The sequence below is a fragment of the Diplotaxodon limnothrissa genome, linkage group LG16 (assembly GCF_057381915.1).
Source record: "Diplotaxodon limnothrissa isolate DT_005_m linkage group LG16, D_limnothrissa_male_GT1.1, whole genome shotgun sequence".
Taxonomy (NCBI): domain Eukaryota; kingdom Metazoa; phylum Chordata; class Actinopteri; order Cichliformes; family Cichlidae; genus Diplotaxodon; species Diplotaxodon limnothrissa.
The window spans coordinates 4,279,364-4,423,542 of record NC_140611.1 but is presented as its reverse complement, the minus strand read 5'-3'; positions in this window follow the sequence as shown (position 1 = coordinate 4,423,542).

Genomic DNA, 144,179 nt, shown 5'->3' with positions numbered 1-144,179 from the left:
AAGACTCGGATACACATGTTTATGGCTTTATCTTATAGAACTCAAGGTCTCCGTGCTGGGAAAACAGGTTTTGCAGCCGTTTGAGCTAAGATTTCCAAGTTATTCACATAATGAAAACTTATACTTTGTTTCGGTCGAGTTCCCCATTCAAATGCATGTAACAGTGAGAAACGCACTGTCTTGGCGAAAGAAAGCGTTTTTGTACAACTTCATATAAATAGCTGTAACTTTTGATAGAAGACTCGGATACACATGTTTATGGCTTTATCTTATAGAACTCAAGGTCTCCGTGCTGGGAAAACAGGTTTTGCAGCTGTTTGAGCTAAGATTTCCAAGTTATTCACATAATGAAAACTTATACTTTGTTTCGGTCGAGTTCCCCATTCAAATGCATGTAACAGTGAGAAACGCACTGTCTTGGCGAAAGAAAGCGTTTTTGTACAACTTCATAGAAATAGCTGTAACTTTTGATAGAAGACTCATACAAACATGTTTATGGCCTTATATTATAGAACTCAAGGTCTCCGTGCTGGGAAAACAGGTTTTGCAGCTGTTTGAGCTAAGATTTCCAAGTTATTCACATAATGAAAACTTATACTTTGTTTCGGTCGAGTTCCCCATTCAAATGCATGTAACAGTGAGAAACGCACTGTCTTGGCGAAAGAAAGCGTTTTTGTACAACTTCATAGAAATAGCTGTAACTTTTGATAGAAGACTCGGATACACATGTTTATGGCTTTATCTTATAGAACTCAAGGTCTCCGTGCTGGGAAAACAGGTTTTGCAGCTGTTTGAGCTAAGATTTCCAAGTTATTCACATAATGAAAACTTATACTTTGTTTCGGTCGAGTTCCCCATTCAAATGCATGTAACAGTGAGAAACGCACTGTCTTGGCGAAAGAAAGCGTTTTTGTACAACTTCATATAAATAGCTGTAACTTTTGATAGAAGACTCGGATACACATGTTTATGGCTTTATCTTATAGAACTCAAGGTCTCCGTGCTGGGAAAACAGGTTTTGCAGCTGTTTGAGCTAAGATTTCCAAGTTATTCACATAATGAAAACCTATACTTTGTTTCGGTCGAGTTCCCCATTCAAATGCATGTAACAGTGAGAAACGCACTGTCTTGGCGAAAGAAAGCGTTTTTGTACAACTTCATATAAATAGCTGTAACTTTTGATAGAAGACTCGGATACACATGTTTATGGCTTTAGCTTATAGAACTCAAGGTCTCCGTGCTGGGAAAACAGGTTTTGCAGCTGTTTGAGCTAAGATTTCCAAGTTATTCACATAATGAAAACCTATACTTTGTTTCGGTCGAGTTCCCCATTCAAATGCATGTAACAGTGAGAAACGCACTGTCTTGGCGAAAGAAAGCGTTTTTGTACAACTTCATATAAATAGCTGTAACTTTTGATAGAAGACTCGGATACACATGTTTATGGCTTTATCTTATAGAACTCAAGGTCTCCGTGCTGGGAAAACAGGTTTTGCAGCTGTTTGAGCTAAGATTTCCAAGTTATTCACATAATGAAAACCTATACTTTTGTTTCGGTCGAGTTCCCCATTCAAATGCATGTAACAGTGAGAAACGCACTGTCTTGGCGAAAGAAAGCTATTTTGTACAACTTCATATAAATAGCTGTAACTTTTGATAGAAGACTCGGATACACATGTTTATGGCTTTATCTTATAGAACTCAAGGTCTCCGTGCTGGGAAAACAGGTTTTGCAGCTGTTTGAGCTAAGATTTCCAAGTTATTCACATAATGAAAACTTATACTTTGTTTCGGTCGAGTTCCCCATTCAAATGCATGTAACAGTGAGAAACGCACTGTCTTGGCGAAAGAAAGCGTTTTTGTACAACTTCATAGAAATAGCTGTAACTTTTGATAGAAGACTCATACAAACATGTTTATGGCCTTATATTATAGAACTCAAGGTCTCCGTGCTGGGAAAACAGGTTTTGCAGCTGTTTGAGCTAAGATTTCCAAGTTATTCACATAATGAAAACTTATACTTTGTTTCGGTCGAGTTCCCCATTCAAATGCATGTAACAGTGAGAAACGCACTGTCTTGGCGAAAGAAAGCGTTTTTGTACAACTTCATATAAATAGCTGTAACTTTTGATAGAAGACTCGGATACACATGTTTATGGCTTTATCTTATAGAACTCAAGGTCTCCGTGCTGGGAAAACAGGTTTTGCAGCTGTTTGAGCTAAGATTTCCAAGTTATTCACATAATGAAAACCTATACTTTGTTTCGGTCGAGTTCCCCATTCAAATGCATGTAACAGTGAGAAACGCACTGTCTTGGCGAAAGAAAGCGTTTTTGTACAACTTCATATAAATAGCTGTAACTTTTGATAGAAGACTCGGATACACATGTTTATGGCTTTATCTTATAGAACTCAAGGTCTCCGTGCTGGGAAAACAGGTTTTGCAGCTGTTTGAGCTAAGATTTCCAAGTTATTCACATAATGAAAACCTATACTTTGTTTCGGTCGAGTTCCCCATTCAAATGCATGTAACAGTGAGAAACGCACTGTCTTGGCGAAAGAAAGCGTTTTTGTACAACTTCATATAAATAGCTGTAACTTTTGATAGAAGACTCGGATACACATGTTTATGGCTTTATCTTATAGAACTCAAGGTCTCCGTGCTGGGAAAACAGGTTTTGCAGCTGTTTGAGCTAAGATTTCCAAGTTATTCACATAATGAAAACTTATACTTTGTTTCGGTCGAGTTCCCCATTCAAATGCATGTAACAGTGAGAAACGCACTGTCTTGGCGAAAGAAAGCGTTTTTGTACAACTTCATATAAATAGCTGTAACTTTTGATAGAAGACTCGGATACACATGTTTATGGCTTTATCTTATAGAACTCAAGGTCTCCGTGCTGGGAAAACAGGTTTTGCAGCTGTTTGAGCTAAGATTTCCAAGTTATTCACATAATGAAAACCTATACTTTGTTTCGGTCGAGTTCCCCATTCAAATGCATGTAACAGTGAGAAACGCACTGTCTTGGCGAAAGAAAGCGTTTTTGTACAACTTCATATAAATAGCTGTAACTTTTGATAGAAGACTCGGATACACATGTTTATGGCTTTATCTTATAGAACTCAAGGTCTCCGTGCTGGGAAAACAGGTTTTGCAGCTGTTTGAGCTAAGATTTCCAAGTTATTCACATAATGAAAACCTATACTTTGTTTCGGTCGAGTTCCCCATTCAAATGCATGTAACAGTGAGAAACGCACTGTCTTGGCGAAAGAAAGCGTTTTTGTACAACTTCATATAAATAGCTGTAACTTTTGATAGAAGACTCGGATACACATGTTTATGGCTTTATCTTATAGAACTCAAGGTCTCCGTGCTGGGAAAACAGGTTTTGCAGCTGTTTGAGCTAAGATTTCCAAGTTATTCACATAATGAAAACCTATACTTTGTTTCGGTCGAGTTCCCCATTCAAATGCATGTATCAGTGAGAAACGCACTGTCTTGGCGAAAGAAAGCGTTTTTGTACAACTTCATATAAATAGCTGTAACTTTTGATAGAAGACTCGGATACACATGTTTATGGCTTTATCTTATAGAACTCAAGGTCTCCGTGCTGGGAAAACAGGTTTTGCAGCTGTTTGAGCTAAGATTTCCAAGTTATTCACATAATGAAAACTTATACTTTGTTTCGGTCGAGTTCCCCATTCAAATGCATGTAACAGTGAGAAACGCACTGTCTTGGCGAAAGAAAGCTATTTTGTACAACTTCATAGAAATAGCTGTAACTTTTGATAGAAGACTCGGATACACATGTTTATGGCTTTATCTTATAGAACTCAAGGTCTCCATGCTGGGAAAACAGGTTTTGCAGCTGTTTGAGCTAAGATTTCCAAGTTATTCACATAATGAAAACTTATACTTTGTTTCGGTCGAGTTCCCCATTCAAATGCATGTAACAGTGAGAAACGCACTGTCTTGGCGAAAGAAAGCGTTTTTGTACAACTTCATATAAATAGCTGTAACTTTTGATAGAAGACTCGGATACACATGTTTATGGCTTTATCTTATAGAACTCAAGGTCTCCGTGCTGGGAAAACAGGTTTTGCAGCTGTTTGAGCTAAGATTTCCAAGTTATTCACATAATGAAAACCTATACTTTGTTTCGGTCGAGTTCCCCATTCAAATGCATGTAACAGTGAGAAACGCACTGTCTTGGCGAAAGAAAGCTATTTTGTACAACTTCATATAAATAGCTGTAACTTTTGATAGAAGACTCGGATACACATGTTTATGGCTTTATCTTATAGAACTCAAGGTCTCCGTGCTGGGAAAACAGGTTTTGCAGCTGTTTGAGCTAAGATTTCCAAGTTATTCACATAATGAAAACTTATACTTTTTTTCCGTCGAGTTCCCCATTCAAATGCATGTAACAGTGAGAAACGCACTGTCTTGGCGAAAGAAAGCGTTTTTGTACAACTTCATATAAATAGCTGTAACTTTTGATAGAAGACTCGGATACACATGTTTATGGCTTTATCTTATAGAACTCAAGGTCTCCGTGCTGGGAAAACAGGTTTTGCAGCTGTTTGAGCTAAGATTTCCAAGTTATTCACATAATGAAAACCTATACTTTGTTTCGGTCGAGTTCCCCATTCAAATGCATGTAACAGTGAGAAACGCACTGTCTTGGCGAAAGAAAGCGTTTTTGTACAACTTCATAGAAATAGCTGTAACTTTTGATAGAAGACTCATACAAACATGTTTATGGCCTTATATTATAGAACTCAACGTCTCCGTGCTGGGAAAACAGGTTTTGCAGCTGTTTGAGCTAAGATTTCCAAGTTATTCACATAATGAAAACTTATACTTTGTTTCGGTCGAGTTCCCCATTCAAATGCATGTAACAGTGAGAAACGCACTGTCTTGGCGAAAGAAAGCGTTTTTGTACAACTTCATATAAATAGCTGTAACTTTTGATAGAAGACTCGGATACACATGTTTATGGCTTTATCTTATAGAACTCAAGGTCTCCGTGCTGGGAAAACAGGTTTTGCAGCTGTTTGAGCTAAGATTTCCAAGTTATTCACATAATGAAAACCTATACTTTGTTTCGGTCGAGTTCCCCATTCAAATGCATGTAACAGTGAGAAACGCACTGTCTTGGCGAAAGAAAGCGTTTTTGTACAACTTCATAGAAATAGCTGTAACTTTTGATAGAAGACTCATACAAACATGTTTATGGCCTTATATTATAGAACTCAACGTCTCCGTGCTGGGAAAACAGGTTTTGCAGCTGTTTGAGCTAAGATTTCCAAGTTATTCACATAATGAAAACTTATACTTTGTTTCGGTCGAGTTCCCCATTCAAATGCATGTAACAGTGAGAAACGCACTGTCTTGGCGAAAGAAAGCGTTTTTGTACAACTTCATAGAAATAGCTGTAACTTTTGATAGAAGACTCGGATACACATGTTTATGGCTTTATCTTATAGAACTCAAGGTCTCCGTGCTGGGAAAACAGGTTTTGCAGCTGTTTGAGCTAAGATTTCCAAGTTATTCACATAATGAAAACTTATACTTTGTTTCGGTCGAGTTCCCCATTCAAATGCATGTAACAGTGAGAAACGCACTGTCTTGGCGAAAGAAAGCGTTTTTGTACAACTTCATAGAAATAGCTGTAACTTTTGATAGAAGACTCGGATACACATGTTTATGGCTTTATCTTATAGAACTCAAGGTCTCCGTGCTGGGAAAACAGGTTTTGCAGCTGTTTGAGCTAAGATTTCCAAGTTATTCACATAATGAAAACCTATACTTTGTTTCGGTCGAGTTCCCCATTCAAATGCATGTAACAGTGAGAAACGCACTGTCTTGGCGAAAGAAAGCGTTTTTGTACAACTTCATAGAAATAGCTGTAACTTTTGATAGAAGACTCGGATACACATGTTTATGGCTTTATCTTATAGAACTCAAGGTCTCCGTGCTGGGAAAACAGGTTTTGCAGCTGTTTGAGCTAAGATTTCCAAGTTATTCACATAATGAAAACTTATACTTTGTTTCGGTCGAGTTCCCCATTCAAATGCATGTAACAGTGAGAAACGCACTGTCTTGGCGAAAGAAAGCGTTTTTGTACAACTTCATATAAATAGCTGTAACTTTTGATAGAAGACTCGGATACACATGTTTATGGCTTTATCTTATAGAACTCAAGGTCTCCGTGCTGGGAAAACAGGTTTTGCAGCTGTTTGAGCTAAGATTTCCAAGTTATTCACATAATGAAAACCTATACTTTGTTTCGGTCGAGTTCCCCATTCAAATGCATGTAACAGTGAGAAACGCACTGTCTTGGCGAAAGAAAGCGTTTTTGTACAACTTCATATAAATAGCTGTAACTTTTGATAGAAGACTCATACAAACATGTTTATGGCTTTATCTTATAGAACTCAAGGTCTCCGTGCTGGGAAAACAGGTTTTGCAGCTGTTTGAGCTAAGATTTCCAAGTTATTCACATAATGAAAACCTATACTTTTGTTTCGGTCGAGTTCCCCATTCAAATGCATGTAACAGTGAGAAACGCACTGTCTTGGCGAAAGAAAGCTATTTTGTACAACTTCATATAAATAGCTGTAACTTTTGATAGAAGACTCGGATACACATGTTTATGGCTTTATCTTATAGAACTCAAGGTCTCCGTGCTGGGAAAACAGGTTTTGCAGCTGTTTGAGCTAAGATTTCCAAGTTATTCACATAATGAAAACTTATACTTTGTTTCGGTCGAGTTCCCCATTCAAATGCATGTAACAGTGAGAAACGCACTGTCTTGGCGAAAGAAAGCGTTTTTGTACAACTTCATAGAAATAGCTGTAACTTTTGATAGAAGACTCATACAAACATGTTTATGGCCTTATATTATAGAACTCAAGGTCTCCGTGCTGGGAAAACAGGTTTTGCAGCTGTTTGAGCTAAGATTTCCAAGTTATTCACATAATGAAAACTTATACTTTGTTTCGGTCGAGTTCCCCATTCAAATGCATGTAACAGTGAGAAACGCACTGTCTTGGCGAAAGAAAGCGTTTTTGTACAACTTCATAGAAATAGCTGTAACTTTTGATAGAAGACTCGGATACACATGTTTATGGCTTTATCTTATAGAACTCAAGGTCTCCGTGCTGGGAAAACAGGTTTTGCAGCTGTTTGAGCTAAGATTTCCAAGTTATTCACATAATGAAAACTTATACTTTGTTTCGGTCGAGTTCCCCATTCAAATGCATGTAACAGTGAGAAACGCACTGTCTTGGCGAAAGAAAGCGTTTTTGTACAACTTCATATAAATAGCTGTAACTTTTGATAGAAGACTCGGATACACATGTTTATGGCTTTATCTTATAGAACTCAAGGTCTCCGTGCTGGGAAAACAGGTTTTGCAGCTGTTTGAGCTAAGATTTCCAAGTTATTCACATAATGAAAACTTATACTTTGTTTCGGTCGAGTTCCCCATTCAAATGCATGTAACAGTGAGAAACGCACTGTCTTGGCGAAAGAAAGCGTTTTTGTACAACTTCATAGAAATAGCTGTAACTTTTGATAGAAGACTCATACAAACATGTTTATGGCCTTATATTATAGAACTCAAGGTCTCCGTGCTGGGAAAACAGGTTTTGCAGCTGTTTGAGCTAAGATTTCCAAGTTATTCACATAATGAAAACTTATACTTTGTTTCGGTCGAGTTCCCCATTCAAATGCATGTAACAGTGAGAAACGCACTGTCTTGGCGAAAGAAAGCGTTTTTGTACAACTTCATAGAAATAGCTGTAACTTTTGATAGAAGACTCGGATACACATGTTTATGGCTTTATCTTATAGAACTCAAGGTCTCCGTGCTGGGAAAACAGGTTTTGCAGCTGTTTGAGCTAAGATTTCCAAGTTATTCACATAATGAAAACTTATACTTTGTTTCGGTCGAGTTCCCCATTCAAATGCATGTAACAGTGAGAAACGCACTGTCTTGGCGAAAGAAAGCGTTTTTGTACAACTTCATATAAATAGCTGTAACTTTTGATAGAAGACTCGGATACACATGTTTATGGCTTTATCTTATAGAACTCAAGGTCTCCGTGCTGGGAAAACAGGTTTTGCAGCTGTTTGAGCTAAGATTTCCAAGTTATTCACATAATGAAAACCTATACTTTGTTTCGGTCGAGTTCCCCATTCAAATGCATGTAACAGTGAGAAACGCACTGTCTTGGCGAAAGAAAGCGTTTTTGTACAACTTCATATAAATAGCTGTAACTTTTGATAGAAGACTCGGATACACATGTTTATGGCTTTAGCTTATAGAACTCAAGGTCTCCGTGCTGGGAAAACAGGTTTTGCAGCTGTTTGAGCTAAGATTTCCAAGTTATTCACATAATGAAAACCTATACTTTGTTTCGGTCGAGTTCCCCATTCAAATGCATGTAACAGTGAGAAACGCACTGTCTTGGCGAAAGAAAGCGTTTTTGTACAACTTCATATAAATAGCTGTAACTTTTGATAGAAGACTCGGATACACATGTTTATGGCTTTATCTTATAGAACTCAAGGTCTCCGTGCTGGGAAAACAGGTTTTGCAGCTGTTTGAGCTAAGATTTCCAAGTTATTCACATAATGAAAACCTATACTTTTGTTTCGGTCGAGTTCCCCATTCAAATGCATGTAACAGTGAGAAACGCACTGTCTTGGCGAAAGAAAGCTATTTTGTACAACTTCATATAAATAGCTGTAACTTTTGATAGAAGACTCGGATACACATGTTTATGGCTTTATCTTATAGAACTCAAGGTCTCCGTGCTGGGAAAACAGGTTTTGCAGCTGTTTGAGCTAAGATTTCCAAGTTATTCACATAATGAAAACTTATACTTTGTTTCGGTCGAGTTCCCCATTCAAATGCATGTAACAGTGAGAAACGCACTGTCTTGGCGAAAGAAAGCGTTTTTGTACAACTTCATAGAAATAGCTGTAACTTTTGATAGAAGACTCATACAAACATGTTTATGGCCTTATATTATAGAACTCAAGGTCTCCGTGCTGGGAAAACAGGTTTTGCAGCTGTTTGAGCTAAGATTTCCAAGTTATTCACATAATGAAAACTTATACTTTGTTTCGGTCGAGTTCCCCATTCAAATGCATGTAACAGTGAGAAACGCACTGTCTTGGCGAAAGAAAGCGTTTTTGTACAACTTCATATAAATAGCTGTAACTTTTGATAGAAGACTCGGATACACATGTTTATGGCTTTATCTTATAGAACTCAAGGTCTCCGTGCTGGGAAAACAGGTTTTGCAGCTGTTTGAGCTAAGATTTCCAAGTTATTCACATAATGAAAACCTATACTTTGTTTCGGTCGAGTTCCCCATTCAAATGCATGTAACAGTGAGAAACGCACTGTCTTGGCGAAAGAAAGCGTTTTTGTACAACTTCATATAAATAGCTGTAACTTTTGATAGAAGACTCGGATACACATGTTTATGGCTTTATCTTATAGAACTCAAGGTCTCCGTGCTGGGAAAACAGGTTTTGCAGCTGTTTGAGCTAAGATTTCCAAGTTATTCACATAATGAAAACCTATACTTTGTTTCGGTCGAGTTCCCCATTCAAATGCATGTAACAGTGAGAAACGCACTGTCTTGGCGAAAGAAAGCGTTTTTGTACAACTTCATATAAATAGCTGTAACTTTTGATAGAAGACTCGGATACACATGTTTATGGCTTTATCTTATAGAACTCAAGGTCTCCGTGCTGGGAAAACAGGTTTTGCAGCTGTTTGAGCTAAGATTTCCAAGTTATTCACATAATGAAAACTTATACTTTGTTTCGGTCGAGTTCCCCATTCAAATGCATGTAACAGTGAGAAACGCACTGTCTTGGCGAAAGAAAGCGTTTTTGTACAACTTCATATAAATAGCTGTAACTTTTGATAGAAGACTCGGATACACATGTTTATGGCTTTATCTTATAGAACTCAAGGTCTCCGTGCTGGGAAAACAGGTTTTGCAGCTGTTTGAGCTAAGATTTCCAAGTTATTCACATAATGAAAACCTATACTTTGTTTCGGTCGAGTTCCCCATTCAAATGCATGTAACAGTGAGAAACGCACTGTCTTGGCGAAAGAAAGCGTTTTTGTACAACTTCATATAAATAGCTGTAACTTTTGATAGAAGACTCGGATACACATGTTTATGGCTTTATCTTATAGAACTCAAGGTCTCCGTGCTGGGAAAACAGGTTTTGCAGCTGTTTGAGCTAAGATTTCCAAGTTATTCACATAATGAAAACCTATACTTTGTTTCGGTCGAGTTCCCCATTCAAATGCATGTAACAGTGAGAAACGCACTGTCTTGGCGAAAGAAAGCGTTTTTGTACAACTTCATATAAATAGCTGTAACTTTTGATAGAAGACTCGGATACACATGTTTATGGCTTTATCTTATAGAACTCAAGGTCTCCGTGCTGGGAAAACAGGTTTTGCAGCTGTTTGAGCTAAGATTTCCAAGTTATTCACATAATGAAAACCTATACTTTGTTTCGGTCGAGTTCCCCATTCAAATGCATGTATCAGTGAGAAACGCACTGTCTTGGCGAAAGAAAGCGTTTTTGTACAACTTCATATAAATAGCTGTAACTTTTGATAGAAGACTCGGATACACATGTTTATGGCTTTATCTTATAGAACTCAAGGTCTCCGTGCTGGGAAAACAGGTTTTGCAGCTGTTTGAGCTAAGATTTCCAAGTTATTCACATAATGAAAACTTATACTTTGTTTCGGTCGAGTTCCCCATTCAAATGCATGTAACAGTGAGAAACGCACTGTCTTGGCGAAAGAAAGCTATTTTGTACAACTTCATATAAATAGCTGTAACTTTTGATAGAAGACTCGGATACACATGTTTATGGCTTTATCTTATAGAACTCAAGGTCTCCATGCTGGGAAAACAGGTTTTGCAGCTGTTTGAGCTAAGATTTCCAAGTTATTCACATAATGAAAACTTATACTTTGTTTCGGTCGAGTTCCCCATTCAAATGCATGTAACAGTGAGAAACGCACTGTCTTGGCGAAAGAAAGCGTTTTTGTACAACTTCATATAAATAGCTGTAACTTTTGATAGAAGACTCGGATACACATGTTTATGGCTTTATCTTATAGAACTCAAGGTCTCCGTGCTGGGAAAACAGGTTTTGCAGCTGTTTGAGCTAAGATTTCCAAGTTATTCACATAATGAAAACCTATACTTTGTTTCGGTCGAGTTCCCCATTCAAATGCATGTAACAGTGAGAAACGCACTGTCTTGGCGAAAGAAAGCTATTTTGTACAACTTCATATAAATAGCTGTAACTTTTGATAGAAGACTCGGATACACATGTTTATGGCTTTATCTTATAGAACTCAAGGTCTCCGTGCTGGGAAAACAGGTTTTGCAGCTGTTTGAGCTAAGATTTCCAAGTTATTCACATAATGAAAACTTATACTTTTTTTCCGTCGAGTTCCCCATTCAAATGCATGTAACAGTGAGAAACGCACTGTCTTGGCGAAAGAAAGCGTTTTTGTACAACTTCATATAAATAGCTGTAACTTTTGATAGAAGACTCGGATACACATGTTTATGGCTTTATCTTATAGAACTCAAGGTCTCCGTGCTGGGAAAACAGGTTTTGCAGCTGTTTGAGCTAAGATTTCCAAGTTATTCACATAATGAAAACCTATACTTTGTTTCGGTCGAGTTCCCCATTCAAATGCATGTAACAGTGAGAAACGCACTGTCTTGGCGAAAGAAAGCGTTTTTGTACAACTTCATAGAAATAGCTGTAACTTTTGATAGAAGACTCATACAAACATGTTTATGGCCTTATATTATAGAACTCAACGTCTCCGTGCTGGGAAAACAGGTTTTGCAGCTGTTTGAGCTAAGATTTCCAAGTTATTCACATAATGAAAACTTATACTTTGTTTCGGTCGAGTTCCCCATTCAAATGCATGTAACAGTGAGAAACGCACTGTCTTGGCGAAAGAAAGCGTTTTTGTACAACTTCATATAAATAGCTGTAACTTTTGATAGAAGACTCGGATACACATGTTTATGGCTTTATCTTATAGAACTCAAGGTCTCCGTGCTGGGAAAACAGGTTTTGCAGCTGTTTGAGCTAAGATTTCCAAGTTATTCACATAATGAAAACCTATACTTTGTTTCGGTCGAGTTCCCCATTCAAATGCATGTAACAGTGAGAAACGCACTGTCTTGGCGAAAGAAAGCGTTTTTGTACAACTTCATAGAAATAGCTGTAACTTTTGATAGAAGACTCATACAAACATGTTTATGGCCTTATATTATAGAACTCAACGTCTCCGTGCTGGGAAAACAGGTTTTGCAGCTGTTTGAGCTAAGATTTCCAAGTTATTCACATAATGAAAACTTATACTTTGTTTCGGTCGAGTTCCCCATTCAAATGCATGTAACAGTGAGAAACGCACTGTCTTGGCGAAAGAAAGCGTTTTTGTACAACTTCATAGAAATAGCTGTAACTTTTGATAGAAGACTCGGATACACATGTTTATGGCTTTATCTTATAGAACTCAAGGTCTCCGTGCTGGGAAAACAGGTTTTGCAGCTGTTTGAGCTAAGATTTCCAAGTTATTCACATAATGAAAACCTATACTTTGTTTCGGTCGAGTTCCCCATTCAAATGCATGTAACAGTGAGAAACGCACTGTCTTGGCGAAAGAAAGCTATTTTGTACAACTTCATATAAATAGCTGTAACTTTTGATAGAAGACTCGGATACACATGTTTATGGCTTTATCTTATAGAACTCAAGGTCTCCGTGCTGGGAAAACAGGTTTTGCAGCTGTTTGAGCTAAGATTTCCAAGTTATTCACATAATGAAAACTTATACTTTTTTTCCGTCGAGTTCCCCATTCAAATGCATGTAACAGTGAGAAACGCACTGTCTTGGCGAAAGAAAGCGTTTTTGTACAACTTCATAGAAATAGCTGTAACTTTTGATAGAAGACTCATACAAACATGTTTATGGCCTTATATTATAGAACTCAAGGTCTCCGTGCTGGGAAAACAGGTTTTGCAGCTGTTTGAGCTAAGATTTCCAAGTTATTCACATAATGAAAACTTATACTTTGTTTCGGTCGAGTTCCCCATTCAAATGCATGTAACAGTGAGAAACGCACTGTCTTGGAGAAAGAAAGCGTTTTTGTACAACTTCATATAAATAGCTGTAACTTTTGATAGAAGACTCGGATACACATGTTTATGGCTTTATCTTATAGAACTCAAGGTCTCCGTGCTGGGAAAACAGGTTTTGCAGCTGTTTGAGCTAAGATTTCCAAGTTATTCACATAATGAAAACCTATACTTTGTTTCGGTCGAGTTCCCCATTCAAATGCATGTAACAGTGAGAAACGCACTGTCTTGGCGAAAGAAAGCGTTTTTGTACAACTTCATAGAAATAGCTGTAACTTTTGATAGAAGACTCAGACAAACATGTTTATGGCCTTATATTATAGAACTCAACGTCTCCGTGCTGGGAAAACAGGTTTTGCAGCTGTTTGAGCTAAGATTTCCAAGTTATTCACATAATGAAAACTTATACTTTGTTTCGGTCGAGTTCCCCATTCAAATGCATGTAACAGTGAGAAACGCACTGTCTTGGCGAAAGAAAGCGTTTTTGTACAACTTCATATAAATAGCTGTAACTTTTGATAGAAGACTCGGATACACATGTTTATGGCTTTATCTTATAGAACTCAAGGTCTCCGTGCTGGGAAAACAGGTTTTGCAGCTGTTTGAGCTAAGATTTCCAAGTTATTCACATAATGAAAACCTATACTTTGTTTCGGTCGAGTTCCCCATTCAAATGCATGTAACAGTGAGAAACGCACTGTCTTGGCGAAAGAAAGCGTTTTTGTACAACTTCATATAAATAGCTGTAACTTTTGATAGAAGACTCGGATACACATGTTTATGGCTTTATCTTATAGAACTCAAGGTCTCCGTGCTGGGAAAACAGGTTTTGCAGCTGTTTGAGCTAAGATTTCCAAGTTATTCACATAATGAAAACCTATACTTTGTTTCGGTCGAGTTCCCCATTCAAATGCATGTAACAGTGAGAAACGCACTGTCTTGGCGAAAGAAAGCTATTTTGTACAACTTCATATAAATAGCTGTAACTTTTGATAGAAGACTCGGATACACATGTTTATGGCTTTATCTTATAGAACTCAAGGTCTCCGTGCTGGGAAAACAGGTTTTGCAGCTGTTTGAGCTAAGATTTCCAAGTTATTCACATAATGAAAACCTATACTTTGTTTCGGTCGAGTTCCCCATTCAAATGCATGTAACAGTGAGAAACGCACTGTCTTGGCGAAAGAAAGCGTTTTTGTACAACTTCATATAAATAGCTGTAACTTTTGATAGAAGACTCGGATACACATGTTTATGGCTTTATCTTATAGAACTCAAGGTCTCCGTGCTGGGAAAACAGGTTTTGCAGCTGTTTGAGCTAAGATTTCCAAGTTATTCACATAATGAAAACCTATACTTTGTTTCGGTCGAGTTCCCCATTCAAATGCATGTAACAGTGAGAAACGCACTGTCTTGGCGAAAGAAAGCTATTTTGTACAACTTCATATAAATAGCTGTAACTTTTGATAGAAGACTCGGATACACATGTTTATGGCTTTATCTTATAGAACTCAAGGTCTCCGTGCTGGGAAAACAGGTTTTGCAGCTGTTTGAGCTAAGATTTCCAAGTTATTCACATAATGAAAACTTATACTTTGTTTCGGTCGAGTTCCCCATTCAAATGCATGTAACAGTGAGAAACGCACTGTCTTGGCGAAAGAAAGCGTTTTTGTACAACTTCATATAAATAGCTGTAACTTTTGATAGAAGACTCGGATACACATGTTTATGGCTTTATCTTATAGAACTCAAGGTCTCCGTGCTGGGAAAACAGGTTTTGCAGCTGTTTGAGCTAAGATTTCCAAGTTATTCACATAATGAAAACCTATACTTTGTTTCGGTCGAGTTCCCCATTCAAATGCATGTAACAGTGAGAAACGCACTGTCTTGGCGAAAGAAAGCGTTTTTGTACAACTTCATAGAAATAGCTGTAACTTTTGATAGAAGACTCAGACAAACATGTTTATGGCCTTATATTATAGAACTCAACGTCTCCGTGCTGGGAAAACAGGTTTTGCAGCTGTTTGAGCTAAGATTTCCAAGTTATTCACATAATGAAAACTTATACTTTGTTTCGGTCGAGTTCCCCATTCAAATGCATGTAACAGTGAGAAACGCACTGTCTTGGCGAAAGAAAGCGTTTTTGTACAACTTCATATAAATAGCTGTAACTTTTGATAGAAGACTCGGATACACATGTTTATGGCTTTATCTTATAGAACTCAAGGTCTCCGTGCTGGGAAAACAGGTTTTGCAGCTGTTTGAGCTAAGATTTCCAAGTTATTCACATAATGAAAACCTATACTTTGTTTCGGTCGAGTTCCCCATTCAAATGCATGTAACAGTGAGAAACGCACTGTCTTGGCGAAAGAAAGCGTTTTAGTACAACTTCATATAAATAGCTGTAACTTTTGATAGAAGACTCGGATACACATGTTTATGGCTTTATCTTATAGAACTCAAGGTCTCCGTGCTGGGAAAACAGGTTTTGCAGCTGTTTGAGCTAAGATTTCCAAGTTATTCACATAATGAAAACCTATACTTTGTTTCGGTCGAGTTCCCCATTCAAATGCATGTAACAGTGAGAAACGCACTGTCTTGGCGAAAGAAAGCTATTTTGTACAACTTCATATAAATAGCTGTAACTTTTGATAGAAGACTCGGATACACATGTTTATGGCTTTATCTTATAGAACTCAAGGTCTCCGTGCTGGGAAAACAGGTTTTGCAGCTGTTTGAGCTAAGATTTCCAAGTTATTCACATAATGAAAACCTATACTTTGTTTCGGTCGAGTTCCCCATTCAAATGCATGTAACAGTGAGAAACGCACTGTCTTGGCGAAAGAAAGCGTTTTTGTACAACTTCATATAAATAGCTGTAACTTTTGATAGAAGACTCGGATACACATGTTTATGGCTTTATCTTATAGAACTCAAGGTCTCCGTGCTGGGAAAACAGGTTTTGCAGCTGTTTGAGCTAAGATTTCCAAGTTATTCACATAATGAAAACCTATACTTTGTTTCGGTCGAGTTCCCCATTCAAATGCATGTAACAGTGAGAAACGCACTGTCTTGGCGAAAGAAAGCTATTTTGTACAACTTCATATAAATAGCTGTAACTTTTGATAGAAGACTCGGATACACATGTTTATGGCTTTATCTTATAGAACTCAAGGTCTCCGTGCTGGGAAAACAGGTTTTGCAGCTGTTTGAGCTAAGATTTCCAAGTTATTCACATAATGAAAACTTATACTTTGTTTCGGTCGAGTTCCCCATTCAAATGCATGTAACAGTGAGAAACGCACTGTCTTGGCGAAAGAAAGCGTTTTTGTACAACTTCATATAAATAGCTGTAACTTTTGATAGAAGACTCGGATACACATGTTTATGGCTTTATCTTATAGAACTCAAGGTCTCCGTGCTGGGAAAACAGGTTTTGCAGCTGTTTGAGCTAAGATTTCCAAGTTATTCACATAATGAAAACCTATACTTTGTTTCGGTCGAGTTCCCCATTCAAATGCATGTAACAGTGAGAAACGCACTGTCTTGGCGAAAGAAAGCGTTTTTGTACAACTTCATATAAATAGCTGTAACTTTTGATAGAAGACTCGGATACACATGTTTATGGCTTTATCTTATAGAACTCAAGGTCTCCGTGCTGGGAAAACAGGTTTTGCAGCTGTTTGAGCTAAGATTTCCAAGTTATTCACATAATGAAAACCTATACTTTGTTTCGGTCGAGTTCCCCATTCAAATGCATGTAACAGTGAGAAACGCACTGTCTTGGCGAAAGAAAGCGTTTTTGTACAACTTCATAGAAATAGCTGTAACTTTTGATAGAAGACTCGGATACACATGTTTATGGCTTTATCTTATAGAACTCAAGGTCTCCGTGCTGGGAAAACAGGTTTTGCAGCTGTTTGAGCTAAGATTTCCAAGTTATTCACATAATGAAAACCTATACTTTGTTTCGGTCGAGTTCCCCATTCAAATGCATGTAACAGTGAGAAACGCACTGTCTTGGCGAAAGAAAGCGTTTTTGTACAACTTCATATAAATAGCTGTAACTTTTGATAGAAGACTCGGATACACATGTTTATGGCTTTATCTTATAGAACTCAAGGTCTCCGTGCTGGGAAAACAGGTTTTGCAGCTGTTTGAGCTAAGATTTCCAAGTTATTCACATAATGAAAACCTATACTTTGTTTCGGTCGAGTTCCCCATTCAAATGCATGTAACAGTGAGAAACGCACTGTCTTGGCGAAAGAAAGCGTTTTTGTACAACTTCATATAAATAGCTGTAACTTTTGATAGAAGACTCGGATACACATGTTTATGGCTTTATCTTATAGAACTCAAGGTCTCCGTGCTGGGAAAACAGGTTTTGCAGCTGTTTGAGCTAAGATTTCCAAGTTATTCACATAATGAAAACCTATACTTTGTTTCGGTCGAGTTCCCCATTCAAATGCATGTAACAGTGAGAAACGCACTGTCTTGGCGAAAGAAAGCGTTTTTGTACAACTTCATATAAATAGCTGTAACTTTTGATAGAAGACTCGGATACACATGTTTATGGCTTTATCTTATAGAACTCAAGGTCTCCGTGCTGGGAAAACAGGTTTTGCAGCTGTTTGAGCTAAGATTTCCAAGTTATTCACATAATGAAAACCTATACTTTGTTTCGGTCGAGTTCCCCATTCAAATGCATGTAACAGTGAGAAACGCACTGTCTTGGCGAAAGAAAGCGTTTTTGTACAACTTCATATAAATAGCTGTAACTTTTGATAGAAGACTCGGATACACATGTTTATGGCTTTATCTTATAGAACTCAAGGTCTCCGTGCTGGGAAAACAGGTTTTGCAGCTGTTTGAGCTAAGATTTCCAAGTTATTCACATAATGAAAACCTATACTTTGTTTCGGTCGAGTTCCCCATTCAAATGCATGTAACAGTGAGAAACGCACTGTCTTGGCGAAAGAAAGCTATTTTGTACAACTTCATATAAATAGCTGTAACTTTTGATAGAAGACTCGGATACACATGTTTATGGCTTTATCTTATAGAACTCAAGGTCTCCGTGCTGGGAAAACAGGTTTTGCAGCTGTTTGAGCTAAGATTTCCAAGTTATTCACATAATGAAAACCTATACTTTGTTTCGGTCGAGTTCCCCATTCAAATGCATGTAACAGTGAGAAACGCACTGTCTTGGCGAAAGAAAGCTATTTTGTACAACTTCATATAAATAGCTGTAACTTTTGATAGAAGACTCGGATACACATGTTTATGGCTTTATCTTATAGAACTCAAGGTCTCCGTGCTGGGAAAACAGGTTTTGCAGCTGTTTGAGCTAAGATTTCCAAGTTATTCACATAATGAAAACTTATACTTTTTTTCCGTCGAGTTCCCCATTCAAATGCATGTAACAGTGAGAAACGCACTGTCTTGGCGAAAGAAAGCGTTTTTGTACAACTTCATATAAATAGCTGTAACTTTTGATAGAAGACTCGGATACACATGTTTATGGCTTTATCTTATAGAACTCAAGGTCTCCGTGCTGGGAAAACAGGTTTTGCAGCTGTTTGAGCTAAGATTTCCAAGTTATTCACATAATGAAAACCTATACTTTGTTTCGGTCGAGTTCCCCATTCAAATGCATGTAACAGTGAGAAACGCACTGTCTTGGCGAAAGAAAGCGTTTTTGTACAACTTCATAGAAATAGCTGTAACTTTTGATAGAAGACTCATACAAACATGTTTATGGCCTTATATTATAGAACTCAACGTCTCCGTGCTGGGAAAACAGGTTTTGCAGCTGTTTGAGCTAAGATTTCCAAGTTATTCACATAATGAAAACTTATACTTTGTTTCGGTCGAGTTCCCCATTCAAATGCATGTAACAGTGAGAAACGCACTGTCTTGGCGAAAGAAAGCGTTTTTGTACAACTTCATATAAATAGCTGTAACTTTTGATAGAAGACTCGGATACACATGTTTATGGCTTTATCTTATAGAACTCAAGGTCTCCGTGCTGGGAAAACAGGTTTTGCAGCTGTTTGAGCTAAGATTTCCAAGTTATTCACATAATGAAAACCTATACTTTGTTTCGGTCGAGTTCCCCATTCAAATGCATGTAACAGTGAGAAACGCACTGTCTTGGCGAAAGAAAGCGTTTTTGTACAACTTCATAGAAATAGCTGTAACTTTTGATAGAAGACTCATACAAACATGTTTATGGCCTTATATTATAGAACTCAACGTCTCCGTGCTGGGAAAACAGGTTTTGCAGCTGTTTGAGCTAAGATTTCCAAGTTATTCACATAATGAAAACTTATACTTTGTTTCGGTCGAGTTCCCCATTCAAATGCATGTAACAGTGAGAAACGCACTGTCTTGGCGAAAGAAAGCGTTTTTGTACAACTTCATAGAAATAGCTGTAACTTTTGATAGAAGACTCGGATACACATGTTTATGGCTTTATCTTATAGAACTCAAGGTCTCCGTGCTGGGAAAACAGGTTTTGCAGCTGTTTGAGCTAAGATTTCCAAGTTATTCACATAATGAAAACCTATACTTTGTTTCGGTCGAGTTCCCCATTCAAATGCATGTAACAGTGAGAAACGCACTGTCTTGGCGAAAGAAAGCGTTTTTGTACAACTTCATATAAATAGCTGTAACTTTTGATAGAAGACTCGGATACACATGTTTATGGCTTTATCTTATAGAACTCAAGGTCTCCGTGCTGGGAAAACAGGTTTTGCAGCTGTTTGAGCTAAGATTTCCAAGTTATTCACATAATGAAAACCTATACTTTGTTTCGGTCGAGTTCCCCATTCAAATGCATGTAACAGTGAGAAACGCACTGTCTTGGCGAAAGAAAGCGTTTTTGTACAACTTCATATAAATAGCTGTAACTTTTGATAGAAGACTCGGATACACATGTTTATGGCTTTATCTTATAGAACTCAAGGTCTCCGTGCTGGGAAAACAGGTTTTGCAGCTGTTTGAGCTAAGATTTCCAAGTTATTCACATAATGAAAACTTATACTTTTTTTCCGTCGAGTTCCCCATTCAAATGCATGTAACAGTGAGAAACGCACTGTCTTGGCGAAAGAAAGCGTTTTTGTACAACTTCATAGAAATAGCTGTAACTTTTGATAGAAGACTCATACAAACATGTTTATGGCCTTATATTATAGAACTCAAGGTCTCCGTGCTGGGAAAACAGGTTTTGCAGCTGTTTGAGCTAAGATTTCCAAGTTATTCACATAATGAAAACTTATACTTTGTTTCGGTCGAGTTCCCCATTCAAATGCATGTAACAGTGAGAAACGCACTGTCTTGGAGAAAGAAAGCGTTTTTGTACAACTTCATATAAATAGCTGTAACTTTTGATAGAAGACTCGGATACACATGTTTATGGCTTTATCTTATAGAACTCAAGGTCTCCGTGCTGGGAAAACAGGTTTTGCAGCTGTTTGAGCTAAGATTTCCAAGTTATTCACATAATGAAAACCTATACTTTGTTTCGGTCGAGTTCCCCATTCAAATGCATGTAACAGTGAGAAACGCACTGTCTTGGCGAAAGAAAGCGTTTTTGTACAACTTCATAGAAATAGCTGTAACTTTTGATAGAAGACTCAGACAAACATGTTTATGGCCTTATATTATAGAACTCAACGTCTCCGTGCTGGGAAAACAGGTTTTGCAGCTGTTTGAGCTAAGATTTCCAAGTTATTCACATAATGAAAACTTATACTTTGTTTCGGTCGAGTTCCCCATTCAAATGCATGTAACAGTGAGAAACGCACTGTCTTGGCGAAAGAAAGCGTTTTTGTACAACTTCATATAAATAGCTGTAACTTTTGATAGAAGACTCGGATACACATGTTTATGGCTTTATCTTATAGAACTCAAGGTCTCCGTGCTGGGAAAACAGGTTTTGCAGCTGTTTGAGCTAAGATTTCCAAGTTATTCACATAATGAAAACCTATACTTTGTTTCGGTCGAGTTCCCCATTCAAATGCATGTAACAGTGAGAAACGCACTGTCTTGGCGAAAGAAAGCTATTTTGTACAACTTCATATAAATAGCTGTAACTTTTGATAGAAGACTCGGATACACATGTTTATGGCTTTATCTTATAGAACTCAAGGTTTCCAAGTTATTCACATAATGAAAACCTATACTTTGTTTCGGTCGAGTTCCCCATTCAAATGCATGTAACAGTGAGAAACGCACTGTCTTGGCGAAAGAAAGCTATTTTGTACAACTTCATATAAATAGCTGTAACTTTTGATAGAAGACTCGGATACACATGTTTATGGCTTTATCTTATAGAACTCAAGGTCTCCGTGCTGGGAAAACAGGTTTTGCAGCTGTTTGAGCTAAGATTTCCAAGTTATTCACATAATGAAAACCTATACTTTGTTTCGGTCGAGTTCCCCATTCAAATGCATGTAACAGTGAGAAACGCACTGTCTTGGCGAAAGAAAGCTATTTTGTACAACTTCATATAAATAGCTGTAACTTTTGATAGAAGACTCGGATACACATGTTTATGGCTTTATCTTATAGAACTCAAGGTCTCCGTGCTGGGAAAACAGGTTTTGCAGCTGTTTGAGCTAAGATTTCCAAGTTATTCACATAATGAAAACCTATACTTTGTTTCGGTCGAGTTCCCCATTCAAATGCATGTAACAGTGAGAAACGCACTGTCTTGGCGAAAGAAAGCTATTTTGTACAACTTCATATAAATAGCTGTAACTTTTGATAGAAGACTCGGATACACATGTTTATGGCTTTATCTTATAGAACTCAAGGTCTCCGTGCTGGGAAAACAGGTTTTGCAGCTGTTTGAGCTAAGATTTCCAAGTTATTCACATAATGAAAACTTATACTTTTTTTCCGTCGAGTTCCCCATTCAAATGCATGTAACAGTGAGAAACGCACTGTCTTGGCGAAAGAAAGCGTTTTTGTACAACTTCATATAAATAGCTGTAACTTTTGATAGAAGACTTGGATACACATGTTTATGGCTTTATCTTATAGAACTCAAGGTCTCCGTGCTGGGAAAACAGGTTTTGCAGCTGTGTGAGCTAAGATTTCCAAGTTATTCACATAATGAAAACCTATACTTTGTTTCGGTCGAGTTCCCCATTCAAATGCATGTAACAGTGAGAAACGCACTGTCTTGGCGAAAGAAAGCGTTTTTGTACAACTTCATATAAATAGCTGTAACTTTTGATAGAAGACTCGGATACACATGTTTATGGCTTTATCTTATAGAACTCAAGGTTTCCAAGTTATTCACATAATGAAAACCTATACTTTGTTTCGGTCGAGTTCCCCATTCAAATGCATGTAACAGTGAGAAACGCACTGTCTTGGCGAAAGAAAGCTATTTTGTACAACTTCATATAAATAGCTGTAACTTTTGATAGAAGACTCGGATACACATGTTTATGGCTTTATCTTATAGAACTCAAGGTCTCCGTGCTGGGAAAACAGGTTTTGCAGCTGTTTGAGCTAAGATTTCCAAGTTATTCACATAATGAAAACTTATACTTTTTTTCCGTCGAGTTCCCCATTCAAATGCATGTAACAGTGAGAAACGCACTGTCTTGGCGAAAGAAAGCGTTTTTGTACAACTTCATAGAAATAGCTGTAACTTTTGATAGAAGACTCATACAAACATGTTTATGGCCTTATATTATAGAACTCAAGGTCTCCGTGCTGGGAAAACAGGTTTTGCAGCTGTTTGAGCTAAGATTTCCAAGTTATTCACATAATGAAAACTTATACTTTGTTTCGGTCGAGTTCCCCATTCAAATGCATGTAACAGTGAGAAACGCACTGTCTTGGCGAAAGAAAGCGTTTTTGTACAACTTCATATAAATAGCTGTAACTTTTGATAGAAGACTCGGATACACATGTTTATGGCTTTATCTTATAGAACTCAAGGTCTCCGTGCTGGGAAAACAGGTTTTGCAGCTGTTTGAGCTAAGATTTCCAAGTTATTCACATAATGAAAACCTATACTTTGTTTCGGTCGAGTTCCCCATTCAAATGCATGTAACAGTGAGAAACGCACTGTCTTGGCGAAAGAAAGCGTTTTTGTACAACTTCATATAAATAGCTGTAACTTTTGATAGAAGACTCGGATACACATGTTTATGGCTTTATCTTATAGAACTCAAGGTCTCCGTGCTGGGAAAACAGGTTTTGCAGCTGTTTGAGCTAAGATTTCCAAGTTATTCACATAATGAAAACCTATACTTTGTTTCGGTCGAGTTCCCCATTCAAATGCATGTAACAGTGAGAAACGCACTGTCTTGGCGAAAGAAAGCGTTTTTGTACAACTTCATAGAAATAGCTGTAACTTTTGATAGAAGACTCATACAAACATGTTTATGGCCTTATATTATAGAACTCAAGGTCTCCGTGCTGGGAAAACAGGTTTTGCAGCTGTTTGAGCTAAGATTTCCAAGTTATTCACATAATGAAAACTTATACTTTGTTTCGGTCGAGTTCCCCATTCAAATGCATGTAACAGTGAGAAACGCACTGTCTTGGCGAAAGAAAGCGTTTTTGTACAACTTCATATAAATAGCTGTAACTTTTGATAGAAGACTCGGATACACATGTTTATGGCTTTATCTTATAGAACTCAAGGTCTCCGTGCTGGGAAAACAGGTTTTGCAGCTGTTTGAGCTAAGATTTCCAAGTTATTCACATAATGAAAACCTATACTTTGTTTCGGTCGAGTTCCCCATTCAAATGCATGTAACAGTGAGAAACGCACTGTCTTGGCGAAAGAAAGCGTTTTTGTACAACTTCATAGAAATAGCTGTAACTTTTGATAGAAGACTCATACAAACATGTTTATGGCCTTATATTATAGAACTCAACGTCTCCGTGCTGGGAAAACAGGTTTTGCAGCTGTTTGAGCTAAGATTTCCAAGTTATTCACATAATGAAAACCTATACTTTGTTTCGGTCGAGTTCCCCATTCAAATGCATGTAACAGTGAGAAACGCACTGTCTTGGCGAAAGAAAGCGTTTTTGTACAACTTCATAGAAATAGCTGTAACTTTTGATAGAAGACTCGGATACACATGTTTATGGCTTTATCTTATAGAACTCAAGGTCTCCGTGCTGGGAAAACAGGTTTTGCAGCTGTTTGAGCTAAGATTTCCAAGTTATTCACATAATGAAAACTTATACTTTTTTTCCGTCGAGTTCCCCATTCAAATGCATGTAACAGTGAGAAACACACTGTCTTGGCGAAAGAAAGCGTTTTTGTACAACTTCATAGAAATAGCTGTAACTTTTGATAGAAGACTCATACAAACATGTTTATGGCCTTATATTATAGAACTCAAGGTCTCCGTGCTGGGAAAACAGGTTTTGCAGCTGTTTGAGCTAAGATTTCCAAGTTATTCACATAATGAAAACTTATACTTTGTTTCGGTCGAGTTCCCCATTCAAATGCATGTAACAGTGAGAAACGCACTGTCTTGGCGAAAGAAAGCGTTTTTGTACAACTTCATATAAATAGCTGTAACTTTTGATAGAAGACTCGGATACACATGTTTATGGCTTTATCTTATAGAACTCAAGGTTCCCGTGCTGGGAAAACAGGTTTTGCAGCTGTTTGAGCTAAGATTTCCAAGTTATTCACATAATGAAAACTTATACTTTGTTTCGGTCGAGTTCCCCATTCAAATGCATGTAACAGTGAGAAACGCACTGTCTTGGCGAAAGAAAGCGTTTTTGTACAACTTCATAGAAATAGCTGTAACTTTTGATAGAAGACTCGGATACACATGTTTATGGCTTTATCTTATAGAACTCAAGGTCTCCGTGCTGGGAAAACAGGTTTTGCAGCTGTTTGAGCTAAGATTTCCAAGTTATTCACATAATGAAAACCTATACTTTGTTTCGGTCGAGTTCCCCATTCAAATGCATGTAACAGTGAGAAACGCACTGTCTTGGCGAAAGAAAGCTATTTTGTACAACTTCATATAAATAGCTGTAACTTTTGATAGAAGACTCGGATACACATGTTTATGGCTTTATCTTATAGAACTCAAGGTCTCCGTGCTGGGAAAACAGGTTTTGCAGCTGTTTGAGCTAAGATTTCCAAGTTATTCACATAATGAAAACTTATACTTTTTTTCCGTCGAGTTCCCCATTCAAATGCATGTAACAGTGAGAAACACACTGTCTTGGCGAAAGAAAGCGTTTTTGTACAACTTCATAGAAATAGCTGTAACTTTTGATAGAAGACTCATACAAACATGTTTATGGCCTTATATTATAGAACTCAAGGTCTCCGTGCTGGGAAAACAGGTTTTGCAGCTGTTTGAGCTAAGATTTCCAAGTTATTCACATAATGAAAACTTATACTTTGTTTCGGTCGAGTTCCCCATTCAAATGCATGTAACAGTGAGAAACGCACTGTCTTGGCGAAAGAAAGCGTTTTTGTACAACTTCATATAAATAGCTGTAACTTTTGATAGAAGACTCGGATACACATGTTTATGGCTTTATCTTATAGAACTCAAGGTCTCCGTGCTGGGAAAACAGGTTTTGCAGCTGTTTGAGCTAAGATTTCCAAGTTATTCACATAATGAAAACCTATACTTTGTTTCGGTCGAGTTCCCCATTCAAATGCATGTAACAGTGAGAAACGCACTGTCTTGGCGAAAGAAAGCGTTTTTGTACAACTTCATATAAATAGCTGTAACTTTTGATAGAAGACTCATACAAACATGTTTATGGCCTTATATTATAGAACTCAAGGTCTCCGTGCTGGGAAAACAGGTTTTGCAGCTGTTTGAGCTAAGATTTCCAAGTTATTCACATAATGAAAACTTATACTTTGTTTCGGTCGAGTTCCCCATTCAAATGCATGTAACAGTGAGAAACGCACTGTCTTGGCGAAAGAAAGCGTTTTTGTACAACTTCATATAAATAGCTGTAACTTTTGATAGAAGACTCGGATACACATGTTTATGGCTTTATCTTATAGAACTCAAGGTCTCCGTGCTGGGAAAACAGGTTTTGCAGCTGTTTGAGCTAAGATTTCCAAGTTATTCACATAATGAAAACCTATACTTTGTTTCGGTCGAGTTCCCCATTCAAATGCATGTAACAGTGAGAAACGCACTGTCTTGGCGAAAGAAAGCTATTTTGTACAACTTCATATAAATAGCTGTAACTTTTGATAGAAGACTCGGATACACATGTTTATGGCTTTATCTTATAGAACTCAAGGTCTCCGTGCTGGGAAAACAGGTTTTGCAGCTGTTTGAGCTAAGATTTCCAAGTTATTCACATAATGAAAACCTATACTTTGTTTCGGTCGAGTTCCCCATTCAAATGCATGTAACAGTGAGAAACGCACTGTCTTGGCGAAAGAAAGCTATTTTGTACAACTTCATATAAATAGCTGTAACTTTTGATAGAAGACTCGGATACACATGTTTATGGCTTTATCTTATAGAACTCAAGGTCTCCGTGCTGGGAAAACAGGTTTTGCAGCTGTTTGAGCTAAGATTTCCAAGTTATTCACATAATGAAAACCTATACTTTGTTTCGGTCGAGTTCCCCATTCAAATGCATGTAACAGTGAGAAACGCACTGTCTTGGCGAAAGAAAGCGTTTTTGTACAACTTCATAGAAATAGCTGTAACTTTTGATAGAAGACTCATACAAACATGTTTATGGCCTTATATTATAGAACTCAACGTCTCCATGCTGGGAAAACAGGTTTTGCAGCTGTTTGAGCTAAGATTTCCAAGTTATTCACATAATGAAAACTTATACTTTGTTTCGGTCGAGTTCCCCATTCAAATGCATGTAACAGTGAGAAACGCACTGTCTTGGCGAAAGAAAGCGTTTTTGTACAACTTCATAGAAATAGCTGTAACTTTTGATAGAAGACTCATACAAACATGTTTATGGCCTTATATTATAGAACTCAAGGTCTCCGTGCTGGGAAAACAGGTTTTGCAGCTGTTTGAGCTAAGATTTCCAAGTTATTCACATAATGAAAACTTATACTTTGTTTCGGTCGAGTTCCCCATTCAAATGCATGTAACAGTGAGAAACGCACTGTCTTGGCGAAAGAAAGCGTTTTTGTACAACTTCATATAAATAGCTGTAACTTTTGATAGAAGACTCGGATACACATGTTTATGGCTTTATCTTATAGAACTCAAGGTCTCCGTGCTGGGAAAACAGGTTTTGCAGCTGTTTGAGCTAAGATTTCCAAGTTATTCACATAATGAAAACCTATACTTTGTTTCGGTCGAGTTCCCCATTCAAATGCATGTAACAGTGAGAAACGCACTGTCTTGGCGAAAGAAAGCGTTTTTGTACAACTTCATATAAATAGCTGTAACTTTTGATAGAAGACTCGGATACACATGTTTATGGCTTTATCTTATAGAACTCAAGGTCTCCGTGCTGGGAAAACAGGTTTTGCAGCTGTTTGAGCTAAGATTTCCAAGTTATTCACATAATGAAAACCTATACTTTGTTTCGGTCGAGTTCCCCATTCAAATGCATGTAACAGTGAGAAACGCACTGTCTTGGCGAAAGAAAGCGTTTTTGTACAACTTCATAGAAATAGCTGTAACTTTTGATAGAAGACTCATACAAACATGTTTATGGCCTTATATTATAGAACTCAAGGTCTCCGTGCTGGGAAAACAGGTTTTGCAGCTGTTTGAGCTAAGATTTCCAAGTTATTCACATAATGAAAACTTATACTTTGTTTCGGTCGAGTTCCCCATTCAAATGCATGTAACAGTGAGAAACGCACTGTCTTGGCGAAAGAAAGCGTTTTTGTACAACTTCATATAAATAGCTGTAACTTTTGATAGAAGACTCGGATACACATGTTTATGGCTTTATCTTATAGAACTCAAGGTCTCCGTGCTGGGAAAACAGGTTTTGCAGCTGTTTGAGCTAAGATTTCCAAGTTATTCACATAATGAAAACCTATACTTTGTTTCGGTCGAGTTCCCCATTCAAATGCATGTAACAGTGAGAAACGCACTGTCTTGGCGAAAGAAAGCGTTTTTGTACAACTTCATAGAAATAGCTGTAACTTTTGATAGAAGACTCATACAAACATGTTTATGGCCTTATATTATAGAACTCAACGTCTCCGTGCTGGGAAAACAGGTTTTGCAGCTGTTTGAGCTAAGATTTCCAAGTTATTCACATAATGAAAACTTATACTTTGTTTCGGTCGAGTTCCCCATTCAAATGCATGTAACAGTGAGAAACGCACTGTCTTGGCGAAAGAAAGCGTTTTTGTACAACTTCATAGAAATAGCTGTAACTTTTGATAGAAGACTCGGATACACATGTTTATGGCTTTATCTTATAGAACTCAAGGTCTCCGTGCTGGGAAAACAGGTTTTGCAGCTGTTTGAGCTAAGATTTCCAAGTTATTCACATAATGAAAACCTATACTTTGTTTCGGTCGAGTTCCCCATTCAAATGCATGTAACAGTGAGAAACGCACTGTCTTGGCGAAAGAAAGCGTTTTTGTACAACTTCATAGAAATAGCTGTAACTTTTGATAGAAGACTCATACAAACATGTTTATGGCCTTATATTATAGAACTCAACGTCTCCATGCTGGGAAAACAGGTTTTGCAGCTGTTTGAGCTAAGATTTCCAAGTTATTCACATAATGAAAACTTATACTTTGTTTCGGTCGAGTTCCCCATTCAAATGCATGTAACAGTGAGAAACGCACTGTCTTGGCGAAAGAAAGCGTTTTTGTACAACTTCATAGAAATAGCTGTAACTTTTGATAGAAGACTCGGATACACATGTTTATGGCTTTATCTTATAGAACTCAAGGTCTCCGTGCTGGGAAAACAGGTTTTGCAGCTGTTTGAGCTAAGATTTCCAAGTTATTCACATAATGAAAACCTATACTTTGTTTCGGTCGAGTTCCCCATTCAAAATGCATGTAACAGTGAGAAACGCACTGTCTTGGCGAAAGAAAGCTATTTTGTACAACTTCATATAAATAGCTGTAACTTTTGATAGAAGACTCGGATACACATGTTTATGGCTTTATCTTATAGAACTCAAGGTCTCCGTGCTGGGAAAACAGGTTTTGCAGCTGTTTGAGCTAAGATTTCCAAGTTATTCACATAATGAAAACCTATACTTTGTTTCGGTCGAGTTCCCCATTCAAAATGCATGTAACAGTGAGAAACGCACTGTCTTGGCGAAAGAAAGCGTTTTTGTACAACTTCATAGAAATAGCTGTAACTTTTGATAGAAGACTCAGACAAACATGTTTATGGCCTTATATTATAGAACTCAAGGTCTCCGTGCTGGGAAAACAGGTTTTGCAGCTGTTTGAGCTAAGATTTCCAAGTTATTCACATAATGAAAACCTATACTTTGTTTCGGTCGAGTTCCCCATTCAAATGCATGTAACAGTGAGAAACGCACTGTCTTGGCGAAAGAAAGCGTTTTTGTACAACTTCATATAAATAGCTGTAACTTTTGATAGAAGACTCGGATACACATGTTTATGGCTTTATCTTATAGAACTCAAGGTCTCCGTGCTGGGAAAACAGGTTTTGCAGCTGTTTGAGCTAAGATTTCCAAGTTATTCACATAATGAAAACCTATACTTTTGTTTCGGTCGAGTTCCCCATTCAAATGCATGTAACAGTGAGAAACGCACTGTCTTGGCGAAAGAAAGCTATTTTGTACAACTTCATATAAATAGCTGTAACTTTTGATAGAAGACTCGGATACACATGTTTATGGCTTTATCTTATAGAACTCAAGGTCTCCGTGCTGGGAAAACAGGTTTTGCAGCTGTTTGAGCTAAGATTTCCAAGTTATTCACATAATGAAAACCTATACTTTGTTTCGGTCGAGTTCCCCATTCAAATGCATGTAACAGTGAGAAACGCACTGTCTTGGCGAAAGAAAGCGTTTTTGTACAACTTCATAGAAATAGCTGTAACTTTTGATAGAAGACTCATACAAACATGTTTATGGCCTTATATTATAGAACTCAACGTCTCCGTGCTGGGAAAACAGGTTTTGCAGCTGTTTGAGCTAAGATTTCCAAGTTATTCACATAATGAAAACTTATACTTTGTTTCGGTCGAGTTCCCCATTCAAATGCATGTAACAGTGAGAAACGCACTGTCTTGGCGAAAGAAAGCGTTTTTGTACAACTTCATAGAAATAGCTGTAACTTTTGATAGAAGACTCGGATACACATGTTTATGGCTTTATCTTATAGAACTCAAGGTCTCCGTGCTGGGAAAACAGGTTTTGCAGCTGTTTGAGCTAAGATTTCCAAGTTATTCACATAATGAAAACCTATACTTTGTTTCGGTCGAGTTCCCCATTCAAATGCATGTAACAGTGAGAAACGCACTGTCTTGGCGAAAGAAAGCTATTTTGTACAACTTCATATAAATAGCTGTAACTTTTGATAGAAGACTCGGATACACATGTTTATGGCTTTATCTTATAGAACTCAAGGTCTCCGTGCTGGGAAAACAGGTTTTGCAGCTGTTTGAGCTAAGATTTCCAAGTTATTCACATAATGAAAACTTATACTTTTTTTCCGTCGAGTTCCCCATTCAAATGCATGTAACAGTGAGAAACACACTGTCTTGGCGAAAGAAAGCGTTTTTGTACAACTTCATAGAAATAGCTGTAACTTTTGATAGAAGACTCATACAAACATGTTTATGGCCTTATATTATAGAACTCAAGGTCTCCGTGCTGGGAAAACAGGTTTTGCAGCTGTTTGAGCTAAGATTTCCAAGTTATTCACATAATGAAAACTTATACTTTGTTTCGGTCGAGTTCCCCATTCAAATGCATGTAACAGTGAGAAACGCACTGTCTTGGCGAAAGAAAGCGTTTTTGTACAACTTCATATAAATAGCTGTAACTTTTGATAGAAGACTCGGATACACATGTTTATGGCTTTATCTTATAGAACTCAAGGTTCCCGTGCTGGGAAAACAGGTTTTGCAGCTGTTTGAGCTAAGATTTCCAAGTTATTCACATAATGAAAACTTATACTTTGTTTCGGTCGAGTTCCCCATTCAAATGCATGTAACAGTGAGAAACGCACTGTCTTGGCGAAAGAAAGCGTTTTTGTACAACTTCATAGAAATAGCTGTAACTTTTGATAGAAGACTCGGATACACATGTTTATGGCTTTATCTTATAGAACTCAAGGTCTCCGTGCTGGGAAAACAGGTTTTGCAGCTGTTTGAGCTAAGATTTCCAAGTTATTCACATAATGAAAACCTATACTTTGTTTCGGTCGAGTTCCCCATTCAAATGCATGTAACAGTGAGAAACGCACTGTCTTGGCGAAAGAAAGCTATTTTGTACAACTTCATATAAATAGCTGTAACTTTTGATAGAAGACTCGGATACACATGTTTATGGCTTTATCTTATAGAACTCAAGGTCTCCGTGCTGGGAAAACAGGTTTTGCAGCTGTTTGAGCTAAGATTTCCAAGTTATTCACATAATGAAAACTTATACTTTTTTTCCGTCGAGTTCCCCATTCAAATGCATGTAACAGTGAGAAACACACTGTCTTGGCGAAAGAAAGCGTTTTTGTACAACTTCATAGAAATAGCTGTAACTTTTGATAGAAGACTCATACAAACATGTTTATGGCCTTATATTATAGAACTCAAGGTCTCCGTGCTGGGAAAACAGGTTTTGCAGCTGTTTGAGCTAAGATTTCCAAGTTATTCACATAATGAAAACTTATACTTTGTTTCGGTCGAGTTCCCCATTCAAATGCATGTAACAGTGAGAAACGCACTGTCTTGGCGAAAGAAAGCGTTTTTGTACAACTTCATATAAATAGCTGTAACTTTTGATAGAAGACTCGGATACACATGTTTATGGCTTTATCTTATAGAACTCAAGGTCTCCGTGCTGGGAAAACAGGTTTTGCAGCTGTTTGAGCTAAGATTTCCAAGTTATTCACATAATGAAAACCTATACTTTGTTTCGGTCGAGTTCCCCATTCAAATGCATGTAACAGTGAGAAACGCACTGTCTTGGCGAAAGAAAGCGTTTTTGTACAACTTCATATAAATAGCTGTAACTTTTGATAGAAGACTCATACAAACATGTTTATGGCCTTATATTATAGAACTCAAGGTCTCCGTGCTGGGAAAACAGGTTTTGCAGCTGTTTGAGCTAAGATTTCCAAGTTATTCACATAATGAAAACTTATACTTTGTTTCGGTCGAGTTCCCCATTCAAATGCATGTAACAGTGAGAAACGCACTGTCTTGGCGAAAGAAAGCGTTTTTGTACAACTTCATATAAATAGCTGTAACTTTTGATAGAAGACTCGGATACACATGTTTATGGCTTTATCTTATAGAACTCAAGGTCTCCGTGCTGGGAAAACAGGTTTTGCAGCTGTTTGAGCTAAGATTTCCAAGTTATTCACATAATGAAAACCTATACTTTGTTTCGGTCGAGTTCCCCATTCAAATGCATGTAACAGTGAGAAACGCACTGTCTTGGCGAAAGAAAGCTATTTTGTACAACTTCATATAAATAGCTGTAACTTTTGATAGAAGACTCGGATACACATGTTTATGGCTTTATCTTATAGAACTCAAGGTCTCCGTGCTGGGAAAACAGGTTTTGCAGCTGTTTGAGCTAAGATTTCCAAGTTATTCACATAATGAAAACCTATACTTTGTTTCGGTCGAGTTCCCCATTCAAATGCATGTAACAGTGAGAAACGCACTGTCTTGGCGAAAGAAAGCGTTTTTGTACAACTTCATAGAAATAGCTGTAACTTTTGATAGAAGACTCATACAAACATGTTTATGGCCTTATATTATAGAACTCAACGTCTCCGTGCTGGGAAAACAGGTTTTGCAGCTGTTTGAGCTAAGATTTCCAAGTTATTCACATAATGAAAACTTATACTTTGTTTCGGTCGAGTTCCCCATTCAAATGCATGTAACAGTGAGAAACGCACTGTCTTGGCGAAAGAAAGCGTTTTTGTACAACTTCATAGAAATAGCTGTAACTTTTGATAGAAGACTCGGATACACATGTTTATGGCTTTATCTTATAGAACTCAAGGTCTCCGTGCTGGGAAAACAGGTTTTGCAGCTGTTTGAGCTAAGATTTCCAAGTTATTCACATAATGAAAACCTATACTTTGTTTCGGTCGAGTTCCCCATTCAAATGCATGTAACAGTGAGAAACGCACTGTCTTGGCGAAAGAAAGCTATTTTGTACAACTTCATATAAATAGCTGTAACTTTTGATAGAAGACTCGGATACACATGTTTATGGCTTTATCTTATAGAACTCAAGGTCTCCGTGCTGGGAAAACAGGTTTTGCAGCTGTTTGAGCTAAGATTTCCAAGTTATTCACATAATGAAAACTTATACTTTTTTTCCGTCGAGTTCCCCATTCAAATGCATGTAACAGTGAGAAACACACTGTCTTGGCGAAAGAAAGCGTTTTTGTACAACTTCATAGAAATAGCTGTAACTTTTGATAGAAGACTCATACAAACATGTTTATGGCCTTATATTATAGAACTCAAGGTCTCCGTGCTGGGAAAACAGGTTTTGCAGCTGTTTGAGCTAAGATTTCCAAGTTATTCACATAATGAAAACTTATACTTTGTTTCGGTCGAGTTCCCCATTCAAATGCATGTAACAGTGAGAAACGCACTGTCTTGGCGAAAGAAAGCGTTTTTGTACAACTTCATATAAATAGCTGTAACTTTTGATAGAAGACTCGGATACACATGTTTATGGCTTTATCTTATAGAACTCAAGGTTCCCGTGCTGGGAAAACAGGTTTTGCAGCTGTTTGAGCTAAGATTTCCAAGTTATTCACATAATGAAAACTTATACTTTGTTTCGGTCGAGTTCCCCATTCAAATGCATGTAACAGTGAGAAACGCACTGTCTTGGCGAAAGAAAGCGTTTTTGTACAACTTCATAGAAATAGCTGTAACTTTTGATAGAAGACTCGGATACACATGTTTATGGCTTTATCTTATAGAACTCAAGGTCTCCGTGCTGGGAAAACAGGTTTTGCAGCTGTTTGAGCTAAGATTTCCAAGTTATTCACATAATGAAAACCTATACTTTGTTTCGGTCGAGTTCCCCATTCAAATGCATGTAACAGTGAGAAACGCACTGTCTTGGCGAAAGAAAGCTATTTTGTACAACTTCATATAAATAGCTGTAACTTTTGATAGAAGACTCGGATACACATGTTTATGGCTTTATCTTATAGAACTCAAGGTCTCCGTGCTGGGAAAACAGGTTTTGCAGCTGTTTGAGCTAAGATTTCCAAGTTATTCACATAATGAAAACTTATACTTTTTTTCCGTCGAGTTCCCCATTCAAATGCATGTAACAGTGAGAAACACACTGTCTTGGCGAAAGAAAGCGTTTTTGTACAACTTCATAGAAATAGCTGTAACTTTTGATAGAAGACTCATACAAACATGTTTATGGCCTTATATTATAGAACTCAAGGTCTCCGTGCTGGGAAAACAGGTTTTGCAGCTGTTTGAGCTAAGATTTCCAAGTTATTCACATAATGAAAACTTATACTTTGTTTCGGTCGAGTTCCCCATTCAAATGCATGTAACAGTGAGAAACGCACTGTCTTGGCGAAAGAAAGCGTTTTTGTACAACTTCATATAAATAGCTGTAACTTTTGATAGAAGACTCGGATACACATGTTTATGGCTTTATCTTATAGAACTCAAGGTCTCCGTGCTGGGAAAACAGGTTTTGCAGCTGTTTGAGCTAAGATTTCCAAGTTATTCACATAATGAAAACCTATACTTTGTTTCGGTCGAGTTCCCCATTCAAATGCATGTAACAGTGAGAAACGCACTGTCTTGGCGAAAGAAAGCGTTTTTGTACAACTTCATATAAATAGCTGTAACTTTTGATAGAAGACTCATACAAACATGTTTATGGCCTTATATTATAGAACTCAAGGTCTCCGTGCTGGGAAAACAGGTTTTGCAGCTGTTTGAGCTAAGATTTCCAAGTTATTCACATAATGAAAACTTATACTTTGTTTCGGTCGAGTTCCCCATTCAAATGCATGTAACAGTGAGAAACGCACTGTCTTGGCGAAAGAAAGCGTTTTTGTACAACTTCATATAAATAGCTGTAACTTTTGATAGAAGACTCGGATACACATGTTTATGGCTTTATCTTATAGAACTCAAGGTCTCCGTGCTGGGAAAACAGGTTTTGCAGCTGTTTGAGCTAAGATTTCCAAGTTATTCACATAATGAAAACCTATACTTTGTTTCGGTCGAGTTCCCCATTCAAATGCATGTAACAGTGAGAAACGCACTGTCTTGGCGAAAGAAAGCTATTTTGTACAACTTCATATAAATAGCTGTAACTTTTGATAGAAGACTCGGATACACATGTTTATGGCTTTATCTTATAGAACTCAAGGTCTCCGTGCTGGGAAAACAGGTTTTGCAGCTGTTTGAGCTAAGATTTCCAAGTTATTCACATAATGAAAACCTATACTTTGTTTCGGTCGAGTTCCCCATTCAAATGCATGTAACAGTGAGAAACGCACTGTCTTGGCGAAAGAAAGCGTTTTTGTACAACTTCATAGAAATAGCTGTAACTTTTGATAGAAGACTCATACAAACATGTTTATGGCCTTATATTATAGAACTCAACGTCTCCATGCTGGGAAAACAGGTTTTGCAGCTGTTTGAGCTAAGATTTCCAAGTTATTCACATAATGAAAACTTATACTTTGTTTCGGTCGAGTTCCCCATTCAAATGCATGTAACAGTGAGAAACGCACTGTCTTGGCGAAAGAAAGCGTTTTTGTACAACTTCATATAAATAGCTGTAACTTTTGATAGAAGACTCGGATACACATGTTTATGGCTTTATCTTATAGAACTCAAGGTCTCCGTGCTGGGAAAACAGGTTTTGCAGCTGTTTGAGCTAAGATTTCCAAGTTATTCACATAATGAAAACCTATACTTTGTTTCGGTCGAGTTCCCCATTCAAATGCATGTAACAGTGAGAAACGCACTGTCTTGGCGAAAGAAAGCGTTTTTGTACAACTTCATAGAAATAGCTGTAACTTTTGATAGAAGACTCATACAAACATGTTTATGGCCTTATATTATAGAACTCAACGTCTCCGTGCTGGGAAAACAGGTTTTGCAGCTGTTTGAGCTAAGATTTCCAAGTTATTCACATAATGAAAACTTATACTTTGTTTCGGTCGAGTTCCCCATTCAAATGCATGTAACAGTGAGAAACGCACTGTCTTGGCGAAAGAAAGCGTTTTTGTACAACTTCATAGAAATAGCTGTAACTTTTGATAGAAGACTCAGACAAACATGTTTATGGCTTTATATTATAGAACTCAAGGTCTCCGTGCTGGGAAAACAGGTTTTGCAGCTGTTTGAGCTAAGATTTCCAAGTTATTCACATAATGAAAACTTATACTTTGTTTCGGTCGAGTTCCCCATTCAAATGCATGTAACAGTGAGAAACGCACTGTCTTGGCGAAAGAAAGCGTTTTTGTACAACTTCATAGAAATAGCTGTAACTTTTGATAGAAGACTCGGATACACATGTTTATGGCTTTATCTTATAGAACTCAAGGTCTCCGTGCTGGGAAAACAGGTTTTGCAGCTGTTTGAGCTAAGATTTCCAAGTTATTCACATAATGAAAACTTATACTTTGTTTCGGTCGAGTTCCCCATTCAAATGCATGTAACAGTGAGAAACGCACTGTCTTGGCGAAAGAAAGCGTTTTTGTACAACTTCATAGAAATAGCTGTAACTTTTGATAGAAGACTCGGATACACATGTTTATGGCTTTATCTTATAGAACTCAAGGTCTCCGTGCTGGGAAAACAGGTTTTGCAGCTGTTTGAGCTAAGATTTCCAAGTTATTCACATAATGAAAACCTATACTTTGTTTCGGTCGAGTTCCCCATTCAAATGCATGTAACAGTGAGAAACGCACTGTCTTGGCGAAAGAAAGCTATTTTGTACAACTTCATATAAATAGCTGTAACTTTTGATAGAAGACTCGGATACACATGTTTATGGCTTTATCTTATAGAACTCAAGGTCTCCGTGCTGGGAAAACAGGTTTTGCAGCTGTTTGAGCTAAGATTTCCAAGTTATTCACATAATGAAAACTTATACTTTTTTTCCGTCGAGTTCCCCATTCAAATGCATGTAACAGTGAGAAACACACTGTCTTGGCGAAAGAAAGCGTTTTTGTACAACTTCATAGAAATAGCTGTAACTTTTGATAGAAGACTCATACAAACATGTTTATGGCCTTATATTATAGAACTCAAGGTCTCCGTGCTGGGAAAACAGGTTTTGCAGCTGTTTGAGCTAAGATTTCCAAGTTATTCACATAATGAAAACTTATACTTTGTTTCGGTCGAGTTCCCCATTCAAATGCATGTAACAGTGAGAAACGCACTGTCTTGGCGAAAGAAAGCGTTTTTGTACAACTTCATATAAATAGCTGTAACTTTTGATAGAAGACTCGGATACACATGTTTATGGCTTTATCTTATAGAACTCAAGGTCTCCGTGCTGGGAAAACAGGTTTTGCAGCTGTTTGAGCTAAGATTTCCAAGTTATTCACATAATGAAAACCTATACTTTGTTTCGGTCGAGTTCCCCATTCAAATGCATGTAACAGTGAGAAACGCACTGTCTTGGCGAAAGAAAGCGTTTTTGTACAACTTCATATAAATAGCTGTAACTTTTGATAGAAGACTCATACAAACATGTTTATGGCCTTATATTATAGAACTCAAGGTCTCCGTGCTGGGAAAACAGGTTTTGCAGCTGTTTGAGCTAAGATTTCCAAGTTATTCACATAATGAAAACTTATACTTTGTTTCGGTCGAGTTCCCCATTCAAATGCATGTAACAGTGAGAAACGCACTGTCTTGGAGAAAGAAAGCGTTTTTGTACAACTTCATATAAATAGCTGTAACTTTTGATAGAAGACTCGGATACACATGTTTATGGCTTTATCTTATAGAACTCAAGGTCTCCGTGCTGGGAAAACAGGTTTTGCAGCTGTTTGAGCTAAGATTTCCAAGTTATTCACATAATGAAAACTTATACTTTGTTTCGGTCGAGTTCCCCATTCAAATGCATGTAACAGTGAGAAACGCACTGTCTTGGCGAAAGAAAGCGTTTTTGTACAACTTCATATAAATAGCTGTAACTTTTGATAGAAGACTCGGATACACATGTTTATGGCTTTATCTTATAGAACTCAAGGTCTCCGTGCTGGGAAAACAGGTTTTGCAGCTGTTTGAGCTAAGATTTCCAAGTTATTCACATAATGAAAACCTATACTTTGTTTCGGTCGAGTTCCCCATTCAAATGCATGTAACAGTGAGAAACGCACTGTCTTGGCGAAAGAAAGCGTTTTTGTACAACTTCATATAAATAGCTGTAACTTTTGATAGAAGACTTATACAAACATGTTTATGGCCTTATATTATAGAACTCAAGGTCTCCGTGCTGGGAAAACAGGTTTTGCAGCTGTTTGAGCTAAGATTTCCAAGTTATTCACATAATGAAAACTTATACTTTGTTTCGGTCGAGTTCCCCATTCAAATGCATGTAACAGTGAGAAACGCACTGTCTTGGAGAAAGAAAGCGTTTTTGTACAACTTCATATAAATAGCTGTAACTTTTGATAGAAGACTCGGATACACATGTTTATGGCTTTATCTTATAGAACTCAAGGTCTCCGTGCTGGGAAAACAGGTTTTGCAGCTGTTTGAGCTAAGATTTCCAAGTTATTCACATAATGAAAACCTATACTTTGTTTCGGTCGAGTTCCCCATTCAAATGCATGTAACAGTGAGAAACGCACTGTCTTGGCGAAAGAAAGCGTTTTTGTACAACTTCATAGAAATAGCTGTAACTTTTGATAGAAGACTCAGACAAACATGTTTATGGCCTTATATTATAGAACTCAACGTCTCCGTGCTGGGAAAACAGGTTTTGCAGCTGTTTGAGCTAAGATTTCCAAGTTATTCACATAATGAAAACTTATACTTTGTTTCGGTCGAGTTCCCCATTCAAATGCATGTAACAGTGAGAAACGCACTGTCTTGGCGAAAGAAAGCGTTTTTGTACAACTTCATATAAATAGCTGTAACTTTTGATAGAAGACTCGGATACACATGTTTATGGCTTTATCTTATAGAACTCAAGGTCTCCGTGCTGGGAAAACAGGTTTTGCAGCTGTTTGAGCTAAGATTTCCAAGTTATTCACATAATGAAAACCTATACTTTGTTTCGGTCGAGTTCCCCATTCAAATGCATGTAACAGTGAGAAACGCACTGTCTTGGCGAAAGAAAGCTATTTTGTACAACTTCATATAAATAGCTGTAACTTTTGATAGAAGACTCGGATACACATGTTTATGGCTTTATCTTATAGAACTCAAGGTCTCCGTGCTGGGAAAACAGGTTTTGCAGCTGTTTGAGCTAAGATTTCCAAGTTATTCACATAATGAAAACCTATACTTTGTTTCGGTCGAGTTCCCCATTCAAATGCATGTAACAGTGAGAAACACACTGTCTTGGCGAAAGAAAGCTATTTTGTACAACTTCATATAAATAGCTGTAACTTTTGATAGAAGACTCGGATACACATGTTTATGGCTTTATCTTATAGAACTCAAGGTCTCCGTGCTGGGAAAACAGGTTTTGCAGCTGTTTGAGCTAAGATTTCCAAGTTATTCACATAATGAAAACTTATACTTTGTTTCGGTCGAGTTCCCCATTCAAATGCATGTAACAGTGAGAAACGCACTGTCTTGGCGAAAGAAAGCGTTTTTGTACAACTTCATATAAATAGCTGTAACTTTTGATAGAAGACTCGGATACACATGTTTATGGCTTTATCTTATAGAACTCAAGGTCTCCGTGCTGGGAAAACAGGTTTTGCAGCTGTTTGAGCTAAGATTTCCAAGTTATTCACATAATGAAAACCTATACTTTGTTTCGGTCGAGTTCCCCATTCAAATGCATGTAACAGTGAGAAACGCACTGTCTTGGCGAAAGAAAGCGTTTTTGTACAACTTCATATAAATAGCTGTAACTTTTGATAGAAGACTCGGATACACATGTTTATGGCTTTATCTTATAGAACTCAAGGTCTCCGTGCTGGGAAAACAGGTTTTGCAGCTGTTTGAGCTAAGATTTCCAAGTTATTCACATAATGAAAACCTATACTTTGTTTCGGTCGAGTTCCCCATTCAAATGCATGTAACAGTGAGAAACGCACTGTCTTGGCGAAAGAAAGCTATTTTGTACAACTTCATATAAATAGCTGTAACTTTTGATAGAAGACTCGGATACACATGTTTATGGCTTTATCTTATAGAACTCAAGGTCTCCGTGCTGGGAAAACAGGTTTTGCAGCTGTTTGAGCTAAGATTTCCAAGTTATTCACATAATGAAAACCTATACTTTTTTTCCGTCGAGTTCCCCATTCAAATGCATGTAACAGTGAGAAACGCACTGTCTTGGCGAAAGAAAGCGTTTTTGTACAACTTCATATAAATAGCTGTAACTTTTGATAGAAGACTCATACAAACATGTTTATGGCCTTATATTATAGAACTCAACGTCTCCGTGCTGGGAAAACAGGTTTTGCAGCTGTTTGAGCTAAGATTTCCAAGTTATTCACATAATGAAAACTTATACTTTGTTTCGGTCGAGTTCCCCATTCAAATGCATGTAACAGTGAGAAACGCACTGTCTTGGCGAAAGAAAGCGTTTTTGTACAACTTCATATAAATAGCTGTAACTTTTGATAGAAGACTCGGATACACATGTTTATGGCTTTATCTTATAGAACTCAAGGTCTCCGTGCTGGGAAAACAGGTTTTGCAGCTGTTTGAGCTAAGATTTCCAAGTTATTCACATAATGAAAACTTATACTTTGTTTCGGTCGAGTTCCCCATTCAAATGCATGTAACAGTGAGAAACGCACTGTCTTGGCGAAAGAAAGCGTTTTTGTACAACTTCATAGAAATAGCTGTAACTTTTGATAGAAGACTCATACAAACATGTTTATGGCCTTATATTATAGAACTCAAGGTCTCCGTGCTGGGAAAACAGGTTTTGCAGCTGTTTGAGCTAAGATTTCCAAGTTATTCACATAATGAAAACTTATACTTTGTTTCGGTCGAGTTCCCCATTCAAATGCATGTAACAGTGAGAAACGCACTGTCTTGGCGAAAGAAAGCGTTTTTGTACAACTTCATATAAATAGCTGTAACTTTTGATAGAAGACTCGGATACACATGTTTATGGCTTTATCTTATAGAACTCAAGGTCTCCGTGCTGGGAAAACAGGTTTTGCAGCTGTTTGAGCTAAGATTTCCAAGTTATTCACATAATGAAAACTTATACTTTGTTTCGGTCGAGTTCCCCATTCAAATGCATGTAACAGTGAGAAACGCACTGTCTTGGCGAAAGAAAGCGTTTTTGTACAACTTCATATAAATAGCTGTAACTTTTGATAGAAGACTCGGATACACATGTTTATGGCTTTATCTTATAGAACTCAAGGTCTCCGTGCTGGGAAAACAGGTTTTGCAGCTGTTTGAGCTAAGATTTCCAAGTTATTCACATAATGAAAACCTATACTTTGTTTCGGTCGAGTTCCCCATTCAAATGCATGTAACAGTGAGAAACGCACTGTCTTGGCGAAAGAAAGCTATTTTGTACAACTTCATATAAATAGCTGTAACTTTTGATAGAAGACTCGGATACACATGTTTATGGCTTTATCTTATAGAACTCAAGGTCTCCGTGCTGGGAAAACAGGTTTTGCAGCTGTTTGAGCTAAGATTTCCAAGTTATTCACATAATGAAAACTTATACTTTTTTTCCGTCGAGTTCCCCATTCAAATGCATGTAACAGTGAGAAACGCACTGTCTTGGCGAAAGAAAGCGTTTTTGTACAACTTCATAGAAATAGCTGTAACTTTTGATAGAAGACTCATACAAACATGTTTATGGCCTTATATTATAGAACTCAAGGTCTCCGTGCTGGGAAAACAGGTTTTGCAGCTGTTTGAGCTAAGATTTCCAAGTTATTCACATAATGAAAACTTATACTTTGTTTCGGTCGAGTTCCCCATTCAAAATGCATGTAACAGTGAGAAACGCACTGTCTTGGCGAAAGAAAGCGTTTTTGTACAACTTCATATAAATAGCTGTAACTTTTGATAGAAGACTCGGATACACATGTTTATGGCTTTAGCTTATAGAACTCAAGGTCTCCGTGCTGGGAAAACAGGTTTTGCAGCTGTTTGAGCTAAGATTTCCAAGTTATTCACATAATGAAAACCTATACTTTGTTTCGGTCGAGTTCCCCATTCAAATGCATGTAACAGTGAGAAACGCACTGTCTTGGCGAAAGAAAGCGTTTTTGTACAACTTCATAGAAATAGCTGTAACTTTTGATAGAAGACTCATACAAACATGTTTATGGCGTTATATTATAGAACTCAACGTCTCCGTGCTGGGAAAACAGGTTTTGCAGCTGTTTGAGCTAAGATTTCCAAGTTATTCACATAATGAAAACTTATACTTTGTTTCGGTCGAGTTCCCCATTCAAATGCATGTAACAGTGAGAAACGCACTGTCTTGGCGAAAGAAAGCGTTTTTGTACAACTTCATATAAATAGCTGTAACTTTTGATAGAAGACTCGGATACACATGTTTATGGCTTTATCTTATAGAACTCAAGGTCTCCGTGCTGGGAAAACAGGTTTTGCAGCTGTTTGAGCTAAGATTTCCAAGTTATTCACATAATGAAAACCTATACTTTGTTTCGGTCGAGTTCCCCATTCAAATGCATGTAACAGTGAGAAACGCACTGTCTTGGCGAAAGAAAGCGTTTTTGTACAACTTCATATAAATAGCTGTAACTTTTGATAGAAGACTCGGATACACATGTTTATGGCTTTATCTTATAGAACTCAAGGTCTCCGTGCTGGGAAAACAGGTTTTGCAGCTGTTTGAGCTAAGATTTCCAAGTTATTCACATAATGAAAACTTATACTTTTTTTCCGTCGAGTTCCCCATTCAAATGCATGTAACAGTGAGAAACGCACTGTCTTGGCGAAAGAAAGCGTTTTTGTACAACTTCATAGAAATAGCTGTAACTTTTGATAGAAGACTCGGATACACATGTTTATGGCTTTATCTTATAGAACTCAAGGTCTCCGTGCTGGGAAAACAGGTTTTGCAGCTGTTTGAGCTAAGATTTCCAAGTTATTCACATAATGAAAACCTATACTTTTTTTTCGGTCGAGTTCCCCATTCAAATGCATGTAACAGTGAGAAACGCACTGTCTTGGCGAAAGAAAGCTATTTTGTACAACTTCATATAAATAGCTGTAACTTTTGATAGAAGACTCGGATACACATGTTTATGGCTTTATCTTATAGAACTCAAGGTCTCCGTGCTGGGAAAACAGGTTTTGCAGCTGTTTGAGCTAAGATTTCCAAGTTATTCACATAATGAAAACTTATACTTTGTTTCGGTCGAGTTCCCCATTCAAATGCATGTAACAGTGAGAAACGCACTGTCTTGGCGAAAGAAAGCGTTTTTGTACAACTTCATATAAATAGCTGTAACTTTTGATAGAAGACTCGGATACACATGTTTATGGCTTTATCTTATAGAACTCAAGGTCTCCGTGCTGGGAAAACAGGTTTTGCAGCTGTTTGAGCTAAGATTTCCAAGTTATTCACATAATGAAAACTTATACTTTGTTTCGGTCGAGTTCCCCATTCAAATGCATGTAACAGTGAGAAACGCACTGTCTTGGCGAAAGAAAGCGTTTTTGTACAACTTCATAGAAATAGCTGTAACTTTTGATAGAAGACTCATACAAACATGTTTATGGCCTTATATTATAGAACTCAAGGTCTCCGTGCTGGGAAAACAGGTTTTGCAGCTGTTTGAGCTAAGATTTCCAAGTTATTCACATAATGAAAACTTATACTTTGTTTCGGTCGAGTTCCCCATTCAAATGCATGTAACAGTGAGAAACGCACTGTCTTGGCGAAAGAAAGCGTTTTTGTACAACTTCATATAAATAGCTGTAACTTTTGATAGAAGACTCGGATACACATGTTTATGGCTTTATCTTATAGAACTCAAGGTCTCCGTGCTGGGAAAACAGGTTTTGCAGCTGTTTGAGCTAAGATTTCCAAGTTATTCACATAATGAAAACCTATACTTTGTTTCGGTCGAGTTCCCCATTCAAATGCATGTAACAGTGAGAAACGCACTGTCTTGGCGAAAGAAAGCTATTTTGTACAACTTCATATAAATAGCTGTAACTTTTGATAGAAGACTCGGATACACATGTTTATGGCTTTATCTTATAGAACTCAAGGTCTCCGTGCTGGGAAAACAGGTTTTGCAGCTGTTTGAGCTAAGATTTCCAAGTTATTCACATAATGAAAACTTATACTTTGTTTCGGTCGAGTTCCCCATTCAAATGCATGTAACAGTGAGAAACGCACTGTCTTGGCGAAAGAAAGCGTTTTTGTACAACTTCATATAAATAGCTGTAACTTTTGATAGAAGACTCGGATACACATGTTTATGGCTTTATCTTATAGAACTCAAGGTCTCCGTGCTGGGAAAACAGGTTTTGCAGCTGTTTGAGCTAAGATTTCCAAGTTATTCACATAATGAAAACCTATACTTTGTTTCGGTCGAGTTCCCCATTCAAATGCATGTAACAGTGAGAAACGCACTGTCTTGGCGAAAGAAAGCTATTTTGTACAACTTCATATAAATAGCTGTAACTTTTGATAGAAGACTCGGATACACATGTTTATGGCTTTATCTTATAGAACTCAAGGTCTCCGTGCTGGGAAAACAGGTTTTGCAGCTGTTTGAGCTAAGATTTCCAAGTTATTCACATAATGAAAACTTATACTTTTTTTCCGTCGAGTTCCCCATTCAAATGCATGTAACAGTGAGAAACGCACTGTCTTGGCGAAAGAAAGCGTTTTTGTACAACTTCATAGAAATAGCTGTAACTTTTGATAGAAGACTCATACAAACATGTTTATGGCCTTATATTATAGAACTCAAGGTCTCCGTGCTGGGAAAACAGGTTTTGCAGCTGTTTGAGCTAAGATTTCCAAGTTATTCACATAATGAAAACCTATACTTTGTTTCGGTCGAGTTCCCCATTCAAATGCATGTAACAGTGAGAAACGCACTGTCTTGGCGAAAGAAAGCGTTTTTGTACAACTTCATAGAAATAGCTGTAACTTTTGATAGAAGACTCGGATACACATGTTTATGGCTTTATCTTATAGAACTCAAGGTCTCCGTGCTGGGAAAACAGGTTTTGCAGCTGTTTGAGCTAAGATTTCCAAGTTATTCACATAATGAAAACCTATACTTTTTTTTCGGTCGAGTTCCCCATTCAAATGCATGTAACAGTGAGAAACGCACTGTCTTGGCGAAAGAAAGCTATTTTGTACAACTTCATATAAATAGCTGTAACTTTTGATAGAAGACTCGGATACACATGTTTATGGCTTTATCTTATAGAACTCAAGGTCTCCGTGCTGGGAAAACAGGTTTTGCAGCTGTTTGAGCTAAGATTTCCAAGTTATTCACATAATGAAAACTTATACTTTGTTTCGGTCGAGTTCCCCATTCAAATGCATGTAACAGTGAGAAACGCACTGTCTTGGCGAAAGAAAGCGTTTTTGTACAACTTCATATAAATAGCTGTAACTTTTGATAGAAGACTCGGATACACATGTTTATGGCTTTATCTTATAGAACTCAAGGTCTCCGTGCTGGGAAAACAGGTTTTGCAGCTGTTTGAGCTAAGATTTCCAAGTTATTCACATAATGAAAACTTATACTTTGTTTCGGTCGAGTTCCCCATTCAAATGCATGTAACAGTGAGAAACGCACTGTCTTGGCGAAAGAAAGCGTTTTTGTACAACTTCATAGAAATAGCTGTAACTTTTGATAGAAGACTCATACAAACATGTTTATGGCCTTATATTATAGAACTCAAGGTCTCCGTGCTGGGAAAACAGGTTTTGCAGCTGTTTGAGCTAAGATTTCCAAGTTATTCACATAATGAAAACTTATACTTTGTTTCGGTCGAGTTCCCCATTCAAATGCATGTAACAGTGAGAAACGCACTGTCTTGGCGAAAGAAAGCGTTTTTGTACAACTTCATATAAATAGCTGTAACTTTTGATAGAAGACTCGGATACACATGTTTATGGCTTTATCTTATAGAACTCAAGGTCTCCGTGCTGGGAAAACAGGTTTTGCAGCTGTTTGAGCTAAGATTTCCAAGTTATTCACATAATGAAAACCTATACTTTGTTTCGGTCGAGTTCCCCATTCAAATGCATGTAACAGTGAGAAACGCACTGTCTTGGCGAAAGAAAGCTATTTTGTACAACTTCATATAAATAGCTGTAACTTTTGATAGAAGACTCGGATACACATGTTTATGGCTTTATCTTATAGAACTCAAGGTCTCCGTGCTGGGAAAACAGGTTTTGCAGCTGTTTGAGCTAAGATTTCCAAGTTATTCACATAATGAAAACTTATACTTTGTTTCGGTCGAGTTCCCCATTCAAATGCATGTAACAGTGAGAAACGCACTGTCTTGGCGAAAGAAAGCGTTTTTGTACAACTTCATATAAATAGCTGTAACTTTTGATAGAAGACTCGGATACACATGTTTATGGCTTTATCTTATAGAACTCAAGGTCTCCGTGCTGGGAAAACAGGTTTTGCAGCTGTTTGAGCTAAGATTTCCAAGTTATTCACATAATGAAAACCTATACTTTGTTTCGGTCGAGTTCCCCATTCAAATGCATGTAACAGTGAGAAACGCACTGTCTTGGCGAAAGAAAGCTATTTTGTACAACTTCATATAAATAGCTGTAACTTTTGATAGAAGACTCGGATACACATGTTTATGGCTTTATCTTATAGAACTCAAGGTCTCCGTGCTGGGAAAACAGGTTTTGCAGCTGTTTGAGCTAAGATTTCCAAGTTATTCACATAATGAAAACTTATACTTTTTTTCCGTCGAGTTCCCCATTCAAATGCATGTAACAGTGAGAAACGCACTGTCTTGGCGAAAGAAAGCGTTTTTGTACAACTTCATAGAAATAGCTGTAACTTTTGATAGAAGACTCATACAAACATGTTTATGGCCTTATATTATAGAACTCAAGGTCTCCGTGCTGGGAAAACAGGTTTTGCAGCTGTTTGAGCTAAGATTTCCAAGTTATTCACATAATGAAAACCTATACTTTGTTTCGGTCGAGTTCCCCATTCAAATGCATGTAACAGTGAGAAACGCACTGTCTTGGCGAAAGAAAGCGTTTTTGTACAACTTCATAGAAATAGCTGTAACTTTTGATAGAAGACTCAGACAAACATGTTTATGGCCTTATATTATAGAACTCAACGTCTCCGTGCTGGGAAAACAGGTTTTGCAGCTGTTTGAGCTAAGATTTCCAAGTTATTCACATAATGAAAACTTATACTTTGTTTCGGTCGAGTTCCCCATTCAAATGCATGTAACAGTGAGAAACGCACTGTCTTGGCGAAAGAAAGCGTTTTTGTACAACTTCATATAAATAGCTGTAACTTTTGATAGAAGACTCAGACAAACATGTTTATGGCCTTATATTATAGAACTCAAGGTCTCCGTGCTGGGAAAACAGGTTTTGCAGCTGTTTGAGCTAAGATTTCCAAGTTATTCACATAATGAAAACCTATACTTTGTTTCGGTCGAGTTCCCCATTCAAATGCATGTAACAGTGAGAAACGCACTGTCTTGGCGAAAGAAAGCTATTTTGTACAACTTCATATAAATAGCTGTAACTTTTGATAGAAGACTCGGATACACATGTTTATGGCTTTATCTTATAGAACTCAAGGTCTCCGTGCTGGGAAAACAGGTTTTGCAGCTGTTTGAGCTAAGATTTCCAAGTTATTCACATAATGAAAACTTATACTTTGTTCCGGTCGAGTTCCCCATTCAAATGCATGTAACAGTGAGAAACGCACTGTCTTGGCGAAAGAAAGCGTTTTTGTACAACTTCATATAAATAGCTGTAACTTTTGATAGAAGACTCGGATACACATGTTTATGGCTTTATCTTATAGAACTCAAGGTCTCCGTGCTGGGAAAACAGGTTTTGCAGCTGTTTGAGCTAAGATTTCCAAGTTATTCACATAATGAAAACCTATACTTTGTTTCGGTCGAGTTCCCCATTCAAATGCATGTAACAGTGAGAAACGCACTGTCTTGGCGAAAGAAAGCGTTTTTGTACAACTTCATATAAATAGCTGTAACTTTTGATAGAAGACTCGGATACACATGTTTATGGCTTTATCTTATAGAACTCAAGGTCTCCGTGCTGGGAAAACAGGTTTTGCAGCTGTTTGAGCTAAGATTTCCAAGTTATTCACATAATGAAAACCTATACTTTGTTTCGGTCGAGTTCCCCATTCAAATGCATGTAACAGTGAGAAACGCACTGTCTTGGCGAAAGAAAGCTATTTTGTACAACTTCATATAAATAGCTGTAACTTTTGATAGAAGACTCGGATACACATGTTTATGGCTTTATCTTATAGAACTCAAGGTCTCCGTGCTGGGAAAACAGGTTTTGCAGCTGTTTGAGCTAAGATTTCCAAGTTATTCACATAATGAAAACTTATACTTTTTTTCCGTCGAGTTCCCCATTCAAATGCATGTAACAGTGAGAAACGCACTGTCTTGGCGAAAGAAAGCGTTTTTGTACAACTTCATAGAAATAGCTGTAACTTTTGATAGAAGACTCGGATACACATGTTTATGGCTTTATCTTATAGAACTCAAGGTCTCCGTGCTGGGAAAACAGGTTTTGCAGCTGTTTGAGCTAAGATTTCCAAGTTATTCACATAATGAAAACCTATACTTTTTTTTCGGTCGAGTTCCCCATTCAAATGCATGTAACAGTGAGAAACGCACTGTCTTGGCGAAAGAAAGCTATTTTGTACAACTTCATATAAATAGCTGTAACTTTTGATAGAAGACTCGGATACACATGTTTATGGCTTTATCTTATAGAACTCAAGGTCTCCGTGCTGGGAAAACAGGTTTTGCAGCTGTTTGAGCTAAGATTTCCAAGTTATTCACATAATGAAAACCTATACTTTGTTTCGGTCGAGTTCCCCATTCAAATGCATGTAACAGTGAGAAACGCACTGTCTTGGCGAAAGAAAGCGTTTTTGTACAACTTCATATAAATAGCTGTAACTTTTGATAGAAGACTCATACAAACATGTTTATGGCCTTATATTATAGAACTCAACGTCTCCGTGCTGGGAAAACAGGTTTTGCAGCTGTTTGAGCTAAGATTTCCAAGTTATTCACATAATGAAAACTTATACTTTGTTTCGGTCGAGTTCCCCATTCAAATGCATGTAACAGTGAGAAACGCACTGTCTTGGCGAAAGAAAGCGTTTTTGTACAACTTCATATAAATAGCTGTAACTTTTGATAGAAGACTCGGATACACATGTTTATGGCTTTATCTTATAGAACTCAAGGTCTCCGTGCTGGGAAAACAGGTTTTGCAGCTGTTTGAGCTAAGATTTCCAAGTTATTCACATAATGAAAACTTATACTTTGTTTCGGTCGAGTTCCCCATTCAAATGCATGTAACAGTGAGAAACGCACTGTCTTGGCGAAAGAAAGCGTTTTTGTACAACTTCATAGAAATAGCTGTAACTTTTGATAGAAGACTCATACAAACATGTTTATGGCCTTATATTATAGAACTCAAGGTCTCCGTGCTGGGAAAACAGGTTTTGCAGCTGTTTGAGCTAAGATTTCCAAGTTATTCACATAATGAAAACTTATACTTTGTTTCGGTCGAGTTCCCCATTCAAATGCATGTAACAGTGAGAAACGCACTGTCTTGGCGAAAGAAAGCGTTTTTGTACAACTTCATATAAATAGCTGTAACTTTTGATAGAAGACTCGGATACACATGTTTATGGCTTTATCTTATAGAACTCAAGGTCTCCGTGCTGGGAAAACAGGTTTTGCAGCTGTTTGAGCTAAGATTTCCAAGTTATTCACATAATGAAAACCTATACTTTGTTTCGGTCGAGTTCCCCATTCAAATGCATGTAACAGTGAGAAACGCACTGTCTTGGCGAAAGAAAGCGTTTTTGTACAACTTCATATAAATAGCTGTAACTTTTGATAGAAGACTCGGATACACATGTTTATGGCTTTATCTTATAGAACTCAAGGTCTCCGTGCTGGGAAAACAGGTTTTGCAGCTGTTTGAGCTAAGATTTCCAAGTTATTCACATAATGAAAACCTATACTTTGTTTCGGTCGAGTTCCCCATTCAAATGCATGTAACAGTGAGAAACGCACTGTCTTGGCGAAAGAAAGCGTTTTTGTACAACTTCATATAAATAGCTGTAACTTTTGATAGAAGACTCATACAAACATGTTTATGGCTTTATCTTATAGAACTCAAGGTCTCCGTGCTGGGAAAACAGGTTTTGCAGCTGTTTGAGCTAAGATTTCCAAGTTATTCACATAATGAAAACTTATACTTTTTTTCCGTCGAGTTCCCCATTCAAATGCATGTAACAGTGAGAAACGCACTGTCTTGGCGAAAGAAAGCGTTTTTGTACAACTTCATAGAAATAGCTGTAACTTTTGATAGAAGACTCGGATACACATGTTTATGGCTTTATCTTATAGAACTCAAGGTCTCCGTGCTGGGAAAACAGGTTTTGCAGCTGTTTGAGCTAAGATTTCCAAGTTATTCACATAATGAAAACCTATACTTTTTTTTCGGTCGAGTTCCCCATTCAAATGCATGTAACAGTGAGAAACGCACTGTCTTGGCGAAAGAAAGCTATTTTGTACAACTTCATATAAATAGCTGTAACTTTTGATAGAAGACTCGGATACACATGTTTATGGCTTTATCTTATAGAACTCAAGGTCTCCGTGCTGGGAAAACAGGTTTTGCAGCTGTTTGAGCTAAGATTTCCAAGTTATTCACATAATGAAAACCTATACTTTGTTTCGGTCGAGTTCCCCATTCAAATGCATGTAACAGTGAGAAACGCACTGTCTTGGCGAAAGAAAGCTATTTTGTACAACTTCATATAAATAGCTGTAACTTTTGATAGAAGACTCGGATACACATGTTTATGGCTTTATCTTATAGAACTCAAGGTCTCCGTGCTGGGAAAACAGGTTTTGCAGCTGTTTGAGCTAAGATTTCCAAGTTATTCACATAATGAAAACTTATACTTTGTTTCGGTCGAGTTCCCCATTCAAATGCATGTAACAGTGAGAAACGCACTGTCTTGGCGAAAGAAAGCGTTTTTGTACAACTTCATATAAATAGCTGTAACTTTTGATAGAAGACTCGGATACACATGTTTATGGCTTTATCTTATAGAACTCAAGGTCTCCGTGCTGGGAAAACAGGTTTTGCAGCTGTTTGAGCTAAGATTTCCAAGTTATTCACATAATGAAAACTTATACTTTGTTTCGGTCGAGTTCCCCATTCAAATGCATGTAACAGTGAGAAACGCACTGTCTTGGCGAAAGAAAGCGTTTTTGTACAACTTCATAGAAATAGCTGTAACTTTTGATAGAAGACTCATACAAACATGTTTATGGCCTTATATTATAGAACTCAAGGTCTCCGTGCTGGGAAAACAGGTTTTGCAGCTGTTTGAGCTAAGATTTCCAAGTTATTCACATAATGAAAACTTATACTTTGTTTCGGTCGAGTTCCCCATTCAAATGCATGTAACAGTGAGAAACGCACTGTCTTGGCGAAAGAAAGCGTTTTTGTACAACTTCATATAAATAGCTGTAACTTTTGATAGAAGACTCGGATACACATGTTTATGGCTTTATCTTATAGAACTCAAGGTCTCCGTGCTGGGAAAACAGGTTTTGCAGCTGTTTGAGCTAAGATTTCCAAGTTATTCACATAATGAAAACCTATACTTTGTTTCGGTCGAGTTCCCCATTCAAATGCATGTAACAGTGAGAAACGCACTGTCTTGGCGAAAGAAAGCTATTTTGTACAACTTCATATAAATAGCTGTAACTTTTGATAGAAGACTCGGATACACATGTTTATGGCTTTATCTTATAGAACTCAAGGTCTCCGTGCTGGGAAAACAGGTTTTGCAGCTGTTTGAGCTAAGATTTCCAAGTTATTCACATAATGAAAACTTATACTTTGTTTCGGTCGAGTTCCCCATTCAAATGCATGTAACAGTGAGAAACGCACTGTCTTGGCGAAAGAAAGCGTTTTTGTACAACTTCATATAAATAGCTGTAACTTTTGATAGAAGACTCGGATACACATGTTTATGGCTTTATCTTATAGAACTCAAGGTCTCCGTGCTGGGAAAACAGGTTTTGCAGCTGTTTGAGCTAAGATTTCCAAGTTATTCACATAATGAAAACCTATACTTTGTTTCGGTCGAGTTCCCCATTCAAATGCATGTAACAGTGAGAAACGCACTGTCTTGGCGAAAGAAAGCTATTTTGTACAACTTCATATAAATAGCTGTAACTTTTGATAGAAGACTCGGATACACATGTTTATGGCTTTATCTTATAGAACTCAAGGTCTCCGTGCTGGGAAAACAGGTTTTGCAGCTGTTTGAGCTAAGATTTCCAAGTTATTCACATAATGAAAACTTATACTTTTTTTCCGTCGAGTTCCCCATTCAAATGCATGTAACAGTGAGAAACGCACTGTCTTGGCGAAAGAAAGCGTTTTTGTACAACTTCATAGAAATAGCTGTAACTTTTGATAGAAGACTCATACAAACATGTTTATGGCCTTATATTATAGAACTCAAGGTCTCCGTGCTGGGAAAACAGGTTTTGCAGCTGTTTGAGCTAAGATTTCCAAGTTATTCACATAATGAAAACCTATACTTTGTTTCGGTCGAGTTCCCCATTCAAATGCATGTAACAGTGAGAAACGCACTGTCTTGGCGAAAGAAAGCGTTTTTGTACAACTTCATAGAAATAGCTGTAACTTTTGATAGAAGACTCGGATACACATGTTTATGGCTTTATCTTATAGAACTCAAGGTCTCCGTGCTGGGAAAACAGGTTTTGCAGCTGTTTGAGCTAAGATTTCCAAGTTATTCACATAATGAAAACCTATACTTTTTTTTCGGTCGAGTTCCCCATTCAAATGCATGTAACAGTGAGAAACGCACTGTCTTGGCGAAAGAAAGCTATTTTGTACAACTTCATATAAATAGCTGTAACTTTTGATAGAAGACTCGGATACACATGTTTATGGCTTTATCTTATAGAACTCAAGGTCTCCGTGCTGGGAAAACAGGTTTTGCAGCTGTTTGAGCTAAGATTTCCAAGTTATTCACATAATGAAAACTTATACTTTGTTTCGGTCGAGTTCCCCATTCAAATGCATGTAACAGTGAGAAACGCACTGTCTTGGCGAAAGAAAGCGTTTTTGTACAACTTCATATAAATAGCTGTAACTTTTGATAGAAGACTCGGATACACATGTTTATGGCTTTATCTTATAGAACTCAAGGTCTCCGTGCTGGGAAAACAGGTTTTGCAGCTGTTTGAGCTAAGATTTCCAAGTTATTCACATAATGAAAACTTATACTTTGTTTCGGTCGAGTTCCCCATTCAAATGCATGTAACAGTGAGAAACGCACTGTCTTGGCGAAAGAAAGCGTTTTTGTACAACTTCATAGAAATAGCTGTAACTTTTGATAGAAGACTCATACAAACATGTTTATGGCCTTATATTATAGAACTCAAGGTCTCCGTGCTGGGAAAACAGGTTTTGCAGCTGTTTGAGCTAAGATTTCCAAGTTATTCACATAATGAAAACTTATACTTTGTTTCGGTCGAGTTCCCCATTCAAATGCATGTAACAGTGAGAAACGCACTGTCTTGGCGAAAGAAAGCGTTTTTGTACAACTTCATATAAATAGCTGTAACTTTTGATAGAAGACTCGGATACACATGTTTATGGCTTTATCTTATAGAACTCAAGGTCTCCGTGCTGGGAAAACAGGTTTTGCAGCTGTTTGAGCTAAGATTTCCAAGTTATTCACATAATGAAAACCTATACTTTGTTTCGGTCGAGTTCCCCATTCAAATGCATGTAACAGTGAGAAACGCACTGTCTTGGCGAAAGAAAGCTATTTTGTACAACTTCATATAAATAGCTGTAACTTTTGATAGAAGACTCGGATACACATGTTTATGGCTTTATCTTATAGAACTCAAGGTCTCCGTGCTGGGAAAACAGGTTTTGCAGCTGTTTGAGCTAAGATTTCCAAGTTATTCACATAATGAAAACTTATACTTTGTTTCGGTCGAGTTCCCCATTCAAATGCATGTAACAGTGAGAAACGCACTGTCTTGGCGAAAGAAAGCGTTTTTGTACAACTTCATATAAATAGCTGTAACTTTTGATAGAAGACTCGGATACACATGTTTATGGCTTTATCTTATAGAACTCAAGGTCTCCGTGCTGGGAAAACAGGTTTTGCAGCTGTTTGAGCTAAGATTTCCAAGTTATTCACATAATGAAAACCTATACTTTGTTTCGGTCGAGTTCCCCATTCAAATGCATGTAACAGTGAGAAACGCACTGTCTTGGCGAAAGAAAGCTATTTTGTACAACTTCATATAAATAGCTGTAACTTTTGATAGAAGACTCGGATACACATGTTTATGGCTTTATCTTATAGAACTCAAGGTCTCCGTGCTGGGAAAACAGGTTTTGCAGCTGTTTGAGCTAAGATTTCCAAGTTATTCACATAATGAAAACTTATACTTTTTTTCCGTCGAGTTCCCCATTCAAATGCATGTAACAGTGAGAAACGCACTGTCTTGGCGAAAGAAAGCGTTTTTGTACAACTTCATAGAAATAGCTGTAACTTTTGATAGAAGACTCATACAAACATGTTTATGGCCTTATATTATAGAACTCAAGGTCTCCGTGCTGGGAAAACAGGTTTTGCAGCTGTTTGAGCTAAGATTTCCAAGTTATTCACATAATGAAAACCTATACTTTGTTTCGGTCGAGTTCCCCATTCAAATGCATGTAACAGTGAGAAACGCACTGTCTTGGCGAAAGAAAGCGTTTTTGTACAACTTCATAGAAATAGCTGTAACTTTTGATAGAAGACTCAGACAAACATGTTTATGGCCTTATATTATAGAACTCAACGTCTCCGTGCTGGGAAAACAGGTTTTGCAGCTGTTTGAGCTAAGATTTCCAAGTTATTCACATAATGAAAACTTATACTTTGTTTCGGTCGAGTTCCCCATTCAAATGCATGTAACAGTGAGAAACGCACTGTCTTGGCGAAAGAAAGCGTTTTTGTACAACTTCATATAAATAGCTGTAACTTTTGATAGAAGACTCAGACAAACATGTTTATGGCCTTATATTATAGAACTCAAGGTCTCCGTGCTGGGAAAACAGGTTTTGCAGCTGTTTGAGCTAAGATTTCCAAGTTATTCACATAATGAAAACCTATACTTTGTTTCGGTCGAGTTCCCCATTCAAATGCATGTAACAGTGAGAAACGCACTGTCTTGGCGAAAGAAAGCTATTTTGTACAACTTCATATAAATAGCTGTAACTTTTGATAGAAGACTCGGATACACATGTTTATGGCTTTATCTTATAGAACTCAAGGTCTCCGTGCTGGGAAAACAGGTTTTGCAGCTGTTTGAGCTAAGATTTCCAAGTTATTCACATAATGAAAACTTATACTTTGTTCCGGTCGAGTTCCCCATTCAAATGCATGTAACAGTGAGAAACGCACTGTCTTGGCGAAAGAAAGCGTTTTTGTACAACTTCATATAAATAGCTGTAACTTTTGATAGAAGACTCGGATACACATGTTTATGGCTTTATCTTATAGAACTCAAGGTCTCCGTGCTGGGAAAACAGGTTTTGCAGCTGTTTGAGCTAAGATTTCCAAGTTATTCACATAATGAAAACCTATACTTTGTTTCGGTCGAGTTCCCCATTCAAATGCATGTAACAGTGAGAAACGCACTGTCTTGGCGAAAGAAAGCGTTTTTGTACAACTTCATATAAATAGCTGTAACTTTTGATAGAAGACTCGGATACACATGTTTATGGCTTTATCTTATAGAACTCAAGGTCTCCGTGCTGGGAAAACAGGTTTTGCAGCTGTTTGAGCTAAGATTTCCAAGTTATTCACATAATGAAAACCTATACTTTGTTTCGGTCGAGTTCCCCATTCAAATGCATGTAACAGTGAGAAACGCACTGTCTTGGCGAAAGAAAGCTATTTTGTACAACTTCATATAAATAGCTGTAACTTTTGATAGAAGACTCGGATACACATGTTTATGGCTTTATCTTATAGAACTCAAGGTCTCCGTGCTGGGAAAACAGGTTTTGCAGCTGTTTGAGCTAAGATTTCCAAGTTATTCACATAATGAAAACTTATACTTTTTTTCCGTCGAGTTCCCCATTCAAATGCATGTAACAGTGAGAAACGCACTGTCTTGGCGAAAGAAAGCGTTTTTGTACAACTTCATAGAAATAGCTGTAACTTTTGATAGAAGACTCGGATACACATGTTTATGGCTTTATCTTATAGAACTCAAGGTCTCCGTGCTGGGAAAACAGGTTTTGCAGCTGTTTGAGCTAAGATTTCCAAGTTATTCACATAATGAAAACCTATACTTTTTTTTCGGTCGAGTTCCCCATTCAAATGCATGTAACAGTGAGAAACGCACTGTCTTGGCGAAAGAAAGCTATTTTGTACAACTTCATATAAATAGCTGTAACTTTTGATAGAAGACTCGGATACACATGTTTATGGCTTTATCTTATAGAACTCAAGGTCTCCGTGCTGGGAAAACAGGTTTTGCAGCTGTTTGAGCTAAGATTTCCAAGTTATTCACATAATGAAAACCTATACTTTGTTTCGGTCGAGTTCCCCATTCAAATGCATGTAACAGTGAGAAACGCACTGTCTTGGCGAAAGAAAGCGTTTTTGTACAACTTCATATAAATAGCTGTAACTTTTGATAGAAGACTCATACAAACATGTTTATGGCCTTATATTATAGAACTCAACGTCTCCGTGCTGGGAAAACAGGTTTTGCAGCTGTTTGAGCTAAGATTTCCAAGTTATTCACATAATGAAAACTTATACTTTGTTTCGGTCGAGTTCCCCATTCAAATGCATGTAACAGTGAGAAACGCACTGTCTTGGCGAAAGAAAGCGTTTTTGTACAACTTCATATAAATAGCTGTAACTTTTGATAGAAGACTCGGATACACATGTTTATGGCTTTATCTTATAGAACTCAAGGTCTCCGTGCTGGGAAAACAGGTTTTGCAGCTGTTTGAGCTAAGATTTCCAAGTTATTCACATAATGAAAACTTATACTTTGTTTCGGTCGAGTTCCCCATTCAAATGCATGTAACAGTGAGAAACGCACTGTCTTGGCGAAAGAAAGCGTTTTTGTACAACTTCATAGAAATAGCTGTAACTTTTGATAGAAGACTCATACAAACATGTTTATGGCCTTATATTATAGAACTCAAGGTCTCCGTGCTGGGAAAACAGGTTTTGCAGCTGTTTGAGCTAAGATTTCCAAGTTATTCACATAATGAAAACTTATACTTTGTTTCGGTCGAGTTCCCCATTCAAATGCATGTAACAGTGAGAAACGCACTGTCTTGGCGAAAGAAAGCGTTTTTGTACAACTTCATATAAATAGCTGTAACTTTTGATAGAAGACTCGGATACACATGTTTATGGCTTTATCTTATAGAACTCAAGGTCTCCGTGCTGGGAAAACAGGTTTTGCAGCTGTTTGAGCTAAGATTTCCAAGTTATTCACATAATGAAAACCTATACTTTGTTTCGGTCGAGTTCCCCATTCAAATGCATGTAACAGTGAGAAACGCACTGTCTTGGCGAAAGAAAGCGTTTTTGTACAACTTCATATAAATAGCTGTAACTTTTGATAGAAGACTCGGATACACATGTTTATGGCTTTATCTTATAGAACTCAAGGTCTCCGTGCTGGGAAAACAGGTTTTGCAGCTGTTTGAGCTAAGATTTCCAAGTTATTCACATAATGAAAACCTATACTTTGTTTCGGTCGAGTTCCCCATTCAAATGCATGTAACAGTGAGAAACGCACTGTCTTGGCGAAAGAAAGCGTTTTTGTACAACTTCATATAAATAGCTGTAACTTTTGATAGAAGACTCATACAAACATGTTTATGGCTTTATCTTATAGAACTCAAGGTCTCCGTGCTGGGAAAACAGGTTTTGCAGCTGTTTGAGCTAAGATTTCCAAGTTATTCACATAATGAAAACTTATACTTTTTTTCCGTCGAGTTCCCCATTCAAATGCATGTAACAGTGAGAAACGCACTGTCTTGGCGAAAGAAAGCGTTTTTGTACAACTTCATAGAAATAGCTGTAACTTTTGATAGAAGACTCGGATACACATGTTTATGGCTTTATCTTATAGAACTCAAGGTCTCCGTGCTGGGAAAACAGGTTTTGCAGCTGTTTGAGCTAAGATTTCCAAGTTATTCACATAATGAAAACCTATACTTTTTTTTCGGTCGAGTTCCCCATTCAAATGCATGTAACAGTGAGAAACGCACTGTCTTGGCGAAAGAAAGCTATTTTGTACAACTTCATATAAATAGCTGTAACTTTTGATAGAAGACTCGGATACACATGTTTATGGCTTTATCTTATAGAACTCAAGGTCTCCGTGCTGGGAAAACAGGTTTTGCAGCTGTTTGAGCTAAGATTTCCAAGTTATTCACATAATGAAAACCTATACTTTGTTTCGGTCGAGTTCCCCATTCAAATGCATGTAACAGTGAGAAACGCACTGTCTTGGCGAAAGAAAGCGTTTTTGTACAACTTCATATAAATAGCTGTAACTTTTGATAGAAGACTCATACAAACATGTTTATGGCCTTATATTATAGAACTCAACGTCTCCGTGCTGGGAAAACAGGTTTTGCAGCTGTTTGAGCTAAGATTTCCAAGTTATTCACATAATGAAAACTTATACTTTGTTTCGGTCGAGTTCCCCATTCAAATGCATGTAACAGTGAGAAACGCACTGTCTTGGCGAAAGAAAGCGTTTTTGTACAACTTCATATAAATAGCTGTAACTTTTGATAGAAGACTCGGATACACATGTTTATGGCTTTATCTTATAGAACTCAAGGTCTCCGTGCTGGGAAAACAGGTTTTGCAGCTGTTTGAGCTAAGATTTCCAAGTTATTCACATAATGAAAACTTATACTTTGTTTCGGTCGAGTTCCCCATTCAAATGCATGTAACAGTGAGAAACGCACTGTCTTGGCGAAAGAAAGCGTTTTTGTACAACTTCATAGAAATAGCTGTAACTTTTGATAGAAGACTCATACAAACATGTTTATGGCCTTATATTATAGAACTCAAGGTCTCCGTGCTGGGAAAACAGGTTTTGCAGCTGTTTGAGCTAAGATTTCCAAGTTATTCACATAATGAAAACTTATACTTTGTTTCGGTCGAGTTCCCCATTCAAATGCATGTAACAGTGAGAAACGCACTGTCTTGGCGAAAGAAAGCGTTTTTGTACAACTTCATATAAATAGCTGTAACTTTTGATAGAAGACTCGGATACACATGTTTATGGCTTTATCTTATAGAACTCAAGGTCTCCGTGCTGGGAAAACAGGTTTTGCAGCTGTTTGAGCTAAGATTTCCAAGTTATTCACATAATGAAAACCTATACTTTGTTTCGGTCGAGTTCCCCATTCAAATGCATGTAACAGTGAGAAACGCACTGTCTTGGCGAAAGAAAGCGTTTTTGTACAACTTCATATAAATAGCTGTAACTTTTGATAGAAGACTCGGATACACATGTTTATGGCTTTATCTTATAGAACTCAAGGTCTCCGTGCTGGGAAAACAGGTTTTGCAGCTGTTTGAGCTAAGATTTCCAAGTTATTCACATAATGAAAACCTATACTTTGTTTCGGTCGAGTTCCCCATTCAAATGCATGTAACAGTGAGAAACGCACTGTCTTGGCGAAAGAAAGCGTTTTTGTACAACTTCATATAAATAGCTGTAACTTTTGATAGAAGACTCATACAAACATGTTTATGGCTTTATCTTATAGAACTCAAGGTCTCCGTGCTGGGAAAACAGGTTTTGCAGCTGTTTGAGCTAAGATTTCCAAGTTATTCACATAATGAAAACTTATACTTTGTTTCGGTCGAGTTCCCCATTCAAATGCATGTAACAGTGAGAAACGCACTGTCTTGGCGAAAGAAAGCGTTTTTGTACAACTTCATAGAAATAGCTGTAACTTTTGATAGAAGACTCATACAAACATGTTTATGGCCTTATATTATAGAACTCAAGGTCTCCGTGCTGGGAAAACAGGTTTTGCAGCTGTTTGAGCTAAGATTTCCAAGTTATTCACATAATGAAAACTTATACTTTGTTTCGGTCGAGTTCCCCATTCAAATGCATGTAACAGTGAGAAACGCACTGTCTTGGCGAAAGAAAGCGTTTTTGTACAACTTCATATAAATAGCTGTAACTTTTGATAGAAGACTCGGATACACATGTTTATGGCTTTATCTTATAGAACTCAAGGTCTCCGTGCTGGGAAAACAGGTTTTGCAGCTGTTTGAGCTAAGATTTCCAAGTTATTCACATAATGAAAACCTATACTTTGTTTCGGTCGAGTTCCCCATTCAAATGCATGTAACAGTGAGAAACGCACTGTCTTGGCGAAAGAAAGCGTTTTTGTACAACTTCATATAAATAGCTGTAACTTTTGATAGAAGACTCATACAAACATGTTTATGGCCTTATATTATAGAACTCAACGTCTCCGTGCTGGGAAAACAGGTTTTGCAGCTGTTTGAGCTAAGATTTCCAAGTTATTCACATAATGAAAACTTATACTTTGTTTCGGTCGAGTTCCCCATTCAAATGCATGTAACAGTGAGAAACGCACTGTCTTGGCGAAAGAAAGCGTTTTTGTACAACTTCATATAAATAGCTGTAACTTTTGATAGAAGACTCGGATACACATGTTTATGGCTTTATCTTATAGAACTCAAGGTCTCCGTGCTGGGAAAACAGGTTTTGCAGCTGTTTGAGCTAAGATTTCCAAGTTATTCACATAATGAAAACCTATACTTTTGTTTCGGTCGAGTTCCCCATTCAAATGCATGTAACAGTGAGAAACGCACTGTCTTGGCGAAAGAAAGCTATTTTGTACAACTTCATATAAATAGCTGTAACTTTTGATAGAAGACTCGGATACACATGTTTATGGCTTTATCTTATAGAACTCAAGGTCTCCGTGCTGGGAAAACAGGTTTTGCAGCTGTTTGAGCTAAGATTTCCAAGTTATTCACATAATGAAAACTTATACTTTGTTTCGGTCGAGTTCCCCATTCAAATGCATGTAACAGTGAGAAACGCACTGTCTTGGCGAAAGAAAGCGTTTTTGTACAACTTCATAGAAATAGCTGTAACTTTTGATAGAAGACTCATACAAACATGTTTATGGCCTTATATTATAGAACTCAAGGTCTCCGTGCTGGGAAAACAGGTTTTGCAGCTGTTTGAGCTAAGATTTCCAAGTTATTCACATAATGAAAACTTATACTTTGTTTCGGTCGAGTTCCCCATTCAAATGCATGTAACAGTGAGAAACGCACTGTCTTGGCGAAAGAAAGCGTTTTTGTACAACTTCATAGAAATAGCTGTAACTTTTGATAGAAGACTCATACAAACATGTTTATGGCCTTATATTATAGAACTCAACGTCTCCGTGCTGGGAAAACAGGTTTTGCAGCTGTTTGAGCTAAGATTTCCAAGTTATTCACATAATGAAAACTTATACTTTGTTTCGGTCGAGTTCCCCATTCAAATGCATGTAACAGTGAGAAACGCACTGTCTTGGCGAAAGAAAGCGTTTTTGTACAACTTCATAGAAATAGCTGTAACTTTTGATAGAAGACTCGGATACACATGTTTATGGCTTTATCTTATAGAACTCAAGGTCTCCGTGCTGGGAAAACAGGTTTTGCAGCTGTTTGAGCTAAGATTTCCAAGTTATTCACATAATGAAAACCTATACTTTGTTTCGGTCGAGTTCCCCATTCAAATGCATGTAACAGTGAGAAACGCACTGTCTTGGCGAAAGAAAGCGTTTTTGTACAACTTCATAGAAATAGCTGTAACTTTTGATAGAAGACTCATACAAACATGTTTATGGCCTTATATTATAGAACTCAAGGTCTCCGTGCTGGGAAAACAGGTTTTGCAGCTGTTTGAGCTAAGATTTCCAAGTTATTCACATAATGAAAACTTATACTTTGTTTCGGTCGAGTTCCCCATTCAAATGCATGTAACAGTGAGAAACGCACTGTCTTGGAGAAAGAAAGCGTTTTTGTACAACTTCATATAAATAGCTGTAACTTTTGATAGAAGACTCGGATACACATGTTTATGGCTTTATCTTATAGAACTCAAGGTCTCCGTGCTGGGAAAACAGGTTTTGCAGCTGTTTGAGCTAAGATTTCCAAGTTATTCACATAATGAAAACCTATACTTTGTTTCGGTCGAGTTCCCCATTCAAATGCATGTAACAGTGAGAAACGCACTGTCTTGGCGAAAGAAAGCTATTTTGTACAACTTCATATAAATAGCTGTAACTTTTGATAGAAGACTCGGATACACATGTTTATGGCTTTATCTTATAGAACTCAAGGTCTCCGTGCTGGGAAAACAGGTTTTGCAGCTGTTTGAGCTAAGATTTCCAAGTTATTCACATAATGAAAACCTATACTTTGTTTCGGTCGAGTTCCCCATTCAAATGCATGTAACAGTGAGAAACGCACTGTCTTGGCGAAAGAAAGCGTTTTTGTACAACTTCATATAAATAGCTGTAACTTTTGATAGAAGACTCGGATACACATGTTTATGGCTTTATCTTATAGAACTCAAGGTCTCCGTGCTGGGAAAACAGGTTTTGCAGCTGTTTGAGCTAAGATTTCCAAGTTATTCACATAATGAAAACCTATACTTTGTTTCGGTCGAGTTCCCCATTCAAATGCATGTAACAGTGAGAAACGCACTGTCTTGGCGAAAGAAAGCTATTTTGTACAACTTCATATAAATAGCTGTAACTTTTGATAGAAGACTCGGATACACATGTTTATGGCTTTATCTTATAGAACTCAAGGTCTCCGTGCTGGGAAAACAGGTTTTGCAGCTGTTTGAGCTAAGATTTCCAAGTTATTCACATAATGAAAACCTATACTTTGTTTCGGTCGAGTTCCCCATTCAAATGCATGTAACAGTGAGAAACGCACTGTCTTGGCGAAAGAAAGCTATTTTGTACAACTTCATATAAATAGCTGTAACTTTTGATAGAAGACTCGGATACACATGTTTATGGCTTTATCTTATAGAACTCAAGGTCTCCGTGCTGGGAAAACAGGTTTTGCAGCTGTTTGAGCTAAGATTTCCAAGTTATTCACATAATGAAAACTTATACTTTTTTTCCGTCGAGTTCCCCATTCAAATGCATGTAACAGTGAGAAACGCACTGTCTTGGCGAAAGAAAGCGTTTTTGTACAACTTCATAGAAATAGCTGTAACTTTTGATAGAAGACTCATACAAACATGTTTATGGCCTTATATTATAGAACTCAAGGTCTCCGTGCTGGGAAAACAGGTTTTGCAGCTGTTTGAGCTAAGATTTCCAAGTTATTCACATAATGAAAACTTATACTTTGTTTCGGTCGAGTTCCCCATTCAAATGCATGTAACAGTGAGAAACGCACTGTCTTGGCGAAAGAAAGCGTTTTTGTACAACTTCATATAAATAGCTGTAACTTTTGATAGAAGACTCATACAAACATGTTTATGGCCTTATATTATAGAACTCAACGTCTCCGTGCTGGGAAAACAGGTTTTGCAGCTGTTTGAGCTAAGATTTCCAAGTTATTCACATAATGAAAACTTATACTTTGTTTCGGTCGAGTTCCCCATTCAAATGCATGTAACAGTGAGAAACGCACTGTCTTGGCGAAAGAAAGCGTTTTTGTACAACTTCATATAAATAGCTGTAACTTTTGATAGAAGACTCGGATACACATGTTTATGGCCTTATATTATAGAACTCAAGGTCTCCGTGCTGGGAAAACAGGTTTTGCAGCTGTTTGAGCTAAGATTTCCAAGTTATTCACATAATGAAAACTTATACTTTGTTTCGGTCGAGTTCCCCATTCAAATGCATGTAACAGTGAGAAACGCACTGTCTTGGCGAAAGAAAGCGTTTTTGTACAACTTCATAGAAATAGCTGTAACTTTTGATAGAAGACTCGGATACACATGTTTATGGCTTTATCTTATAGAACTCAAGGTCTCCGTGCTGGGAAAACAGGTTTTGCAGCTGTTTGAGCTAAGATTTCCAAGTTATTCACATAATGAAAACCTATACTTTGTTTCGGTCGAGTTCCCCATTCAAATGCATGTAACAGTGAGAAACGCACTGTCTTGGCGAAAGAAAGCGTTTTTGTACAACTTCATAGAAATAGCTGTAACTTTTGATAGAAGACTCATACAAACATGTTTATGGCCTTATATTATAGAACTCAAGGTCTCCGTGCTGGGAAAACAGGTTTTGCAGCTGTTTGAGCTAAGATTTCCAAGTTATTCACATAATGAAAACTTATACTTTGTTTCGGTCGAGTTCCCCATTCAAATGCATGTAACAGTGAGAAACGCACTGTCTTGGAGAAAGAAAGCGTTTTTGTACAACTTCATATAAATAGCTGTAACTTTTGATAGAAGACTCGGATACACATGTTTATGGCTTTATCTTATAGAACTCAAGGTCTCCGTGCTGGGAAAACAGGTTTTGCAGCTGTTTGAGCTAAGATTTCCAAGTTATTCACATAATGAAAACCTATACTTTGTTTCGGTCGAGTTCCCCATTCAAATGCATGTAACAGTGAGAAACGCACTGTCTTGGCGAAAGAAAGCTATTTTGTACAACTTCATATAAATAGCTGTAACTTTTGATAGAAGACTCGGATACACATGTTTATGGCTTTATCTTATAGAACTCAAGGTCTCCGTGCTGGGAAAACAGGTTTTGCAGCTGTTTGAGCTAAGATTTCCAAGTTATTCACATAATGAAAACCTATACTTTGTTTCGGTCGAGTTCCCCATTCAAATGCATGTAACAGTGAGAAACGCACTGTCTTGGCGAAAGAAAGCGTTTTTGTACAACTTCATATAAATAGCTGTAACTTTTGATAGAAGACTCGGATACACATGTTTATGGCTTTATCTTATAGAACTCAAGGTCTCCGTGCTGGGAAAACAGGTTTTGCAGCTGTTTGAGCTAAGATTTCCAAGTTATTCACATAATGAAAACCTATACTTTGTTTCGGTCGAGTTCCCCATTCAAATGCATGTAACAGTGAGAAACGCACTGTCTTGGCGAAAGAAAGCTATTTTGTACAACTTCATATAAATAGCTGTAACTTTTGATAGAAGACTCGGATACACATGTTTATGGCTTTATCTTATAGAACTCAAGGTCTCCGTGCTGGGAAAACAGGTTTTGCAGCTGTTTGAGCTAAGATTTCCAAGTTATTCACATAATGAAAACCTATACTTTGTTTCGGTCGAGTTCCCCATTCAAATGCATGTAACAGTGAGAAACGCACTGTCTTGGCGAAAGAAAGCTATTTTGTACAACTTCATATAAATAGCTGTAACTTTTGATAGAAGACTCGGATACACATGTTTATGGCTTTATCTTATAGAACTCAAGGTCTCCGTGCTGGGAAAACAGGTTTTGCAGCTGTTTGAGCTAAGATTTCCAAGTTATTCACATAATGAAAACTTATACTTTTTTTCCGTCGAGTTCCCCATTCAAATGCATGTAACAGTGAGAAACGCACTGTCTTGGCGAAAGAAAGCGTTTTTGTACAACTTCATAGAAATAGCTGTAACTTTTGATAGAAGACTCATACAAACATGTTTATGGCCTTATATTATAGAACTCAAGGTCTCCGTGCTGGGAAAACAGGTTTTGCAGCTGTTTGAGCTAAGATTTCCAAGTTATTCACATAATGAAAACTTATACTTTGTTTCGGTCGAGTTCCCCATTCAAATGCATGTAACAGTGAGAAACGCACTGTCTTGGCGAAAGAAAGCGTTTTTGTACAACTTCATATAAATAGCTGTAACTTTTGATAGAAGACTCATACAAACATGTTTATGGCCTTATATTATAGAACTCAACGTCTCCGTGCTGGGAAAACAGGTTTTGCAGCTGTTTGAGCTAAGATTTCCAAGTTATTCACATAATGAAAACTTATACTTTGTTTCGGTCGAGTTCCCCATTCAAATGCATGTAACAGTGAGAAACGCACTGTCTTGGCGAAAGAAAGCGTTTTTGTACAACTTCATATAAATAGCTGTAACTTTTGATAGAAGACTCGGATACACATGTTTATGGCTTTATCTTATAGAACTCAAGGTCTCCGTGCTGGGAAAACAGGTTTTGCAGCTGTTTGAGCTAAGATTTCCAAGTTATTCACATAATGAAAACCTATACTTTTTTTTCGGTCGAGTTCCCCATTCAAATGCATGTAACAGTGAGAAACGCACTGTCTTGGCGAAAGAAAGCGTTTTTGTACAACTTCATATAAATAGCTGTAACTTTTGATAGAAGACTCGGATACACATGTTTATGGCTTTATCTTATAGAACTCAAGGTCTCCGTGCTGGGAAAACAGGTTTTGCAGCTGTTTGAGCTAAGATTTCCAAGTTATTCACATAATGAAAACCTATACTTTGTTTCGGTCGAGTTCCCCATTCAAATGCATGTAACAGTGAGAAACGCACTGTCTTGGCGAAAGAAAGCGTTTTTGTACAACTTCATATAAATAGCTGTAACTTTTGATAGAAGACTCATACAAACATGTTTATGGCCTTATATTATAGAACTCAACGTCTCCGTGCTGGGAAAACAGGTTTTGCAGCTGTTTGAGCTAAGATTTCCAAGTTATTCACATAATGAAAACTTATACTTTGTTTCGGTCGAGTTCCCCATTCAAATGCATGTAACAGTGAGAAACGCACTGTCTTGGCGAAAGAAAGCGTTTTTGTACAACTTCATATAAATAGCTGTAACTTTTGATAGAAGACTCGGATACACATGTTTATGGCTTTATCTTATAGAACTCAAGGTCTCCGTGCTGGGAAAACAGGTTTTGCAGCTGTTTGAGCTAAGATTTCCAAGTTATTCACATAATGAAAACCTATACTTTTGTTTCGGTCGAGTTCCCCATTCAAATGCATGTAACAGTGAGAAACGCACTGTCTTGGCGAAAGAAAGCTATTTTGTACAACTTCATATAAATAGCTGTAACTTTTGATAGAAGACTCGGATACACATGTTTATGGCTTTATCTTATAGAACTCAAGGTCTCCGTGCTGGGAAAACAGGTTTTGCAGCTGTTTGAGCTAAGATTTCCAAGTTATTCACATAATGAAAACTTATACTTTGTTTCGGTCGAGTTCCCCATTCAAATGCATGTAACAGTGAGAAACGCACTGTCTTGGCGAAAGAAAGCGTTTTTGTACAACTTCATAGAAATAGCTGTAACTTTTGATAGAAGACTCATACAAACATGTTTATGGCCTTATATTATAGAACTCAAGGTCTCCGTGCTGGGAAAACAGGTTTTGCAGCTGTTTGAGCTAAGATTTCCAAGTTATTCACATAATGAAAACTTATACTTTGTTTCGGTCGAGTTCCCCATTCAAATGCATGTAACAGTGAGAAACGCACTGTCTTGGCGAAAGAAAGCGTTTTTGTACAACTTCATATAAATAGCTGTAACGTTTGATAGAAGACTCGGATACACATGTTTATGGCTTTATCTTATAGAACTCAAGGTCTCCGTGCTGGGAAAACAGGTTTTGCAGCTGTTTGAGCTAAGATTTCCAAGTTATTCACATAATGAAAACCTATACTTTGTTTCGGTCGAGTTCCCCATTCAAATGCATGTAACAGTGAGAAACGCACTGTCTTGGCGAAAGAAAGCTATTTTGTACAACTTCATATAAATAGCTGTAACTTTTGATAGAAGACTCGGATACACATGTTTATGGCTTTATCTTATAGAACTCAAGGTCTCCGTGCTGGGAAAACAGGTTTTGCAGCTGTTTGAGCTAAGATTTCCAAGTTATTCACATAATGAAAACCTATACTTTGTTTCGGTCGAGTTCCCCATTCAAAATGCATGTAACAGTGAGAAACGCACTGTCTTGGCGAAAGAAAGCGTTTTTGTACAACTTCATAGAAATAGCTGTAACTTTTGATAGAAGACTCGGATACACATGTTTATGGCTTTATCTTATAGAACTCAAGGTCTCCGTGCTGGGAAAACAGGTTTTGCAGCTGTTTGAGCTAAGATTTCCAAGTTATTCACATAATGAAAACCTATACTTTGTTTCGGTCGAGTTCCCCATTCAAATGCATGTAACAGTGAGAAACGCACTGTCTTGGCGAAAGAAAGCGTTTTTGTACAACTTCATAGAAATAGCTGTAACTTTTGATAGAAGACTCATACAAACATGTTTATGGCCTTATATTATAGAACTCAAGGTCTCCGTGCTGGGAAAACAGGTTTTGCAGCTGTTTGAGCTAAGATTTCCAAGTTATTCACATAATGAAAACTTATACTTTGTTTCGGTCGAGTTCCCCATTCAAATGCATGTAACAGTGAGAAACGCACTGTCTTGGCGAAAGAAAGCGTTTTTGTACAACTTCATAGAAATAGCTGTAACTTTTGATAGAAGACTCGGATACACATGTTTATGGCTTTATCTTATAGAACTCAAGGTCTCCGTGCTGGGAAAACAGGTTTTGCAGCTGTTTGAGCTAAGATTTCCAAGTTATTCACATAATGAAAACCTATACTTTGTTTCGGTCGAGTTCCCCATTCAAATGCATGTAACAGTGAGAAACGCACTGTCTTGGCGAAAGAAAGCTATTTTGTACAACTTCATATAAATAGCTGTAACTTTTGATAGAAGACTCGGATACACATGTTTATGGCTTTATCTTATAGAACTCAAGGTCTCCGTGCTGGGAAAACAGGTTTTGCAGCTGTTTGAGCTAAGATTTCCAAGTTATTCACATAATGAAAACTTATACTTTTTTTCCGTCGAGTTCCCCATTCAAATGCATGTAACAGTGAGAAACGCACTGTCTTGGCGAAAGAAAGCGTTTTTGTACAACTTCATAGAAATAGCTGTAACTTTTGATAGAAGACTCATACAAACATGTTTATGGCCTTATATTATAGAACTCAAGGTCTCCGTGCTGGGAAAACAGGTTTTGCAGCTGTTTGAGCTAAGATTTCCAAGTTATTCACATAATGAAAACTTATACTTTGTTTCGGTCGAGTTCCCCATTCAAATGCATGTAACAGTGAGAAACGCACTGTCTTGGCGAAAGAAAGCGTTTTTGTACAACTTCATATAAATAGCTGTAACGTTTGATAGAAGACTCGGATACACATGTTTATGGCTTTATCTTATAGAACTCAAGGTCTCCGTGCTGGGAAAACAGGTTTTGCAGCTGTTTGAGCTAAGATTTCCAAGTTATTCACATAATGAAAACCTATACTTTGTTTCGGTCGAGTTCCCCATTCAAATGCATGTAACAGTGAGAAACGCACTGTCTTGGCGAAAGAAAGCGTTTTTGTACAACTTCATAGAAATAGCTGTAACTTTTGATAGAAGACTCAGACAAACATGTTTATGGCCTTATATTATAGAACTCAACGTCTCCGTGCTGGGAAAACAGGTTTTGCAGCTGTTTGAGCTAAGATTTCCAAGTTATTCACATAATGAAAACGTATACTTTGTTTCGGTTGAGTTCCCCATTCAAATGCATGTAACAGTGAGAAACGCACTGTCTTGGCGAAAGAAAGCGTTTTTGTACAACTTCATATAAATAGCTGTAACTTTTGATAGAAGACTCGGATACACATGTTTATGGCTTTATCTTATAGAACTCAAGGTCTCCGTGCTGGGAAAACAGGTTTTGCAGCTGTTTGAGCTAAGATTTCCAAGTTATTCACATAATGAAAACCTATACTTTGTTTCGGTCGAGTTCCCCATTCAAATGCATGTAACAGTGAGAAACGCACTGTCTTGGCGAAAGAAAGCTATTTTGTACAACTTCATATAAATAGCTGTAACTTTTGATAGAAGACTCGGATACACATGTTTATGGCTTTATCTTATAGAACTCAAGGTCTCCGTGCTGGGAAAACAGGTTTTGCAGCTGTTTGAGCTAAGATTTCCAAGTTATTCACATAATGAAAACCTATACTTTGTTTCGGTCGAGTTCCCCATTCAAATGCATGTAACAGTGAGAAACGCACTGTCTTGGCGAAAGAAAGCTATTTTGTACAACTTCATATAAATAGCTGTAACTTTTGATAGAAGACTCGGATACACATGTTTATGGCTTTATCTTATAGAACTCAAGGTCTCCGTGCTGGGAAAACAGGTTTTGCAGCTGTTTGAGCTAAGATTTCCAAGTTATTCACATAATGAAAACTTATACTTTGTTTCGGTCGAGTTCCCCATTCAAATGCATGTAACAGTGAGAAACGCACTGTCTTGGCGAAAGAAAGCGTTTTTGTACAACTTCATATAAATAGCTGTAACTTTTGATAGAAGACTCGGATACACATGTTTATGGCTTTATCTTATAGAACTCAAGGTCTCCGTGCTGGGAAAACAGGTTTTGCAGCTGTTTGAGCTAAGATTTCCAAGTTATTCACATAATGAAAACCTATACTTTGTTTCGGTCGAGTTCCCCATTCAAATGCATGTAACAGTGAGAAACGCATTGTCTTGGCGAAAGAAAGCGTTTTTGTACAACTTCATATAAATAGCTGTAACTTTTGATAGAAGACTCGGATACACATGTTTATGGCTTTATCTTATAGAACTCAAGGTCTCCGTGCTGGGAAAACAGGTTTTGCAGCTGTTTGAGCTAAGATTTCCAAGTTATTCACATAATGAAAACCTATACTTTGTTTCGGTCGAGTTCCCCATTCAAATGCATGTAACAGTGAGAAACGCACTGTCTTGGCGAAAGAAAGCTATTTTGTACAACTTCATATAAATAGCTGTAACTTTTGATAGAAGACTCGGATACACATGTTTATGGCTTTATCTTATAGAACTCAAGGTCTCCGTGCTGGGAAAACAGGTTTTGCAGCTGTTTGAGCTAAGATTTCCAAGTTATTCACATAATGAAAACTTATACTTTTTTTCCGTCGAGTTCCCCATTCAAATGCATGTAACAGTGAGAAACGCACTGTCTTGGCGAAAGAAAGCGTTTTTGTACAACTTCATAGAAATAGCTGTAACTTTTGATAGAAGACTCGGATACACATGTTTATGGCTTTATCTTATAGAACTCAAGGTCTCCGTGCTGGGAAAACAGGTTTTGCAGCTGTTTGAGCTAAGATTTCCAAGTTATTCACATAATGAAAACCTATACTTTTTTTTCGGTCGAGTTCCCCATTCAAATGCATGTAACAGTGAGAAACGCACTGTCTTGGCGAAAGAAAGCTATTTTGTACAACTTCATATAAATAGCTGTAACTTTTGATAGAAGACTCGGATACACATGTTTATGGCTTTATCTTATAGAACTCAAGGTCTCCGTGCTGGGAAAACAGGTTTTGCAGCTGTTTGAGCTAAGATTTCCAAGTTATTCACATAATGAAAACCTATACTTTGTTTCGGTCGAGTTCCCCATTCAAATGCATGTAACAGTGAGAAACGCACTGTCTTGGCGAAAGAAAGCGTTTTTGTACAACTTCATATAAATAGCTGTAACTTTTGATAGAAGACTCATACAAACATGTTTATGGCCTTATATTATAGAACTCAACGTCTCCGTGCTGGGAAAACAGGTTTTGCAGCTGTTTGAGCTAAGATTTCCAAGTTATTCACATAATGAAAACTTATACTTTGTTTCGGTCGAGTTCCCCATTCAAATGCATGTAACAGTGAGAAACGCACTGTCTTGGCGAAAGAAAGCGTTTTTGTACAACTTCATATAAATAGCTGTAACTTTTGATAGAAGACTCGGATACACATGTTTATGGCTTTATCTTATAGAACTCAAGGTCTCCGTGCTGGGAAAACAGGTTTTGCAGCTGTTTGAGCTAAGATTTCCAAGTTATTCACATAATGAAAACTTATACTTTGTTTCGGTCGAGTTCCCCATTCAAATGCATGTAACAGTGAGAAACGCACTGTCTTGGCGAAAGAAAGCGTTTTTGTACAACTTCATATAAATAGCTGTAACTTTTGATAGAAGACTCATACAAACATGTTTATGGCCTTATATTATAGAACTCAAGGTCTCCGTGCTGGGAAAACAGGTTTTGCAGCTGTTTGAGCTAAGATTTCCAAGTTATTCACATAATGAAAACTTATACTTTGTTTCGGTCGAGTTCCCCATTCAAATGCATGTAACAGTGAGAAACGCACTGTCTTGGCGAAAGAAAGCGTTTTTGTACAACTTCATATAAATAGCTGTAACTTTTGATAGAAGACTCGGATACACATGTTTATGGCTTTATCTTATAGAACTCAAGGTCTCCGTGCTGGGAAAACAGGTTTTGCAGCTGTTTGAGCTAAGATTTCCAAGTTATTCACATAATGAAAACCTATACTTTGTTTCGGTCGAGTTCCCCATTCAAATGCATGTAACAGTGAGAAACGCACTGTCTTGGCGAAAGAAAGCGTTTTTGTACAACTTCATATAAATAGCTGTAACTTTTGATAGAAGACTCATACAAACATGTTTATGGCCTTATATTATAGAACTCAACGTCTCCGTGCTGGGAAAACAGGTTTTGCAGCTGTTTGAGCTAAGATTTCCAAGTTATTCACATAATGAAAACTTATACTTTGTTTCGGTCGAGTTCCCCATTCAAATGCATGTAACAGTGAGAAACGCACTGTCTTGGCGAAAGAAAGCGTTTTTGTACAACTTCATATAAATAGCTGTAACTTTTGATAGAAGACTCGGATACACATGTTTATGGCTTTATCTTATAGAACTCAAGGTCTCCGTGCTGGGAAAACAGGTTTTGCAGCTGTTTGAGCTAAGATTTCCAAGTTATTCACATAATGAAAACCTATACTTTTGTTTCGGTCGAGTTCCCCATTCAAATGCATGTAACAGTGAGAAACGCACTGTCTTGGCGAAAGAAAGCGTTTTTGTACAACTTCATAGAAATAGCTGTAACTTTTGATAGAAGACTCATACAAACATGTTTATGGCCTTATATTATAGAACTCAACGTCTCCGTGCTGGGAAAACAGGTTTTGCAGCTGTTTGAGCTAAGATTTCCAAGTTATTCACATAATGAAAACTTATACTTTGTTTCGGTCGAGTTCCCCATTCAAATGCATGTAACAGTGAGAAACGCACTGTCTTGGCGAAAGAAAGCGTTTTTGTACAACTTCATAGAAATAGCTGTAACTTTTGATAGAAGACTCGGATACACATGTTTATGGCTTTATCTTATAGAACTCAAGGTCTCCGTGCTGGGAAAACAGGTTTTGCAGCTGTTTGAGCTAAGATTTCCAAGTTATTCACATAATGAAAACCTATACTTTGTTTCGGTCGAGTTCCCCATTCAAATGCATGTAACAGTGAGAAACGCACTGTCTTGGCGAAAGAAAGCGTTTTTGTACAACGTCATAGAAATAGCTGTAACTTTTGATAGAAGACTCATACAAACATGTTTATGGCCTTATATTATAGAACTCAAGGTCTCCGTGCTGGGAAAACAGGTTTTGCAGCTGTTTGAGCTAAGATTTCCAAGTTATTCACATAATGAAAACTTATACTTTGTTTCGGTCGAGTTCCCCATTCAAATGCATGTAACAGTGAGAAACGCACTGTCTTGGAGAAAGAAAGCGTTTTTGTACAACTTCATATAAATAGCTGTAACTTTTGATAGAAGACTCGGATACACATGTTTATGGCTTTATCTTATAGAACTCAAGGTCTCCGTGCTGGGAAAACAGGTTTTGCAGCTGTTTGAGCTAAGATTTCCAAGTTATTCACATAATGAAAACCTATACTTTGTTTCGGTCGAGTTCCCCATTCAAATGCATGTAACAGTGAGAAACGCACTGTCTTGGCGAAAGAAAGCTATTTTGTACAACTTCATATAAATAGCTGTAACTTTTGATAGAAGACTCGGATACACATGTTTATGGCTTTATCTTATAGAACTCAAGGTCTCCGTGCTGGGAAAACAGGTTTTGCAGCTGTTTGAGCTAAGATTTCCAAGTTATTCACATAATGAAAACCTATACTTTGTTTCGGTCGAGTTCCCCATTCAAATGCATGTAACAGTGAGAAACGCACTGTCTTGGCGAAAGAAAGCGTTTTTGTACAACTTCATATAAATAGCTGTAACTTTTGATAGAAGACTCGGATACACATGTTTATGGCTTTATCTTATAGAACTCAAGGTCTCCGTGCTGGGAAAACAGGTTTTGCAGCTGTTTGAGCTAAGATTTCCAAGTTATTCACATAATGAAAACCTATACTTTGTTTCGGTCGAGTTCCCCATTCAAATGCATGTAACAGTGAGAAACGCACTGTCTTGGCGAAAGAAAGCTATTTTGTACAACTTCATATAAATAGCTGTAACTTTTGATAGAAGACTCGGATACACATGTTTATGGCTTTATCTTATAGAACTCAAGGTCTCCGTGCTGGGAAAACAGGTTTTGCAGCTGTTTGAGCTAAGATTTCCAAGTTATTCACATAATGAAAACCTATACTTTGTTTCGGTCGAGTTCCCCATTCAAATGCATGTAACAGTGAGAAACGCACTGTCTTGGCGAAAGAAAGCTATTTTGTACAACTTCATATAAATAGCTGTAACTTTTGATAGAAGACTCGGATACACATGTTTATGGCTTTATCTTATAGAACTCAAGGTCTCCGTGCTGGGAAAACAGGTTTTGCAGCTGTTTGAGCTAAGATTTCCAAGTTATTCACATAATGAAAACTTATACTTTGTTTCGGTCGAGTTCCCCATTCAAATGCATGTAACAGTGAGAAACGCACTGTCTTGGCGAAAGAAAGCGTTTTTGTACAACTTCATATAAATAGCTGTAACTTTTGATAGAAGACTCATACAAACATGTTTATGGCCTTATATTATAGAACTCAACGTCTCCGTGCTGGGAAAACAGGTTTTGCAGCTGTTTGAGCTAAGATTTCCAAGTTATTCACATAATGAAAACTTATACTTTGTTTCGGTCGAGTTCCCCATTCAAATGCATGTAACAGTGAGAAACGCACTGTCTTGGCGAAAGAAAGCGTTTTTGTACAACTTCATATAAATAGCTGTAACTTTTGATAGAAGACTCGGATACACATGTTTATGGCTTTATCTTATAGAACTCAAGGTCTCCGTGCTGGGAAAACAGGTTTTGCAGCTGTTTGAGCTAAGATTTCCAAGTTATTCACATAATGAAAACCTATACTTTTTTTTCGGTCGAGTTCCCCATTCAAATGCATGTAACAGTGAGAAACGCACTGTCTTGGCGAAAGAAAGCTATTTTGTACAACTTCATATAAATAGCTGTAACTTTTGATAGAAGACTCGGATACACATGTTTATGGCTTTATCTTATAGAACTCAAGGTCTCCGTGCTGGGAAAACAGGTTTTGCAGCTGTTTGAGCTAAGATTTCCAAGTTATTCACATAATGAAAACCTATACTTTGTTTCGGTCGAGTTCCCCATTCAAATGCATGTAACAGTGAGAAACGCACTGTCTTGGCGAAAGAAAGCGTTTTTGTACAACTTCATATAAATAGCTGTAACTTTTGATAGAAGACTCATACAAACATGTTTATGGCCTTATATTATAGAACTCAACGTCTCCGTGCTGGGAAAACAGGTTTTGCAGCTGTTTGAGCTAAGATTTCCAAGTTATTCACATAATGAAAACTTATACTTTGTTTCGGTCGAGTTCCCCATTCAAATGCATGTAACAGTGAGAAACGCACTGTCTTGGCGAAAGAAAGCGTTTTTGTACAACTTCATATAAATAGCTGTAACTTTTGATAGAAGACTCGGATACACATGTTTATGGCTTTATCTTATAGAACTCAAGGTCTCCGTGCTGGGAAAACAGGTTTTGCAGCTGTGTGAGCTAAGATTTCCAAGTTATTCACATAATGAAAACCTATACTTTTGTTTCGGTCGAGTTCCCCATTCAAATGCATGTAACAGTGAGAAACGCACTGTCTTGGCGAAAGAAAGCTATTTTGTACAACTTCATATAAATAGCTGTAACTTTTGATAGAAGACTCGGATACACATGTTTATGGCTTTATCTTATAGAACTCAAGGTCTCCGTGCTGGGAAAACAGGTTTTGCAGCTGTTTGAGCTAAGATTTCCAAGTTATTCACATAATGAAAACTTATACTTTGTTTCGGTCGAGTTCCCCATTCAAATGCATGTAACAGTGAGAAACGCACTGTCTTGGCGAAAGAAAGCGTTTTTGTACAACTTCATAGAAATAGCTGTAACTTTTGATAGAAGACTCATACAAACATGTTTATGGCCTTATATTATAGAACTCAAGGTCTCCGTGCTGGGAAAACAGGTTTTGCAGCTGTTTGAGCTAAGATTTCCAAGTTATTCACATAATGAAAACTTATACTTTGTTTCGGTCGAGTTCCCCATTCAAATGCATGTAACAGTGAGAAACGCACTGTCTTGGCGAAAGAAAGCGTTTTTGTACAACTTCATATAAATAGCTGTAACGTTTGATAGAAGACTCGGATACACATGTTTATGGCTTTATCTTATAGAACTCAAGGTCTCCGTGCTGGGAAAACAGGTTTTGCAGCTGTTTGAGCTAAGATTTCCAAGTTATTCACATAATGAAAACCTATACTTTGTTTCGGTCGAGTTCCCCATTCAAATGCATGTAACAGTGAGAAACGCACTGTCTTGGCGAAAGAAAGCTATTTTGTACAACTTCATATAAATAGCTGTAACTTTTGATAGAAGACTCGGATACACATGTTTATGGCTTTATCTTATAGAACTCAAGGTCTCCGTGCTGGGAAAACAGGTTTTGCAGCTGTTTGAGCTAAGATTTCCAAGTTATTCACATAATGAAAACCTATACTTTGTTTCGGTCGAGTTCCCCATTCAAAATGCATGTAACAGTGAGAAACGCACTGTCTTGGCGAAAGAAAGCGTTTTTGTACAACTTCATAGAAATAGCTGTAACTTTTGATAGAAGACTCAGACAAACATGTTTATGGCCTTATATTATAGAACTCAAGGTCTCCGTGCTGGGAAAACAGGTTTTGCAGCTGTTTGAGCTAAGATTTCCAAGTTATTCACATAATGAAAACCTATACTTTGTTTCGGTCGAGTTCCCCATTCAAATGCATGTAACAGTGAGAAACGCACTGTCTTGGCGAAAGAAAGCGTTTTTGTACAACTTCATATAAATAGCTGTAACTTTTGATAGAAGACTCGGATACACATGTTTATGGCTTTATCTTATAGAACTCAAGGTCTCCGTGCTGGGAAAACAGGTTTTGCAGCTGTTTGAGCTAAGATTTCCAAGTTATTCACATAATGAAAACTTATACTTTGTTTCGGTCGAGTTCCCCATTCAAATGCATGTAACAGTGAGAAACGCACTGTCTTGGCGAAAGAAAGCGTTTTTGTACAACTTCATAGAAATAGCTGTAACTTTTGATAGAAGACTCATACAAACATGTTTATGGCCTTATATTATAGAACTCAACGTCTCCGTGCTGGGAAAACAGGTTTTGCAGCTGTTTGAGCTAAGATTTCCAAGTTATTCACATAATGAAAACTTATACTTTGTTTCGGTCGAGTTCCCCATTCAAATGCATGTAACAGTGAGAAACGCACTGTCTTGGCGAAAGAAAGCGTTTTTGTACAACTTCATATAAATAGCTGTAACTTTTGATAGAAGACTCGGATACACATGTTTATGGCTTTATCTTATAGAACTCAAGGTCTCCGTGCTGGGAAAACAGGTTTTGCAGCTGTTTGAGCTAAGATTTCCAAGTTATTCACATAATGAAAACCTATACTTTGTTTCGGTCGAGTTCCCCATTCAAATGCATGTAACAGTGAGAAACGCACTGTCTTGGCGAAAGAAAGCTATTTTGTACAACTTCATATAAATAGCTGTAACTTTTGATAGAAGACTCATACAAACATGTTTATGGCTTTATCTTATAGAACTCAAGGTCTCCGTGCTGGGAAAACAGGTTTTGCAGCTGTTTGAGCTAAGATTTCCAAGTTATTCACATAATGAAAACCTATACTTTGTTTCGGTCGAGTTCCCCATTCAAATGCATGTAACAGTGAGAAACGCACTGTCTTGGCGAAAGAAAGCGTTTTTGTACAACTTCATATAAATAGCTGTAACTTTTGATAGAAGACTCGGATACACATGTTTATGGCTTTATCTTATAGAACTCAAGGTCTCCGTGCTGGGAAAACAGGTTTTGCAGCTGTTTGAGCTAAGATTTCCAAGTTATTCACATAATGAAAACCTATACTTTGTTTCGGTCGAGTTCCCCATTCAAATGCATGTAACAGTGAGAAACGCACTGTCTTGGCGAAAGAAAGCTATTTTGTACAACTTCATATAAATAGCTGTAACTTTTGATAGAAGACTCGGATACACATGTTTATGGCTTTATCTTATAGAACTCAAGGTCTCCGTGCTGGGAAAACAGGTTTTGCAGCTGTTTGAGCTAAGATTTCCAAGTTATTCACATAATGAAAACCTATACTTTGTTTCGGTCGAGTTCCCCATTCAAAATGCATGTAACAGTGAGAAACGCACTGTCTTGGCGAAAGAAAGCGTTTTTGTACAACTTCATAGAAATAGCTGTAACTTTTGATAGAAGACTCAGACAAACATGTTTATGGCCTTATATTATAGAACTCAAGGTCTCCGTGCTGGGAAAACAGGTTTTGCAGCTGTTTGAGCTAAGATTTCCAAGTTATTCACATAATGAAAACCTATACTTTGTTTCGGTCGAGTTCCCCATTCAAATGCATGTAACAGTGAGAAACGCACTGTCTTGGCGAAAGAAAGCGTTTTTGTACAACTTCATAGAAATAGCTGTAACTTTTGATAGAAGACTCAGACAAACATGTTTATGGCCTTATATTATAGAACTCAAGGTCTCCGTGCTGGGAAAACAGGTTTTGCAGCTGTTTGAGCTAAGATTTCCAAGTTATTCACATAATGAAAACTTATACTTTGTTTCGGTCGAGTTCCCCATTCAAATGCATGTAACAGTGAGAAACGCACTGTCTTGGCGAAAGAAAGCGTTTTTGTACAACTTCATATAAATAGCTGTAACTTTTGATAGAAGACTCGGATACACATGTTTATGGCTTTATCTTATAGAACTCAAGGTCTCCGTGCTGGGAAAACAGGTTTTGCAGCTGTTTGAGCTAAGATTTCCAAGTTATTCACATAATGAAAACCTATACTTTGTTTCGGTCGAGTTCCCCATTCAAATGCATGTAACAGTGAGAAACGCACTGTCTTGGCGAAAGAAAGCTATTTTGTACAACTTCATATAAATAGCTGTAACTTTTGATAGAAGACTCGGATACACATGTTTATGGCTTTATCTTATAGAACTCAAGGTCTCCGTGCTGGGAAAACAGGTTTTGCAGCTGTTTGAGCTAAGATTTCCAAGTTATTCACATAATGAAAACTTATACTTTGTTTCGGTCGAGTTCCCCATTCAAATGCATGTAACAGTGAGAAACGCACTGTCTTGGCGAAAGAAAGCGTTTTTGTACAACTTCATATAAATAGCTGTAACTTTTGATAGAAGACTCGGATACACATGTTTATGGCTTTATCGTATAGAACTCAAGGTCTCCGTGCTGGGAAAACAGGTTTTGCAGCTGTTTGAGCTAAGATTTCCAAGTTATTCACATAATGAAAACCTATACTTTGTTTCGGTCGAGTTCCCCATTCAAAATGCATGTAACAGTGAGAAACGCACTGTCTTGGCGAAAGAAAGCGTTTTTGTACAACTTCATATAAATAGCTGTAACTTTTGATAGAAGACTCATACAAACATGTTTATGGCCTTATATTATAGAACTCAACTTCTCCGTGCTGGGAAAACAGGTTTTGCAGCTGTTTGAGCTAAGATTTCCAAGTTATTCACATAATGAAAACTTATACTTTGTTTCGGTCGAGTTCCCCATTCAAATGCATGTAACAGTGAGAAACGCACTGTCTTGGCGAAAGAAAGCGTTTTTGTACAACTTCATATAAATAGCTGTAACTTTTGATAGAAGACTCGGATACACATGTTTATGGCTTTATCTTATAGAACTCAAGGTCTCCGTGCTGGGAAAACAGGTTTTGCAGCTGTTTGAGCTAAGATTTCCAAGTTATTCACATAATGAAAACCTATACTTTGTTTCGGTCGAGTTCCCCATTCAAATGCATGTAACAGTGAGAAACGCACTGTCTTGGCGAAAGAAAGCTATTTTGTACAACTTCATATAAATAGCTGTAACTTTTGATAGAAGACTCGGATACACATGTTTATGGCTTTATCTTATAGAACTCAAGGTCTCCGTGCTGGGAAAACAGGTTTTGCAGCTGTTTGAGCTAAGATTTCCAAGTTATTCACATAATGAAAACCTATACTTTGTTTCGGTCGAGTTCCCCATTCAAAATGCATGTAACAGTGAGAAACGCACTGTCTTGGCGAAAGAAAGCGTTTTTGTACAACTTCATAGAAATAGCTGTAACTTTTGATAGAAGACTCAGACAAACATGTTTATGGCCTTATATTATAGAACTCAAGGTCTCCGTGCTGGGAAAACAGGTTTTGCAGCTGTTTGAGCTAAGATTTCCAAGTTATTCACATAATGAAAACCTATACTTTGTTTCGGTCGAGTTCCCCATTCAAATGCATGTAACAGTGAGAAACGCACTGTCTTGGCGAAAGAAAGCGTTTTTGTACAACTTCATAGAAATAGCTGTAACTTTTGATAGAAGACTCAGACAAACATGTTTATGGCCTTATATTATAGAACTCAAGGTCTCCGTGCTGGGAAAACAGGTTTTGCAGCTGTTTGAGCTAAGATTTCCAAGTTATTCACATAATGAAAACTTATACTTTGTTTCGGTCGAGTTCCCCATTCAAATGCATGTAACAGTGAGAAACGCACTGTCTTGGCGAAAGAAAGCGTTTTTGTACAACTTCATATAAATAGCTGTAACTTTTGATAGAAGACTCGGATACACATGTTTATGGCTTTATCTTATAGAACTCAAGGTCTCCGTGCTGGGAAAACAGGTTTTGCAGCTGTTTGAGCTAAGATTTCCAAGTTATTCACATAATGAAAACCTATACTTTGTTTCGGTCGAGTTCCCCATTCAAATGCATGTAACAGTGAGAAACGCACTGTCTTGGCGAAAGAAAGCTATTTTGTACAACTTCATATAAATAGCTGTAACTTTTGATAGAAGACTCGGATACACATGTTTATGGCTTTATCTTATAGAACTCAAGGTCTCCGTGCTGGGAAAACAGGTTTTGCAGCTGTTTGAGCTAAGATTTCCAAGTTATTCACATAATGAAAACTTATACTTTGTTTCGGTCGAGTTCCCCATTCAAATGCATGTAACAGTGAGAAACGCACTGTCTTGGCGAAAGAAAGCGTTTTTGTACAACTTCATATAAATAGCTGTAACTTTTGATAGAAGACTCGGATACACATGTTTATGGCTTTATCGTATAGAACTCAAGGTCTCCGTGCTGGGAAAACAGGTTTTGCAGCTGTTTGAGCTAAGATTTCCAAGTTATTCACATAATGAAAACCTATACTTTGTTTCGGTCGAGTTCCCCATTCAAAATGCATGTAACAGTGAGAAACGCACTGTCTTGGCGAAAGAAAGCGTTTTTGTACAACTTCATAGAAATAGCTGTAACTTTTGATAGAAGACTCAGACAAACATGTTTATGGCCTTATATTATAGAACTCAAGGTCTCCGTGCTGGGAAAACAGGTTTTGCAGCTGTTTGAGCTAAGATTTCCAAGTTATTCACATAATGAAAACCTATACTTTGTTTCGGTCGAGTTCCCCATTCAAATGCATGTAACAGTGAGAAACGCACTGTCTTGGCGAAAGAAAGCTATTTTGTACAACTTCATATAAATAGCTGTAACTTTTGATAGAAGACTCGGATACACATGTTTATGGCTTTATCTTATAGAACTCAAGGTCTCCGTGCTGGGAAAACAGGTTTTGCAGCTGTTTGAGCTAAGATTTCCAAGTTATTCACATAATGAAAACTTATACTTTGTTTCGGTCGAGTTCCCCATTCAAATGCATGTAACAGTGAGAAACGCACTGTCTTGGCGAAAGAAAGCGTTTTTGTACAACTTCATAGAAATAGCTGTAACTTTTGATAGAAGACTCATACAAACATGTTTATGGCCTTATATTATAGAACTCAACGTCTCCGTGCTGGGAAAACAGGTTTTGCAGCTGTTTGAGCTAAGATTTCCAAGTTATTCACATAATGAAAACTTATACTTTGTTTCGGTCGAGTTCCCCATTCAAATGCATGTAACAGTGAGAAACGCACTGTCTTGGCGAAAGAAAGCGTTTTTGTACAACTTCATATAAATAGCTGTAACTTTTGATAGAAGACTCGGATACACATGTTTATGGCTTTATCTTATAGAACTCAAGGTCTCCGTGCTGGGAAAACAGGTTTTGCAGCTGTTTGAGCTAAGATTTCCAAGTTATTCACATAATGAAAACCTATACTTTGTTTCGGTCGAGTTCCCCATTCAAATGCATGTAACAGTGAGAAACGCACTGTCTTGGCGAAAGAAAGCTATTTTGTACAACTTCATATAAATAGCTGTAACTTTTGATAGAAGACTCGGATACACATGTTTATGGCTTTATCTTATAGAACTCAAGGTCTCCGTGCTGGGAAAACAGGTTTTGCAGCTGTTTGAGCTAAGATTTCCAAGTTATTCACATAATGAAAACCTATACTTTGTTTCGGTCGAGTTCCCCATTCAAAATGCATGTAACAGTGAGAAACGCACTGTCTTGGCGAAAGAAAGCGTTTTTGTACAACTTCATAGAAATAGTTGTAACTTTTGATAGAAGACTCAGACAAACATGTTTATGGCCTTATATTATAGAACTCAAGGTCTCCGTGCTGGGAAAACAGGTTTTGCAGCTGTTTGAGCTAAGATTTCCAAGTTATTCACATAATGAAAACCTATACTTTGTTTCGGTCGAGTTCCCCATTCAAATGCATGTAACAGTGAGAAACGCACTGTCTTGGCGAAAGAAAGCGTTTTTGTACAACTTCATATAAATAGCTGTAACTTTTGATAGAAGACTCGGATACACATGTTTATGGCTTTATCTTATAGAACTCAAGGTCTCCGTGCTGGGAAAACAGGTTTTGCAGCTGTTTGAGCTAAGATTTCCAAGTTATTCACATAATGAAAACCTATACTTTGTTTCGGTCGAGTTCCCCATTCAAATGCATGTAACAGTGAGAAACGCACTGTCTTGGCGAAAGAAAGCGTTTTTGTACAACTTCATAGAAATAGCTGTAACTTTTGATAGAAGACTCAGACAAACATGTTTATGGCCTTATATTATAGAACTCAAGGTCTCCGTGCTGGGAAAACAGGTTTTGCAGCTGTTTGAGCTAAGATTTCCAAGTTATTCACATAATGAAAACTTATACTTTGTTTCGGTCGAGTTCCCCATTCAAATGCATGTAACAGTGAGAAACGCACTGTCTTGGCGAAAGAAAGCGTTTTTGTACAACTTCATATAAATAGCTGTAACTTTTGATAGAAGACTCGGATACACATGTTTATGGCTTTATCTTATAGAACTCAAGGTCTCCGTGCTGGGAAAACAGGTTTTGCAGCTGTTTGAGCTAAGATTTCCAAGTTATTCACATAATGAAAACCTATACTTTGTTTCGGTCGAGTTCCCCATTCAAATGCATGTAACAGTGAGAAACGCACTGTCTTGGCGAAAGAAAGCTATTTTGTACAACTTCATATAAATAGCTGTAACTTTTGATAGAAGACTCGGATACACATGTTTATGGCTTTATCTTATAGAACTCAAGGTCTCCGTGCTGGGAAAACAGGTTTTGCAGCTGTTTGAGCTAAGATTTCCAAGTTATTCACATAATGAAAACCTATACTTTGTTTCGGTCGAGTTCCCCATTCAAAATGCATGTAACAGTGAGAAACGCACTGTCTTGGCGAAAGAAAGCGTTTTTGTACAACTTCATAGAAATAGCTGTAACTTTTGATAGAAGACTCAGACAAACATGTTTATGGCCTTATATTATAGAACTCAAGGTCTCCGTGCTGGGAAAACAGGTTTTGCAGCTGTTTGAGCTAAGATTTCCAAGTTATTCACATAATGAAAACCTATACTTTGTTTCGGTCGAGTTCCCCATTCAAATGCATGTAACAGTGAGAAACGCACTGTCTTGGCGAAAGAAAGCTATTTTGTACAACTTCATATAAATAGCTGTAACTTTTGATAGAAGACTCGGATACACATGTTTATGGCTTTATCTTATAGAACTCAAGGTCTCCGTGCTGGGAAAACAGGTTTTGCAGCTGTTTGAGCTAAGATTTCCAAGTTATTCACATAATGAAAACCTATACTTTGTTTCGGTCGAGTTCCCCATTCAAATGCATGTAACAGTGAGAAACGCACTGTCTTGGCGAAAGAAAGCGTTTTTGTACAACTTCATAGAAATAGCTGTAACTTTTGATAGAAGACTCAGACAAACATGTTTATGGCCTTATATTATAGAACTCAAGGTCTCCGTGCTGGGAAAACAGGTTTTGCAGCTGTTTGAGCTAAGATTTCCAAGTTATTCACATAATGAAAACTTATACTTTGTTTCGGTCGAGTTCCCCATTCAAATGCATGTAACAGTGAGAAACGCACTGTCTTGGCGAAAGAAAGCGTTTTTGTACAACTTCATATAAATAGCTGTAACTTTTGATAGAAGACTCGGATACACATGTTTATGGCTTTATCTTATAGAACTCAAGGTCTCCGTGCTGGGAAAACAGGTTTTGCAGCTGTTTGAGCTAAGATTTCCAAGTTATTCACATAATGAAAACTTATACTTTGTTTCGGTCGAGTTCCCCATTCAAATGCATGTAACAGTGAGAAACGCACTGTCTTGGCGAAAGAAAGCTATTTTGTACAACTTCATATAAATAGCTGTAACTTTTGATAGAAGACTCGGATACACATGTTTATGGCTTTATCTTATAGAACTCAAGGTCTCCGTGCTGGGAAAACAGGTTTTGCAGCTGTTTGAGCTAAGATTTCCAAGTTATTCACATAATGAAAACCTATACTTTGTTTCGGTCGAGTTCCCCATTCAAAATGCATGTAACAGTGAGAAACGCACTGTCTTGGCGAAAGAAAGCGTTTTTGTACAACTTCATAGAAATAGCTGTAACTTTTGATAGAAGACTCAGACAAACATGTTTATGGCCTTATATTATAGAACTCAAGGTCTCCGTGCTGGGAAAACAGGTTTTGCAGCTGTTTGAGCTAAGATTTCCAAGTTATTCACATAATGAAAACCTATACTTTGTTTCGGTCGAGTTCCCCATTCAAATGCATGTAACAGTGAGAAACGCACTGTCTTGGCGAAAGAAAGCTATTTTGTACAACTTCATATAAATAGCTGTAACTTTTGATAGAAGACTCGGATACACATGTTTATGGCTTTATCTTATAGAACTCAAGGTCTCCGTGCTGGGAAAACAGGTTTTGCAGCTGTTTGAGCTAAGATTTCCAAGTTATTCACATAATGAAAACCTATACTTTGTTTCGGTCGAGTTCCCCATTCAAATGCATGTAACAGTGAGAAACGCACTGTCTTGGCGAAAGAAAGCGTTTTTGTACAACTTCATAGAAATAGCTGTAACTTTTGATAGAAGACTCAGACAAACATGTTTATGGCCTTATATTATAGAACTCAAGGTCTCCGTGCTGGGAAAACAGGTTTTGCAGCTGTTTGAGCTAAGATTTCCAAGTTATTCACATAATGAAAACTTATACTTTGTTTCGGTCGAGTTCCCCATTCAAATGCATGTAACAGTGAGAAACGCACTGTCTTGGCGAAAGAAAGCGTTTTTGTACAACTTCATATAAATAGCTGTAACTTTTGATAGAAGACTCGGATACACATGTTTATGGCTTTATCTTATAGAACTCAAGGTCTCCGTGCTGGGAAAACAGGTTTTGCAGCTGTTTGAGCTAAGATTTCCAAGTTATTCACATAATGAAAACCTATACTTTGTTTCGGTCGAGTTCCCCATTCAAATGCATGTAACAGTGAGAAACGCACTGTCTTGGCGAAAGAAAGCTATTTTGTACAACTTCATATAAATAGCTGTAACTTTTGATAGAAGACTCGGATACACATGTTTATGGCTTTATCTTATAGAACTCAAGGTCTCCGTGCTGGGAAAACAGGTTTTGCAGCTGTTTGAGCTAAGATTTCCAAGTTATTCACATAATGAAAACTTATACTTTGTTTCGGTCGAGTTCCCCATTCAAATGCATGTAACAGTGAGAAACGCACTGTCTTGGCGAAAGAAAGCGTTTTTGTACAACTTCATATAAATAGCTGTAACTTTTGATAGAAGACTCGGATACACATGTTTATGGCTTTATCGTATAGAACTCAAGGTCTCCGTGCTGGGAAAACAGGTTTTGCAGCTGTTTGAGCTAAGATTTCCAAGTTATTCACATAATGAAAACCTATACTTTGTTTCGGTCGAGTTCCCCATTCAAATGCATGTAACAGTGAGAAACGCACTGTCTTGGCGAAAGAAAGCTATTTTGTACAACTTCATATAAATAGCTGTAACTTTTGATAGAAGACTCGGATACACATGTTTATGGCTTTATCTTATAGAACTCAAGGTCTCCGTGCTGGGAAAACAGGTTTTGCAGCTGTTTGAGCTAAGATTTCCAAGTTATTCACATAATGAAAACTTATACTTTGTTTCGGTCGAGTTCCCCATTCAAATGCATGTAACAGTGAGAAACGCACTGTCTGTCTTGGCGAAAGAAAGCGTTTTTGTACAACTTCATATAAATAGCTGTAACTTTTGATAGAAGACTCGGATACACATGTTTATGGCTTTATCGTATAGAACTCAAGGTCTCCGTGCTGGGAAAACAGGTTTTGCAGCTGTTTGAGCTAAGATTTCCAAGTTATTCACATAATGAAAACCTATACTTTGTTTCGGTCGAGTTCCCCATTCAAAATGCATGTAACAGTGAGAAACGCACTGTCTTGGCGAAAGAAAGCGTTTTTGTACAACTTCATAGAAATAGCTGTAACTTTTGATAGAAGACTCAGACAAACATGTTTATGGCCTTATATTATAGAACTCAAGGTCTCCGTGCTGGGAAAACAGGTTTTGCAGCTGTTTGAGCTAAGATTTCCAAGTTATTCACATAATGAAAACCTATACTTTGTTTCGGTCGAGTTCCCCATTCAAATGCATGTAACAGTGAGAAACGCACTGTCTTGGCGAAAGAAAGCTATTTTGTACAACTTCATATAAATAGCTGTAACTTTTGATAGAAGACTCGGATACACATGTTTATGGCTTTATCTTATAGAACTCAAGGTCTCCGTGCTGGGAAAACAGGTTTTGCAGCTGTTTGAGCTAAGATTTCCAAGTTATTCACATAATGAAAACTTATACTTTGTTTCGGTCGAGTTCCCCATTCAAATGCATGTAACAGTGAGAAACGCACTGTCTGTCTTGGCGAAAGAAAGCGTTTTTGTACAACTTCATAGAAATAGCTGTAACTTTTGATAGAAGACTCGGATACACATGTTTATGGCTTTATCGTATAGAACTCAAGGTCTCCGTGCTGGGAAAACAGGTTTTGCAGCTGTTTGAGCTAAGATTTCCAAGTTATTCACATAATGAAAACCTATACTTTGTTTCGGTCGAGTTCCCCATTCAAAATGCATGTAACAGTGAGAAACGCACTGTCTTGGCGAAAGAAAGCGTTTTTGTACAACTTCATAGAAATAGCTGTAACTTTTGATAGAAGACTCAGACAAACATGTTTATGGCCTTATATTATAGAACTCAAGGTCTCCGTGCTGGGAAAACAGGTTTTGCAGCTGTTTGAGCTAAGATTTCCAAGTTATTCACATAATGAAAACCTATACTTTGTTTCGGTCGAGTTCCCCATTCAAATGCATGTAACAGTGAGAAACGCACTGTCTTGGCGAAAGAAAGCTATTTTGTACAACTTCATATAAATAGCTGTAACTTTTGATAGAAGACTCGGATACACATGTTTATGGCTTTATCTTATAGAACTCAAGGTCTCCGTGCTGGGAAAACAGGTTTTGCAGCTGTTTGAGCTAAGATTTCCAAGTTATTCACATAATGAAAACTTATACTTTGTTTCGGTCGAGTTCCCCATTCAAATGCATGTAACAGTGAGAAACGCACTGTCTGTCTTGGCGAAAGAAAGCGTTTTTGTACAACTTCATATAAATAGCTGTAACTTTTGATAGAAGACTCGGATACACATGTTTATGGCTTTATCGTATAGAACTCAAGGTCTCCGTGCTGGGAAAACAGGTTTTGCAGCTGTTTGAGCTAAGATTTCCAAGTTATTCACATAATGAAAACCTATACTTTGTTTCGGTCGAGTTCCCCATTCAAAATGCATGTAATAGTGAGAAACGCACTGTCTTGGCGAAAGAAAGCGTTTTTGTACAACTTCATAGAAATAGCTGTAACTTTTGATAGAAGACTCAGACAAACATGTTTATGGCCTTATATTATAGAACTCAAGGTCTCCGTGCTGGGAAAACAGGTTTTGCAGCTGTTTGAGCTAAGATTTCCAAGTTATTCACATAATGAAAACCTATACTTTGTTTCGGTCGAGTTCCCCATTCAAATGCATGTAACAGTGAGAAACGCACTGTCTTGGCGAAAGAAAGCGTTTTTGTACAACTTCATAGAAATAGCTGTAACTTTTGATAGAAGACTCAGACAAACATGTTTATGGCCTTATATTATAGAACTCAAGGTCTCCGTGCTGGGAAAACAGGTTTTGCAGCTGTTTGAGCTAAGATTTCCAAGTTATTCACATAATGAAAACTTATACTTTGTTTCGGTCGAGTTCCCCATTCAAATGCATGTAACAGTGAGAAACGCACTGTCTTGGCGAAAGAAAGCGTTTTTGTACAACTTCATATAAATAGCTGTAACTTTTGATAGAAGACTCGGATACACATGTTTATGGCTTTATCTTATAGAACTCAAGGTCTCCGTGCTGGGAAAACAGGTTTTGCAGCTGTTTGAGCTAAGATTTCCAAGTTATTCACATAATGAAAACTTATACTTTGTTTCGGTCGAGTTCCCCATTCAAATGCATGTAACAGTGAGAAACGCACTGTCTTGGCGAAAGAAAGCTATTTTGTACAACTTCATAGAAATAGCTGTAACTTTTGATAGAAGACTCATACAAACATGTTTATGGCCTTATATTATAGAACTCAACGTCTCCGTGCTGGGAAAACAGGTTTTGCAGCTGTTTGAGCTAAGATTTCCAAGTTATTCACATAATGAAAACTTATACTTTGTTTCGGTCGAGTTCCCCATTCAAATGCATGTAACAGTGAGAAACGCACTGTCTTGGCGAAAGAAAGCGTTTTTGTACAACTTCATATAAATAGCTGTAACTTTTGATAGAAGACTCGGATACACATGTTTATGGCTTTATCTTATAGAACTCAAGGTCTCCGTGCTGGGAAAACAGGTTTTGCAGCTGTTTGAGCTAAGATTTCCAAGTTATTCACATAATGAAAACCTATACTTTGTTTCGGTCGAGTTCCCCATTCAAATGCATGTAACAGTGAGAAACGCACTGTCTTGGCGAAAGAAAGCTATTTTGTACAACTTCATATAAATAGCTGTAACTTTTGATAGAAGACTCGGATACACATGTTTATGGCTTTATCTTATAGAACTCAAGGTCTCCGTGCTGGGAAAACAGGTTTTGCAGCTGTTTGAGCTAAGATTTCCAAGTTATTCACATAATGAAAACTTATACTTTGTTTCGGTCGAGTTCACCATTCAAATGCATGTAACAGTGAGAAACGCACTGTCTTGGCGAAAGAAAGCGTTTTTGTACAACTTCATATAAATAGCTGTAACTTTTGATAGAAGACTCGGATACACATGTTTATGGCTTTATCTTATAGAACTCAAGGTCTCCGTGCTGGGAAAACAGGTTTTGCAGCTGTTTGAGCTAAGATTTCCAAGTTATTCACATAATGAAAACCTATACTTTGTTTCGGTCGAGTTCCCCATTCAAAATGCATGTAACAGTGAGAAACGCACTGTCTTGGCGAAAGAAAGCGTTTTTGTACAACTTCATAGAAATAGCTGTAACTTTTGATAGAAGACTCAGACAAACATGTTTATGGCCTTATATTATAGAACTCAAGGTCTCCGTGCTGGGAAAACAGGTTTTGCAGCTGTTTGAGCTAAGATTTCCAAGTTATTCACATAATGAAAACCTATACTTTGTTTCGGTCGAGTTCCCCATTCAAATGCATGTAACAGTGAGAAACGCACTGTCTTGGCGAAAGAAAGCTATTTTGTACAACTTCATATAAATAGCTGTAACTTTTGATAGAAGACTCGGATACACATGTTTATGGCTTTATCTTATAGAACTCAAGGTCTCCGTGCTGGGAAAACAGGTTTTGCAGCTGTTTGAGCTAAGATTTCCAAGTTATTCACATAATGAAAACTTATACTTTGTTTCGGTCGAGTTCCCCATTCAAATGCATGTAACAGTGAGAAACGCACTGTCTTGGCGAAAGAAAGCGTTTTTGTACAACTTCATATAAATAGCTGTAACTTTTGATAGAAGACTCGGATACACATGTTTATGGCTTTATCTTATAGAACTCAAGGTCTCCGTGCTGGGAAAACAGGTTTTGCAGCTGTTTGAGCTAAGATTTCCAAGTTATTCACATAATGAAAACCTATACTTTGTTTCGGTCGAGTTCCCCATTCAAATGCATGTAACAGTGAGAAACGCACTGTCTTGGCGAAAGAAAGCGTTTTTGTACAACTTCATAGAAATAGCTGTAACTTTTGATAGAAGACTCGGATACACATGTTTATGGCTTTATCTTCTAGAACTCAAGGTTCCCGTGCTGGGAAAACAGGTTTTGCAGCTGTTTGAGCTAAGATTTCCAAGTTATTCACATAATGAAAACCTATACTTTGTTTCGGTCGAGATCCCCATTCAAATGCATGTAACAGTGAGAAACGCACTGTCTTGGCGAAAGAAAGCGTTTTTGTACAACTTCATAGAAATAGCTGTAACTTTTGATAGAAGACTCGGATACACATGTTTATGGCTTTATCTTATAGAACTCAAGGTCTCCGTGCTGGGAAAACAGGTTTTGCAGCTGTTTGAGCTAAGATTTCCAAGTTATTCACATAATGAAAACCTATACTTTGTTTCGGTCGAGATCCCCATTCAAATGCATGTAACAGTGAGAAACGCACTGTCTTGGCGAAAGAAAGCGTTTTTGTACAACTTCATAGAAATAGCTGTAACTTTTGATAGAAGACTCGGATACACATGTTTATGGCTTTATCTTATAGAACTCAAGGTTCCCGTGCTGGGAAAACAGGTTTTGCAGCTGTTTGAGCTAAGATTTCCAAGTTATTCACATAATGAAAACCTATACTTTGTTTCGGTCGAGTTCCCCATTCAAATGCATGTAACAGTGAGAAACGCACTGTCTTGGCGAAAGAAAGCGTTTTTGTACAACTTCATAGAAATAGCTGTAACTTTTGATAGAAGACTCGGATACACATGTTTATGGCTTTATCTTATAGAACTCAAGGTTCCCGTGCTGGGAAAACAGGTTTTGCAGCTGTTTGAGCTAAGATTTCCAAGTTATTCACATAATGAAAACCTATACTTTGTTTCGGTCGAGATCCCCATTCAAATGCATGTAACAGTGAGAAACGCACTGTCTTGGCGAAAGAAAGCGTTTTTGTACAACTTCATATAAATAGCTGTAACTTTTGATAGAAGACTCGGATACACATGTTTATGGCTTTATCTTATAGAACTCAAGGTTCCCGTGCTGGGAAAACAGGTTTTGCAGCTGTTTGAGCTAAGATTTCCAAGTTATTCACATAATGAAAACCTATACTTTGTTTCGGTCGAGTTCCCCATTCAAATGCATGTAACAGTGAGAAACGCACTGTCTTGGCGAAAGAAAGCGTTTTTGTACAACTTCATAGAAATAGCTGTAACTTTTGATAGAAGACTCGGATAAACATGTTTATGGCCTTATATTATAGAACTCAAGGTCTCCGTGCTGGGAAAACAGGTTTTGCAGCTGTTTGAGCTAAGATTTCCAAGTTATTCACATAATGAAAACCTATACTTTGTTTCGGTCGAGTTCCCCATTCAAATGCATGTAACAGTGAGAAACGCACTGTCTTGGCGAAAGAAAGCGTTTTTGTACAACTTCATAGAAATAGCTGTAACTTTTGATAGAAGACTCAGACAAACATGTTTATGGCCTTATATTATAGAACTCAAGGTCTCCGTGCTGGGAAAACAGGTTTTGCAGCTGTTTGAGCTAAGATTTCCAAGTTATTCACATAATGAAAACCTATACTTTGTTTCGGTCGAGTTCCCCATTCAAATGCATGTAACAGTGAGAAACGCACTGTCTTGGCGAAAGAAAGCGTTTTTGTACAACTTCATATAAATAGCTGTAACTTTTGATAGAAGACTCGGATACACATGTTTATGGCTTTATCTTATAGAACTCAAGGTCTCCGTGCTGGGAAAACAGGTTTTACAGCTGTTTGAGCTAAGATTTCCAAGTTATTCACATAATGAAAACCTATACTTTGTTTCGGTCGAGTTCCCCATTCAAATGCATGTAACAGTGAGAAACGCACTGTCTTGGCGAAAGAAAGCTATTTTGTACAACTTCATATAAATAGCTGTAACTTTTGATAGAAGACTCGGATACACATGTTTATGGCTTTATCTTATAGAACTCAAGGTCTCCGTGCTGGGAAAACAGGTTTTGCAGCTGTTTGAGCTAAGATTTCCAAGTTATTCACATAATGAAAACTTATACTTTGTTTCGGTCGAGTTCCCCATTCAAATGCATGTAACAGTGAGAAACGCACTGTCTTGGCGAAAGAAAGCGTTTTTGTACAACTTCATAGAAATAGCTGTAACTTTTGATAGAAGACTCAGACAAACATGTTTATGGCCTTATATTATAGAACTCAAGGTCTCCGTGCTGGGAAAACAGGTTTTGCAGCTGTTTGAGCTAAGATTTCCAAGTTATTCACATAATGAAAACCTATACTTTGTTTCGGTCGAGTTCCCCATTCAAATGCATGTAACAGTGAGAAACGCACTGTCTTGGCGAAAGAAAGCTATTTTGTACAACTTCATATAAATAGCTGTAACTTTTGATAGAAGACTCGGATACACATGTTTATGGCTTTATCTTATAGAACTCAAGGTCTCCGTGCTGGGAAAACAGGTTTTGCAGCTGTTTGAGCTAAGATTTCCAAGTTATTCACATAATGAAAACTTATACTTTGTTTCGGTCGAGTTCCCCATTCAAATGCATGTAACAGTGAGAAACGCACTGTCTTGGCGAAAGAAAGCGTTTTTGTACAACTTCATATAAATAGCTGTAACTTTTGATAGAAGACTCGGATACACATGTTTATGGCTTTATCTTATAGAACTCAAGGTCTCCGTGCTGGGAAAACAGGTTTTACAGCTGTTTGAGCTAAGATTTCCAAGTTATTCACATAATGAAAACCTATACTTTGTTTCGGTCGAGTTCCCCATTCAAATGCATGTAACAGTGAGAAACGCACTGTCTGTCTTGGCGAAAGAAAGCGTTTTTGTACAACTTCATATAAATAGCTGTAACTTTTGATAGAAGACTCGGATACACATGTTTATGGCTTTATCGTATAGAACTCAAGGTCTCCGTGCTGGGAAAACAGGTTTTGCAGCTGTTTGAGCTAAGATTTCCAAGTTATTCACATAATGAAAACCTATACTTTGTTTCGGTCGAGTTCCCCATTCAAAATGCATGTAATAGTGAGAAACGCACTGTCTTGGCGAAAGAAAGCGTTTTTGTACAACTTCATAGAAATAGCTGTAACTTTTGATAGAAGACTCAGACAAACATGTTTATGGCCTTATATTATAGAACTCAAGGTCTCCGTGCTGGGAAAACAGGTTTTGCAGCTGTTTGAGCTAAGATTTCCAAGTTATTCACATAATGAAAACCTATACTTTGTTTCGGTCGAGTTCCCCATTCAAATGCATGTAACAGTGAGAAACGCACTGTCTTGGCGAAAGAAAGCGTTTTTGTACAACTTCATAGAAATAGCTGTAACTTTTGATAGAAGACTCAGACAAACATGTTTATGGCCTTATATTATAGAACTCAAGGTCTCCGTGCTGGGAAAACAGGTTTTGCAGCTGTTTGAGCTAAGATTTCCAAGTTATTCACATAATGAAAACTTATACTTTGTTTCGGTCGAGTTCCCCATTCAAATGCATGTAACAGTGAGAAACGCACTGTCTTGGCGAAAGAAAGCGTTTTTGTACAACTTCATATAAATAGCTGTAACTTTTGATAGAAGACTCGGATACACATGTTTATGGCTTTATCTTATAGAACTCAAGGTCTCCGTGCTGGGAAAACAGGTTTTGCAGCTGTTTGAGCTAAGATTTCCAAGTTATTCACATAATGAAAACCTATACTTTGTTTCGGTCGAGTTCCCCATTCAAAATGCATGTAACAGTGAGAAACGCACTGTCTTGGCGAAAGAAAGCGTTTTTGTACAACTTCATAGAAATAGCTGTAACTTTTGATAGAAGACTCAGACAAACATGTTTATGGCCTTATATTATAGAACTCAAGGTCTCCGTGCTGGGAAAACAGGTTTTGCAGCTGTTTGAGCTAAGATTTCCAAGTTATTCACATAATGAAAACCTATACTTTGTTTCGGTCGAGTTCCCCATTCAAATGCATGTAACAGTGAGAAACGCACTGTCTTGGCGAAAGAAAGCTATTTTGTACAACTTCATATAAATAGCTGTAACTTTTGATAGAAGACTCGGATACACATGTTTATGGCTTTATCTTATAGAACTCAAGGTCTCCGTGCTGGGAAAACAGGTTTTGCAGCTGTTTGAGCTAAGATTTCCAAGTTATTCACATAATGAAAACTTATACTTTGTTTCGGTCGAGTTCCCCATTCAAATGCATGTAACAGTGAGAAACGCACTGTCTTGGCGAAAGAAAGCGTTTTTGTACAACTTCATATAAATAGCTGTAACTTTTGATAGAAGACTCGGATACACATGTTTATGGCTTTATCTTATAGAACTCAAGGTCTCCGTGCTGGGAAAACAGGTTTTGCAGCTGTTTGAGCTAAGATTTCCAAGTTATTCACATAATGAAAACCTATACTTTGTTTCGGTCGAGTTCCCCATTCAAATGCATGTAACAGTGAGAAACGCACTGTCTTGGCGAAAGAAAGCGTTTTTGTACAACTTCATAGAAATAGCTGTAACTTTTGATAGAAGACTCGGATACACATGTTTATGGCTTTATCTTATAGAACTCAAGGTCTCCGTGCTGGGAAAACAGGTTTTGCAGCTGTTTGAGCTAAGATTTCCAAGTTATTCACATAATGAAAACCTATACTTTGTTTCGGTCGAGATCCCCATTCAAATGCATGTAACAGTGAGAAACGCACTGTCTTGGCGAAAGAAAGCGTTTTTGTACAACTTCATAGAAATAGCTGTAACTTTTGATAGAAGACTCGGATACACATGTTTATGGCTTTATCTTATAGAACTCAAGGTTCCCGTGCTGGGAAAACAGGTTTTGCAGCTGTTTGAGCTAAGATTTCCAAGTTATTCACATAATGAAAACCTATACTTTGTTTCGGTCGAGTTCCCCATTCAAATGCATGTAACAGTGAGAAACGCACTGTCTTGGCGAAAGAAAGCGTTTTTGTACAACTTCATAGAAATAGCTGTAACTTTTGATAGAAGACTCGGATACACATGTTTATGGCTTTATCTTATAGAACTCAAGGTTCCCGTGCTGGGAAAACAGGTTTTGCAGCTGTTTGAGCTAAGATTTCCAAGTTATTCACATAATGAAAACCTATACTTTGTTTCGGTCGAGATCCCCATTCAAATGCATGTAACAGTGAGAAACGCACTGTCTTGGCGAAAGAAAGCGTTTTTGTACAACTTCATATAAATAGCTGTAACTTTTGATAGAAGACTCGGATACACATGTTTATGGCTTTATCTTATAGAACTCAAGGTTCCCGTGCTGGGAAAACAGGTTTTGCAGCTGTTTGAGCTAAGATTTCCAAGTTATTCACATAATGAAAACCTATACTTTGTTTCGGTCGAGTTCCCCATTCAAATGCATGTAACAGTGAGAAACGCACTGTCTTGGCGAAAGAAAGCGTTTTTGTACAACTTCATAGAAATAGCTGTAACTTTTGATAGAAGACTCGGATACACATGTTTATGGCTTTATCTTATAGAACTCAAGGTCTCCGTGCTGGGAAAACAGGTTTTGCAGCTGTTTGAGCTAAGATTTCCAAGTTATTCACATAATGAAAACCTATACTTTGTTTCGGTCGAGTTCCCCATTCAAAATGCATGTAATAGTGAGAAACGCACTGTCTTGGCGAAAGAAAGCGTTTTTGTACAACTTCATAGAAATAGCTGTAACTTTTGATAGAAGACTCAGACAAACATGTTTATGGCCTTATATTATAGAACTCAAGGTCTCCGTGCTGGGAAAACAGGTTTTGCAGCTGTTTGAGCTAAGATTTCCAAGTTATTCACATAATGAAAACCTATACTTTGTTTCGGTCGAGTTCCCCATTCAAATGCATGTAACAGTGAGAAACGCACTGTCTTGGCGAAAGAAAGCGTTTTTGTACAACTTCATAGAAATAGCTGTAACTTTTGATAGAAGACTCAGACAAACATGTTTATGGCCTTATATTATAGAACTCAAGGTCTCCGTGCTGGGAAAACAGGTTTTGCAGCTGTTTGAGCTAAGATTTCCAAGTTATTCACATAATGAAAACCTATACTTTGTTTCGGTCGAGTTCCCCATTCAAATGCATGTAACAGTGAGAAACGCACTGTCTTGGCGAAAGAAAGCTATTTTGTACAACTTCATATAAATAGCTGTAACTTTTGATAGAAGACTCGGATACACATGTTTATGGCTTTATCTTATAGAACTCAAGGTCTCCGTGCTGGGAAAACAGGTTTTGCAGCTGTTTGAGCTAAGATTTCCAAGTTATTCACATAATGAAAACTTATACTTTGTTTCGGTCGAGTTCCCCATTCAAATGCATGTAACAGTGAGAAACGCACTGTCTTGGCGAAAGAAAGCGTTTTTGTACAACTTCATATAAATAGCTGTAACTTTTGATAGAAGACTCGGATACACATGTTTATGGCTTTATCTTATAGAACTCAAGGTCTCCGTGCTGGGAAAACAGGTTTTGCAGCTGTTTGAGCTAAGATTTCCAAGTTATTCACATAATGAAAACTTATACTTTGTTTCGGTCGAGTTCCCCATTCAAATGCATGTAACAGTGAGAAACGCACTGTCTTGGCGAAAGAAAGCGTTTTTGTACAACTTCATATAAATAGCTGTAACTTTTGATAGAAGACTCGGATACACATGTTTATGGCTTTATCTTATAGAACTCAAGGTCTCCGTGCTGGGAAAACAGGTTTTGCAGCTGTTTGAGCTAAGATTTCCAAGTTATTCACATAATGAAAACCTATACTTTGTTTCGGTCGAGTTCCCCATTCAAATGCATGTAACAGTGAGAAACGCACTGTCTTGGCGAAAGAAAGCGTTTTTGTACAACTTCATAGAAATAGCTGTAACTTTTGATAGAAGACTCGGATACACATGTTTATGGCTTTATCTTATAGAACTCAAGGTTCCCGTGCTGGGAAAACAGGTTTTGCAGCTGTTTGAGCTAAGATTTCCAAGTTATTCACATAATGAAAACCTATACTTTGTTTCGGTCGAGATCCCCATTCAAATGCATGTAACAGTGAGAAACGCACTGTCTTGGCGAAAGAAAGCGTTTTTGTACAACTTCATAGAAATAGCTGTAACTTTTGATAGAAGACTCGGATACACATGTTTATGGCTTTATCTTATAGAACTCAAGGTCTCCGTGCTGGGAAAACAGGTTTTGCAGCTGTTTGAGCTAAGATTTCCAAGTTATTCACATAATGAAAACCTATACTTTGTTTCGGTCGAGATCCCCATTCAAATGCATGTAACAGTGAGAAACGCACTGTCTTGGCGAAAGAAAGCGTTTTTGTACAACTTCATAGAAATAGCTGTAACTTTTGATAGAAGACTCGGATACACATGTTTATGGCTTTATCTTATAGAACTCAAGGTTCCCGTGCTGGGAAAACAGGTTTTGCAGCTGTTTGAGCTAAGATTTCCAAGTTATTCACATAATGAAAACCTATACTTTGTTTCGGTCGAGTTCCCCATTCAAATGCATGTAACAGTGAGAAACGCACTGTCTTGGCGAAAGAAAGCGTTTTTGTACAACTTCATAGAAATAGCTGTAACTTTTGATAGAAGACTCGGATACACATGTTTATGGCTTTATCTTATAGAACTCAAGGTTCCCGTGCTGGGAAAACAGGTTTTGCAGCTGTTTGAGCTAAGATTTCCAAGTTATTCACATAATGAAAACCTATACTTTGTTTCGGTCGAGATCCCCATTCAAATGCATGTAACAGTGAGAAACGCACTGTCTTGGCGAAAGAAAGCGTTTTTGTACAACTTCATATAAATAGCTGTAACTTTTGATAGAAGACTCGGATACACATGTTTATGGCTTTATCTTATAGAACTCAAGGTTCCCGTGCTGGGAAAACAGGTTTTGCAGCTGTTTGAGCTAAGATTTCCAAGTTATTCACATAATGAAAACCTATACTTTGTTTCGGTCGAGTTCCCCATTCAAATGCATGTAACAGTGAGAAACGCACTGTCTTGGCGAAAGAAAGCGTTTTTGTACAACTTCATAGAAATAGCTGTAACTTTTGATAGAAGACTCGGATACACATGTTTATGGCTTTATCTTATAGAACTCAAGGTCTCCGTGCTGGGAAAACAGGTTTTGCAGCTGTTTGAGCTAAGATTTCCAAGTTATTCACATAATGAAAACCTATACTTTGTTTCGGTCGAGTTCCCCATTCAAAATGCATGTAATAGTGAGAAACGCACTGTCTTGGCGAAAGAAAGCGTTTTTGTACAACTTCATAGAAATAGCTGTAACTTTTGATAGAAGACTCAGACAAACATGTTTATGGCCTTATATTATAGAACTCAAGGTCTCCGTGCTGGGAAAACAGGTTTTGCAGCTGTTTGAGCTAAGATTTCCAAGTTATTCACATAATGAAAACCTATACTTTGTTTCGGTCGAGTTCCCCATTCAAATGCATGTAACAGTGAGAAACGCACTGTCTTGGCGAAAGAAAGCGTTTTTGTACAACTTCATAGAAATAGCTGTAACTTTTGATAGAAGACTCAGACAAACATGTTTATGGCCTTATATTATAGAACTCAAGGTCTCCGTGCTGGGAAAACAGGTTTTGCAGCTGTTTGAGCTAAGATTTCCAAGTTATTCACATAATGAAAACCTATACTTTGTTTCGGTCGAGTTCCCCATTCAAATGCATGTAACAGTGAGAAACGCACTGTCTTGGCGAAAGAAAGCTATTTTGTACAACTTCATATAAATAGCTGTAACTTTTGATAGAAGACTCGGATACACATGTTTATGGCTTTATCTTATAGAACTCAAGGTCTCCGTGCTGGGAAAACAGGTTTTGCAGCTGTTTGAGCTAAGATTTCCAAGTTATTCACATAATGAAAACTTATACTTTGTTTCGGTCGAGTTCCCCATTCAAATGCATGTAACAGTGAGAAACGCACTGTCTTGGCGAAAGAAAGCGTTTTTGTACAACTTCATATAAATAGCTGTAACTTTTGATAGAAGACTCGGATACACATGTTTATGGCTTTATCTTATAGAACTCAAGGTCTCCGTGCTGGGAAAACAGGTTTTACAGCTGTTTGAGCTAAGATTTCCAAGTTATTCACATAATGAAAACCTATACTTTGTTTCGGTCGAGTTCCCCATTCAAATGCATGTAACAGTGAGAAACGCACTGTCTTGGCGAAAGAAAGCTATTTTGTACAACTTCATATAAATAGCTGTAACTTTTGATAGAAGACTCGGATACACATGTTTATGGCTTTATCTTATAGAACTCAAGGTCTCCGTGCTGGGAAAACAGGTTTTGCAGCTGTTTGAGCTAAGATTTCCAAGTTATTCACATAATGAAAACTTATACTTTGTTTCGGTCGAGTTCCCCATTCAAATGCATGTAACAGTGAGAAACGCACTGTCTTGGCGAAAGAAAGCGTTTTTGTACAACTTCATAGAAATAGCTGTAACTTTTGATAGAAGACTCATACAAACATGTTTATGGCCTTATATTATAGAACTCAACGTCTCCGTGCTGGGAAAACAGGTTTTGCAGCTGTTTGAGCTAAGATTTCCAAGTTATTCACATAATGAAAACTTATACTTTGTTTCGGTCGAGTTCCCCATTCAAATGCATGTAACAGTGAGAAACGCACTGTCTTGGCGAAAGAAAGCGTTTTTGTACAACTTCATATAAATAGCTGTAACTTTTGATAGAAGACTCGGATACACATGTTTATGGCTTTATCTTATAGAACTCAAGGTCTCCGTGCTGGGAAAACAGGTTTTGCAGCTGTTTGAGCTAAGATTTCCAAGTTATTCACATAATGAAAACCTATACTTTGTTTCGGTCGAGTTCCCCATTCAAATGCATGTAACAGTGAGAAACGCACTGTCTTGGCGAAAGAAAGCGTTTTTGTACAACTTCATAGAAATAGCTGTAACTTTTGATAGAAGACTCATACAAACATGTTTATGGCCTTATATTATAGAACTCAAGGTCTCCGTGCTGGGAAAACAGGTTTTGCAGCTGTTTGAGCTAAGATTTCCAAGTTATTCACATAATGAAAACTTATACTTTGTTTCGGTCGAGTTCCCCATTCAAATGCATGTAACAGTGAGAAACGCACTGTCTTGGCGAAAGAAAGCTATTTTGTACAACTTCATATAAATAGCTGTAACTTTTGATAGAAGACTCGGATACACATGTTTATGGCTTTATCTTATAGAACTCAAGGTCTCCGTGCTGGGAAAACAGGTTTTGCAGCTGTTTGAGCTAAGATTTCCAAGTTATTCACATAATGAAAACTTATACTTTGTTTCGGTCGAGTTCCCCATTCAAATGCATGTAACAGTGAGAAACGCACTGTCTTGGCGAAAGAAAGCGTTTTTGTACAACTTCATATAAATAGCTGTAACTTTTGATAGAAGACTCGGATACACATGTTTATGGCTTTATCTTATAGAACTCAAGGTCTCCGTGCTGGGAAAACAGGTTTTACAGCTGTTTGAGCTAAGATTTCCAAGTTATTCACATAATGAAAACCTATACTTTGTTTCGGTCGAGTTCCCCATTCAAATGCATGTAACAGTGAGAAACGCACTGTCTTGGCGAAAGAAAGCTATTTTGTACAACTTCATATAAATAGCTGTAACTTTTGATAGAAGACTCGGATACACATGTTTATGGCTTTATCTTATAGAACTCAAGGTCTCCGTGCTGGGAAAACAGGTTTTGCAGCTGTTTGAGCTAAGATTTCCAAGTTATTCACATAATGAAAACTTATACTTTGTTTCGGTCGAGTTCCCCATTCAAATGCATGTAACAGTGAGAAACGCACTGTCTTGGCGAAAGAAAGCGTTTTTGTACAACTTCATAGAAATAGCTGTAACTTTTGATAGAAGACTCAGACAAACATGTTTATGGCCTTATATTATAGAACTCAAGGTCTCCGTGCTGGGAAAACAGGTTTTGCAGCTGTTTGAGCTAAGATTTCCAAGTTATTCACATAATGAAAACCTATACTTTGTTTCGGTCGAGTTCCCCATTCAAATGCATGTAACAGTGAGAAACGCACTGTCTTGGCGAAAGAAAGCGTTTTTGTACAACTTCATAGAAATAGCTGTAACTTTTGATAGAAGACTCAGACAAACATGTTTATGGCCTTATATTATAGAACTCAAGGTCTCCGTGCTGGGAAAACAGGTTTTGCAGCTGTTTGAGCTAAGATTTCCAAGTTATTCACATAATGAAAACCTATACTTTGTTTCGGTCGAGATCCCCATTCAAATGCATGTAACAGTGAGAAACGCACTGTCTTGGCGAAAGAAAGCGTTTTTGTACAACTTCATAGAAATAGCTGTAACTTTTGATAGAAGACTCGGATACACATGTTTATGGCTTTATCTTATAGAACTCAAGGTTCCCGTGCTGGGAAAACAGGTTTTGCAGCTGTTTGAGCTAAGATTTCCAAGTTATTCACATAATGAAAACCTATACTTTGTTTCGGTCGAGTTCCCCATTCAAATGCATGTAACAGTGAGAAACGCACTGTCTTGGCGAAAGAAAGCGTTTTTGTACAACTTCATAGAAATAGCTGTAACTTTTGATAGAAGACTCGGATACACATGTTTATGGCTTTATCTTATAGAACTCAAGGTTCCCGTGCTGGGAAAACAGGTTTTGCAGCTGTTTGAGCTAAGATTTCCAAGTTATTCACATAATGAAAACCTATACTTTGTTTCGGTCGAGATCCCCATTCAAATGCATGTAACAGTGAGAAACGCACTGTCTTGGCGAAAGAAAGCGTTTTTGTACAACTTCATATAAATAGCTGTAACTTTTGATAGAAGACTCGGATACACATGTTTATGGCTTTATCTTATAGAACTCAAGGTTCCCGTGCTGGGAAAACAGGTTTTGCAGCTGTTTGAGCTAAGATTTCCAAGTTATTCACATAATGAAAACCTATACTTTGTTTCGGTCGAGTTCCCCATTCAAATGCATGTAACAGTGAGAAACGCACTGTCTTGGCGAAAGAAAGCGTTTTTGTACAACTTCATAGAAATAGCTGTAACTTTTGATAGAAGACTCGGATACACATGTTTATGGCTTTATCTTATAGAACTCAAGGTCTCCGTGCTGGGAAAACAGGTTTTGCAGCTGTTTGAGCTAAGATTTCCAAGTTATTCACATAATGAAAACCTATACTTTGTTTCGGTCGAGTTCCCCATTCAAAATGCATGTAATAGTGAGAAACGCACTGTCTTGGCGAAAGAAAGCGTTTTTGTACAACTTCATAGAAATAGCTGTAACTTTTGATAGAAGACTCAGACAAACATGTTTATGGCCTTATATTATAGAACTCAAGGTCTCCGTGCTGGGAAAACAGGTTTTGCAGCTGTTTGAGCTAAGATTTCCAAGTTATTCACATAATGAAAACCTATACTTTGTTTCGGTCGAGTTCCCCATTCAAATGCATGTAACAGTGAGAAACGCACTGTCTTGGCGAAAGAAAGCGTTTTTGTACAACTTCATAGAAATAGCTGTAACTTTTGATAGAAGACTCAGACAAACATGTTTATGGCCTTATATTATAGAACTCAAGGTCTCCGTGCTGGGAAAACAGGTTTTGCAGCTGTTTGAGCTAAGATTTCCAAGTTATTCACATAATGAAAACCTATACTTTGTTTCGGTCGAGTTCCCCATTCAAATGCATGTAACAGTGAGAAACGCACTGTCTTGGCGAAAGAAAGCTATTTTGTACAACTTCATATAAATAGCTGTAACTTTTGATAGAAGACTCGGATACACATGTTTATGGCTTTATCTTATAGAACTCAAGGTCTCCGTGCTGGGAAAACAGGTTTTGCAGCTGTTTGAGCTAAGATTTCCAAGTTATTCACATAATGAAAACTTATACTTTGTTTCGGTCGAGTTCCCCATTCAAATGCATGTAACAGTGAGAAACGCACTGTCTTGGCGAAAGAAAGCGTTTTTGTACAACTTCATATAAATAGCTGTAACTTTTGATAGAAGACTCGGATACACATGTTTATGGCTTTATCTTATAGAACTCAAGGTCTCCGTGCTGGGAAAACAGGTTTTACAGCTGTTTGAGCTAAGATTTCCAAGTTATTCACATAATGAAAACCTATACTTTGTTTCGGTCGAGTTCCCCATTCAAATGCATGTAACAGTGAGAAACGCACTGTCTTGGCGAAAGAAAGCTATTTTGTACAACTTCATATAAATAGCTGTAACTTTTGATAGAAGACTCGGATACACATGTTTATGGCTTTATCTTATAGAACTCAAGGTCTCCGTGCTGGGAAAACAGGTTTTGCAGCTGTTTGAGCTAAGATTTCCAAGTTATTCACATAATGAAAACTTATACTTTGTTTCGGTCGAGTTCCCCATTCAAATGCATGTAACAGTGAGAAACGCACTGTCTTGGCGAAAGAAAGCGTTTTTGTACAACTTCATAGAAATAGCTGTAACTTTTGATAGAAGACTCATACAAACATGTTTATGGCCTTATATTATAGAACTCAACGTCTCCGTGCTGGGAAAACAGGTTTTGCAGCTGTTTGAGCTAAGATTTCCAAGTTATTCACATAATGAAAACTTATACTTTGTTTCGGTCGAGTTCCCCATTCAAATGCATGTAACAGTGAGAAACGCACTGTCTTGGCGAAAGAAAGCGTTTTTGTACAACTTCATATAAATAGCTGTAACTTTTGATAGAAGACTCGGATACACATGTTTATGGCTTTATCTTATAGAACTCAAGGTCTCCGTGCTGGGAAAACAGGTTTTGCAGCTGTTTGAGCTAAGATTTCCAAGTTATTCACATAATGAAAACCTATACTTTGTTTCGGTCGAGTTCCCCATTCAAATGCATGTAACAGTGAGAAACGCACTGTCTTGGCGAAAGAAAGCGTTTTTGTACAACTTCATAGAAATAGCTGTAACTTTTGATAGAAGACTCATACAAACATGTTTATGGCCTTATATTATAGAACTCAAGGTCTCCGTGCTGGGAAAACAGGTTTTGCAGCTGTTTGAGCTAAGATTTCCAAGTTATTCACATAATGAAAACTTATACTTTGTTTCGGTCGAGTTCCCCATTCAAATGCATGTAACAGTGAGAAACGCACTGTCTTGGCGAAAGAAAGCTATTTTGTACAACTTCATATAAATAGCTGTAACTTTTGATAGAAGACTCGGATACACATGTTTATGGCTTTATCTTATAGAACTCAAGGTCTCCGTGCTGGGAAAACAGGTTTTGCAGCTGTTTGAGCTAAGATTTCCAAGTTATTCACATAATGAAAACTTATACTTTGTTTCGGTCGAGTTCCCCATTCAAATGCATGTAACAGTGAGAAACGCACTGTCTTGGCGAAAGAAAGCGTTTTTGTACAACTTCATATAAATAGCTGTAACTTTTGATAGAAGACTCGGATACACATGTTTATGGCTTTATCTTATAGAACTCAAGGTCTCCGTGCTGGGAAAACAGGTTTTACAGCTGTTTGAGCTAAGATTTCCAAGTTATTCACATAATGAAAACCTATACTTTGTTTCGGTCGAGTTCCCCATTCAAATGCATGTAACAGTGAGAAACGCACTGTCTTGGCGAAAGAAAGCTATTTTGTACAACTTCATATAAATAGCTGTAACTTTTGATAGAAGACTCGGATACACATGTTTATGGCTTTATCTTATAGAACTCAAGGTCTCCGTGCTGGGAAAACAGGTTTTGCAGCTGTTTGAGCTAAGATTTCCAAGTTATTCACATAATGAAAACTTATACTTTGTTTCGGTCGAGTTCCCCATTCAAATGCATGTAACAGTGAGAAACGCACTGTCTTGGCGAAAGAAAGCGTTTTTGTACAACTTCATAGAAATAGCTGTAACTTTTGATAGAAGACTCATACAAACATGTTTATGGCCTTATATTATAGAACTCAACGTCTCCGTGCTGGGAAAACAGGTTTTGCAGCTGTTTGAGCTAAGATTTCCAAGTTATTCACATAATGAAAACTTATACTTTGTTTCGGTCGAGTTCCCCATTCAAATGCATGTAACAGTGAGAAACGCACTGTCTTGGCGAAAGAAAGCGTTTTTGTACAACTTCATATAAATAGCTGTAACTTTTGATAGAAGACTCGGATACACATGTTTATGGCTTTATCTTATAGAACTCAAGGTCTCCGTGCTGGGAAAACAGGTTTTGCAGCTGTTTGAGCTAAGATTTCCAAGTTATTCACATAATGAAAACTTGTACTTTGTTTCGGTCGAGTTCCCCATTCAAATGCATGTAACAGTGAGAAACGCACTGTCTTGGCGAAAGAAAGCGTTTTTGTACAACTTCATAGAAATAGCTGTAACTTTTGATAGAAGACTCATACAAACATGTTTATGGCCTTATATTATAGAACTCAAGGTCTCCGTGCTGGGAAAACAGGTTTTGCAGCTGTTTGAGCTAAGATTTCCAAGTTATTCACATAATGAAAACTTATACTTTGTTTCGGTCGAGTTCCCCATTCAAATGCATGTAACAGTGAGAAACGCACTGTCTTGGCGAAAGAAAGCGTTTTTGTACAACTTCATATAAATAGCTGTAACGTTTGATAGAAGACTCGGATACACATGTTTATGGCTTTATCTTATAGAACTCAAGGTCTCCGTGCTGGGAAAACAGGTTTTGCAGCTGTTTGAGCTAAGATTTCCAAGTTATTCACATAATGAAAACCTATACTTTGTTTCGGTCGAGTTCCCCATTCAAATGCATGTAACAGTGAGAAACGCACTGTCTTGGCGAAAGAAAGCTATTTTGTACAACTTCATAGAAATAGCTGTAACTTTTGATAGAAGACTCGGATACACATGTTTATGGCTTTATCTTATAGAACTCAAGGTCTCCGTGCTGGGAAAACAGGTTTTGCAGCTGTTTGAGCTAAGATTTCCAAGTTATTCACATAATGAAAACCTATACTTTGTTTCGGTCGAGTTCCCCATTCAAAATGCATGTAACAGTGAGAAACGCACTGTCTTGGCGAAAGAAAGCGTTTTTGTACAACTTCATAGAAATAGCTGTAACTTTTGATAGAAGACTCAGACAAACATGTTTATGGCCTTATATTATAGAACTCAAGGTCTCCGTGCTGGGAAAACAGGTTTTGCAGCTGTTTGAGCTAAGATTTCCAAGTTATTCACATAATGAAAACCTATACTTTGTTTCGGTCGAGTTCCCCATTCAAATGCATGTAACAGTGAGAAACGCACTGTCTTGGCGAAAGAAAGCGTTTTTGTACAACTTCATAGAAATAGCTGTAACTTTTGATAGAAGACTCGGATACACATGTTTATGGCTTTATCTTATAGAACTCAAGGTTCCCGTGCTGGGAAAACAGGTTTTGCAGCTGTTTGAGCTAAGATTTCCAAGTTATTCACATAATGAAAACCTATACTTTGTTTCGGTCGAGTTCCCCATTCAAATGCATGTAACAGTGAGAAACGCACTGTCTTGGCGAAAGAAAGCTATTTTGTACAACTTCATATAAATAGCTGTAACTTTTGATAGAAGACTCGGATACACATGTTTATGGCTTTATCTTATAGAACTCAAGGTCTCCGTGCTGGGAAAACAGGTTTTGCAGCTGTTTGAGCTAAGATTTCCAAGTTATTCACATAATGAAAACTTATACTTTGTTTCGGTCGAGTTCCCCATTCAAATGCATGTAACAGTGAGAAACGCACTGTCTTGGCGAAAGAAAGCGTTTTTGTACAACTTCATATAAATAGCTGTAACTTTTGATAGAAGACTCGGATACACATGTTTATGGCTTTATCTTATAGAACTCAAGGTCTCCGTGCTGGGAAAACAGGTTTTGCAGCTGTTTGAGCTAAGATTTCCAAGTTATTCACATAATGAAAACTTATACTTTGTTTCGGTCGAGTTCCCCATTCAAATGCATGTAACAGTGAGAAACGCACTGTCTTGGCGAAAGAAAGCGTTTTTGTACAACTTCATAGAAATAGCTGTAACTTTTGATAGAAGACTCATACAAACATGTTTATGGCCTTATATTATAGAACTCAACGTCTCCGTGCTGGGAAAACAGGTTTTGCAGCTGTTTGAGCTAAGATTTCCAAGTTATTCACATAATGAAAACTTATACTTTGTTTCGGTCGAGTTCCCCATTCAAATGCATGTAACAGTGAGAAACGCACTGTCTTGGCGAAAGAAAGCGTTTTTGTACAACTTCATAGAAATAGCTGTAACTTTTGATAGAAGACTCGGATACACATGTTTATGGCTTTATCTTATAGAACTCAAGGTCTCCGTGCTGGGAAAACAGGTTTTGCAGCTGTTTGAGCTAAGATTTCCAAGTTATTCACATAATGAAAACCTATACTTTGTTTCGGTCGAGTTCCCCATTCAAATGCATGTAACAGTGAGAAACGCACTGTCTTGGCGAAAGAAAGCTATTTTGTACAACTTCATATAAATAGCTGTAACTTTTGATAGAAGACTCGGATACACATGTTTATGGCTTTATCTTATAGAACTCAAGGTCTCCGTGCTGGGAAAACAGGTTTTGCAGCTGTTTGAGCTAAGATTTCCAAGTTATTCACATAATGAAAACCTATACTTTGTTTCGGTCGAGTTCCCCATTCAAAATGCATGTAACAGTGAGAAACGCACTGTCTTGGCGAAAGAAAGCGTTTTTGTACAACTTCATAGAAATAGCTGTAACTTTTGATAGAAGACTCAGACAAACATGTTTATGGCCTTATATTATAGAACTCAAGGTCTCCGTGCTGGGAAAACAGGTTTTGCAGCTGTTTGAGCTAAGATTTCCAAGTTATTCACATAATGAAAACCTATACTTTGTTTCGGTCGAGTTCCCCATTCAAATGCATGTAACAGTGAGAAACGCACTGTCTTGGCGAAAGAAAGCTATTTTGTACAACTTCATATAAATAGCTGTAACTTTTGATAGAAGACTCGGATACACATGTTTATGGCTTTATCTTATAGAACTCAAGGTCTCCGTGCTGGGAAAACAGGTTTTGCAGCTGTTTGAGCTAAGATTTCCAAGTTATTCACATAATGAAAACCTATACTTTGTTTCGGTCGAGTTCCCCATTCAAATGCATGTAACAGTGAGAAACGCACTGTCTTGGCGAAAGAAAGCGTTTTTGTACAACTTCATATAAATAGCTGTAACTTTTGATAGAAGACTCGGATACACATGTTTATGGCTTTATCGTATAGAACTCAAGGTCTCCGTGCTGGGAAAACAGGTTTTGCAGCTGTTTGAGCTAAGATTTCCAAGTTATTCACATAATGAAAACCTATACTTTGTTTCGGTCGAGTTCCCCATTCAAAATGCATGTAACAGTGAGAAACGCACTGTCTTGGCGAAAGAAAGCGTTTTTGTACAACTTCATAGAAATAGCTGTAACTTTTGATAGAAGACTCAGACAAACATGTTTATGGCCTTATATTATAGAACTCAAGGTCTCCGTGCTGGGAAAACAGGTTTTGCAGCTGTTTGAGCTAAGATTTCCAAGTTATTCACATAATGAAAACCTATACTTTGTTTCGGTCGAGTTCCCCATTCAAATGCATGTAACAGTGAGAAACGCACTGTCTTGGCGAAAGAAAGCTATTTTGTACAACTTCATATAAATAGCTGTAACTTTTGATAGAAGACTCGGATACACATGTTTATGGCTTTATCTTATAGAACTCAAGGTCTCCGTGCTGGGAAAACAGGTTTTGCAGCTGTTTGAGCTAAGATTTCCAAGTTATTCACATAATGAAAACTTATACTTTGTTTCGGTCGAGTTCCCCATTCAAATGCATGTAACAGTGAGAAACGCACTGTCTGTCTTGGCGAAAGAAAGCGTTTTTGTACAACTTCATAGAAATAGCTGTAACTTTTGATAGAAGACTCGGATACACATGTTTATGGCTTTATCGTATAGAACTCAAGGTCTCCGTGCTGGGAAAACAGGTTTTGCAGCTGTTTGAGCTAAGATTTCCAAGTTATTCACATAATGAAAACCTATACTTTGTTTCGGTCGAGTTCCCCATTCAAAATGCATGTAACAGTGAGAAACGCACTGTCTTGGCGAAAGAAAGCGTTTTTGTACAACTTCATAGAAATAGCTGTAACTTTTGATAGAAGACTCAGACAAACATGTTTATGGCCTTATATTATAGAACTCAAGGTCTCCGTGCTGGGAAAACAGGTTTTGCAGCTGTTTGAGCTAAGATTTCCAAGTTATTCACATAATGAAAACCTATACTTTGTTTCGGTCGAGTTCCCCATTCAAATGCATGTAACAGTGAGAAACGCACTGTCTTGGCGAAAGAAAGCTATTTTGTACAACTTCATATAAATAGCTGTAACTTTTGATAGAAGACTCGGATACACATGTTTATGGCTTTATCTTATAGAACTCAAGGTCTCCGTGCTGGGAAAACAGGTTTTGCAGCTGTTTGAGCTAAGATTTCCAAGTTATTCACATAATGAAAACTTATACTTTGTTTCGGTCGAGTTCCCCATTCAAATGCATGTAACAGTGAGAAACGCACTGTCTGTCTTGGCGAAAGAAAGCGTTTTTGTACAACTTCATATAAATAGCTGTAACTTTTGATAGAAGACTCGGATACACATGTTTATGGCTTTATCGTATAGAACTCAAGGTCTCCGTGCTGGGAAAACAGGTTTTGCAGCTGTTTGAGCTAAGATTTCCAAGTTATTCACATAATGAAAACCTATACTTTGTTTCGGTCGAGTTCCCCATTCAAAATGCATGTAATAGTGAGAAACGCACTGTCTTGGCGAAAGAAAGCGTTTTTGTACAACTTCATAGAAATAGCTGTAACTTTTGATAGAAGACTCAGACAAACATGTTTATGGCCTTATATTATAGAACTCAAGGTCTCCGTGCTGGGAAAACAGGTTTTGCAGCTGTTTGAGCTAAGATTTCCAAGTTATTCACATAATGAAAACCTATACTTTGTTTCGGTCGAGTTCCCCATTCAAATGCATGTAACAGTGAGAAACGCACTGTCTTGGCGAAAGAAAGCGTTTTTGTACAACTTCATAGAAATAGCTGTAACTTTTGATAGAAGACTCAGACAAACATGTTTATGGCCTTATATTATAGAACTCAAGGTCTCCGTGCTGGGAAAACAGGTTTTGCAGCTGTTTGAGCTAAAATTTCCAAGTTATTCACATAATGAAAACTTATACTTTGTTTCGGTCGAGTTCCCCATTCAAATGCATGTAACAGTGAGAAACGCACTGTCTTGGCGAAAGAAAGCGTTTTTGTACAACTTCATATAAATAGCTGTAACTTTTGATAGAAGACTCGGATACACATGTTTATGGCTTTATCTTATAGAACTCAAGGTCTCCGTGCTGGGAAAACAGGTTTTGCAGCTGTTTGAGCTAAGATTTCCAAGTTATTCACATAATGAAAACTTATACTTTGTTTCGGTCGAGTTCCCCATTCAAATGCATGTAACAGTGAGAAACGCACTGTCTTGGCGAAAGAAAGCGTTTTTGTACAACTTCATAGAAATAGCTGTAACTTTTGATAGAAGACTCATACAAACATGTTTATGGCCTTATATTATAGAACTCAACGTCTCCGTGCTGGGAAAACAGGTTTTGCAGCTGTTTGAGCTAAGATTTCCAAGTTATTCACATAATGAAAACTTATACTTTGTTTCGGTCGAGTTCCCCATTCAAATGCATGTAACAGTGAGAAACGCACTGTCTTGGCGAAAGAAAGCGTTTTTGTACAACTTCATATAAATAGCTGTAACTTTTGATAGAAGACTCGGATACACATGTTTATGGCTTTATCTTATAGAACTCAAGGTCTCCGTGCTGGGAAAACAGGTTTTGCAGCTGTTTGAGCTAAGATTTCCAAGTTATTCACATAATGAAAACCTATACTTTGTTTCGGTCGAGTTCCCCATTCAAATGCATGTAACAGTGAGAAACGCACTGTCTTGGCGAAAGAAAGCTATTTTGTACAACTTCATATAAATAGCTGTAACTTTTGATAGAAGACTCGGATACACATGTTTATGGCTTTATCTTATAGAACTCAAGGTCTCCGTGCTGGGAAAACAGGTTTTGCAGCTGTTTGAGCTAAGATTTCCAAGTTATTCACATAATGAAAACCTATACTTTGTTTCGGTCGAGTTCCCCATTCAAAATGCATGTAACAGTGAGAAACGCACTGTCTTGGCGAAAGAAAGCGTTTTTGTACAACTTCATAGAAATAGCTGTAACTTTTGATAGAAGACTCAGACAAACATGTTTATGGCCTTATATTATAGAACTCAAGGTCTCCGTGCTGGGAAAACAGGTTTTGCAGCTGTTTGAGCTAAGATTTCCAAGTTATTCACATAATGAAAACCTATACTTTGTTTCGGTCGAGTTCCCCATTCAAATGCATGTAACAGTGAGAAACGCACTGTCTTGGCGAAAGAAAGCTATTTTGTACAACTTCATATAAATAGCTGTAACTTTTGATAGAAGACTCGGATACACATGTTTATGGCTTTATCTTATAGAACTCAAGGTCTCCGTGCTGGGAAAACAGGTTTTGCAGCTGTTTGAGCTAAGATTTCCAAGTTATTCACATAATGAAAACCTATACTTTGTTTCGGTCGAGTTCCCCATTCAAATGCATGTAACAGTGAGAAACGCACTGTCTTGGCGAAAGAAAGCGTTTTTGTACAACTTCATAGAAATAGCTGTAACTTTTGATAGAAGACTCAGACAAACATGTTTATGGCCTTATATTATAGAACTCAAGGTCTCCGTGCTGGGAAAACAGGTTTTGCAGCTGTTTGAGCTAAGATTTCCAAGTTATTCACATAATGAAAACTTATACTTTGTTTCGGTCGAGTTCCCCATTCAAATGCATGTAACAGTGAGAAACGCACTGTCTTGGCGAAAGAAAGCGTTTTTGTACAACTTCATATAAATAGCTGTAACTTTTGATAGAAGACTCGGATACACATGTTTATGGCTTTATCTTATAGAACTCAAGGTCTCCGTGCTGGGAAAACAGGTTTTGCAGCTGTTTGAGCTAAGATTTCCAAGTTATTCACATAATGAAAACCTATACTTTGTTTCGGTCGAGTTCCCCATTCAAATGCATGTAACAGTGAGAAACGCACTGTCTTGGCGAAAGAAAGCTATTTTGTACAACTTCATATAAATAGCTGTAACTTTTGATAGAAGACTCGGATACACATGTTTATGGCTTTATCTTATAGAACTCAAGGTCTCCGTGCTGGGAAAACAGGTTTTGCAGCTGTTTGAGCTAAGATTTCCAAGTTATTCACATAATGAAAACTTATACTTTGTTTCGGTCGAGTTCCCCATTCAAATGCATGTAACAGTGAGAAACGCACTGTCTGTCTTGGCGAAAGAAAGCGTTTTTGTACAACTTCATATAAATAGCTGTAACTTTTGATAGAAGACTCGGATACACATGTTTATGGCTTTATCGTATAGAACTCAAGGTCTCCGTGCTGGGAAAACAGGTTTTGCAGCTGTTTGAGCTAAGATTTCCAAGTTATTCACATAATGAAAACCTATACTTTGTTTCGGTCGAGTTCCCCATTCAAAATGCATGTAACAGTGAGAAACGCACTGTCTTGGCGAAAGAAAGCGTTTTTGTACAACTTCATAGAAATAGCTGTAACTTTTGATAGAAGACTCAGACAAACATGTTTATGGCCTTATATTATAGAACTCAAGGTCTCCGTGCTGGGAAAACAGGTTTTGCAGCTGTTTGAGCTAAGATTTCCAAGTTATTCACATAATGAAAACCTATACTTTGTTTCGGTCGAGTTCCCCATTCAAATGCATGTAACAGTGAGAAACGCACTGTCTTGGCGAAAGAAAGCTATTTTGTACAACTTCATATAAATAGCTGTAACTTTTGATAGAAGACTCGGATACACATGTTTATGGCTTTATCTTATAGAACTCAAGGTCTCCGTGCTGGGAAAACAGGTTTTGCAGCTGTTTGAGCTAAGATTTCCAAGTTATTCACATAATGAAAACTTATACTTTGTTTCGGTCGAGTTCCCCATTCAAATGCATGTAACAGTGAGAAACGCACTGTCTGTCTTGGCGAAAGAAAGCGTTTTTGTACAACTTCATAGAAATAGCTGTAACTTTTGATAGAAGACTCGGATACACATGTTTATGGCTTTATCGTATAGAACTCAAGGTCTCCGTGCTGGGAAAACAGGTTTTGCAGCTGTTTGAGCTAAGATTTCCAAGTTATTCACATAATGAAAACCTATACTTTGTTTCGGTCGAGTTCCCCATTCAAAATGCATGTAACAGTGAGAAACGCACTGTCTTGGCGAAAGAAAGCGTTTTTGTACAACTTCATAGAAATAGCTGTAACTTTTGATAGAAGACTCAGACAAACATGTTTATGGCCTTATATTATAGAACTCAAGGTCTCCGTGCTGGGAAAACAGGTTTTGCAGCTGTTTGAGCTAAGATTTCCAAGTTATTCACATAATGAAAACCTATACTTTGTTTCGGTCGAGTTCCCCATTCAAATGCATGTAACAGTGAGAAACGCACTGTCTTGGCGAAAGAAAGCTATTTTGTACAACTTCATATAAATAGCTGTAACTTTTGATAGAAGACTCGGATACACATGTTTATGGCTTTATCTTATAGAACTCAAGGTCTCCGTGCTGGGAAAACAGGTTTTGCAGCTGTTTGAGCTAAGATTTCCAAGTTATTCACATAATGAAAACTTATACTTTGTTTCGGTCGAGTTCCCCATTCAAATGCATGTAACAGTGAGAAACGCACTGTCTGTCTTGGCGAAAGAAAGCGTTTTTGTACAACTTCATATAAATAGCTGTAACTTTTGATAGAAGACTCGGATACACATGTTTATGGCTTTATCGTATAGAACTCAAGGTCTCCGTGCTGGGAAAACAGGTTTTGCAGCTGTTTGAGCTAAGATTTCCAAGTTATTCACATAATGAAAACCTATACTTTGTTTCGGTCGAGTTCCCCATTCAAAATGCATGTAATAGTGAGAAACGCACTGTCTTGGCGAAAGAAAGCGTTTTTGTACAACTTCATAGAAATAGCTGTAACTTTTGATAGAAGACTCAGACAAACATGTTTATGGCCTTATATTATAGAACTCAAGGTCTCCGTGCTGGGAAAACAGGTTTTGCAGCTGTTTGAGCTAAGATTTCCAAGTTATTCACATAATGAAAACCTATACTTTGTTTCGGTCGAGTTCCCCATTCAAATGCATGTAACAGTGAGAAACGCACTGTCTTGGCGAAAGAAAGCGTTTTTGTACAACTTCATAGAAATAGCTGTAACTTTTGATAGAAGACTCAGACAAACATGTTTATGGCCTTATATTATAGAACTCAAGGTCTCCGTGCTGGGAAAACAGGTTTTGCAGCTGTTTGAGCTAAAATTTCCAAGTTATTCACATAATGAAAACTTATACTTTGTTTCGGTCGAGTTCCCCATTCAAATGCATGTAACAGTGAGAAACGCACTGTCTTGGCGAAAGAAAGCGTTTTTGTACAACTTCATATAAATAGCTGTAACTTTTGATAGAAGACTCGGATACACATGTTTATGGCTTTATCTTATAGAACTCAAGGTCTCCGTGCTGGGAAAACAGGTTTTGCAGCTGTTTGAGCTAAGATTTCCAAGTTATTCACATAATGAAAACCTATACTTTGTTTCGGTCGAGTTCCCCATTCAAATGCATGTAACAGTGAGAAACGCACTGTCTTGGCGAAAGAAAGCTATTTTGTACAACTTCATATAAATAGCTGTAACTTTTGATAGAAGACTCGGATACACATGTTTATGGCTTTATCTTATAGAACTCAAGGTCTCCGTGCTGGGAAAACAGGTTTTGCAGCTGTTTGAGCTAAGATTTCCAAGTTATTCACATAATGAAAACTTATACTTTGTTTCGGTCGAGTTCACCATTCAAATGCATGTAACAGTGAGAAACGCACTGTCTTGGCGAAAGAAAGCGTTTTTGTACAACTTCATATAAATAGCTGTAACTTTTGATAGAAGACTCGGATACACATGTTTATGGCTTTATCTTATAGAACTCAAGGTCTCCGTGCTGGGAAAACAGGTTTTGCAGCTGTTTGAGCTAAGATTTCCAAGTTATTCACATAATGAAAACCTATACTTTGTTTCGGTCGAGTTCCCCATTCAAAATGCATGTAACAGTGAGAAACGCACTGTCTTGGCGAAAGAAAGCGTTTTTGTACAACTTCATAGAAATAGCTGTAACTTTTGATAGAAGACTCGGATACACATGTTTATGGCTTTATCTTATAGAACTCAAGGTTCCCGTGCTGGGAAAACAGGTTTTGCAGCTGTTTGAGCTAAGATTTCCAAGTTATTCACATAATGAAAACCTATACTTTGTTTCGGTCGAGATCCCCATTCAAATGCATGTAACAGTGAGAAACGCACTGTCTTGGCGAAAGAAAGCGTTTTTGTACAACTTCATAGAAATAGCTGTAACTTTTGATAGAAGACTCGGATACACATGTTTATGGCTTTATCTTATAGAACTCAAGGTCTCCGTGCTGGGAAAACAGGTTTTGCAGCTGTTTGAGCTAAGATTTCCAAGTTATTCACATAATGAAAACCTATACTTTGTTTCGGTCGAGATCCCCATTCAAATGCATGTAACAGTGAGAAACGCACTGTCTTGGCGAAAGAAAGCGTTTTTGTACAACTTCATAGAAATAGCTGTAACTTTTGATAGAAGACTCGGATACACATGTTTATGGCTTTATCTTATAGAACTCAAGGTTCCCGTGCTGGGAAAACAGGTTTTGCAGCTGTTTGAGCTAAGATTTCCAAGTTATTCACATAATGAAAACCTATACTTTGTTTCGGTCGAGTTCCCCATTCAAATGCATGTAACAGTGAGAAACGCACTGTCTTGGCGAAAGAAAGCGTTTTTGTACAACTTCATAGAAATAGCTGTAACTTTTGATAGAAGACTCGGATACACATGTTTATGGCTTTATCTTATAGAACTCAAGGTTCCCGTGCTGGGAAAACAGGTTTTGCAGCTGTTTGAGCTAAGATTTCCAAGTTATTCACATAATGAAAACCTATACTTTGTTTCGGTCGAGATCCCCATTCAAATGCATGTAACAGTGAGAAACGCACTGTCTTGGCGAAAGAAAGCGTTTTTGTACAACTTCATATAAATAGCTGTAACTTTTGATAGAAGACTCGGATACACATGTTTATGGCTTTATCTTATAGAACTCAAGGTCTCCGTGCTGGGAAAACAGGTTTTGCAGCTGTTTGAGCTAAGATTTCCAAGTTATTCACATAATGAAAACCTATACTTTGTTTCGGTCGAGTTCCCCATTCAAATGCATGTAACAGTGAGAAACGCACTGTCTTGGCGAAAGAAAGCGTTTTTGTACAACTTCATAGAAATAGCTGTAACTTTTGATAGAAGACTCGGATACACATGTTTATGGCTTTATCTTATAGAACTCAAGGTTCCCGTGCTGGGAAAACAGGTTTTGCAGCTGTTTGAGCTAAGATTTCCAAGTTATTCACATAATGAAAACCTATACTTTGTTTCGGTCGAGATCCCCATTCAAATGCATGTAACAGTGAGAAACGCACTGTCTTGGCGAAAGAAAGCGTTTTTGTACAACTTCATAGAAATAGCTGTAACTTTTGATAGAAGACTCGGATACACATGTTTATGGCTTTATCTTATAGAACTCAAGGTCTCCGTGCTGGGAAAACAGGTTTTGCAGCTGTTTGAGCTAAGATTTCCAAGTTATTCACATAATGAAAACCTATACTTTGTTTCGGTCGAGATCCCCATTCAAATGCATGTAACAGTGAGAAACGCACTGTCTTGGCGAAAGAAAGCGTTTTTGTACAACTTCATAGAAATAGCTGTAACTTTTGATAGAAGACTCGGATACACATGTTTATGGCTTTATCTTATAGAACTCAAGGTTCCCGTGCTGGGAAAACAGGTTTTGCAGCTGTTTGAGCTAAGATTTCCAAGTTATTCACATAATGAAAACCTATACTTTGTTTCGGTCGAGTTCCCCATTCAAATGCATGTAACAGTGAGAAACGCACTGTCTTGGCGAAAGAAAGCGTTTTTGTACAACTTCATAGAAATAGCTGTAACTTTTGATAGAAGACTCGGATACACATGTTTATGGCTTTATCTTATAGAACTCAAGGTTCCCGTGCTGGGAAAACAGGTTTTGCAGCTGTTTGAGCTAAGATTTCCAAGTTATTCACATAATGAAAACCTATACTTTGTTTCGGTCGAGATCCCCATTCAAATGCATGTAACAGTGAGAAACGCACTGTCTTGGCGAAAGAAAGCGTTTTTGTACAACTTCATATAAATAGCTGTAACTTTTGATAGAAGACTCGGATACACATGTTTATGGCTTTATCTTATAGAACTCAAGGTCTCCGTGCTGGGAAAACAGGTTTTGCAGCTGTTTGAGCTAAGATTTCCAAGTTATTCACATAATGAAAACCTATACTTTGTTTCGGTCGAGTTCCCCATTCAAATGCATGTAACAGTGAGAAACGCACTGTCTTGGCGAAAGAAAGCGTTTTTGTACAACTTCATAGAAATAGCTGTAACTTTTGATAGAAGACTCGGATACACATGTTTATGGCTTTATCTTATAGAACTCAAGGTTCCCGTGCTGGGAAAACAGGTTTTGCAGCTGTTTGAGCTAAGATTTCCAAGTTATTCACATAATGAAAACCTATACTTTGTTTCGGTCGAGATCCCCATTCAAATGCATGTAACAGTGAGAAACGCACTGTCTTGGCGAAAGAAAGCGTTTTTGTACAACTTCATAGAAATAGCTGTAACTTTTGATAGAAGACTCGGATACACATGTTTATGGCTTTATCTTATAGAACTCAAGGTCTCCGTGCTGGGAAAACAGGTTTTGCAGCTGTTTGAGCTAAGATTTCCAAGTTATTCACATAATGAAAACCTATACTTTGTTTCGGTCGAGATCCCCATTCAAATGCATGTAACAGTGAGAAACGCACTGTCTTGGCGAAAGAAAGCGTTTTTGTACAACTTCATAGAAATAGCTGTAACTTTTGATAGAAGACTCGGATACACATGTTTATGGCTTTATCTTATAGAACTCAAGGTTCCCGTGCTGGGAAAACAGGTTTTGCAGCTGTTTGAGCTAAGATTTCCAAGTTATTCACATAATGAAAACCTATACTTTGTTTCGGTCGAGTTCCCCATTCAAATGCATGTAACAGTGAGAAACGCACTGTCTTGGCGAAAGAAAGCGTTTTTGTACAACTTCATAGAAATAGCTGTAACTTTTGATAGAAGACTCGGATACACATGTTTATGGCTTTATCTTATAGAACTCAAGGTTCCCGTGCTGGGAAAACAGGTTTTGCAGCTGTTTGAGCTAAGATTTCCAAGTTATTCACATAATGAAAACCTATACTTTGTTTCGGTCGAGATCCCCATTCAAATGCATGTAACAGTGAGAAACGCACTGTCTTGGCGAAAGAAAGCGTTTTTGTACAACTTCATAGAAATAGCTGTAACTTTTGATAGAAGACTCGGATACACATGTTTATGGCTTTATCTTATAGAACTCAAGGTTCCCGTGCTGGGAAAACAGGTTTTGCAGCTGTTTGAGCTAAGATTTCCAAGTTATTCACATAATGAAAACCTATACTTTGTTTCGGTCGAGTTCCCCATTCAAATGCATGTAACAGTGAGAAACGCACTGTCTTGGCGAAAGAAAGCGTTTTTGTACAACTTCATAGAAATAGCTGTAACTTTTGATAGAAGACTCGGATACACATGTTTATGGCTTTATCTTATAGAACTCAAGGTCTCCGTGCTGGGAAAACAGGTTTTGCAGCTGTTTGAGCTAAGATTTCCAAGTTATTCACATAATGAAAACCTATACTTTGTTTCGGTCGAGTTCCCCATTCAAAATGCATGTAATAGTGAGAAACGCACTGTCTTGGCGAAAGAAAGCGTTTTTGTACAACTTCATAGAAATAGCTGTAACTTTTGATAGAAGACTCAGACAAACATGTTTATGGCCTTATATTATAGAACTCAAGGTCTCCGTGCTGGGAAAACAGGTTTTGCAGCTGTTTGAGCTAAGATTTCCAAGTTATTCACATAATGAAAACCTATACTTTGTTTCGGTCGAGTTCCCCATTCAAATGCATGTAACAGTGAGAAACGCACTGTCTTGGCGAAAGAAAGCGTTTTTGTACAACTTCATAGAAATAGCTGTAACTTTTGATAGAAGACTCAGACAAACATGTTTATGGCCTTATATTATAGAACTCAAGGTCTCCGTGCTGGGAAAACAGGTTTTGCAGCTGTTTGAGCTAAGATTTCCAAGTTATTCACATAATGAAAACCTATACTTTGTTTCGGTCGAGTTCCCCATTCAAATGCATGTAACAGTGAGAAACGCACTGTCTTGGCGAAAGAAAGCTATTTTGTACAACTTCATATAAATAGCTGTAACTTTTGATAGAAGACTCGGATACACATGTTTATGGCTTTATCTTATAGAACTCAAGGTCTCCGTGCTGGGAAAACAGGTTTTGCAGCTGTTTGAGCTAAGATTTCCAAGTTATTCACATAATGAAAACTTATACTTTGTTTCGGTCGAGTTCCCCATTCAAATGCATGTAACAGTGAGAAACGCACTGTCTTGGCGAAAGAAAGCGTTTTTGTACAACTTCATAGAAATAGCTGTAACTTTTGATAGAAGACTCGGATACACATGTTTATGGCTTTATCTTATAGAACTCAAGGTCTCCGTGCTGGGAAAACAGGTTTTACAGCTGTTTGAGCTAAGATTTCCAAGTTATTCACATAATGAAAACCTATACTTTGTTTCGGTCGAGTTCCCCATTCAAATGCATGTAACAGTGAGAAACGCACTGTCTTGGCGAAAGAAAGCGTTTTTGTACAACTTCATATAAATAGCTGTAACTTTTGATAGAAGACTCGGATACACATGTTTATGGCTTTATCTTATAGAACTCAAGGTCTCCGTGCTGGGAAAACAGGTTTTGCAGCTGTTTGAGCTAAGATTTCCAAGTTATTCACATAATGAAAACTTATACTTTGTTTCGGTCGAGTTCCCCATTCAAATGCATGTAACAGTGAGAAACGCACTGTCTTGGCGAAAGAAAGCGTTTTTGTACAACTTCATATAAATAGCTGTAACTTTTGATAGAAGACTCGGATACACATGTTTATGGCTTTATCTTATAGAACTCAAGGTCTCCGTGCTGGGAAAACAGGTTTTACAGCTGTTTGAGCTAAGATTTCCAAGTTATTCACATAATGAAAACCTATACTTTGTTTCGGTCGAGTTCCCCATTCAAATGCATGTAACAGTGAGAAACGCACTGTCTTGGCGAAAGAAAGCTATTTTGTACAACTTCATATAAATAGCTGTAACTTTTGATAGAAGACTCGGATACACATGTTTATGGCTTTATCTTATAGAACTCAAGGTCTCCGTGCTGGGAAAACAGGTTTTGCAGCTGTTTGAGCTAAGATTTCCAAGTTATTCACATAATGAAAACTTATACTTTGTTTCGGTCGAGTTCCCCATTCAAATGCATGTAACAGTGAGAAACGCACTGTCTTGGCGAAAGAAAGCGTTTTTGTACAACTTCATAGAAATAGCTGTAACTTTTGATAGAAGACTCATACAAACATGTTTATGGCCTTATATTATAGAACTCAACGTCTCCGTGCTGGGAAAACAGGTTTTGCAGCTGTTTGAGCTAAGATTTCCAAGTTATTCACATAATGAAAACTTATACTTTGTTTCGGTCGAGTTCCCCATTCAAATGCATGTAACAGTGAGAAACGCACTGTCTTGGCGAAAGAAAGCGTTTTTGTACAACTTCATAGAAATAGCTGTAACTTTTGATAGAAGACTCAGACAAACATGTTTATGGCCTTATATTATAGAACTCAAGGTCTCCGTGCTGGGAAAACAGGTTTTGCAGCTGTTTGAGCTAAGATTTCCAAGTTATTCACATAATGAAAACCTATACTTTGTTTCGGTCGAGTTCCCCATTCAAATGCATGTAACAGTGAGAAACGCACTGTCTTGGCGAAAGAAAGCTATTTTGTACAACTTCATATAAATAGCTGTAACTTTTGATAGAAGACTCGGATACACATGTTTATGGCTTTATCTTATAGAACTCAAGGTCTCCGTGCTGGGAAAACAGGTTTTGCAGCTGTTTGAGCTAAGATTTCCAAGTTATTCACATAATGAAAACTTATACTTTGTTTCGGTCGAGTTCCCCATTCAAATGCATGTAACAGTGAGAAACGCACTGTCTTGGCGAAAGAAAGCGTTTTTGTACAACTTCATATAAATAGCTGTAACTTTTGATAGAAGACTCGGATACACATGTTTATGGCTTTATCTTATAGAACTCAAGGTCTCCGTGCTGGGAAAACAGGTTTTACAGCTGTTTGAGCTAAGATTTCCAAGTTATTCACATAATGAAAACCTATACTTTGTTTCGGTCGAGTTCCCCATTCAAATGCATGTAACAGTGAGAAACGCACTGTCTTGGCGAAAGAAAGCTATTTTGTACAACTTCATATAAATAGCTGTAACTTTTGATAGAAGACTCGGATACACATGTTTATGGCTTTATCTTATAGAACTCAAGGTCTCCGTGCTGGGAAAACAGGTTTTGCAGCTGTTTGAGCTAAGATTTCCAAGTTATTCACATAATGAAAACTTATACTTTGTTTCGGTCGAGTTCCCCATTCAAATGCATGTAACAGTGAGAAACGCACTGTCTTGGCGAAAGAAAGCGTTTTTGTACAACTTCATAGAAATAGCTGTAACTTTTGATAGAAGACTCATACAAACATGTTTATGGCCTTATATTATAGAACTCAACGTCTCCGTGCTGGGAAAACAGGTTTTGCAGCTGTTTGAGCTAAGATTTCCAAGTTATTCACATAATGAAAACTTATACTTTGTTTCGGTCGAGTTCCCCATTCAAATGCATGTAACAGTGAGAAACGCACTGTCTTGGCGAAAGAAAGCGTTTTTGTACAACTTCATATAAATAGCTGTAACTTTTGATAGAAGACTCGGATACACATGTTTATGGCTTTATCTTATAGAACTCAAGGTCTCCGTGCTGGGAAAACAGGTTTTGCAGCTGTTTGAGCTAAGATTTCCAAGTTATTCACATAATGAAAACCTATACTTTGTTTCGGTCGAGTTCCCCATTCAAATGCATGTAACAGTGAGAAACGCACTGTCTTGGCGAAAGAAAGCTATTTTGTACAACTTCATATAAATAGCTGTAACTTTTGATAGAAGACTCGGATACACATGTTTATGGCTTTATCTTATAGAACTCAAGGTCTCCGTGCTGGGAAAACAGGTTTTGCAGCTGTTTGAGCTAAGATTTCCAAGTTATTCACATAATGAAAACTTATACTTTGTTTCGGTCGAGTTCACCATTCAAATGCATGTAACAGTGAGAAACGCACTGTCTTGGCGAAAGAAAGCGTTTTTGTACAACTTCATATAAATAGCTGTAACTTTTGATAGAAGACTCGGATACACATGTTTATGGCTTTATCTTATAGAACTCAAGGTCTCCGTGCTGGGAAAACAGGTTTTGCAGCTGTTTGAGCTAAGATTTCCAAGTTATTCACATAATGAAAACCTATACTTTGTTTCGGTCGAGTTCCCCATTCAAAATGCATGTAACAGTGAGAAACGCACTGTCTTGGCGAAAGAAAGCGTTTTTGTACAACTTCATAGAAATAGCTGTAACTTTTGATAGAAGACTCAGACAAACATGTTTATGGCCTTATATTATAGAACTCAAGGTCTCCGTGCTGGGAAAACAGGTTTTGCAGCTGTTTGAGCTAAGATTTCCAAGTTATTCACATAATGAAAACCTATACTTTGTTTCGGTCGAGTTCCCCATTCAAATGCATGTAACAGTGAGAAACGCACTGTCTTGGCGAAAGAAAGCTATTTTGTACAACTTCATATAAATAGCTGTAACTTTTGATAGAAGACTCGGATACACATGTTTATGGCTTTATCTTATAGAACTCAAGGTCTCCGTGCTGGGAAAACAGGTTTTGCAGCTGTTTGAGCTAAGATTTCCAAGTTATTCACATAATGAAAACTTATACTTTGTTTCGGTCGAGTTCCCCATTCAAATGCATGTAACAGTGAGAAACGCACTGTCTTGGCGAAAGAAAGCGTTTTTGTACAACTTCATATAAATAGCTGTAACTTTTGATAGAAGACTCGGATACACATGTTTATGGCTTTATCTTATAGAACTCAAGGTCTCCGTGCTGGGAAAACAGGTTTTACAGCTGTTTGAGCTAAGATTTCCAAGTTATTCACATAATGAAAACCTATACTTTGTTTCGGTCGAGTTCCCCATTCAAATGCATGTAACAGTGAGAAACGCACTGTCTTGGCGAAAGAAAGCTATTTTGTACAACTTCATATAAATAGCTGTAACTTTTGATAGAAGACTCGGATACACATGTTTATGGCTTTATCTTATAGAACTCAAGGTCTCCGTGCTGGGAAAACAGGTTTTGCAGCTGTTTGAGCTAAGATTTCCAAGTTATTCACATAATGAAAACTTATACTTTGTTTCGGTCGAGTTCCCCATTCAAATGCATGTAACAGTGAGAAACGCACTGTCTTGGCGAAAGAAAGCGTTTTTGTACAACTTCATAGAAATAGCTGTAACTTTTGATAGAAGACTCATACAAACATGTTTATGGCCTTATATTATAGAACTCAACGTCTCCGTGCTGGGAAAACAGGTTTTGCAGCTGTTTGAGCTAAGATTTCCAAGTTATTCACATAATGAAAACTTATACTTTGTTTCGGTCGAGTTCCCCATTCAAATGCATGTAACAGTGAGAAACGCACTGTCTTGGCGAAAGAAAGCGTTTTTGTACAACTTCATATAAATAGCTGTAACTTTTGATAGAAGACTCGGATACACATGTTTATGGCTTTATCTTATAGAACTCAAGGTCTCCGTGCTGGGAAAACAGGTTTTGCAGCTGTTTGAGCTAAGATTTCCAAGTTATTCACATAATGAAAACCTATACTTTGTTTCGGTCGAGTTCCCCATTCAAAATGCATGTAACAGTGAGAAACGCACTGTCTTGGCGAAAGAAAGCGTTTTTGTACAACTTCATAGAAATAGCTGTAACTTTTGATAGAAGACTCAGACAAACATGTTTATGGCCTTATATTATAGAACTCAAGGTCTCCGTGCTGGGAAAACAGGTTTTGCAGCTGTTTGAGCTAAGATTTCCAAGTTATTCACATAATGAAAACCTATACTTTGTTTCGGTCGAGTTCCCCATTCAAATGCATGTAACAGTGAGAAACGCACTGTCTTGGCGAAAGAAAGCTATTTTGTACAACTTCATATAAATAGCTGTAACTTTTGATAGAAGACTCGTATACACATGTTTATGGCTTTATCTTATAGAACTCAAGGTCTCCGTGCTGGGAAAACAGGTTTTGCAGCTGTTTGAGCTAAGATTTCCAAGTTATTCACATAATGAAAACTTATACTTTGTTTCGGTCGAGTTCCCCATTCAAATGCATGTAACAGTGAGAAACGCACTGTCTTGGCGAAAGAAAGCGTTTTTGTACAACTTCATATAAATAGCTGTAACTTTTGATAGAAGACTCGGATACACATGTTTATGGCTTTATCTTATAGAACTCAAGGTCTCCGTGCTGGGAAAACAGGTTTTACAGCTGTTTGAGCTAAGATTTCCAAGTTATTCACATAATGAAAACCTATACTTTGTTTCGGTCGAGTTCCCCATTCAAATGCATGTAACAGTGAGAAACGCACTGTCTTGGCGAAAGAAAGCTATTTTGTACAACTTCATATAAATAGCTGTAACTTTTGATAGAAGACTCGGATACACATGTTTATGGCTTTATCTTATAGAACTCAAGGTCTCCGTGCTGGGAAAACAGGTTTTGCAGCTGTTTGAGCTAAGATTTCCAAGTTATTCACATAATGAAAACTTATACTTTGTTTCGGTCGAGTTCACCATTCAAATGCATGTAACAGTGAGAAACGCACTGTCTTGGCGAAAGAAAGCGTTTTTGTACAACTTCATATAAATAGCTGTAACTTTTGATAGAAGACTCGGATACACATGTTTATGGCTTTATCTTATAGAACTCAAGGTCTCCGTGCTGGGAAAACAGGTTTTGCAGCTGTTTGAGCTAAGATTTCCAAGTTATTCACATAATGAAAACCTATACTTTGTTTCGGTCGAGTTCCCCATTCAAAATGCATGTAACAGTGAGAAACGCACTGTCTTGGCGAAAGAAAGCGTTTTTGTACAACTTCATAGAAATAGCTGTAACTTTTGATAGAAGACTCAGACAAACATGTTTATGGCCTTATATTATAGAACTCAAGGTCTCCGTGCTGGGAAAACAGGTTTTGCAGCTGTTTGAGCTAAGATTTCCAAGTTATTCACATAATGAAAACCTATACTTTGTTTCGGTCGAGTTCCCCATTCAAATGCATGTAACAGTGAGAAACGCACTGTCTTGGCGAAAGAAAGCTATTTTGTACAACTTCATATAAATAGCTGTAACTTTTGATAGAAGACTCGGATACACATGTTTATGGCTTTATCTTATAGAACTCAAGGTCTCCGTGCTGGGAAAACAGGTTTTACAGCTGTTTGAGCTAAGATTTCCAAGTTATTCACATAATGAAAACCTATACTTTGTTTCGGTCGAGTTCCCCATTCAAATGCATGTAACAGTGAGAAACGCACTGTCTTGGCGAAAGAAAGCTATTTTGTACAACTTCATATAAATAGCTGTAACTTTTGATAGAAGACTCGGATACACATGTTTATGGCTTTATCTTATAGAACTCAAGGTCTCCGTGCTGGGAAAACAGGTTTTGCAGCTGTTTGAGCTAAGATTTCCAAGTTATTCACATAATGAAAACTTATACTTTGTTTCGGTCGAGTTCCCCATTCAAATGCATGTAACAGTGAGAAACGCACTGTCTTGGCGAAAGAAAGCGTTTTTGTACAACTTCATAGAAATAGCTGTAACTTTTGATAGAAGACTCATACAAACATGTTTATGGCCTTATATTATAGAACTCAACGTCTCCGTGCTGGGAAAACAGGTTTTGCAGCTGTTTGAGCTAAGATTTCCAAGTTATTCACATAATGAAAACTTATACTTTGTTTCGGTCGAGTTCCCCATTCAAATGCATGTAACAGTGAGAAACGCACTGTCTTGGCGAAAGAAAGCGTTTTTGTACAACTTCATATAAATAGCTGTAACTTTTGATAGAAGACTCGGATACACATGTTTATGGCTTTATCTTATAGAACTCAAGGTCTCCGTGCTGGGAAAACAGGTTTTGCAGCTGTTTGAGCTAAGATTTCCAAGTTATTCACATAATGAAAACCTATACTTTGTTTCGGTCGAGTTCCCCATTCAAATGCATGTAACAGTGAGAAACGCACTGTCTTGGCGAAAGAAAGCTATTTTGTACAACTTCATATAAATAGCTGTAACTTTTGATAGAAGACTCGGATACACATGTTTATGGCTTTATCTTATAGAACTCAAGGTCTCCGTGCTGGGAAAACAGGTTTTGCAGCTGTTTGAGCTAAGATTTCCAAGTTATTCACATAATGAAAACTTATACTTTGTTTCGGTCGAGTTCACCATTCAAATGCATGTAACAGTGAGAAACGCACTGTCTTGGCGAAAGAAAGCGTTTTTGTACAACTTCATATAAATAGCTGTAACTTTTGATAGAAGACTCGGATACACATGTTTATGGCTTTATCTTATAGAACTCAAGGTCTCCGTGCTGGGAAAACAGGTTTTGCAGCTGTTTGAGCTAAGATTTCCAAGTTATTCACATAATGAAAACCTATACTTTGTTTCGGTCGAGTTCCCCATTCAAAATGCATGTAACAGTGAGAAACGCACTGTCTTGGCGAAAGAAAGCGTTTTTGTACAACTTCATAGAAATAGCTGTAACTTTTGATAGAAGACTCAGACAAACATGTTTATGGCCTTATATTATAGAACTCAAGGTCTCCGTGCTGGGAAAACAGGTTTTGCAGCTGTTTGAGCTAAGATTTCCAAGTTATTCACATAATGAAAACCTATACTTTGTTTCGGTCGAGTTCCCCATTCAAATGCATGTAACAGTGAGAAACGCACTGTCTTGGCGAAAGAAAGCTATTTTGTACAACTTCATATAAATAGCTGTAACTTTTGATAGAAGACTCGTATACACATGTTTATGGCTTTATCTTATAGAACTCAAGGTCTCCGTGCTGGGAAAACAGGTTTTGCAGCTGTTTGAGCTAAGATTTCCAAGTTATTCACATAATGAAAACTTATACTTTGTTTCGGTCGAGTTCCCCATTCAAATGCATGTAACAGTGAGAAACGCACTGTCTTGGCGAAAGAAAGCGTTTTTGTACAACTTCATATAAATAGCTGTAACTTTTGATAGAAGACTCGGATACACATGTTTATGGCTTTATCTTATAGAACTCAAGGTCTCCGTGCTGGGAAAACAGGTTTTACAGCTGTTTGAGCTAAGATTTCCAAGTTATTCACATAATGAAAACCTATACTTTGTTTCGGTCGAGTTCCCCATTCAAATGCATGTAACAGTGAGAAACGCACTGTCTTGGCGAAAGAAAGCTATTTTGTACAACTTCATATAAATAGCTGTAACTTTTGATAGAAGACTCGGATACACATGTTTATGGCTTTATCTTATAGAACTCAAGGTCTCCGTGCTGGGAAAACAGGTTTTGCAGCTGTTTGAGCTAAGATTTCCAAGTTATTCACATAATGAAAACTTATACTTTGTTTCGGTCGAGTTCCCCATTCAAATGCATGTAACAGTGAGAAACGCACTGTCTTGGCGAAAGAAAGCGTTTTTGTACAACTTCATAGAAATAGCTGTAACTTTTGATAGAAGACTCATACAAACATGTTTATGGCCTTATATTATAGAACTCAACGTCTCCGTGCTGGGAAAACAGGTTTTGCAGCTGTTTGAGCTAAGATTTCCAAGTTATTCACATAATGAAAACTTATACTTTGTTTCGGTCGAGTTCCCCATTCAAATGCATGTAACAGTGAGAAACGCACTGTCTTGGCGAAAGAAAGCGTTTTTGTACAACTTCATAGAAATAGCTGTAACTTTTGATAGAAGACTCAGACAAACATGTTTATGGCCTTATATTATAGAACTCAAGGTCTCCGTGCTGGGAAAACAGGTTTTGCAGCTGTTTGAGCTAAGATTTCCAAGTTATTCACATAATGAAAACCTATACTTTGTTTCGGTCGAGTTCCCCATTCAAATGCATGTAACAGTGAGAAACGCACTGTCTTGGCGAAAGAAAGCTATTTTGTACAACTTCATATAAATAGCTGTAACTTTTGATAGAAGACTCGGATACACATGTTTATGGCTTTATCTTATAGAACTCAAGGTCTCCGTGCTGGGAAAACAGGTTTTGCAGCTGTTTGAGCTAAGATTTCCAAGTTATTCACATAATGAAAACTTATACTTTGTTTCGGTCGAGTTCCCCATTCAAATGCATGTAACAGTGAGAAACGCACTGTCTTGGCGAAAGAAAGCGTTTTTGTACAACTTCATATAAATAGCTGTAACTTTTGATAGAAGACTCGGATACACATGTTTATGGCTTTATCTTATAGAACTCAAGGTCTCCGTGCTGGGAAAACAGGTTTTACAGCTGTTTGAGCTAAGATTTCCAAGTTATTCACATAATGAAAACCTATACTTTGTTTCGGTCGAGTTCCCCATTCAAATGCATGTAACAGTGAGAAACGCACTGTCTTGGCGAAAGAAAGCTATTTTGTACAACTTCATATAAATAGCTGTAACTTTTGATAGAAGACTCGGATACACATGTTTATGGCTTTATCTTATAGAACTCAAGGTCTCCGTGCTGGGAAAACAGGTTTTGCAGCTGTTTGAGCTAAGATTTCCAAGTTATTCACATAATGAAAACTTATACTTTGTTTCGGTCGAGTTCCCCATTCAAATGCATGTAACAGTGAGAAACGCACTGTCTTGGCGAAAGAAAGCGTTTTTGTACAACTTCATAGAAATAGCTGTAACTTTTGATAGAAGACTCATACAAACATGTTTATGGCCTTATATTATAGAACTCAACGTCTCCGTGCTGGGAAAACAGGTTTTGCAGCTGTTTGAGCTAAGATTTCCAAGTTATTCACATAATGAAAACTTATACTTTGTTTCGGTCGAGTTCCCCATTCAAATGCATGTAACAGTGAGAAACGCACTGTCTTGGCGAAAGAAAGCGTTTTTGTACAACTTCATATAAATAGCTGTAACTTTTGATAGAAGACTCGGATACACATGTTTATGGCTTTATCTTATAGAACTCAAGGTCTCCGTGCTGGGAAAACAGGTTTTGCAGCTGTTTGAGCTAAGATTTCCAAGTTATTCACATAATGAAAACCTATACTTTGTTTCGGTCGAGTTCCCCATTCAAATGCATGTAACAGTGAGAAACGCACTGTCTTGGCGAAAGAAAGCTATTTTGTACAACTTCATATAAATAGCTGTAACTTTTGATAGAAGACTCGGATACACATGTTTATGGCTTTATCTTATAGAACTCAAGGTCTCCGTGCTGGGAAAACAGGTTTTGCAGCTGTTTGAGCTAAGATTTCCAAGTTATTCACATAATGAAAACTTATACTTTGTTTCGGTCGAGTTCCCCATTCAAATGCATGTAACAGTGAGAAACGCACTGTCTTGGCGAAAGAAAGCGTTTTTGTACAACTTCATATAAATAGCTGTAACTTTTGATAGAAGACTCGGATACACATGTTTATGGCTTTATCTTATAGAACTCAAGGTCTCCGTGCTGGGAAAACAGGTTTTGCAGCTGTTTGAGCTAAGATTTCCAAGTTATTCACATAATGAAAACCTATACTTTGTTTCGGTCGAGTTCCCCATTCAAAATGCATGTAACAGTGAGAAACGCACTGTCTTGGCGAAAGAAAGCGTTTTTGTACAACTTCATAGAAATAGCTGTAACTTTTGATAGAAGACTCAGACAAACATGTTTATGGCCTTATATTATAGAACTCAAGGTCTCCGTGCTGGGAAAACAGGTTTTGCAGCTGTTTGAGCTAAGATTTCCAAGTTATTCACATAATGAAAACCTATACTTTGTTTCGGTCGAGTTCCCCATTCAAATGCATGTAACAGTGAGAAACGCACTGTCTTGGCGAAAGAAAGCTATTTTGTACAACTTCATATAAATAGCTGTAACTTTTGATAGAAGACTCGGATACACATGTTTATGGCTTTATCTTATAGAACTCAAGGTCTCCGTGCTGGGAAAACAGGTTTTGCAGCTGTTTGAGCTAAGATTTCCAAGTTATTCACATAATGAAAACTTATACTTTGTTTCGGTCGAGTTCCCCATTCAAATGCATGTAACAGTGAGAAACGCACTGTCTTGGCGAAAGAAAGCGTTTTTGTACAACTTCATAGAAATAGCTGTAACTTTTGATAGAAGACTCATACAAACATGTTTATGGCCTTATATTATAGAACTCAACGTCTCCGTGCTGGGAAAACAGGTTTTGCAGCTGTTTGAGCTAAGATTTCCAAGTTATTCACATAATGAAAACTTATACTTTGTTTCGGTCGAGTTCCCCATTCAAATGCATGTAACAGTGAGAAACGCACTGTCTTGGCGAAAGAAAGCGTTTTTGTACAACTTCATAGAAATAGCTGTAACTTTTGATAGAAGACTCAGACAAACATGTTTATGGCCTTATATTATAGAACTCAAGGTCTCCGTGCTGGGAAAACAGGTTTTGCAGCTGTTTGAGCTAAGATTTCCAAGTTATTCACATAATGAAAACCTATACTTTGTTTCGGTCGAGTTCCCCATTCAAATGCATGTAACAGTGAGAAACGCACTGTCTTGGCGAAAGAAAGCTATTTTGTACAACTTCATATAAATAGCTGTAACTTTTGATAGAAGACTCGGATACACATGTTTATGGCTTTATCTTATAGAACTCAAGGTCTCCGTGCTGGGAAAACAGGTTTTGCAGCTGTTTGAGCTAAGATTTCCAAGTTATTCACATAATGAAAACTTATACTTTGTTTCGGTCGAGTTCCCCATTCAAATGCATGTAACAGTGAGAAACGCACTGTCTTGGCGAAAGAAAGCGTTTTTGTACAACTTCATATAAATAGCTGTAACTTTTGATAGAAGACTCGGATACACATGTTTATGGCTTTATCTTATAGAACTCAAGGTCTCCGTGCTGGGAAAACAGGTTTTACAGCTGTTTGAGCTAAGATTTCCAAGTTATTCACATAATGAAAACCTATACTTTGTTTCGGTCGAGTTCCCCATTCAAATGCATGTAACAGTGAGAAACGCACTGTCTTGGCGAAAGAAAGCTATTTTGTACAACTTCATATAAATAGCTGTAACTTTTGATAGAAGACTCGGATACACATGTTTATGGCTTTATCTTATAGAACTCAAGGTCTCCGTGCTGGGAAAACAGGTTTTGCAGCTGTTTGAGCTAAGATTTCCAAGTTATTCACATAATGAAAACTTATACTTTGTTTCGGTCGAGTTCCCCATTCAAATGCATGTAACAGTGAGAAACGCACTGTCTTGGCGAAAGAAAGCGTTTTTGTACAACTTCATAGAAATAGCTGTAACTTTTGATAGAAGACTCATACAAACATGTTTATGGCCTTATATTATAGAACTCAACGTCTCCGTGCTGGGAAAACAGGTTTTGCAGCTGTTTGAGCTAAGATTTCCAAGTTATTCACATAATGAAAACTTATACTTTGTTTCGGTCGAGTTCCCCATTCAAATGCATGTAACAGTGAGAAACGCACTGTCTTGGCGAAAGAAAGCGTTTTTGTACAACTTCATATAAATAGCTGTAACTTTTGATAGAAGACTCGGATACACATGTTTATGGCTTTATCTTATAGAACTCAAGGTCTCCGTGCTGGGAAAACAGGTTTTGCAGCTGTTTGAGCTAAGATTTCCAAGTTATTCACATAATGAAAACCTATACTTTGTTTCGGTCGAGTTCCCCATTCAAATGCATGTAACAGTGAGAAACGCACTGTCTTGGCGAAAGAAAGCTATTTTGTACAACTTCATATAAATAGCTGTAACTTTTGATAGAAGACTCGGATACACATGTTTATGGCTTTATCTTATAGAACTCAAGGTCTCCGTGCTGGGAAAACAGGTTTTGCAGCTGTTTGAGCTAAGATTTCCAAGTTATTCACATAATGAAAACTTATACTTTGTTTCGGTCGAGTTCACCATTCAAATGCATGTAACAGTGAGAAACGCACTGTCTTGGCGAAAGAAAGCGTTTTTGTACAACTTCATATAAATAGCTGTAACTTTTGATAGAAGACTCGGATACACATGTTTATGGCTTTATCTTATAGAACTCAAGGTCTCCGTGCTGGGAAAACAGGTTTTGCAGCTGTTTGAGCTAAGATTTCCAAGTTATTCACATAATGAAAACTTATACTTTGTTTCGGTCGAGTTCCCCATTCAAATGCATGTAACAGTGAGAAACGCACTGTCTTGGCGAAAGAAAGCGTTTTTGTACAACTTCATATAAATAGCTGTAACTTTTGATAGAAGACTCGGATACACATGTTTATGGCTTTATCTTATAGAACTCAAGGTCTCCGTGCTGGGAAAACAGGTTTTGCAGCTGTTTGAGCTAAGATTTCCAAGTTATTCACATAATGAAAACCTATACTTTGTTTCGGTCGAGTTCCCCATTCAAATGCATGTAACAGTGAGAAACGCACTGTCTTGGCGAAAGAAAGCGTTTTTGTACAACTTCATAGAAATAGCTGTAACTTTTGATAGAAGACTCAGACAAACATGTTTATGGCCTTATATTATAGAACTCAAGGTCTCCGTGCTGGGAAAACAGGTTTTGCAGCTGTTTGAGCTAAGATTTCCAAGTTATTCACATAATGAAAACCTATACTTTGTTTCGGTCGAGTTCCCCATTCAAATGCATGTAACAGTGAGAAACGCACTGTCTTGGCGAAAGAAAGCTATTTTGTACAACTTCATATAAATAGCTGTAACTTTTGATAGAAGACTCGGATACACATGTTTATGGCTTTATCTTATAGAACTCAAGGTCTCCGTGCTGGGAAAACAGGTTTTGCAGCTGTTTGAGCTAAGATTTCCAAGTTATTCACATAATGAAAACTTATACTTTGTTTCGGTCGAGTTCCCCATTCAAATGCATGTAACAGTGAGAAACGCACTGTCTTGGCGAAAGAAAGCGTTTTTGTACAACTTCATATAAATAGCTGTAACTTTTGATAGAAGACTCGGATACACATGTTTATGGCTTTATCTTATAGAACTCAAGGTCTCCGTGCTGGGAAAACAGGTTTTACAGCTGTTTGAGCTAAGATTTCCAAGTTATTCACATAATGAAAACCTATACTTTGTTTCGGTCGAGTTCCCCATTCAAATGCATGTAACAGTGAGAAACGCACTGTCTTGGCGAAAGAAAGCTATTTTGTACAACTTCATATAAATAGCTGTAACTTTTGATAGAAGACTCGGATACACATGTTTATGGCTTTATCTTATAGAACTCAAGGTCTCCGTGCTGGGAAAACAGGTTTTGCAGCTGTTTGAGCTAAGATTTCCAAGTTATTCACATAATGAAAACTTATACTTTGTTTCGGTCGAGTTCCCCATTCAAATGCATGTAACAGTGAGAAACGCACTGTCTTGGCGAAAGAAAGCGTTTTTGTACAACTTCATAGAAATAGCTGTAACTTTTGATAGAAGACTCATACAAACATGTTTATGGCCTTATATTATAGAACTCAACGTCTCCGTGCTGGGAAAACAGGTTTTGCAGCTGTTTGAGCTAAGATTTCCAAGTTATTCACATAATGAAAACTTATACTTTGTTTCGGTCGAGTTCCCCATTCAAATGCATGTAACAGTGAGAAACGCACTGTCTTGGCGAAAGAAAGCGTTTTTGTACAACTTCATATAAATAGCTGTAACTTTTGATAGAAGACTCGGATACACATGTTTATGGCTTTATCTTATAGAACTCAAGGTCTCCGTGCTGGGAAAACAGGTTTTGCAGCTGTTTGAGCTAAGATTTCCAAGTTATTCACATAATGAAAACTTATACTTTGTTTCGGTCGAGTTCCCCATTCAAATGCATGTAACAGTGAGAAACGCACTGTCTTGGCGAAAGAAAGCGTTTTTGTACAACTTCATATAAATAGCTGTAACTTTTGATAGAAGACTCGGATACACATGTTTATGGCTTTATCTTATAGAACTCAAGGTCTCCGTGCTGGGAAAACAGGTTTTACAGCTGTTTGAGCTAAGATTTCCAAGTTATTCACATAATGAAAACCTATACTTTGTTTCGGTCGAGTTCCCCATTCAAATGCATGTAACAGTGAGAAACGCACTGTCTTGGCGAAAGAAAGCTATTTTGTACAACTTCATATAAATAGCTGTAACTTTTGATAGAAGACTCGGATACACATGTTTATGGCTTTATCTTATAGAACTCAAGGTCTCCGTGCTGGGAAAACAGGTTTTGCAGCTGTTTGAGCTAAGATTTCCAAGTTATTCACATAATGAAAACTTATACTTTGTTTCGGTCGAGTTCCCCATTCAAATGCATGTAACAGTGAGAAACGCACTGTCTTGGCGAAAGAAAGCGTTTTTGTACAACTTCATAGAAATAGCTGTAACTTTTGATAGAAGACTCATACAAACATGTTTATGGCCTTATATTATAGAACTCAACGTCTCCGTGCTGGGAAAACAGGTTTTGCAGCTGTTTGAGCTAAGATTTCCAAGTTATTCACATAATGAAAACTTATACTTTGTTTCGGTCGAGTTCCCCATTCAAATGCATGTAACAGTGAGAAACGCACTGTCTTGGCGAAAGAAAGCGTTTTTGTACAACTTCATAGAAATAGCTGTAACTTTTGATAGAAGACTCAGACAAACATGTTTATGGCCTTATATTATAGAACTCAAGGTCTCCGTGCTGGGAAAACAGGTTTTGCAGCTGTTTGAGCTAAGATTTCCAAGTTATTCACATAATGAAAACCTATACTTTGTTTCGGTCGAGTTCCCCATTCAAATGCATGTAACAGTGAGAAACGCACTGTCTTGGCGAAAGAAAGCTATTTTGTACAACTTCATATAAATAGCTGTAACTTTTGATAGAAGACTCGGATACACATGTTTATGGCTTTATCTTATAGAACTCAAGGTCTCCGTGCTGGGAAAACAGGTTTTGCAGCTGTTTGAGCTAAGATTTCCAAGTTATTCACATAATGAAAACTTATACTTTGTTTCGGTCGAGTTCCCCATTCAAATGCATGTAACAGTGAGAAACGCACTGTCTTGGCGAAAGAAAGCGTTTTTGTACAACTTCATATAAATAGCTGTAACTTTTGATAGAAGACTCGGATACACATGTTTATGGCTTTATCTTATAGAACTCAAGGTCTCCGTGCTGGGAAAACAGGTTTTACAGCTGTTTGAGCTAAGATTTCCAAGTTATTCACATAATGAAAACCTATACTTTGTTTCGGTCGAGTTCCCCATTCAAATGCATGTAACAGTGAGAAACGCACTGTCTTGGCGAAAGAAAGCTATTTTGTACAACTTCATATAAATAGCTGTAACTTTTGATAGAAGACTCGGATACACATGTTTATGGCTTTATCTTATAGAACTCAAGGTCTCCGTGCTGGGAAAACAGGTTTTGCAGCTGTTTGAGCTAAGATTTCCAAGTTATTCACATAATGAAAACTTATACTTTGTTTCGGTCGAGTTCCCCATTCAAATGCATGTAACAGTGAGAAACGCACTGTCTTGGCGAAAGAAAGCGTTTTTGTACAACTTCATAGAAATAGCTGTAACTTTTGATAGAAGACTCATACAAACATGTTTATGGCCTTATATTATAGAACTCAACGTCTCCGTGCTGGGAAAACAGGTTTTGCAGCTGTTTGAGCTAAGATTTCCAAGTTATTCACATAATGAAAACTTATACTTTGTTTCGGTCGAGTTCCCCATTCAAATGCATGTAACAGTGAGAAACGCACTGTCTTGGCGAAAGAAAGCGTTTTTGTACAACTTCATATAAATAGCTGTAACTTTTGATAGAAGACTCGGATACACATGTTTATGGCTTTATCTTATAGAACTCAAGGTCTCCGTGCTGGGAAAACAGGTTTTGCAGCTGTTTGAGCTAAGATTTCCAAGTTATTCACATAATGAAAACCTATACTTTGTTTCGGTCGAGTTCCCCATTCAAATGCATGTAACAGTGAGAAACGCACTGTCTTGGCGAAAGAAAGCTATTTTGTACAACTTCATATAAATAGCTGTAACTTTTGATAGAAGACTCGGATACACATGTTTATGGCTTTATCTTATAGAACTCAAGGTCTCCGTGCTGGGAAAACAGGTTTTGCAGCTGTTTGAGCTAAGATTTCCAAGTTATTCACATAATGAAAACTTATACTTTGTTTCGGTCGAGTTCACCATTCAAATGCATGTAACAGTGAGAAACGCACTGTCTTGGCGAAAGAAAGCGTTTTTGTACAACTTCATATAAATAGCTGTAACTTTTGATAGAAGACTCGGATACACATGTTTATGGCTTTATCTTATAGAACTCAAGGTCTCCGTGCTGGGAAAACAGGTTTTGCAGCTGTTTGAGCTAAGATTTCCAAGTTATTCACATAATGAAAACTTATACTTTGTTTCGGTCGAGTTCCCCATTCAAATGCATGTAACAGTGAGAAACGCACTGTCTTGGCGAAAGAAAGCGTTTTTGTACAACTTCATATAAATAGCTGTAACTTTTGATAGAAGACTCGGATACACATGTTTATGGCTTTATCTTATAGAACTCAAGGTCTCCGTGCTGGGAAAACAGGTTTTGCAGCTGTTTGAGCTAAGATTTCCAAGTTATTCACATAATGAAAACCTATACTTTGTTTCGGTCGAGTTCCCCATTCAAATGCATGTAACAGTGAGAAACGCACTGTCTTGGCGAAAGAAAGCGTTTTTGTACAACTTCATAGAAATAGCTGTAACTTTTGATAGAAGACTCAGACAAACATGTTTATGGCCTTATATTATAGAACTCAAGGTCTCCGTGCTGGGAAAACAGGTTTTGCAGCTGTTTGAGCTAAGATTTCCAAGTTATTCACATAATGAAAACCTATACTTTGTTTCGGTCGAGTTCCCCATTCAAATGCATGTAACAGTGAGAAACGCACTGTCTTGGCGAAAGAAAGCTATTTTGTACAACTTCATATAAATAGCTGTAACTTTTGATAGAAGACTCGGATACACATGTTTATGGCTTTATCTTATAGAACTCAAGGTCTCCGTGCTGGGAAAACAGGTTTTGCAGCTGTTTGAGCTAAGATTTCCAAGTTATTCACATAATGAAAACTTATACTTTGTTTCGGTCGAGTTCCCCATTCAAATGCATGTAACAGTGAGAAACGCACTGTCTTGGCGAAAGAAAGCGTTTTTGTACAACTTCATATAAATAGCTGTAACTTTTGATAGAAGACTCGGATACACATGTTTATGGCTTTATCTTATAGAACTCAAGGTCTCCGTGCTGGGAAAACAGGTTTTACAGCTGTTTGAGCTAAGATTTCCAAGTTATTCACATAATGAAAACCTATACTTTGTTTCGGTCGAGTTCCCCATTCAAATGCATGTAACAGTGAGAAACGCACTGTCTTGGCGAAAGAAAGCTATTTTGTACAACTTCATATAAATAGCTGTAACTTTTGATAGAAGACTCGGATACACATGTTTATGGCTTTATCTTATAGAACTCAAGGTCTCCGTGCTGGGAAAACAGGTTTTGCAGCTGTTTGAGCTAAGATTTCCAAGTTATTCACATAATGAAAACTTATACTTTGTTTCGGTCGAGTTCCCCATTCAAATGCATGTAACAGTGAGAAACGCACTGTCTTGGCGAAAGAAAGCGTTTTTGTACAACTTCATAGAAATAGCTGTAACTTTTGATAGAAGACTCATACAAACATGTTTATGGCCTTATATTATAGAACTCAACGTCTCCGTGCTGGGAAAACAGGTTTTGCAGCTGTTTGAGCTAAGATTTCCAAGTTATTCACATAATGAAAACTTATACTTTGTTTCGGTCGAGTTCCCCATTCAAATGCATGTAACAGTGAGAAACGCACTGTCTTGGCGAAAGAAAGCGTTTTTGTACAACTTCATATAAATAGCTGTAACTTTTGATAGAAGACTCGGATACACATGTTTATGGCTTTATCTTATAGAACTCAAGGTCTCCGTGCTGGGAAAACAGGTTTTGCAGCTGTTTGAGCTAAGATTTCCAAGTTATTCACATAATGAAAACCTATACTTTGTTTCGGTCGAGTTCCCCATTCAAATGCATGTAACAGTGAGAAACGCACTGTCTTGGCGAAAGAAAGCTATTTTGTACAACTTCATATAAATAGCTGTAACTTTTGATAGAAGACTCGGATACACATGTTTATGGCTTTATCTTATAGAACTCAAGGTCTCCGTGCTGGGAAAACAGGTTTTGCAGCTGTTTGAGCTAAGATTTCCAAGTTATTCACATAATGAAAACTTATACTTTGTTTCGGTCGAGTTCACCATTCAAATGCATGTAACAGTGAGAAACGCACTGTCTTGGCGAAAGAAAGCGTTTTTGTACAACTTCATATAAATAGCTGTAACTTTTGATAGAAGACTCGGATACACATGTTTATGGCTTTATCTTATAGAACTCAAGGTCTCCGTGCTGGGAAAACAGGTTTTGCAGCTGTTTGAGCTAAGATTTCCAAGTTATTCACATAATGAAAACTTATACTTTGTTTCGGTCGAGTTCCCCATTCAAATGCATGTAACAGTGAGAAACGCACTGTCTTGGCGAAAGAAAGCGTTTTTGTACAACTTCATATAAATAGCTGTAACTTTTGATAGAAGACTCGGATACACATGTTTATGGCTTTATCTTATAGAACTCAAGGTCTCCGTGCTGGGAAAACAGGTTTTGCAGCTGTTTGAGCTAAGATTTCCAAGTTATTCACATAATGAAAACCTATACTTTGTTTCGGTCGAGTTCCCCATTCAAATGCATGTAACAGTGAGAAACGCACTGTCTTGGCGAAAGAAAGCGTTTTTGTACAACTTCATAGAAATAGCTGTAACTTTTGATAGAAGACTCAGACAAACATGTTTATGGCCTTATATTATAGAACTCAAGGTCTCCGTGCTGGGAAAACAGGTTTTGCAGCTGTTTGAGCTAAGATTTCCAAGTTATTCACATAATGAAAACCTATACTTTGTTTCGGTCGAGTTCCCCATTCAAATGCATGTAACAGTGAGAAACGCACTGTCTTGGCGAAAGAAAGCTATTTTGTACAACTTCATATAAATAGCTGTAACTTTTGATAGAAGACTCGGATACACATGTTTATGGCTTTATCTTATAGAACTCAAGGTCTCCGTGCTGGGAAAACAGGTTTTGCAGCTGTTTGAGCTAAGATTTCCAAGTTATTCACATAATGAAAACTTATACTTTGTTTCGGTCGAGTTCCCCATTCAAATGCATGTAACAGTGAGAAACGCACTGTCTTGGCGAAAGAAAGCGTTTTTGTACAACTTCATATAAATAGCTGTAACTTTTGATAGAAGACTCGGATACACATGTTTATGGCTTTATCTTATAGAACTCAAGGTCTCCGTGCTGGGAAAACAGGTTTTACAGCTGTTTGAGCTAAGATTTCCAAGTTATTCACATAATGAAAACCTATACTTTGTTTCGGTCGAGTTCCCCATTCAAATGCATGTAACAGTGAGAAACGCACTGTCTTGGCGAAAGAAAGCTATTTTGTACAACTTCATATAAATAGCTGTAACTTTTGATAGAAGACTCGGATACACATGTTTATGGCTTTATCTTATAGAACTCAAGGTCTCCGTGCTGGGAAAACAGGTTTTGCAGCTGTTTGAGCTAAGATTTCCAAGTTATTCACATAATGAAAACTTATACTTTGTTTCGGTCGAGTTCCCCATTCAAATGCATGTAACAGTGAGAAACGCACTGTCTTGGCGAAAGAAAGCGTTTTTGTACAACTTCATAGAAATAGCTGTAACTTTTGATAGAAGACTCATACAAACATGTTTATGGCCTTATATTATAGAACTCAACGTCTCCGTGCTGGGAAAACAGGTTTTGCAGCTGTTTGAGCTAAGATTTCCAAGTTATTCACATAATGAAAACTTATACTTTGTTTCGGTCGAGTTCCCCATTCAAATGCATGTAACAGTGAGAAACGCACTGTCTTGGCGAAAGAAAGCGTTTTTGTACAACTTCATATAAATAGCTGTAACTTTTGATAGAAGACTCGGATACACATGTTTATGGCTTTATCTTATAGAACTCAAGGTCTCCGTGCTGGGAAAACAGGTTTTGCAGCTGTTTGAGCTAAGATTTCCAAGTTATTCACATAATGAAAACTTATACTTTGTTTCGGTCGAGTTCCCCATTCAAATGCATGTAACAGTGAGAAACGCACTGTCTTGGCGAAAGAAAGCGTTTTTGTACAACTTCATATAAATAGCTGTAACTTTTGATAGAAGACTCGGATACACATGTTTATGGCTTTATCTTATAGAACTCAAGGTCTCCGTGCTGGGAAAACAGGTTTTACAGCTGTTTGAGCTAAGATTTCCAAGTTATTCACATAATGAAAACCTATACTTTGTTTCGGTCGAGTTCCCCATTCAAATGCATGTAACAGTGAGAAACGCACTGTCTTGGCGAAAGAAAGCTATTTTGTACAACTTCATATAAATAGCTGTAACTTTTGATAGAAGACTCGGATACACATGTTTATGGCTTTATCTTATAGAACTCAAGGTCTCCGTGCTGGGAAAACAGGTTTTGCAGCTGTTTGAGCTAAGATTTCCAAGTTATTCACATAATGAAAACTTATACTTTGTTTCGGTCGAGTTCCCCATTCAAATGCATGTAACAGTGAGAAACGCACTGTCTTGGCGAAAGAAAGCGTTTTTGTACAACTTCATAGAAATAGCTGTAACTTTTGATAGAAGACTCATACAAACATGTTTATGGCCTTATATTATAGAACTCAACGTCTCCGTGCTGGGAAAACAGGTTTTGCAGCTGTTTGAGCTAAGATTTCCAAGTTATTCACATAATGAAAACTTATACTTTGTTTCGGTCGAGTTCCCCATTCAAATGCATGTAACAGTGAGAAACGCACTGTCTTGGCGAAAGAAAGCGTTTTTGTACAACTTCATAGAAATAGCTGTAACTTTTGATAGAAGACTCAGACAAACATGTTTATGGCCTTATATTATAGAACTCAAGGTCTCCGTGCTGGGAAAACAGGTTTTGCAGCTGTTTGAGCTAAGATTTCCAAGTTATTCACATAATGAAAACCTATACTTTGTTTCGGTCGAGTTCCCCATTCAAATGCATGTAACAGTGAGAAACGCACTGTCTTGGCGAAAGAAAGCTATTTTGTACAACTTCATATAAATAGCTGTAACTTTTGATAGAAGACTCGGATACACATGTTTATGGCTTTATCTTATAGAACTCAAGGTCTCCGTGCTGGGAAAACAGGTTTTGCAGCTGTTTGAGCTAAGATTTCCAAGTTATTCACATAATGAAAACTTATACTTTGTTTCGGTCGAGTTCCCCATTCAAATGCATGTAACAGTGAGAAACGCACTGTCTTGGCGAAAGAAAGCGTTTTTGTACAACTTCATATAAATAGCTGTAACTTTTGATAGAAGACTCGGATACACATGTTTATGGCTTTATCTTATAGAACTCAAGGTCTCCGTGCTGGGAAAACAGGTTTTACAGCTGT